General features: G+C 46.0%; 3 protein-coding genes and 1 long non-coding RNA gene across 5 annotated transcripts; 2 read left to right on the forward strand and 2 right to left on the reverse strand.

Annotated features, from left to right (window-relative positions):
- Positions 1-9496: 9496 nt before the first annotated feature.
- On the reverse strand, positions 9497-36730 carry PTGES2 (prostaglandin E synthase 2). The gene is made up of 7 exons (XM_040324743.1): positions 36335-36730; positions 28933-29127; positions 22002-22057; positions 21755-21904; positions 12523-12723; positions 10128-10245; positions 9497-9633 (listed from the first exon to the last, which is right to left on the reverse strand). The coding sequence occupies exons 1-7, from the start codon at positions 36689-36691 to the stop codon at positions 9505-9507; spliced, it is 1206 nt and encodes a 401-aa protein (XP_040180677.1). The 5' UTR covers positions 36692-36730; the 3' UTR covers positions 9497-9504.
- Positions 36731-36759: 29 nt separating this feature from the next.
- BBLN (bublin coiled coil protein) lies at positions 36760-48253 on the forward strand. The gene is made up of 2 exons (XM_040324744.1): positions 36760-36895; positions 47928-48253. The coding sequence occupies exons 1-2, from the start codon at positions 36838-36840 to the stop codon at positions 48116-48118; spliced, it is 249 nt and encodes an 82-aa protein (XP_040180678.1). The 5' UTR covers positions 36760-36837; the 3' UTR covers positions 48119-48253.
- A 7936-nt stretch (positions 48254-56189) lies between these two features.
- Positions 56190-121668, reverse strand: LOC120914193. The gene is made up of 4 exons (XR_005743633.1): positions 121312-121668; positions 113630-113722; positions 108793-108914; positions 56190-56340 (listed from the first exon to the last, which is right to left on the reverse strand). It is a non-coding gene; the product is annotated as an uncharacterized LOC120914193 (long non-coding RNA).
- ST6GALNAC4 (ST6 N-acetylgalactosaminide alpha-2,6-sialyltransferase 4) lies at positions 65728-89719 on the forward strand. Of its 2 annotated transcripts, none has more exons than XM_040324746.1 (6): positions 65728-66005; positions 73498-73532; positions 75679-75828; positions 78524-78933; positions 82165-82272; positions 88690-89719. In XM_040324746.1, exons 2-6 carry the CDS (start codon positions 73521-73523, stop codon positions 88874-88876), a joined length of 867 nt encoding a protein of 288 aa, XP_040180680.1. In that variant the 5' UTR covers positions 65728-66005; positions 73498-73520; the 3' UTR covers positions 88877-89719. The 2 variants fall into 2 exon arrangements, with proteins under 2 accessions (XP_040180680.1, XP_040180681.1); XM_040324747.1 differs by lacking the exon at positions 65728-66005 and adding an exon at positions 66012-66180.
- Positions 121669-144131: the final 22463 nt, after the last annotated feature.

The raw sequence follows: 144131 nt of genomic DNA on the forward strand, positions 1-144131 counted from the left end.
TGAAACGGGGGAATCTTGCCCCTTCAATCATAAGTTTGAATTATCACTTGCCGAATCCACTTAGCGACAGTGGATTTCGATGCTGCCTGTCCCTTCGGCAGAATAAATATCAGTCTTACAAATCTGAGCTGTTTTCTTTAAATAGATTTTCACTGCTCTCACCACATCAAGACAATGTAGTAACCTTTCTTCCCTGGAACATGGTTTTGGAAAAAAAACGATGGCAGGACAATATCTTGATTCAGGTGAAAACCTGAAATTACTTTTGGCAAAAAGCCTGGACGTGGGCGTTGCACCACTCTGTCCTCATGAAAATTTAAATACAGCTCTTTACAAGAAAGAGCAGCCAACTCTGAAACCCTCCATGCTGAGGATATAGCAACCAAAAATACCAACTTCCTTGTCAGCAGGACTAGAGGAATATCGGTTCAAATGGCTGTTTTTGTAACACAGACAAAACTAAGTTTAAGTCCCAAGGATTCAAGGGAGGTTTGACGGGCGGATTAAGCCGCGTTACCCCTTGTATAAAGCCTCGGACTAAAGAATGAGTAGCAAGTGGTCTTTAAAATAAGACCGATAAAGCCGAGACTTGGTCTTTAATAGTACTTAAGGCCAACTTCATCTCTACCCCTAATTGTAGAAAGGCAAGAATTCTGCCTATGATATATCTCCGAGGGTGCCAACCCTTGGATTCACACCAGGAAACATAAGCCTTCCAGACTCTATATTATATAGTTCTGGAAGCTGGTTTTCTGGCATTAATCAGGGTGGAGATAACCAACCCGGAAAGCCCACGTTTCTTTAGAATGTGGGTTTCAATAGCCAAGCCGTTAAATTTAGAAACCGTAAGGAAGGATGGAATATCAGTCCCTGAGAGAGAAGGTCTGACCGTAGTGGGAGGGACCATAGGCCCTCCACTGCCATCTTTACGATTTCTGCATACCATGACCTTCTGGGCCATGCTGGTGCCACCAGAATTATTGGTTTTCTTTCTAGCTTGATTCTGCAAAGAAATCAAGGCAGCAACTGGATGGGGGAAATGCATATATCAGCGAGAACTGATCCCATGGGGTCACCAACGCATCCGTTCCGCATGCGAGTGGATCCCTTGTTCTGGCCACAAAGTTGATCAACTTCGTGTTGAATCTGGATGCTAGATCTACTTCCAAAGTCCCCCATCTTTGGCAAACATCACAAAATATATGTCAGGGTGAAGCGACCATTCCCCTGGGAATAACTGCTGGTGACTTAAGTAGTCCGCCTGCCAATTCTCTACTCCCGGAATGAAGATTGCAGAAAGGCAAGGAACATTCCTTTCTGCCCAAGTTAGAATATGGTTCACCTCTCTCTGTGCCGAGAGACTCTTGGTGATTGAGATAGGCCACAGCTGTGGCATTGTCGGATTGAATCCTGACAGAGCAATTCCGTAGCCTGGAAGTCTAGGCCTTTAGAGCCAGACGCACTGCGCGAATCTCTAGGATATTGATGGGCAAGCTTCTTTCGGTTCTTGACCATTGTCCTTGGACAGTTGTCCCTTCTAGTACCGTTCTCCAGCCTGAGAGGCTGGCATCCGTCGTTACCACTTTCCAGATAACTGGTCTGAAGGATTTTCCTTTCAGCAGATTCTGGGTTAGTAACCACCAAGTGAGGCTTTGGGCCACTCTTAGGGACAACCGCATTGGCGAGTCTAAGGCTTGAATTGTCTTGTCCCAAGCAGACAAGATACCGTTTTGCAACGGTCTTGAATGGAACTGGGCATAAGGAACTGCTTCGAATGAAGCCACCATGGTTCCTAGTAACCTCATGCAGAAGCGAATGGAGGGATTGCCGTTTGACCTGACCCTCCGCACCAGTTCTCTTATGGAGTTGATCTTTGCTTGAGGCAAGATCACTTTTTCCTGGGCTGTGTCTATGATCAGACCCAAGTACTCCAGTCTTTTTAGCGGTATTAAGGAAGATTTTTCTAGGTTGAGACTCCAACCTAATGCTTTCAGATAGTTGGTTGTAGTGCATACATTTTGCTCCAAACGAGTCACTGATTGATCTATAAGTAATAGATAGTCGAGGTACGCTATGATTGTTATGCCCTGGGCCCTTAACCTGGCTAGAGGTGGGGCCAGCACTTTAGCCACAGCACCTCGGGTGTTCACCAGCCTGAAGGGCAGGGCTACAAACTGGAAATGCTATTGTTCCAATTTGAACCGCAGAAACTTTTAAAGAGCAGGAAATATAGGGACATGCGGGTATGCATCCCTGATGTCGATTGACGTGAGAACTTCTCCTCCTAGAAGGATGGAAACTACTGATCTGATTGTCTCCATGCGAAAGGAGCGGATCTTCAGGAATTGATTTAGCCTTCTTAGATCTAGAATGGGTCTGACGTTCCCATTTGGTTTTGGTACCATGAAAAGACTTGAATAAAACCCCAGACCTTGCTCCTTTGTGGGGATCTGTATGATCACCCCCGAGATATTAATCGGTCCAGTGCCTGAAACAGAGATGGTCTTTTCTCTGGATCTTTGGGCACGCTTGATCTTAGGAAACGAGACGGTGGAAAGTTCCGGAATTCCAGCTTGTATCCCAGCGTTACCGTGGAGATGACCCATGTGTCCTGGAATTTCCTTTTTCCAGACTTCAGAAACGTGCAGAAGTCTTCCCCCCACCTTGGTGAGGGGGGTTGCCTCTTCATGACGAGGCTTTAGGATTCTGTTTTGCAGATTTCCTACTCCAGGGCTTCTTTTGAGCCTGGGTCTGACCCTGAGGTCTTGCTCTAGAGTCTGATGACGGAGGCTGTCGCCACTGCTTAGAGGCGGAAGCCCTTGGCGCCGGGGAAAGAGCCTGTTTAAATGCAGGGCGTTTTCATTTTCTTTTTACGGGTAAAAGAGTGCTTTTGCCACTGGAAATTGTCTTGATATATTTATCCAAGTCTTTTCCGAAAAGTCGCTCCCCATGGAAGGGGAACCTAGTTAGGTGGTTCTTACATGGCGTTTCAGCTGACCAATTTTTTAGCCACAGGATCCTGCTCATATGTACAAGCATAAGCGTAAGGCGGGATGCCTGGTGAATAGAATCTTTAATGGCATCTATGGCAAAACATAAGGTCTTTGGTAGTTCAGCCAAATCCCGAGCTTGTTGTGTACGGAGTTCTCTAAGGGCCAATTTAAATTGGTCCTTTAGGGATTGGCAAACGCCTATCACGGAGACTGCGGGCTGAGTGACGGCACCTGCTATGGAAAAGGCAGATTTTAGCAGGGATTCCCACTTATCTGTTGGATTCTTAAGCATATGTGCATTGTCTACAGGACAAGTTATTATTCACATTGGAAATTGCAGCGTCAATTGCGTTTACTTTCCATCTTTTGGAGAATTTTTCCTCCAGAGGATAGCGAGTTGCAAAAATTCTTAGGAGGAAGGAAGTGCTTATCTGGATGATCCCATTCCGGAAATATGCATGTGCTGGAAACGTGGGCAAAGCATGGGAAGGTTAAAGAACATAAGGAAGAGGCTGAGTTTTCATGAGTCTGTTAGAGGCAGCATGAAGGTGGAAGAACTATTTCTGCAAGAGATTGTATCAGCAATTTCTTCGTTTGGGAAGCTGAAAAAAGGTTCATCTACCGTTGTCTCCTCTATTGAGGAATCATCGGTTTGTTTTTCTTCCTGATCGATTGAGGGTAACACCTCAGCGTGAGTCCACTGTTCCCCTAGCAAAGCTGGAGTGGGGGGAAGGGGACCTAGTATGTTTCTTATCCATCTGAATAGAGGATGCGATTAAAGCCGCTAATCATTCTTCCAAACCCTGGAGGGAGGAGGAAAGGGCATCTTCAGTCACGTATACAGGTGCCAAGATGTGAGGGGCAGCTGCACCATCAGTTTGTTCTAATAGCTCACCCTGAGTTGCTATACTTGGCGATTCAGGCGAGGATGACAGCGTGGGAATACAGCTTGAGATCCCAATGCCTGGGGGTGAAATTTTTGCTTTCTTGGTTTTTGAGGTGTCTTTTTGGCAGGCATAGTCCGAAGTACATAAACAATTTGCACTAAATCGCTGAAATAGTCATGACCTATATCAAGTCGCTATACAATTCAGCCTAGTGCTGGAAAAAGTATTTCCTGAATCAGGAATGCCAGTGCAACCCATACGCGTGTCCCTGTGTGCAGGCAGCCGTTTCCTCCTCAGCAGCAGAGGAGACTGACGCAGCTTTCCATTTGTTTGTTTCCAGCCTGCACGTGTCTCGTAGACATTTTCGCGACACTGCGTTTAGGCGCCGCCCCTCTGGAAAAAAACCCCCTTTTTTTTTAAGTGTTCCAGACCAGAATACAAAGGGGGGGGGGCCAGAGCAGAGACTGTCAGTCAGTCAAACCTTCAAGGACGGGGTTCCTGAAACAGGGTTCCACTGCCTTGGGCCATGTATAGCACCTCCTCAGGAGTTTTAGGTAATTTTACAAAGACCTAAACCCTGGATTTCGGAGGTCCAGCCCTACAAAGTGGCATTACAGGCAAAACCTTGTGCTTCGGATACAAGGTCCCAGGTACCATCCATTTAGGCCTCAGTGGCAATGTGGTTGGATCTGGCTTCTTTTTTTTTGAAAAATTATTTTTATTGAAATATTTGCAACAAGACATACAAACATAGAAAACGTGGCCAATACCAGGTCTCTCATGACCAACATGGTCGTAACATTGACAACTTACCTAACATAGGTAACTGCCTATTTAAACATACCACCCAACCCCAATCCCACCCCCCCTCCCTCCCATAACCCCAAAACTCAGTCCACCACCACTCCAGGCAATAGCACCAGCAAAAATTTGTTGATTCAAATAAGCAATGGCAAGTATATAACATCCAACTCAATAACTAGCCACAATCCCCAGCGGGCATTCCACCCCCATCAAGGGGATGGTCAATGAAGGATCAAGTATAGCCCCCCCCACCACTACAGCATAGATAAGCCCATCCGTTTCACATGTATAGTAAGCAATCTAGAAATCAAGCCCACCAGTCAGCCTCCCGCTCTAACCCGCAGTAATATCAGCATCAAACCAGGCCTGCCAGACCTTATTAAACCTTTTTCTGGCTTCTTTTTATGGAGGAATTTAAATCCAGCATGGATCCCTCCTGAAGCTCTTCAGAGCACTTCTTCCCTCGTGACCAACACCTTTAGACACTGGCGAAAAAAACTGATGTGCTCCTGGGAGGAGGAGGGGTTATAGAGGGAGTAAACTTCAATTAGTGTTAACCAGTGTCAACACCTGAAGGTGGCCTATTACCCATTAAGTAAATACTTAAGGCTCTGTGTCCCATGATGTACGATAAAGAAATTTTACTTTTTGGCCTAAAAGCAAAATGCGTTGCAGAAAACTAACATTGCACATCACTCTGAACTCACCATCCCCACTGTGATACATGGTTTCATGTTTCAAGGAAATATATATATATATATATATATATATATATATATATATATATATATATATATATACATATACATACACACACACACATAATAATTTTTGGTACTCACCATAAAGTTCTTTTCTTGGAGTCTAGGCGATAGCCGTTCCCTTATCCCGAAGCAATGTCCTGTTCTGACACCGTTCTCCTCAGGTGACTCTCCCCCAGGCACAGACCCTCCTTTACTTGGGGATATTATGGAGGAAAGCATTGAGTACATGGGTGTTTGAGGATTTTTCTTCCCTTAAAGTTGATGAAGTAACAAGCTATGGCTTTACACCAAATGCTTTCCACTGTGGACACACAGATTGGTGCAGAGTTTAGACTGTCCCTAACTGGTGAAGATGCATAGACAGAAGCCAGGAACTGTTAAAGGCTCCGTTCTCTCAGAACCATTATAGATAACATTAGTAAATTGATAGGAAGATTTTTTTTTTTGTCATAAACTTTTCCTCACTTTTACGCTTCTTCAGCTGGTTCCTTCTTTCTGGCCAAGGCCAAAATGACATACATCACAGGAGTCTTTTTATTACATCAGGAGATGGGGCTCTCTCAGCAAAGCACGCCCTTGTGTCTGCATGCCTGAGCCAAGGGCAGATGGATTCCAGAAAGTAAATGCTACATGAATAATCTGCCCTTACTTAATGTGGCCGTGGCTGGAAATGCAAGGGGGTATTTTTCCAAGCGATTTTTCAACAAAATAAAGCATGGGGACATTGATAGGTGATTTTGCTTTGAAGATTAAAAAAACAAACAAAAGCTTCTTGGTTTGTAGTGTTCAGACAGTTAGGATTGTTTTAACCTCTTCATACACAGCCAAAGAGCAGAAGAGGCTAAAACAATCCTTTGGCAAGAAAAGCAGCTCCCTTATAAGCATTTATTCTGCGTCTGTGTTTACCTGGAGTGTAGATTTATTTCCATCATTATGAGTGTCACAAAAAGCTGTGAAACCACCCTGCTCCAACACAGTTCATAAGAAAATTAGGGGGGTAACATAGGTGTAAATTGTTGATGTTTCATTGCACCATGACATCATTACTGAACAAGTCCAGCCAAGGTGTCCATCTACTAGTAGCTTTGCATTGATCTGGATAAATAAAAATGCAGACGGTCTTTATTCCACTCATCTTTAATCTACTGACCAGCAGTCCAAAATAAACAAAACATTAGTAAAGGGATCAGCAAAAAACAGTTTCCAATGTATTCCTAAGTTAGGAAGTAACCGAGAAAAGCCACATTTCTCTAAAGTGCTTTATTATAAATGGAAAGGATCACACACACACTGCCATTGGGTCTTGCATACAACAGGAGTACCTGCTGCCTCTTCACAGCAGAGGCGGATGTTTCCCCACACATGATACCTTGGTGATGTCAGACACATGATGCCTTGGTGATGTCAGACACATGATGCCTTGGTGATGTCAGACTTTAGACATGTTTTCCCAGGACTGTGTGACAGTCCTATTTATTCAATCTCTAATTTTCGGAAAGGGAACATATTGGGATAAGGATGATGGAGATGCCATTGCCAACTTGTTTTTGTAGACGCTTGCTCCAGAGCTGTCATTTTATTTCACTACTCTGTAAATGGCCTAGGACAAGCATGTAGCTGATGTGCGCATACAGGATGCAAGACGATGGAGGAGGATCCCGGATTAGGATGAGATCTCTGGAGCTTGGGTCTTTAACCACTTAAGCCCCGGACCAATATGCTGCTAAATGCCCAAAGGCGTTTTTACAATTCGGCACTGCGTCGCTTTAACAGACAATTACGTGGTCATGCGACGTGGCTCCCAAACAAAATTGGCGTCCTTTTTTCCCCACAAATAGAGCTTTCTTTTGGTGGTATTTGATCACCTCTGCAGTTTTTATTTTTTGCGCTATAAACAAAAATAGAGCGACAATTTTGAAAAAATGCAATATTTTTTACTTTTTGCTATAATAAATATCCCCCAAAAACCTATATCAAATTTTTTTTTTCCCTCAGTTTAGGCCGATACGTATTCTTCTACCTATTCTTCGCAATAAGCGTTTATCGATTGGTTTGCGCAAAATTTATAGCGTTTACAAAATAGGGGATAGTTTTATTACTAATGGCGGCGATCAGCGATTTTTTTCATGACTGCGACATTATGGCGGACAATTTTGACACATTTTTGGGACCATTGTCATTTTCACAGCAAAAAATGCATTTAAATTGCATTGTTTATTGTGAAAATGACAGTTGCAGTTTGGGAGTTAACCACAGGGGGCGCTGTAGGAGTTAGGGTTCACCTAGTGTGTGTTTACAACTGTAGGGGGGTGTGGCTGTAGGACTGACGTCATCGATCGAGCCTCCCTATAAAAGGGGTCACTCGATCGATGCAGCCGCCACAGTGAAGCACGGGGAAGCCGTGTTTACATACGGCTCTCCCCGTTCTTCAGCTCCAGGGAGCGATCGCGAGGGGGCGGCTAGAAACTAATAGCTGCGCCCTCGTCCCGGATCGCTCCTGAAGCCACGGGAACTGCCACATGTACCGGGGGGGGGGGGGGGGTCCCGATCGGATCCCCGACCGACGTCTAGGCGCCAATGTGCCTGTCCGTGCCATTCTGCCGACGTAAATGTACATGCGGCGGTCCGGAAGCGGTTAAAAAGCAATTTAGCAATTTGGGCTTATATCATTTCTATCCCAATAGGATCTGCCTAACATGGAGCCAGTCACAAAGTACACCATGCTCTCAAGATTATTAGAATTACATTTTTAAAACCATTTTAATCAGTTACATGTTAAAGCAATCACCTCATAAGAAGGGCTAGTCTCAGCCAAGAGTCATGCCCATTTTTTGCCCCATATCATATCTTTCCCCCATCCGGGGTATGTTACCCCAGGATCCAAACACAGCTCACCTGATAGTGCAGAAGACAGAGACTTGTTACAGGAGCAAACCAGTCAGCCATTTGCAGATAGAACTTGAGACTGCTGGATGTCACATGTCATCCAAGTAACAGTCTTTAATTATAACAATTGTTAAAGCTTTATTAATCAAATGTTAAGGAAACCTTGTTCACAAAAACACTTGGCTGTCCAATTTCAGTACTTTTCAATGACCCAAGACAAGCATGCAGACCTCCTGATCTGCATACATATACCAGGTCAGGGCCTCAGGATGTATTGGATTCATTGGTCAGCATGACAGCTAGATCACTAGAATCTTTAAAGGAGGCCTTGGCAGCCATTATCTATTCTCTTATCTATTCTCACTACAGATTTCTCTTAAAGTGGAGGTTCACCCAAAAAGTTAATTTTTAACATTAGATTGAGGCTCGTTTTGTCAAGGGGAATCAGGTGTTTTTTTTTTAAATCGAAGCAGTACTTACCGTTTTAGAGAGAGATCTACTCCGCCGCTTCCGGGTATGGGCTGCGGGACTGGGCGTTGACAGGCTTCCGACAGTCGCATACATCGCGTCACGATTTTCCGAAAGTAGACGAACGTCGGTGCGCAGCGACGTTCGGCTTCTTTCGGCTACTCGTGACGCAATAGATGCGACCGTCGGAAGCCTGTCAATCAAATAGGAACGCCCACTCCCGAAGACCATACCCGGAAGCGGCGGAGAAGATCCATCTCTAAAACGGTAAGTACAGCTTCGATTTAAAAAAAACTACGCGATTCCCCTTCACAAAATGAGCCTCAATCTAATGTTAAAAAATGTTTTTCGGGTGAACTCCCGCTTTAAATATTAACTCTTAATCCTGAAATCTCTCAAGAAATACAAAGTGAATATATTTTAAAATCAACTGCAAACTAGTTGCCCCTACCTCTTTGAAAATGTCCCATGGATGTGTTTTAGCACAAATAAATAGACTGTTTTGAAACCGTTAATTTCCTGCAGAATATTACCTTATTGCAGAGGGGACCAGTTTATGACCATTATGTTCCAATTGGAACAGGTAAAATGTATTTACCATGAAAATTCTGCTAAGCAGATACATTTCACAATTTCTGGTTTGGTCAGTTTTTAAAGCCCTTGAAGAACAATCGTTTCCCATATAGGAACGTTCTTTTTTTCTCAGTGCAAAGCAGCTTTTTCTTGTATGGCGTTGGTCATTCTTTGGTACCATGGTTTTATCTTGGTATTTGCCATCATATCATCAAAGGCTTTCAATCCCTCCATAACTCTCAGGACCCCATATACAGCCTGTGAAAAAGTAAAACACTGAGAATCAATGGAAAAATTTCTATATAGATATAAAATTGGCAAGAAATACAAAGGGGTTTATACAATTCAAACTGTGCTGGAGCAAAGGGAGGGGGAGCACTTGTTATATCCATAACTGTACATCATGCCACACTCACTTGCCACCTGTTTCCTCTGGACAGGAGTCGTCTTTCCTGGGCCACCGATGATGAACCTTCTGTGCATGAACCCTCAAACTATATTATCAAGGCACTTGGCTCCCCATATTGGCATTTTATAGATGCCAAAAGTATGACCAGCGTGTACACTCAACATGTGCTGTATTACAAAGCCTTTTTTTCAACTTTAGTTGAAGTCTAAATTATATGCAGGCAGGGAAGGGTGTGTGTGTGTGTGTGTGTGTGTGTATATGTATATGTATATGTATGTATATGTATGTATGTGTATGTATGTGTATGTATGTGTATGTATGTATGTATAGGGACCAGCCTTACCAGATCTGCCAGATTTGGCTCAGAGCCTCCCAGGAACTTTTTGTCCTTCCCCACAGCTTTAACCCAGGTGTCAGCAGCTTTGTATAGGTCCTGCCGCACATCGTCTTGCAAGTTGTGCCTGTGATGACAAACAATTGTATAAGAGTTCCAACAGATACAGTGGGCTTCGACCGATATAGTGTTTCAGGGACGGAACAGATTTTTTGGCTGCCTTTCAGGCTTTATCACTTTTATTGCTGTCACAAGGAATGTAAACATTCCTTGTGACAGTAATAGGCAGTGACAGGTACTCTTTATGGAGGGATCGGGGGGTCTATAAGACATGAAACCCCTCCTCTGCACTTGAAAGATCTGCATTTTTTAATACTTTCTATATTTTAAAACTGGCGCCTTTATGATGCCAGTAATCCGGAAGTGATGTCATGACATAGCTTCCGGGTTACTAGATCCGAGGCCAGGCCAGCGGATGTTCCGGCTGCTCGCTCGGGCCTTTCCAGGTGGGGCAGGAGACCCGGGTGGAGCGGTGGAAGGCTGAGCTGCATCGGTTGCTATTACAAGAAAGCCAACCGTCCGCTCTAAAGAACGGTAACAGGGTGATGCTTGCAGCTGCAAGCATCATCCCGGTACAACCCCTTGAAGCAATAAATAGGTAAGTTTGTGACCGATGCCGATGTTCAAAAAGTGAACATCAGCCGGTGATAATCAGCCTCAATCCCGGCCCCTTACCACGTGACCAGCTGTTAGCTAATGACAGCTGATCACGTGATGTAAACAAAAGCTCGGTAATCTTTTTTTTTTTTCTCCTCATGCGGACAGGTGAAAAAAAAGACGATCAAAGGCTTTTGTGCAAGGGATGTCGGTCCCGAGGAGGAAGAGGCACATCTGCCTCATCTGTACCCACCAGTGCCCACAGTTCCACAAATCAGTGCCCACCAGTGGAAAACAGTGCCACCTATCAATGCCTACCAGTGGTGCCAATTAGTGCCTCATCACCAAGTGCTGCCCATCAGTGGTGCCCATCAACGAAGGAGGAAAATTACCTGTTTGCAAAATTTTATAACAAAATATAAAACGGTTTAGTATTTATTTTTTTATTCTGTCTTTTTTTTTTTTTTATTAACAAAAAATAAAAACTGCGGAGGTGATCAAATACCACCAAAATAAAGCTCTATTAGTGGGGAGGGGGGGGGGGATAAAAATGTAATTTGGGTACAGTGTTGTATGACCGCGCAATTGTTATTCAAAGAGTGAGAGCGCTGAAAGTTTAAAATTGGCCTGGGCAGGAGGGGGATTTAAGTGCCCAGTAAGCAAGTGGTTAAGCTGCATTTTTTCTACACACCACTGCACATGTATGTTATGAACAAAGCACGTTTTCCAATGTGCTCCGTTTACACCATACGTGTGGCTGTGTGCAGAAAAAAAGGCAGCTCAACAAACATGGTGTGAACAAGCTCTTAAAGCGGAGGTTCACCCATAGCGAACACATTTTCCCCTTAGCTTCATGCTCGTTTTCTCTAGGGGAATCGGCTATTTGTTTTAAAATATGATCCGTACTTACCCGTTTACGAGATGCATCTTCTGCGCCGCTTCCGGGTATGGGCTGCGAGACTGGGCGTTCCTTCTTGATTGACAGTCTTCCGAGCGGCTTCCGACGGTCGCATCCATCGCGTCACGATTTTCCGAAAGAAGCCGAACGTCGGTGCGCAGGCGCGATGGATGCGACCGTCGGAAGCCTCTCGGAAGACTGTCAATCAAGAAGGAACGCCCGCTCCCGAAGACCCATACCCGGAAGCGACGGAGAAGATGCGTAAGAAAATCTCGAAAACGGGTAAGTACGGATCATATTTTAAAACAAATAGCCGAGTCCCCTAGACAAAACGAGCATGAAGCGAAGGGGAAAATAGAAAAAAAAAAACGAATTGGGTGAACTCCCGCTTTAAGCTCTGCAAGGTTCCACCCCTTGCCTTACAATCAGTGGAGGGGAGGTTTCTTTCAGCTACTGTGTTGTCATCATGGGATTGTCAGTTAAAGTGGAACAGAAGGCATTCAACAAAAGACTTCAAGCAGGGAAACCATCACAGAAGTCTTTTCTGCAATAAAATACACCTGTCTGCTTGCAGTCTACTGCGTCCTGTAAATGGAGCTGTTCAGCTTGCATTGCGGTCTCTCTGCATCGCGATGACCGATGCCTGCGCATGCACAGGAGTTATATAATCCTGCGCTGGCCAATGGAGTTGTCCAAAGACCAGCATCCTGCGGGAGACCCAAGTCGTTCGAGAGGAGGTAAAATTGAGTTTCTTTAGCAACGCTTTAATGTCAAGCGCTGTGCATAGAGGAAGGACACAGACAAAAAAAAAAAAAAAAAGAATAAAAATGAACACCAAGATTTACAAACCTTTTTTTTAGCCTCTTGCCAATGAAAAACATGGCTGCTGCTCCCACATATTTAGCAAAAAGGCCTTCCACAGAGCCGAAGTTCCCTTCACGTACAATGTAGTCAAATGATGAAAGTGCTTCTCCTGGGGAGCGGTAAACATTGGGTGAAATTAGGTGAACCAGCCAGTCATCGACCCATCGCCGCCATTTCATCTCTTCCCTGTAAAAGAAAGACAGATGATATTTTACCATGCACTCTCAAAATCTTCTGAAACTAGCAGTCAGAGGTAGCAGAGGGATCAGGGCACTGCTATAAAGTGAAAACCATCTTAACCACTTAAGACCCGGACCATTATGCAGGTTAAGGACCTTGCCCCTTTTTGCTATTCGGCTCTGCGTCGCTTTAACTGACAATTGCGCGGTCGTGCGACGTGGCTCCCAAACAAAATTAGCGCCTTTTTTTCCCCCACAAACAGAGCTTTCTTTTGGTGGTAATTTGATCACCTCTGCGGTTTTTATTTTTTGCGCTATAAACAAAAATATAGAGCGACAATTTGAAAAAAAAAAATGAATATTTTTTACTTTTTGCTATAATAAATGTCCCCAAAAATATATATAAAAAAAACTTTTTTTTCCCTCAGTTTAGGACGATACGCATTCTTCTACCCATTTTTGGTAAAAAAAAAAAAGAAATGAAATAAGCATTTATCGATTGGTTTGCGCAAATTTATAGCGTTTACAAAATAGGGGATAGTTTTATTGCATTTTTATGAATTTTTTTTTACTACTAATGGCGGCGATTAGCGTTTTTTTTCCCGTGACTGCGACATTATGGCGGACACATCGGACAATTTTGACACATTTTTGGGACCATTGTCATTTTCACAGCGAAAAGTGCTATAAAAATGCACGGTTTACTGTGAAAATGACAATTGCAGTTTAGGAGTTAACCACTAGGGGGAACTGTAGGGGTTAAGTGTGACTTCATTTGTGTTTCTAACTGTAGGGGGGCGGGGCTGGACGTGTGACGTCAGTGATCGTCTTTCCCTATATCAGGGAACAGACAATCACTGACACTGCCACAATGAAGAACGGGGAAGGTGTGTTTACACACACACACACACACCTCTCCCCGTTCTTCAGCTCCGGTGACCGATCGCGGGACACCGGCGGCGATTGGGTCCGCGGGTCCCGCAGCTTTGGACCGGGTCCCGAGCGTGCCGCCGGCAGTGCGCTCGCAACCCCACGGCTGGGCTTACAGAGACACGTACAGGTACAGGATTGTGCCCAGCCGTGCCACTCTGCCGGCGTGAATGAGTCCTTAAGTGGTTAATGTGCAGCAAGGCAGTTTTCACTTTATAACTCTAGCATCAGTGGTCACGTGTTACAAGGAAAGAGTCCAGAGACATGCTGGCACTGCATGAGAGCAATGGAGAGGGTGAGTATAAAGTCAAGACAAACTAATGCCAGAGGCATGAGGGAGTGAACCTGCATGCTCCCTCAGGGTGAACTGGCCTTAACGTGAAATAACCTGTACCGTTATTACTATGTTAGGATTATCATTATCTTCATCTATTAGCAGGTGAATGCAGCCCTCCATGCATTCACATACATTGAATCTGGGCCTTAAAGTGGAGGTTCACCCAAAAAATAATTTTAACATTACATTCAGCCGAGTTGTCCTAATGACAATCGGCTGTTTTTTTCCCCCGTACATACCTTATTTTCACCGCCGCTTCCGGGTATGTCTTCTGCGGGACTGGGCGTTCCTATCTGATTGACAGGCTTCCGACCGTCTCATACAGCGCGTCACGAGTTGCCGAAAGAAGCCGAACATTGGTGCGGCTGTATACGGCGCCTGCGCACCGAAGTTCGGCTTCTTTCGGCAACTCGTGACGCGTAGTATGCGACGGTCGGAAGCTTGTCAATCAATTAGGAACGCCCAGTCCCGCAAAAGACATACCCGGAAGCGGCAGTGAAAATAAGGTATGTACGAAAAAAAAAATAAAAAAATAAAAACGAAAAAAAACAGCCGATTGTTATTAGGACAACTCGGCTGAATGTAATGTTAAAAATTTATTTTTGGGTGAACCCCCGCTTTAAGTGGTAAAATGTTGCTCACGTCTTATCCATTTACTCAATGCAGCTAAAGCATGCATTCAATTGTGTTGGAAGAAAACCTCACTTCTGTTAGGTTTATGGTTTGCTAAAATTAATGAAAAAGCTGCTTGCTTCTGAGAACAAATAGAGAGAAACAATGCCGAAACCGCTGCTTGCATTGGATCAACTTCACCTTCTCCACAGATTACCAGGCTGCACTGGCCACCGAGTTGAGATGTAGACCAAGTTGTGTACCCCTTCCAACACCTGCAAATAATTGGGAGCCATGCACAGCCGACACACACACACACACACACACACACACACACACACACACCTCTACCCCGTAGGGGCCATCTCCTTTCCCAACCCCCTCTTTTTTCTTCCCCTCTACCCCTCCTTACCTTTCTCTTTTTTTGGCTTACTGAGGCAGGTCTTACATAGTTCAAATCTGGGCTGGTTCAGCAGGAACCGGCCCAGATTCAAACTATGTATGGGCAGGCTGAATGTACTCAAGTGTATCGAATGATCAGATTGGGTACAACCAGCGATTATCACTAGCGGCTGCTATAGCCACTAGTGATAATTACTGTCTTCTCCTGGCGGGGACAACTTCCCCTGCCCACCTGCCAGGAGAAGACCGTGGCTCAGCTGGGTGAAATACGGCATTCAACACTGTCTGCGTTGATGGGAGAGAAAAAATAAATAAAAAAAAGTCTTTCATGCAACTCGTGGTTGCAGGAAATAAATTTTCTCTGTGTACGGCTGGCCTTACACTAAAGTCTGCAGTCATACTCAGGTGAACATAACAGGTTCTTATCATATACTCATCAGAAAAGGGCGAGATAATTTAGAGAGGAAGTGAATCACAAATAATCATGGTTTTGTTCTATACATTGGTTGATGGAAGTAGCAAGTTAAACTTAGTTGTTCTCTTAAGCTGGGTACACGTTACTTTTTTTTTTGTGCCACCCACTGGGTTGCACGAAAAAAAAGTAACACCTGTCAGCTCCGGTCTGAGCCGCTGTACTAACCTTGCGAGGTTAGTCCAGCGATCTCCCCCACTGAGCTGTTCTGACAGGGGGAAGACCCCTTCGCCATTGGCTGAGAGCGCTGATCAGGTGTCGGTTGAATGCTAGTTTTGCAGCATGCACATCCGACAGAAGCTGGCCAAAACAGCCGGCTTCTGTCAGGCAGACCAACATACACACAGGCAGAATGTCGCCCATGTTATTTTTGAACTGGCAAAAGAAAATACTTTCATCGGGAAGATCCTAAATTTAAATGCTCGTACATATGATTGCGATTTTTTTTTTAAAATCAGAAAAGGTTTTATTAAGAGAAAAGAACCATACAATTTTACAGGCATATCCGTTACATTGTGCAGCATAAAAAACACTGGATACAGGCTGCATCCTAACACATATCTTTCTACTCGTACACAAGGGTACTAAACAATTTATGCTGTATCCAAACTAAGTTGTTAACATTGTCATACCTAGCGCTGTACATATCACATCCAATTCCGTTCTCCCTCCCTTCCTCAACTCAGGGAAACTTATTGAGGAGAAACAAGGTAGCAAAAAAAAAAAAAGAAAAAGAAAAAGAAAAAAGGGGGAGAGAAAAAAAGAAAAAAAAAAAAAGGGGGGGGGGGGAGTTTCACAGCTCATATACAGGGCAGACGTTCCGGCAGTGAACCCTATCAGCGTTACAAGAGGGATGTGGTAACTGCATTGCTATAACCCGCCACCACCTAAAACACACAAAGACAGGTCTCACTGTCACTGGGGATATTCATTGCATAAGCCCACCCCATCATATATATCTCTTACCCCACAAGAGGGTCACCTCCTTACCTCAGCAGTCTGTCCATCACTAGATCGACCGGTGACAGCCCGGGGGCATACAACCAAGGTGCCCACAGTCTGTCGAACTTCCCCGGCCGACCCCTGTGCTGATATATAAATTTTTCCAAGCGAATGGTGTCTCCCATTTGGGCGATCCATTCCCTCATCGTCGGTGGCTCAGTAGCCTTCCAATGTCTCAGAATTAGTTTGCGGGCCTGAAACAGGGCTCTGGTTATGGCCTGTTTGGAGTCATCGTCCATGGGGATGTCATCCAAAATACCCAGTAGACATGGCTTCGGGTCCGTAGGTACGTTGGTCTGAAATACTCTATTGACTGTAGCTAAAACCCCTGTCCAATATGGGTGTAACTTGGGGCACCTCCATAACAGGTGAATTAGGTCCCCGTGGTCTCTCTCACACCGGGGGCAATTAGAATCCGGTCTCATCCCCATTTTGAACAGCCTAGCGGGCGTATAATGTACTCTAAGAATAATGTAGAGTTGTGAGAGCCGTTGGGCCACATTTAAGGAACACAGTTGTACCCCCTGGAGCACCTCCTCCCACTGCTCATCCTCGAACACACCTACATCTCTCTCCCACCTACTTGAAGCCGCCAGGGGGAATCCCTCCAGGAATATGGAAAGAATCATGGAATAAGCCATAGAAATGAAACCCTGAAACTGGGAAACTCCTGCCATGTACTTAAATATGTGCGTATGCGAAAGAATCCAGGGGTTCCCTCCTGACTGTGCCCTCACGGCATGCTGCAACTGTATATAGTGGAAGAGCATAGACCGCGGGAGGTGATAACGCTCCCTCAGCTCCGTGAAGGGAATCAGGCCACCCGCCGCAAATATGTGTCTCAAATGCGTGACGCCGCACCTCCTCCACCGCGCCCCACAATCCAACGTGAGTAACTCCTCATAATACCCATTGGCCCAGATCGGGCTGTATTCTGTGAATCCCTCCACACCCTGTAGTTGTCTAAGTTTATTCCAAATTTTTTGCATCAGAACATACGTGGGGAATCGTCTATTGGACTTTGCATACGCCAGAGCTTCCATACCCGTAGGCACACTATCCAGACCGGTGACATGGCACATTAGGGCCCTAATGGGGTCAAACTGCACTCCAGCCTCCCCCGCTCCCAGTCCCTCTGGCATCGCCCGGGCAATATGCTGTGCCTGAGCTGCCAGATAGTATACCCAAGGGTTAGGGAGGACAAGGCCCCCCCTCCGCCTTGGGCTTCTGTAGCTGCTCCAGTCTAACCCTGGGGGGCTTATTCAACCAAATAAAGGACCTAAAAAGAGAGTTGATAATCCTGAATAATTTTAGGGGGATAACCATGGGAGTGTTGTGAAGGAAGTATAAGATCTGAGGCATAAAAATCATTTTTATGAGATTTATCCTGCCCACCAGAGACATCTTAAGGCGCGATCATACTTTGACTGTATCTCTAATTTTATTTAACAGCGGGTTCAGATTGAGTATCAGAAAATCTCGCGGATCCGGGGTAATCCAGACCCCCAGATACTTGATACGTGTAGACACTGGCACCCCGTGAATCGACCGTTCCCCTCCACTCTGGGCCTCGTCTAGCAACAGGAGTGAGGACTTGGTCCAGTTAATGACTAGACCTGAGTAAGTCCCAAACTTGCCAACCACCGCCATCGCCTCCTTCAGGGAGCCTTCCGTGTCTCCCAAAAGCAGCATAGTGTCATCTGCATAGAGCAGGGATATGCAATTAGCGGACCTCCAGATGTTGCAGAACTACAATTCCCATGAGGCATAGCAAGACTCTGACAGCCACAAGCATGAACCCAGAGGCAGAGGCATGATGGGACTTGTAGTTTTGTAACAGCTGGAGGTCCGCTAATTGCTTATCCCTGGCATAGAGCATAAGCTTCTCCTGAATCCCTCCATAGTTGAAACCCCTCACCTGTTGGTTAGCTCTAATCAAGGCCGCCATGGGTTCAATGGCGATGGCGAAAAGGAGCAGGGACAGCGGACACCCTTGTCGAGTGCCCCTATGCAGGGTAAAGGATTCAGAAATGTGACCCGCCTCTCTGATGACCGCCTTAGGCGAACAGTATAACAACCTCACCCATGACAGGAACTTTTCTATGATTGCGATTTTAAATAATTTTTGTCCCTAGCTCAGTTCAAAGCTAGGGGATGTTCTATGTAGTAAGCCCCACCCTTCTTAATGCTTAAGACTCCATTCACCACATGTACCGTCTTCTCCTGGAGCTAGACAAACTATGATTTGTTTTACCTATCTGATGCTCTTCTGTTATACTCTGCACAAGTCTTTGGATTAAAGCTTTCTATGATCTGCAACATGTCATTTTTGATGAAGTCTCTGTCTGCTAAGCTACAGAGACTAAGTTAAGCTCACCAGAGCTAGAACAGTTATAGGTATCACACTTTCGGTGCTTAGATTGCAGAAGCAGACCAATGATTTAAGCTTTCTCTATGGCAGTGAAAGCTTTCTGGAAAAAAAAATGATCCTCATTAGCTGTAATGTTACCTGCAATTGGAAAACAATGCTATGTCTACTTCAAAACACAGTCTCTGCTCATTCTAACCCCTTTGATGTTCTTGGGACGAAACGCATCGGGTGGACCCCCCCCCTGTTGCTACTACTTTGCACAAAGCGCTTGTACATCCATCTAAGGCCCCTTTTACACGGACGGACCGTTCAGGTTTGATGACGGACCTGAACGGCCGTTCCATTCATCTCTGTGGAGCGTCGGATGTCAGCGGAGACATGTCCGCTGACACCCGACCCACTAAAAACAGACGTATGGGGATACGTCCCCATCCGTCCATGGCGGATTGGATCGGGTAAGATCTGATGAAAACGGACAAGCTGTCCGTTTTCATCAGAACGCTCCATAGGAGACAGCGACACCCGACAAGCCCCTCCCCGCTCAGTGAGCAGAGAGGAGCTTGTCATCCGTCGGCTCAGCAGAGATCTGCGGACAGATCTCCCATTGAGCTGGCGGGAGCAGACGGACTCCGTAGCGTGTGAAAGGAGCCTAAATGTAAGTGTTCTAGCTACATTCAATTTTCAACATTCAACACAGAGTTATGCTATGTGGATGTTTTTTTCTTCCTAATCTATGGTACACACCCTTCCTACATACACATCCGGGATTTTTTTTGGACCATCATGTCCTGTGAGACCATCGGGTAACCAGCTATCTTGTTCTGTGGTATACTCCATTCCTCTGCCGTTTGGTCACTCTTGCTACAGCCATTGGAGACACATACAGGATTGCCCAGGTTCCATCGTGGTTTTACCACACAAAGCTGAGTTTGACTCATCTGAACGTAGGTTCTCCTGGGTTCAAACTCTCTGGTAAGCCCCTTACCCATCGGTGGTGGTTTCTCTTCACGTTAATTCATTTCAATGCTCCTTCAACTCTAGCACCTCTTTGAAGTTATCACCAGGCTTTGGAATTCACCAATATTATTGCTGGATTATACTATAGTCAGATTTGTATTTTTACACTATTCGCGTTTTTCGCACATGGACATTTATATATTTATGTATTTATGTGGACATTTTCACTTCACTTTTATGGTCATATTTGTAATATGAAATTTAATGCCAACCTAACTTAATTAGCGCTACACTTGTTTTGACATTCTAACCCCTTTCAAGAGGATTTTTGTTGATGACCCACATTCTTTGGACATAATCACATCAATTTATTCCCCCATCATCTCTGCCGCTTTTCTAATCCACCCCCCAGGGAAGACTTGGGTCTAACTTTTGCATTGGAGGATTGGTAGGATATGTGATTAGCTACCTCCAAACGCTTGACTAATGCCATAGTTTCCGAACAGAATGCACACAATGCGCTAGTACCTTGTAGCTACCTGATTAGCCCTCACATTATCAGCGTATTTTCTACATTGCTTTAGAAGATTCCACAAAATGGCCTAACTACTAACTAACTACCATTCAACGCAAAAAGCTAAACAAGTTCCAAATCATATGGAACATCTGAATATTACACTATCTGTATGCTACTACTGACTGCTCTTAATTAACCACTTCCCGACCGCCGCATGTATATGTACGTCCACAGAATGGCGCGTACAGGCAGATGGGCGTACAGGTACATCCCCGCCTTTCCGATCGGGACCCCCCCCCCCCCCCGTTACATGCGGCGGTCGGATACCCACGGGGAGCGTTCCGGGACGACGGCGCGGCTATTCGCCTATAGCCGCTCCGTCGCGATCGCTCCCCGGAGCTGAAGAACGGGGAGAGACGTATGTAAACACGGCTTCCCCGTGCTTCACTGTGGCGGCGTATCGATCGAGTGATTCCTTATATAAGGGAGACTCGATCGATGACGTCAGTCCTACAGCCACACCCCCCTACAGTTGTAAACACACACTAGGTGAACCCTAACTCCTACAGCGCCCCCTGTGGTTAACTCCCAAACTGCAACTGTCATTTTCACAATAAACAATGCAATTTAAATGCATTTTTTGCTGTGAAAATGACAATGGTCCCAAAAATGGGTCAAAATTGTCCGAAGTGTCCGCCATAATGTCGCAGTCACGAAAAAAAAAAAAAAAAAAAACGCTGATCGCCGCCATTAGTAGTAAAAAAAAAAAAAAAAAAGAAATTAATAAAAATGCAATAAAACTATCCCCTATTTTGTAAACACTATACATTTTGCGCAAACCAATCGATAAACGCTTATTGCAATTTTTTTTACCAAAACTAGGTAGAAGAATACTTATCGGCCTAAACTGAGGGAAAAAATTTTTTTTATATATGTTTCTGGGGTACATTCATTATAGCAAAAAGTAAAAAATATTGCATTTTTTTCAAAATTGTCGCTTTATTTTTGTTTATAGCGCAAAAAATAAAAACCGCAGAGGTGATCAAATACAACCAAAAGAAAGCTCTATTTGTGGGGAAAAAAGGACGCCAATTTTGTTTGGGAGCCACGTCGCACGACCACGCAATTGTCTGTTAAAGCGACGCAGTGCCGAATCGCAAAACCTGGCCTGGGCATTTAGCTGCCTAAAGGTCCGGGGTTTAAGTGGTTAAGTTTGAGCAGCACGTTTTAGATTCCGAAATGCCCAAACTGTGCTCCCCCCGATGTTCCTGGAACTCCTGCTTCAAAACCCTCCTTCCACAAAGCTCTCCAAGATTCAGACATAAAATGTCAGGCACTTTGTGTCTGCTCTCACATTACGGTGTTTGTGACGGGCGCCTGACAACAGAGTCAGGTCATGTGACGTTTTGGTATAGCACACAACACCGTATATACTCACGTCTGTGCCTCCTTAGAAGCATACACTTGCTTGGTTTCCTGCTCATCCAGCATGAGCCAGTATCTGTTCTGATACTCTGTCACCGCTTTCCCCTTTTCATCTGTTTTTATAGTTGGATAATAAGACACAATCTCTTCCAAACTTTTCTGCCTGCAAACCAGAAAGAGGAAAAAAATAAATAAGCACAAGGACAATTATACACCTGACCTTGACAGACCTTTCAAGGTCAGAATTTTCTAGGACTTACTTAGAGATAATGAAGGTTTTCATAGCACTGATGATAACAGAAGAGTCATTTAGTTGCTGCAGAAAAAAAATTTGCATTAGTCACGACCACTTTTTTTTTTTTTAGACAAAAATCTGTACAAAAGCATAAAATTCACTGTAATGGGACTTTAAGTGGCAATAAAAGTATCAAAAACTATAAATTTCTTTTAAAATTCATAATTATTATACATCCAGCAAAAGAAATACAAAAAATAAAGCGCATTAAAAATTACCCATCATTACATGATTGTACAATAAAGTGGTTCTAAAGTCAGATTTTTTTACCGAATGGGTGAAGATGAAAAACCTTCTGCATGCCCTCCCCCCCATACCTACCCTGATCTCGATCCAGCGATGTGCATGAAAGCACGGGCTCTGTCTGTTCTTCCTTACCCCCTCTTTAACTCAGAGACAGCAGTGGCAGCCATTGGCTCCGGCTGCCGTCAATCATAGTCAGCAAGGAGGGAGTGGGGGGCGGAGTCAATAGACACAAACAGCGAGACTCTGAATCAAGCCCGCACAAGTGCAGGGGGAGGAGCTAGGAGCGCCAGTGGGGGACCAGAGAAGAGAAGATTGGGGTTGCTCTGTGCAAAACTATTGCACATAGCAGGTAAGTAGAAAGTCTTACTTTAAAGTCCAGCCTGAGCTTTTTAGGCTGGGCTTCTCCTCTGAGTCACAGGAGTGCAATTAGTTTTGCACTCCTGTGACCTGTTTTCAGTGGAGAGCGGTCTGAAGTTCGCTCATCACTGACGTCACTGCCATCAGTCCAAGGACCGCGTCATCCTGACTTCCAAGTCTGGATCCGCCAGCTACCTTGATTGATAGGTGCCTTAGTGAGAAGCTGAGACAGCCGCTCCCCACCCCTCCGTGGCTCAGTGCAGAGAAGTAGAGAAGAAGTAATGCTGACTGATGGTTCTCACTCCTCCCCAAGCAGAGCGATGCTGACTGAGCCATCGGCGGTGTTCAGTGGCTCGGTTCTCAGTGCAGAGATGCCAGGGGACAGATGCAGCATCAGTCTGAAGCGCCATCCACCAAGGTAAGTATAACTAGCAAAAGAAAGAAAGGGGAAAAAAAACATACTTTCACCAACAGCAATTCATACTGCGATTTCTCTACTTATCTCCTTTTAAAATGCAAAGAAGCTAACAGAGGGGACTTCTAGTGGACAGCCAGCAAATCAGCAGTGGGATTAGATCACAGTATCCAGTGTTCTCAATCTACTGCAGCAGAGGGGTTTCCTCAGGATATATATGAACTATATCTTACAAATCATCTCTCGACACATCAGCTTCTGCAAACCCCCTCTACAGCAGAGCTCGAACTAGGGGAGAGAGAAGCAGCACATGGAGCCCATCAGTTGTGCTACAATGTTTGTATGATTACAAGGAACATGCTGATGGAATAAAACAAAGCAACAGAGATGAGCTCATCCGTCTGCTGCTTCTCCTTTCACTGACCAATCACAGACAGGCTGGGGAGAGAGAAGACTTGTAACTGCAGCAAATAAAATCCATGTTTCCTGTCCTGCCAGACAAAGCTGTGCTGTGTACTAGAGCTGTGTAAGATTGAGAAATGGATGTACAGAATTATAAATCTCGACAGAAGAATCAACTCCCTTATATGTATTATATCCGTGAATTCTGCCGTTTGCCTGTGGTTCAGGTATGAGATATTTTTTTTATCCAGAAAACGAGTTTATTGAAGCACACATATAAAATTACATACATCGAGAATGCATTCAGGTATAAGACAATAGGCTACATTCCGTTACAATTTTCAACAATGGTACATCATATCACTCCACCATCCACGTACATGTCAAAATCCGATCCGTCCCTGACCCCATCCCAGCCCCCTTACATAGTGAATTAAAAAGAAAAAAAAAGAAAAGAAAAAGACCAAGAAAAGTGGTTTTCCACATCCCTCCGACCTATCTCATTTACATTGCACAGATCAGGTTGAATTGCTCAGGCCGAGTAACCTGCCCGTGACCAGGTCCACCGGGGCCAAGCCCGGTACATCCAGCCACCTGCCCCACAACTTCTCAAATTTCTGGGAGCACCCTCTGTGTTGGTATATCACCCTTTCCTTTTCGGAGCATCTCCCCCATAATGTTGATCCACTCCTTCAGGCTGGGAGGTTCCTCCGCTATCCAGTGAGACATTATGAGTTTGCGAGCTTGGAATAGGGATCTAGCAACCGCTATCTTGGTACCTTCCTCCCACTCCAGCTCATCTAATATAAGGAGCAAGCATCGTTTAGGGTCAGTAGGGAGCAGGACTTGGAACACCCTATTAATGGTGTCTACTATTCCCGCCCAGTAGGGGTGGAGCTTCGGGCATCTCCATAGTAGGTGGATCAGGTCGCCATGATCTCTCTTACACCTAGTGCATAGCGGGGTGGGCCTTAGCCCCATAGCAAAAAGCCTATGGGGGGTGTAATACACCCTCAGTAATAGGTATAGTTGCGACACCTTCTGGGACACATTCAAGGAACAAAGTGGTACTGCCTGTAAGGCTTCATCCCACTGTTCGCCATCCATTGGGCCCACATCGCCCTCCCACTTGGCCTTCACTCTCAGCGGATGCTTGGACATGAAGCTGTGTAACAGCATATTGTAACACTGCGATATGAACCCCTTGGTAGAGGCTGCCCCTGCAATCAGATTAAACAAAGGGGTAGGAGAAGGAAGCCAGTCCGAGGCGTCCCCCTGGGCCTTTACCGCATGACTAAGTTGCATATAATAGAACTGCATGGATTGTGGTAACTTGAAAAGATCCCGCAGATCTGCAAACGGGAGGAGTTTCCCGTTGCGAAATATCTGTTTCAGATGAACTATCCCATATCTCCTCCAGAGTGCCCCATGTTGTAACTTGGCCAATTCAGGGTATGAGTCATTTGACCAGATGGGGCTATAGTCCGTGTATCCTGTCACTCCCTGCAGGTACCTAGCTTTGTTCCATACTTTTTGCATAAGGTTATAAGTGGGGTACTGCTTGTTCGGCTTCCCGAAGGCGAGCGCCTCAAGGGCAGGAGCTACCGACTCCCTCCCAACTGTATGGAGCATCACCATCTCCGAGGAGCCCCCTCCCTCCCCCTCCCTCCTCTCCCCAGTGCTAACAACCCCCACCAGCTGTTGCAGCTGAGCTGCTATATAGTATAACCAGGGATTAGGGAGGGCAAGCCCCCCCTCGTCCTTCGGGCACTGGAGATGTTCTAACTTTATCCTGGGGGTACGATTTTTCCAAATGAGTGAGCGGAACAGGGAGTTAACAATCCTAAATATCTTCAGGGTCACTACTGTGGGGGCATTATGAAGTACATAAAGCAACTGGGGCATTAGAATCATTTTGATCAAGTTCACCCTACCAGCCACTGATAGGGACAGGGAATTCCATGTTTTAATACGGTCACGAAATTTTTGCAGCAGCGGGGATACATTCAGTCTACCATACTCGCATATCTTGGGTGTCACCTGGATTCCCAGATATCTAAATGAGGCAGTCAGAGGCACCGTAGACGACGTTGGGGGAGCCCCCCCTTCGTCAATAAGCATCAATGAGGACTTAGTCCAGTTTATCTGTAGTCCCGAGAACTTACCAAACTCCTGTATTACAGTCATGGCCCCCGTCAGTGAGCTCTCCACATCCCCTAACAAGATCATGGTATCATCTGCATACAGCATTATTTTCTCCTGCCTGTCCCCGTATCTGAACCCCACTACCTCCGAGCTGGCTCTGATTTTAATTGCAAGAGGTTCTATCGCCAAGGCGAATAGCAGAGGCGACAGTGGGCATCCCTGTCGCGTGCCTCTCCCCAAAGTGAAAGTGTGTGAAACCGCCCCTGAGGACCGAATGGCCGCTTTTGGGTCATAGTATAATAGCCGGACCCAGGAAACAAAGGATTCCCCGAAACCAAACCTCTCGAGAACCTCCCATAAATACTCCCACTCAACGCTATCAAAAGCCTTCATAGCGTCCAGTGAGAGCAAGGCCCTTTGTCCCACATTGTCTGCTGAGGATTGCATATTAAGGTATAGCCTACGCAAGTTGACAGCCGTCGACTTGTCAGGCATAAATCCTGCTTGGTCCGGATGGACCAGGCTAGTAATGACCCCGTTCAGCCTGATCGCTAGCATTTTAGCCAGCAGCTTAATGTCGCTCTGGAGCAGCGATATCGGCCTGTAGGAGCCCGGATCCAACGGATCCTTACCAGGCTTTAAGATCAGTACAATGTTAGCAGTAGTCATGGAAGTGGGCAAAGTCTGTCGTTCCCTGGCCGCATTAAACACCGCCAGGAGTTTCGGTAGGAGTATACCCGCGTATTGTTTATACACCTCAATGGGCAGTCCGTCTGCCCCCGGCGCCTTACAGTTTGGAAACGCGGCTAGCGCTGTTTGCAACTCTTCTAATGTGAAAGGGGCGTCCAAGGTCCTCCGCTGCAGGTATGAGATATTAAACCAACATGTTTCAACCACAAACGATCAGACTCCACACAGAATGAACTTAAACCAAGATATCCAGGGAGAAATACAATTTTTTTTTTTTTAAAGTTTGCTGGGTTACAAAAAAGAGTTCAATCGCAGGAGGTGCATGCCACCTCCCAGACTGCTGCCCGTTATTTAAAATTTATAACTGTTTAAGGCAGGCCTAGACAAAATCCGGGCGCCTGGTCGCAAATTGCGACAAGAAATTGTGACCTGGCACCTGGGTAAGCTTAGGGCTGCAGAAGGCCGCAAAGCCGCGGCCTCAATTACCGGCCGGTATATGAGGCCGCGGCTTTGCGGCCTTCACAGAAGGAAGCTGAGGCCTGCAGAAGGCCGCGGCCTCAATTACCGGCCGGCAGGTAATTGAGGCCGCGGCTTTACGGCCTTCACAGAAGGAAGCCGAGGCCTGCAGAAAGAATTTAGGAGTGGCCATGTTGTGGTGGCCGTTGGCATTACAGGTTACATTACATTACATTACAAGTAGCAAAAAATAGCAGTTCTAATGTGTTTTTTCACGGCCATCTCCTTCCCTCTAATTAGAACCCCCAAACATTATATATATTTTTTATTCTAACACCCTAGAGAATAAAATGGCGGTCATTGCAGTACTTTCTGTCACACCGTATTTGCGCAGTGGTCTTACAAGCGTACTTTTTTGGGGGAAAAAATACACTTAATTAAAAAAATAAGACAACAGTAAAGTTGGCCCAATTTTTTTTTATATTGTGAAAGCTAATGTTACGCCAAGTAAATTGATACCCAACATGTCACGCTTCAAAATTGCGTCCGCTCGTGGAATGGTGACAAACTTTTACCCTTTAAAATCTCCATAGGCGACGTTTAAAAAATTCTAGTTACAGAGGAGGTCTAGTGCTAGAATTATTGCCCTCGCTCTACCAATCGCGGCAATACCTCACATGTGTGGTTTGAATACCGTTTACATATGCGGGAGCTACTCACGTATGCGTTCGCTTCTGCACGCGAGCTTGGAGGGACAGGGTGCGTTTTTTGGCTCCTAACTTTTTTAGCTGGCTCCTAGATTCCAAGCAAATTTGTCAAACCCTGGCTTAAGGACTGCCCCACATACATCTATTGCAGCAGGGTGGTTCCTTTCCTAGGATCTGGGGCGTGCGCCATCTGAGCCATGCTCCCACTGTGATTGGACACAGCAAGAGCCAATCAGCTGGTCCGGCAGATCCGATGTCTGCTGGAAACCCAGCAATCGTTCCAAGAGAGGCAGAATGGCGGTCTGCCTATGTAAACAAAGCAGATTGCCATTCTGCTAGCAAGACAGAGATCTTGTGTTTCTGCCAACACAGATCTCCATCTTTCTTTAGTTAAACCATCCCCTACGCAGTTAGAAAACACTCCCAGGGAACACAGTTAACCCATTGAACGCCCCTGATGTTAACCCCTTCCCTGCCAGTGCAGTGACAGCGCATTTTATTTAGCACTGATCACTTTATTGGTGTCACTGATCCCCAAAAAGTGTCAGATTTGTCTGCTGCAATGTCGCAGTCCTGCCAATTTTTTTTATCGCTGACCGCCGCCATTACTAGTAAAAGCAATTAAAGAAATTAAAAAGGCCATAAATCTATGCCAAAATTTGTAGACGCCATAACTTTTGTGCAAACCAAACAATATACGCTTATTGACATTTAATATCATTAAATATGTAGAATACAAAGTGGCCTAAATTGATGAAGAAATTAGATTTTTTTACATTTTTAATTGAATGCGTTTTATAGCAGAAAGTAAAAAACATTTTTTTTTTTCCAAAATTGTATAAAGCAAAAAAAAAAAAAAAACGCATTGGTGATCAAATACCACCAAAAGAACACTATTTGTGCGAAAAAAAGGACAATTTTATATGTGTACAGTGTCGCACGACTGGCACAATTGTCAGTTAAATTAACGCAGTTTCGTAACGCAAAAAATGGCCTGGTCAGGAACGGGGTAAAACCTTTCAGAGCTGAAGTGGTTAATTGATGCTGGGAATAACAACGATCACTATACTTCCAGCTCTCCGACAACAGACCTGCTCTCCTACACAGCCGCCATCCTGCTGTTTGTTTGCCCCTCCTCTCGTCAATTTACTGGACCAGTTTGGTTTCTGTGAATCCATTCCCAGTATACAGAGAATTCTGTGAATGGATGAGAAGAGGGAGGAGGAGCAGAAAGGATAGCGTGTGTATGTAAGCCACAAGTCTACTGTTGGGGCACTTCCTCGCATTACTGAGGACGTAAATTGTAAAGAACAGGCAGCGACTTAAAACGTGGCATACCCCACCTGAGATGTATCCATTTGTAACCCAACTCAAGTTTTTCCTTGAGTCACTTAAAATAAAGAGAACGCAAAATAAATTTCAACTTCAAAAGAAATCTACGAGGGCTTGTATAGCAGAAGAAAAAATAAAAAACTCACAATAGGGCAGCCAGCGTTAGCCAAAAGGATGGGAACCTTTCTATAGGAGGAGAATTTAATCTCTTTCCTCATGACTGGGTTGACTTCCACTATCTCATGCGGCAGCTGGTGATAGTCCAGGAAGGCTCGCACCTTACTACAGAAGGGACAGGTCTTGTACTGGTAGAGTGTGAGCTGTACGCCACCCACTGGGACCTGAAAAAGATAAAAAGGATTTGAACTAAACACAATCCATCCCTTAAAGGAAAAAAAAAAACAAAAAACAATGCCACACATTACAGGATACCTGTACTTTTGAGCTCACGTAGTATAGCCAAGGACACTAAGCAGCTTTGCAAGTAGAAGCGGTTTTTTTTCCCAGCCTTTTACTCTCCTGTGCTTTAATGTCGGCTAGGCCCAGTACAGTGTAAGCATTGCTTTGTTTACATTTAGCTGGTCTGCTTTGTACAGTGTAATGAGCAAGGCGTGTTCGCAAGTCGCACGTGCAGAGCCCACCAGGCTCGCTGCACATCGCTAATCACAGGCAGTGAGACATTTCCCGATCTCTGCAGCCACGCTTTGGGACAATGTCTCATTGCCTGTGATTAGAGGTGCATTGAGCCTGGCGGGCTCTGCATGTGCAGCTTGTGAACACGCCTGAGCTCATCATTAGTAATGAGCAATGACTCCATACCAGGCCTGAGAACAGGGAACAGATCTAGATATGAATTCAGTTTCTGCAGTTGGCTCTCAGAATTCCATGAGATGGACTGGTGGCAGGGTTTAGCTAAAACTCACACAGTATTGTCTTCCTACAGCAGTCTGATCTGCTTCCACCGTGACTACATACAGGTGAAACTCGAAAAATTGGAATATTGTGCAAAAGTTCATTTCACTAATGCAACGTAAAAGGTGACACTAATATATGAGATAGACTTATTACATGCAAAGCAAGATAGTTCAAGCCGTGATTTGTCATAATTGTGATGATTATGGCTTACAGCTCATGAAAACCCTAAATCCACAATATCAGAAAATATTGATATTACATGCAATCAATAAAACAAGGATTGTACATAGAATAATATCGGACCTCTGAAAAGTAGAAGCATGCATATGTTCTCAATACTTGGCTTGGGACCCTTTTGCAGCAATTACTGCCTCAGTTTCCATGCCATTCCATGGCACGCCGCATTATCGGTCTGTGGCACTGCTGAGGTGTCATGGAAGACCAGGATGCTTCAATAGAGGCCTTCAGCTCTTCTGCATTGTTCGGTCTCATGTCTCATCTTTCTCTTGGCAATGCCCCATAGATTCTCTATGGGGTTCAGGTCAGGCGAGTTTGCTGACCAATCAAGCACAGTAATCCCATGGTCATTGAACCAGGTTTTGGTGCTTTTGGCATTGTGGACAGGTGCCAAGTCCTGCTGGAAAATGAAGTCAGCATCCCCATAGAGCACTGGTTCTCAACCTGGGGGTCGGGACCCCCTTGGGGGTCGAATGACAATTTGCCTGGGGTCCCTGAATCCTTGGCTGTTCCTGAAGCCTGCACCGCTCTCCCAGGCTTCTTACGGCCACCCAGCAGGGCTGTCCCTGGAGCCCGTGGTCACCCACTCAGCCTCTTCGCAGCCGCCCATTCAGTTCATGGCATGGATGGGGGGCAGAGACTAGAGGTCAGCTGACTGGTGAGGAATGTGCTGGAGGAGACCCTATCTCCCGATTTCGACATAGGTGTCACTGCTGCGAGACACCGAAAAGTCAGAGACACAGTGAAGCCAGAGACACAGTGAGTAACACTACCTGTGAATATAGTTGCCATTAAAAGGCCCCACTACAGTTCTCAGATCAGCAGATGACCTTGATCAAGAGCATCTAAGTTGGCTGATCAGAACTCCCCGCCAGCACTGCCACTGATCCCAACTCCCCACTGTATGGGTAGAAGGGACTCAGGGAACGCTAAATGTCCGTGGGTTAGGGGTGCAAACTACTTGTCTTACCTTGGGTGCTGACAACCCAGGCTGTCAGCACCCAAGAGTGGGACACTTTGAGCCTAGAATATTGCACCTTTTCACAATATTCTAATTTTCTGATATTGTGAATTTGGAGTTTTCATGAGCTGTAAGCCATAATCATCACAATTATGAAAAATCACGGCTTGAACTATCTTGCTTTGCATGTAATGAGTCTATATTTCACCTTTTGCGCGATATTCAAAATTCTTTGAGTTTCACCTGTAGGCGCAGTATTCTACATCCCACTTTGCTACCCTCAGAAACTTGCCATTCAGATTGAAAAGTAGACTTCTACAGATTTTGAAAAATGCATAGATTTCTTCCCTGGGCAAGCAATCCAATTCCATGAGAGCAAGAACACCATCACTTTGGAAGCATGTGGACAGCATTTTTCCTAAAAATGCGACCTAAACACATGCAAGCGCTTCATACATCTTGTAGGGCAAGTAACAAAGTCAAAGGGGTATCTTCCCAAGTGCCACATGTCACTGTATAAGTACATTGTACCACTCATCTCTTTGGTAGGTCATAGGAAGTCATTGGTAAACTGTAGCAGTGTGCAAATGTAATTCTTCACAAAAAAAAAAAAAACCACATGTGAATGAAGACTGGAATTGGCCATTAACCACCTCAATACAGGGCACATTCACCCCCTTCCTGCCCTGTCCTCAGTGCTGTCACATAACGCTGAAACCAAATGAAATTTTTATCATTTTTCCACCACAAATAGAGCTTTCGTTTGATGGTATTTGATCACCAGTGGGGTTTAAAAGTTTTTGCTAAACAAATGAAAAAAAAAAAATTGTAAAGAAGTACGTTTTCTCCTTCACTGATGGGCACCGACGACGAGACACCAATATGCAGCACCGGCGACGAGACACCAATATGCAGCACCGGCGACGAGACACCAATATGCAGCACCGGCGACGAGACACCAATATGCAGCACCGGCGAGGCTGCACTGATAGGCTCTATACTGTGATTGTATGGAAAGAACCCACACACTGGAGTCCGTCCAAATGCTTTATTCGATAATCACCAAGTACAAAGTAACTGCCAACATGTTTCGGCAAATAGCCTTGTGAACAAGGCTCTGCGCCGAAAACACGTTAGCAGTTACAGTGGAATCTTGGATTACGAGCATAATCCATTCCAGAATGCTTGTAATCCAAAGCACTCACATTTCAAAGCGAGTTTCCCCATAGAAGTCAATGAAAACAAAGATAATTAGTTCCACATTGACTTCTATTGTATGCAGTACCACATTTGGCCAGAGGTGGGGGGCACGGGAGAGACTCTGGTACCAGTAACCAACACGCATATTTGGAGGTTCTCACAGAGCGGTGCTATTCTGCGTTTACTGCGATTGGCGATGTGGTGTGTTGAAACAGCGCACCACTTCCTCCCGGTGTGTGCACAACCAACTTGTTCTGCTGTACGTCTAACTACGATGTTCAGTCAGAACAAGAGAGTCGTCACTCAGCAGTCACTTTGCTATAGGCCTGGCGGGATGTGGTTGAACGAAGTACACACACTATTGTTTTTTTTCTGTTCAAACCAGGAGGTTGGAGCCGCTGTACTAACTATGCAAAGTTAGTATAGTGATCTCCCTTGCTGAGCTGTTGTGTTCTGACAGAGGGGTGCCCCCCCCTATGTCTGCGCCGCCAGAAAAGACTGGAAGCTGGTTGGCTGAGAGCGCTGATCGGCTGCTGGCTTTGTGCACTAGTGCTCAGTCAAGTTCCTCCACCCCAAACTCGCTCATCCATGTCTTTATGGACCTTGCTTTGTGCACTGGTGTGCAGTCATGTTGGAACAGGAAGGGGCCATCCCCAAACTCTTCCCACAAAGTTGGGAGCAGGAAATTGTTCAAAATGTCTTGGTATGCTGACACCTTAAGAAGAGTTCCCCCTCACTGGAACTATGGGGCCCAGCCCAACTCCTGAAAAACAACCCCACACCATAATCCCCCCTCCACCAAATGGAACTAAGGGGCCAAGCCCAACCCCTGAAAAACAACACCACACCATAATCCCCCCTCCACCAAATGATTTGGACCGGTGCACAACGCAAGGTCTATAAAGACATGGATGAGCAAGTTTGGGTGAAGGAACTTGACTGGCCTACACAGAGTCCTGACCTCAACCCGATAGAACACCGTTTGGGGTGAATTAGAGCGGAGACTACGAGCCAGGCCTTCTTGTCCAACATCAGTGCCTGACCTCACAAATGTAAGGTTAATTGCGCTAAACCGAAAATGAACATATGTTAATCAAACATATTGGACGTGTGCTAAGGTGCATGTGCTAAAAAATTCTTAGATTAACAATCTGAATTTATACACCATTAAAGTAATCCCATATGATCAGAGGGCCCAAAGCCACCTGGCCCTACTGAGCAATGCAATATAGTGAGAATTGCCGTGACAGATTGTTAAATAAATTAAAATTAAAGAACCACAAATAAGTGAATAAAGTCCATAAACTTCAATTTAGAGATGAATGTGATGAGTCCAAGTGAGAATGAAGACACCCGTGAGAGCTTTAAAGACGCTGGTTGTAGCATTAAAACGTGAATCCACCACCGATCACACAGCTGCTTACCAGAAATCAAGGTCCTGCCGGACCACTATCAACATGTCTTTCCACCATAGATGTCAAATCCGCAGAAAGTTCACCACTTGCGCTGGGACCATGCCGTGCTCAATGATGAAAAAACACAAAACAGGCTCCACATAGCATAAAATCCGGGTGAATTTATTTAAAATAAAGTAAAAACAAGTATACAACTCACATTTGGGTTGATAAACCAAGCAGTTGGCCTGTAACGCCGGCCGGACGTATCAGGAACAAAAGCCACTCGTTGGAGAAATGAAGGGGATGGCGTCCACACGTCACTCACTCCACCCGACGCGTTTCGTGAGAAATCACTTCGTCTCGGGGTAAATTCACCCGGATTTTATGCTATGTGGAGCCTGTTTTGTGTTTTTTCATCATTGAGCACGGCATGGTCCCAGCGCAAGTGGTGAACTTTCTGCGGATTTGACATCTATGGTGGAAAGACATGTTGATAGTGGTCCGGCAGGACCTTGATTTCTGGTAAGCAGCTGTGTGATCGGTGGTGGATTCACGTTTTAATGCTACAACCAGCGTCTTTAAAGCTCTCACGGGTGTCTTCATTCTCACTTGGACTCATCACATTCATCTCTAAATTGAAGTTTATGGACTTTATTCACTTATTTGTGGTTCTTTAATTTTAATTTATTTAACAATCTGTCACGGCAATTCTCACTATATTGCATTGCTCAGTAGGGCCAGGTGGCTTTGGGCCCTCTGATCATATGGGATTACTTTAATGGTGTATAAATTCAGATTGTTAATCTAAGAATTTTTTAGCACATGCACCTTAGCACACGTCCAATATGTTTGATTAACATATGTTCATTTTCGGTTTAGCGCAATTAACCTTCCTTTTTTTAAATACTTGCTTTGTTTACACACAATTTAATTGCTGCTTATTAATCCTAAACTCTCTACCTTAGCGCAGTTGTTCCCAAAATAATTTCTTTGCATGACCTCACAAATGTGCTTCTGGAAGAATGGTCAAACATTCCCATAGACCAGGGGTCCTCAAACTATGGCCCTCCAGTTGTTCAGGAACTACAATTCCCATTATGCCCAGTCATGTCAGTGAATGTCAGAGTCTTGCAATGCCTCATGGGATGTGTAGTTCTGCAACAGCTGGAGGGCTGTAGTTTGAAGATCTCTGCCATAGACACACTCCTAAACCTTGTGGACGGCCTTCCCAGAAGAGTTGAAGCTGCTATAGCTGCAAAGGGTGGGCCAACTCAATATTGAACCCTATGGACTAAGACCAGGATGCCATTAACTGCTTAAAGTGGTTATAAACCCAACCACACATCTTGCACCTACAGGTAAGTCTAGATTAAGGCTTACCTGTAGGTGCAACAAATATCTCCTAAACCTACACGGTTTAGGAGATATTTACACTAATTACAGGTGCCGATGTCTATGGCGCAGGCGCACTGAAAGTGCTGTTTTTCTTAATGGCATAACCAGTGTTAATGCCGTATTCCTGCACATGCACGGGGATCCCGGGCGCATGCGCTGGAGTGATGTCATCGCCGCTCCGGCCAATCACAGCGGCGGCGAACAGGGAGGGCTTCGATCTCAGGTAAGTGCAACATAACGAGCTAGTATGCTATGCATTATGCCTCTTTCAGGCCCCCCCCCCCCCGTTTTCCGGTGTTTACTTCCTCTTTAAGGACCAGCCACAAACATTATACTGCGAAAGCCCTCCTCGGCGATAAGCCATAGGTGTAGGTCACTCACTTTAATAGCGATGGGGGCGCGTGTGCACCGGCCACCCACATGTCCACCGGCCACCCACGATCACTCCACAGACAGACAGAATGGGGATCTCTCAATGTAAACAGACAGATCTGCTGTTCCTAGCGATTAGGAACAGCGATCCGTCTCCTCCTCTAGTCAGTCCCCTCCCCACACAGTTAGAAACACCTCCCAGGGAACACATTTAAAGTGGTTGTAAACCCTTACAGACCACTTAGACCTACAGGTAAGCCTAGGCTTATCTGTAGGTGCAAGAAATATCTCCTAAACCTGCACGGTTTAGGAGATATTTCCAAAAGACATGCGCCATAGACAACGGTGCACTGAGCATGCCGTTAGTGGCGGGATGTGACGTCATCACGGCACCTGCCAGTCACAGCGCCGGAGCTGCGATACAAGGAAGACACTCGGGGAAAGATGGCGGAGGTGAAAAACAAGCACCGCTGCGGGGGCTTCGATTTTTCAGATTTTTTTCCCAAGAGGGTTTACTTCCTCTTTAACCCCTTGATTCCCTAGTGTTAACCCCTTCCCTACCAGTGACATTTATACAGTAATCCGTGGCTATTTTTAGCTCTGAATGCTGTATAAATGTGTCCGATCTGTCCGCCACAAAGTCCCGTTAAAAATCACAGATCGCCATTACTAGTTAAAAAACAATAAAAATGCCATAAAACTATCTCCTATTTTGTAGACGCTATAACTTTTGCGCAAACCAATCAATATTACGCTTAGTGCATTTTTTTTTTTTTAACCAAAAATATGTCGAAGAATAAATATCAGCCCTTAACTGATGAATACATTAGTTTTTTACATTTTTTGGGGGGATATTTATTATAGCAAAAAAAAAAAAAATATTGCTTTTTGTTTATTGTGCAAAAAAATTAAAACCACAGAAGTGAACAAATAACACCAAAAGAAAGCTCTATTTGTGGGGAAAACAAGGACTTCCGGGGCTGAAGTGGTTAAAGTTCATGTAAAGGCGGTTGTCCCAATACTTTTGATAATATAGTGTATATAAAGGAGAGGCTGGCCTCGGGGTCATACCTGTGTCTCCTCCTCCTCGGTCTTCTGCTCCCCCAGGACATAGTTCATGGAGTGTATGACCCCCAGGGCTCCACCTACAGCGACCATCACCCCCCACCCCCTCCTGCCCTCTCTGCCCTCCTCCTGCCCCCTCCAGCCTGTCCTGTACCCTCTGCAGCCAGCACTGAGAGGGGTGAGCCCTGTGTGTGGAGAGGTAAATAGAGGGCTCCTCGGGCTCTGCACACACACATATCCTCTGCAGCCCTGTACAGTGCCACCAGCTGCCAGCCCACTACCTAGACCGGCCACACCAACCCTCCATTGCCCGGCCAGGCGCCATGACAGAGCGCCCAACTCGTGTACCCTGCGAGCCGCCATCTTTCCTGCAGCCTGGCCCCGCCCACCCCCTGCTACACATGACCCGAACCACCCAGCGATAGGCTGGGAGAGCCGGTTACGTCATCCGCTGCCCTGGGAAGATCATAGATGTCACATGACCGGCAGTCACATGACACAGAGGCAGAATGTCAGGACCTAATGGTGAACCGCAGGTTCCAATGGGCGAGGTGTCCGGGGAGGAAGGTGACTACTCTTCATTATTCTTCTGTCACGGCTGACCTCTCCTTCTGGGGGTGATTGTGTGCTCGGCTGTCACGGCTGACCTCTCCTTCTGGGGGTGATCGTGTGCTCGGCTGTCATAGCTGACCTCTCCTTCTGGGGGTGATCGTGTGCTCGGCTGTCACAGCTGACCTCTCCTTCTGGGGGCGATCGTGTTCTCGGCTGTCACAGCTGACCTCTCCTTCTGGGGGTGATCGTGTGCTCGGCTGTCACAGCTGACCTCTCCTTCTGGGGGCGATCGTGTGCTCGGCTGTCACGGCTGACCTCTCCTTCTGGGGGTGATCGTGTGCTCGGCTGTCATAGCTGACCTCTCCTTCTGGGGGTGATCGTGTGCTCGGCTGTCACAGCTGACCTCTCCTTCTGGGGGTGATCGTGTGCTCGGCTGTCACAGCTGACCTCTCCTTCTGGGGGTGATCGTGTGCTCGGCTGTCACAGCTGACCTCTCCTTCTGGGGGTGATCGTGTGCTCGGCTGTCACAGCTGACCTCTCCTTCTGGGGGTGATTGTGTGCTCGGCTGTCACGGCTGACCTCTCCTTCTGGGGGTGATTGTGTGCTCGGCTGTCACAGCTGACCTCTCCTTCTGGGGGAGATCGTGTGCTTGGCTGTCACTGCTGACCTCTCCTTCTGGGGGCGATCGTGTGCTCGGCTGTCACGGCTGACCTCTCCTTCTGGGGGAGATCGTGTGCTCGGCTGTCACGGCTGACCTCTCCTTCTGGGGGCGATCGTGTGCTCGTCTGTCACGGCTGACCTCTCCTTCTGGGGGCGATCGTGTGCTCGGCTGTCACAGCTGACCTCTCCTTCTGGGGGCGATCGTGTGCTCGGCTGTCATAGCTGACCTCTCCTTCTGGGGGAGATTGTGTGCTCGGCTGTCACAGCTGACCTCTCCTTCTGGGGGTGATCGTGTGCTCGGCTGTCACAGCTGACCTCTCCTTCTGGGGGCGATCGTGTGCTCGGCTGTCACAGCTGACCTCTCCTTCTGGGGGAGATCGTGTGCTCGGCTGTCACAGCTGACCTCTCCTTCTGGGGGCGATCGTGTGCTCGGCTGTCACAGCTGACCTCTCCTTCTGGGGGCGATCGTGTGCTCGGCTGTCACAGCTGACCTCTCCTTCTGGGGGCGATCGTGTGCTCGGCTGTCACAGCTGACCTCTCCTTCTGGGGGAGATCGTGTGCTCGGCTGTCACAGCTGACCTCTCCTTCTGGGGGCGATCGTGTGCTCGGCTGTCACAGCTGACCTCTCCTTCTGGGGGCGATCGTGTGCTCGGCTGTCACAGCTGACCTCTCCTTCTGGGGGCGATCGTGTGCTCGGCTGTCACAGCTGACCTCTCCTTCTGGGGGCGATCGTGTGCTCGGCTGTCACAGCTGACCTCTCCTTCTGGGGGCGATCGTGTGCTCGGCTGTCACAGCTGACCTCTCCTTCTGGGGGCGATCGTGTGCTCGGCTGTCACAGCTGACCTCTCCTTCTGGGGGCGATCGTGTGCTCGGCTGTCACAGCTGACCTCTCCTTCTGGGGGCGATCGTGTGCTCGGCTGTCACAGCTGACCTCTCCTTCTGGGGGCGATCGTGTGCTCGGCTGTCACAGCTGACCTCTCCTTCTGGGGGCGATCGTGTGCTCGGCTGTCACAGCTGACCTCTCCTTCTGGGGGAGATCGTGTGCTCGGCTGTCACAGCTGACCTCTCCTTCTGGGGGCGATCGTGTGCTCGGCTGTCACAGCTGACCTCTCCTTCTGGGGGAGATCGTGTGCTCGGCTGTCACAGCTGACCTCTCCTTCTGTTGGAGATCGTGTGCTCGGCTGTCACAGCTGACCTCTCCTTCTGGGGGAGATCGTGTGCTCGGCTGACCTCTCCTTCTGGGGGCGATCGTGTGCTCGGCTGTCACAGCTGACCTCTCCTTCTGGGGGCGATCGTGTGCTCGGCTGTCACAGCTGACCTCTCCTTCTGGGGGAGATCGTGTGCTCGGCTGTCACAGCTGACCTCTCCTTCTGTTGGAGATCGTGTGCTCGGCTGTCACAGCTGACCTCTCCTTCTGGGGGAGATCGTGTGCTCGGCTGTCACAGCTGACCTCTCCTTCTGGGGGCGATCGTGTTCTCGGCTGTCACAGCTGACCTCTCCTTCTGGGGGCGATCGTGTGCTCGGCTGTCACAGCTGACCTCTCCTTCTGGGGGTGATCGTGTGCTCGGCTCTCATAGCTGACCTCTCCTTCTGGGGGCGATCGTGTGCTCGGCTGTCACAGCTGACCTCTCCTTCTGGGGGCGATCGTGTGCTCGGCTGTCACAGCTGACCTCTCCTTCTGGGGGCGATCGTGTGCTCGGCTGTCACAGCTGACCTCTCCTTCTGGGGGAGATCGTGTGCTCGGCTGTCACAGCTGACCTCTCCTTCTGGGGGAGATCGTGTGCTCGGCTGTCACAGCTGACCTCTCCTTCTGGGGGCGATCGTGTGCTCGGCTGTCACAGCTGACCTCTCCTTCTGGGGGCGATCGTGTGCTCGGCTGACCTCTCCTTCTGGGGGTGATCGTGTGCTCGGCTGACCTCTCCTTCTGTTGGAGATCGTGTGCTCGGCTGTCACAGCTGACCTCTCCTTCTGGGGGAGATCGTGTGCTCGGCTGTCACAGCTGACCTCTCCTTCTGGGGGTGATCGTGTGCTCGGCTGTCACAGCTGACCTCTCCTTCTGGGGGTGATTGTGTGCTCGGCTGTCACGGCTGACCTCTCCTTCTGGGGGTGATTGTGTGCTCGGCTGTCACAGCTGACCTCTCCTTCTGGGGGAGATCGTGTGCTTGGCTGTCACTGCTGACCTCTCCTTCTGGGGGCGATCGTGTGCTCGGCTGTCACGGCTGACCTCTCCTTCTGGGGGCGATCGTGTGCTCGGCTGTCACAGCTGACCTCTCCTTCTGGGGGCGATCGTGTGCTCGGCTGTCATAGCTGACCTCTCCTTCTGGGGGAGATTGTGTGCTCGGCTGTCACAGCTGACCTCTCCTTCTGGGGGTGATCGTGTGCTCGGCTGTCACAGCTGACCTCTCCTTCTGGGGGCGATCGTGTGCTCGGCTGTCACAGCTGACCTCTCCTTCTGGGGGAGATCGTGTGCTCGGCTGTCACAGCTGACCTCTCCTTCTGGGGGCGATCGTGTGCTCGGCTGTCACAGCTGACCTCTCCTTCTGGGGGCGATCGTGTGCTCGGCTGTCACAGCTGACCTCTCCTTCTGGGGGCGATCGTGTGCTCGGCTGTCACAGCTGACCTCTCCTTCTGGGGGAGATCGTGTGCTCGGCTGTCACGGCTGACCTCTCCTTCTGGGGGCGATCGTGTGCTCGGCTGTCACAGCTGACCTCTCCTTCTGGGGGCGATCGTGTGCTCGGCTGTCACAGCTGACCTCTCCTTCTGGGGGCGATCGTGTGCTCGGCTGTCACAGCTGACCTCTCCTTCTGGGGGCGATCGTGTGCTCGGCTGTCACAGCTGACCTCTCCTTCTGGGGGCGATCGTGTGCTCGGCTGTCACAGCTGACCTCTCCTTCTGGGGGCGATCGTGTGCTCGGCTGTCACAGCTGACCTCTCCTTCTGGGGGCGATCGTGTGCTCGGCTGTCACAGCTGACCTCTCCTTCTGGGGGCGATCGTGTGCTCGGCTGTCACAGCTGACCTCTCCTTCTGGGGGCGATCGTGTGCTCGGCTGTCACAGCTGACCTCTCCTTCTGGGGGCGATCGTGTGCTCGGCTGTCACAGCTGACCTCTCCTTCTGGGGGAGATCGTGTGCTCGGCTGTCACAGCTGACCTCTCCTTCTGGGGGCGATCGTGTGCTCGGCTGTCACAGCTGACCTCTCCTTCTGGGGGAGATCGTGTGCTCGGCTGTCACAGCTGACCTCTCCTTCTGTTGGAGATCGTGTGCTCGGCTGTCACAGCTGACCTCTCCTTCTGGGGGAGATCGTGTGCTCGGCTGACCTCTCCTTCTGGGGGCGATCGTGTGCTCGGCTGTCACAGCTGACCTCTCCTTCTGGGGGCGATCGTGTGCTCGGCTGTCACAGCTGACCTCTCCTTCTGGGGGAGATCGTGTGCTCGGCTGTCACAGCTGACCTCTCCTTCTGTTGGAGATCGTGTGCTCGGCTGTCACAGCTGACCTCTCCTTCTGGGGGAGATCGTGTGCTCGGCTGTCACAGCTGACCTCTCCTTCTGGGGGCGATCGTGTGCTCGGCTGTCACAGCTGACCTCTCCTTCTGGGGGCGATCGTGTGCTCGGCTGTCACAGCTGACCTCTCCTTCTGGGGGTGATCGTGTGCTCGGCTCTCATAGCTGACCTCTCCTTCTGGGGGCGATCGTGTGCTCGGCTGTCACAGCTGACCTCTCCTTCTGGGGGCGATCGTGTGCTCGGCTGTCACAGCTGACCTCTCCTTCTGGGGGCGATCGTGTGCTCGGCTGTCACAGCTGACCTCTCCTTCTGGGGGAGATCGTGTGCTCGGCTGTCACAGCTGACCTCTCCTTCTGGGGGAGATCGTGTGCTTGGCTGTCACAGCTGACCTCTCCTTCTGGGGGCGATCGTGTGCTCGGCTGACCTCTCCTTCTGGGGGTGATCGTGTGCTCGGCTGACCTCTCCTTCTGTTGGAGATCGTGTGCTCGGCTGTCACAGCTGACCTCTCCTTCTGGGGGAGATCGTGTGCTCGGCTGTCACAGCTGACGTCTCCTTCTGGGGGAGATCGTGTGCTCGGCTGTCACAGCTGACCTCTCCTTCTGGGGGCGATCGTGTTCTCGGCTGTCACAGCTGACCTCTCCTTCTGGGGGCGATCGTGTGCTCGGCTGTCACAGCTGACCTCTCCTTCTGGGGGTGATCGTGTGCTCGGCTCTCATAGCTGACCTCTCCTTCTGGGGGCGATCGTGTGCTCGGCTGTCACAGCTGACCTCTCCTTCTGGGGGTGATCGTGGGCTCGGCTGTCACGGCTGACCTCTCCTTCTGGGGGCGATCGTGTGCTCGGCTGTCATTCGGCTGTCACGGCTGACCTCTCCTTCTGGGGGCGATCGTGTGCTCGGCTGTCACAGCTGACCTCTCCTTCTGGGGGAGATCGTGTGCTCGGCTGTCACAGCTGACCTCTCCTTCTGTTGGAGATCGTGTGCTCGGCTGTCACAGCTGACCTCTCCTTCTGGGGGCGATCGTGTGCTCGGCTGTCATAGCTGACCTCTCCTTCTGGGGGTGATCGTGTGCTCGGCTGTCACAGCTGACCTCTCCTTCTGGGGGCGATCGTGTGCTCGGCTGTCACGGCTGACCTCTCCTTCTGGGGGCGATCGTGTGCTCGGCTGTCACAGCTGACCTCTCCTTCTGGGGGAGATCGTGTGCTCGGCTGTCACAGCTGACCTCTCCTTCTGGGGGCGATCGTGTGCTCGGCTGTCACAGCTGACCTCTCCTTCTGGGGGCGATCGTGTGCTCGGCTGTCACAGCTGACCTCTCCTTCTGGGGGAGATCGTGTGCTCGGCTGTCACAGCTGACCTCTCCTTCTGGGGGTGATCGTGTGCTCGGCTGTCACAGCTGACCTCTCCTTCTGGGGGTGATCGTGTGCTCGGCTGTCATAGCTGACCTCTCCTTCTGGGGGTGATCGTGTGCTCGGCTGTCATAGCTGACCTCTCCTTCTGGGGGAGATCTTGTGCTTGGCTGTCACAGCTGACCTCTCCTTCTGGGGGTGATCTTGTGCTTGGCTGTCACAGCTGACCTCTCCTTCTGGGGGTGATCGTGTGCTCGGCTGTCACAGCTGACCTCTCCTTCTGGGGGAGATCGTGTGCTCGGCTGTCACAGCTGACCTCTCCTTCTGGGGGAGATCGTGTGCTCGGCTGTCACAGCTGACCTCTCCTTCTGGGGGTGATCGTGTGCTCGGCTGTCATAGCTGACCTCTCCTTCTGGGGGTGATCGTGTGCTCGGCTGTCATAGCTGACCTCTCCTTCTGGGGGTGATCGTGTGCTCGGCTGTCATAGCTGACCTCTCCTTCTGGGGGAGATCTTGTGCTTGGCTGTCACAGCTGACCTCTCCTTCTGGAGGTGATCGTGTTCTCGGCTGTCAATGCTGACCTCTCCTTCTGGGGGTGATCGTGTGCCCCCCCAGAAGGAGAGGTCAGCTATGACAGCCGAGCACACGATTGCCCCCAGAAGGAGAGGTCAGCCAAGCACACGATTGCCCCCAGAAGGAGAAGTCATTTGAGCGATCGTGTACTCGGCTGACCTCTCCTTCTGAGCTCCCTCGCATTCTGTGGAATCCTTGCGGGCGCGCTCCTGTGATACAGCGAGCGGCCATAGCCGCTCATTGTATCACTCGGCCCCGCCCCTCGGCGTGCCTCATCATTGGATGTGATTGACAGCAGCACCAGCCAATGGCTGCGCTGCTTTCAATCCATCCGCTCTAGCCAATCAACGGCCAGGCTGAGCGGCAAAGAGGATGTCGGGGCCGAGCGCGGGACTTTCGAGGGGTCAGGTAAGTATAACGGGGGGCCGGTATAGTCAGAAATGTTTTCACCTTAATGCATAGAATGCATTGAGGTGAAAAACTTTTACCTTTACAACCCCTTTAAGTTAAAATCAATATTTTTTACTAGAAAATTACTTGGAACCCCCAAACATTATATATATTTCAGCAGAGACCCTAGGGAATATAATGGCAATTGCTGCAATATTTTATGTCGCACTGTATTTGCTCAGCGGTCTTTCAAATGCAATTTTTTTGGGGGAAAAAATACACTTCAATGAATAAAGAAAAAAAAAACAGTTTACGCCACGAGAATCGTGATCTTTCTTTTAAGCAAAAAAAATCTGCTTCTCATTTTAGCCAGAATCGTGCGGCTCTACTATTGAGGGGAAAGTATACAGCCTTCTACAGTCATTGGTTTGGTAGCTAGGCCTGGGATCGCAGCATGCTTCATACGTTCCCCAGTCCAACATTCAGTCCAGTAGTAGATCTGGTGGGATACACTTGCTGGTAATGTACTCCTATTCTTATCCCAAGGAACCCCCCCGGGGTTGTCCAATGTGTTTATCATTCTATACGTTCCGGAGTAGTAAGGAATAACCGGACATGCAGACATGGTGAGCCATGATCTCTGCATTCCTCATACCACAGGCTCTGCACATTGTTTATCTATAAACATTGCTGGGTGTAGTGTGCAGGCCAGCTCTGGTTACATCAGGTATCCCATGGATGCGGGCTGCTGAGGACGGCAAGGTAATCCAGACACCTGCAAAGTTTTTTTTTTTGTAAAGATTTCCTTAGGACCTTATTTACAGCAAAATATATCACAGTGAACACAGCACTGCACCCCGCATTGTACATGTTCAGATCAGTGCGGGGCCCGTGGTGTCCTTCTGTGTTCTCTTCATAATGCTGCAGAGGAAGCCTGTCACATCATCATGTCATTGGTTTCTTCCTATTTCCTGGACTTTCTTTCCTTATATTAAAATGAATGGGACTTCACCTGCTTCAGAATCCCAAAGCAAGTGAAGAGGAAAGGGGATTTGTAAAGCACTGCGTATGAACACAAACTGTATGCAGGAGAGGAGTGTGAAGGTATCTACACTCCTCTGTTATACATACTGCCCATCATTATACCCTCCACACTCCTCTGTTATACATACTGCCCATCATTCTACCCTCTACACTCCTCTGTTATACATACTGCCCATCAGTATACCCTCTACACTCCTCTGTTATACATACTGCCCATCATTATACCTTCCACACTCCTCTGTTATACATACTGCCCATCATTATACCCTCTACACTCCTTTGTTATACATACTGCCCATCATTATACCCTCTACACTCCTCTGTTATACATACTGCCCATCAGTATACCCTCTACACTCCTCTGTTATACATACTGCCCATCATTATACCTTCCACACTCCTCTGTTATACATACTGCCCATCATTCTACCCTCCACACTCCTCTGTTATACATACTGCCCATCATTATACCCTTTACACTCCTCTGTTATACATACTGCCCATCATTATACCCTTTACACTCCTCTGTTATACATACTGCCCATCATTATACCATCCACACTCCTCTGTTATACATACTGCCCATCATTATACCTTCCACACTCCTCTGTTATACATACTGCCCATCATTATACCCTCCACACTCCTCTGTTATACATACTGCCCATCGTTATACCCTCTACACTCCTCTGTTATACATACTGCCCATCATTATACCCTCCACACTCCTCTGTTATACATACTGCCCATCATTATACCCTCCACACTCCTCTGTTATACATACTGCCCATCGTTATACCTTCCACACTCCTCTGTTATACATACTGCCCATCATTATACCCTCTACACTCCTCTGTTATACATACTGCCCATCATTATACCCTCTACACTCCTCTGTTATACATACTGCCCATCATTATACCCTCTACACTCCTCTGTTATACATACTGCCCATCATTATACCCTCCACACTCCTCTGTTATACATACTGCCCATCATTATACCCTCCACACTCCTCTGTTATACATACTGCCCATTATTATACCCTCCACACTCCTCTGTTATACATACTGCCCATCGTTATACCTTCCACACTCCTCTGTTATACATACTGCCCATCGTTATACCTTCCACACTCCTCTGTTATACATACTGCCCATCATTATACCCTCTACACTCCTCTGTTATACATACTGCCCATCCTTATACCCTCTACACTCCTCTGTTATACATACTGCCCATCATTATACCCTCTACACTCCTCTGTTATACATACTGCCCATTATTATACCCTCCACACTCCTCTGTTATACATACTGCCCATCGTTATACCTTCCACACTCCTCTGTTATACATACTGCCCATCATTATACCCTCCACACTCCTCTGTTATACATACTGCCCATCATTATACCCTCCACACTCCTCTGTTATACATACTGCCCATCATTATACCCTCTACACTCCTCTGTTACACATACTGCCCGTCATCATACCCTCTACACTCCTCTGTTACACATACTGCCCATCATCATACACTCCTCTGTTATACATACTGCCCATCATTATACCCTCTACACTCCTCTGTTATACATACTGCCCATCATTATACCCTCCACACTCCTCTGTTATACATACTGCCCATCATTATACCCTCTACACTCCTCTGTTACACATACTGCCCGTCATCATACCCTCTACACTCCTCTGTTACACATACTGCCCATCATCATACACTCCTCTGTTATACATACTGCCCATCATTATACCCTCTACACTCCTCTGTTATACATACTGCCCATCATTATACCCTCCACACTCCTCTGTTATACATACTGCCCATCATTATACCCTCCACAAATCCGACAACAATTGTCCAATGGAGCATACAGATGGTCAGATTTTCCGACAACAGCCTGTCCTCATGCAATTCCCTTCGGATAATCCGATCGCGTGTACAAGGCTTTAGGAATAACTCGCTTTAATCTGCCCAAACAAGAGTCTAGTGGACATCTTGGGTATGATAAAAGTTTGAAACACAAAATCATAAATAATAATATAATAAAAATACATTTTATTCAATAATGTATTTAAATACACAGAATCGTCGCCGTCGTTTCTTTCAATGTCCGATTAAGAATTTCCCCACAAATCACTATTGCTAAATTCTGCAAGTGATTCTAATTTTACTATCGCTGTTTTCTAGCTGGTCTGAAACCGCTTTTGACGTAAAGGATATCATGGACGTTCTCAAGTTTCCAGGCAGAAAGAAGAGTATATATAATATAAAACTGAAAGTGGGGCACTGGACAAACCACTAGGGAGGTGAAATGATTTGATACAGTAATGTAATCTTACAGATTACAGTGTATTGTGTGTGTTCTGTATTTTTCACTTTTTTTAGTTTGCCTGCCGGGCTCCGCCCACGCGCGTTGCGGCGCTCACAGAGAACGGAGCCCGGCACAGTGATGAATCGGGTGGTGGATACGGCGGGAGGACATTGCAGGATCCTGGAGACAAGGTAAGTGACTTTACTAGGATACTGCGATGCGATCCCGAGTGTGGCTCGGGGTTACGGCTTTTGGTAATGAAAATTTACCCCAAGTCGCTCTCGGGAATACCGCCAGGGAGGTTAAGTTGCTTCACCACTCCATTGTAGGCACAGGGAGTAAACGGGGCTTTCTCTGTGTAAGCTTCAAGTCATGACTTGGATCATGGATGTTACAGAGTGTATGTAGAAATTCACTTTAATACAAGAAAATGATGACCGTAGCCACCTACTAAGAGTCCAGAGGTCCTTCCAAGTGTCGACAAGTCAGAAAATATGCATCAGCCTTAGGAAAGAGTTTGTGAGCACAAGTGATTGGTCTCTGTGTATTAATACAACCTCACCTGTGCCTTTCTCGTATGATCTACATCTCCGGCAATCATTTTTCTGGTGTAGGGTCTTCAGTCTGTACACATGCTGGTGATTGGCAGCTTAGTTTGTTTTACCGTGTTTCCCCGAAAGTACGTCCTACCCCAAAAATAAGCCCTATCTGGATTATCGGGGCGGGTTGCAATATAAGCCCTACCCCGAAAATAAGACCTAGTCAATCTCCGTAATTTTTTTTTTTTAAATGCTGGCTATTGTCTCCGTTTTGCCTGAGGGGAAGACAGAGGACACAGAATTTTTAGATTTTAACAGGTTTTCAGAAAATAGAGAGGGATAAATGACACCGCACAAACACTGTGTTGTTTATCATGCTTTAAAGGAACAGGATTTTTTTTAAAGCAACAACCAGCCAGACAGACTTGAGACCTTTTGCGCACTTTATGCGTACCGTATTCGAATAAATGTTGTTTAATGTACATACTGTAAATAAATAAGCCCTACCCTGAAAATAAGCCCTAGTGTGTTTTTTGAGACTAAAATTAATATAAGACCCGGTCTTATTTTTGGGGAAACACGGTAGAATAAATCTGGACAATAATCGGCCTGAATGTAGAAAAACTTTATATTGGGCTCCTGTACATTTTACTCCTCTCTTTAATTCCTCAGATTATGCAGCGTTGGACTTTATGCTGGACCAAATAAACTTTTGCCTGGATCACCTGGAAGAGAAGAATGATATTTTACACGCACAGCTTCAGGACCTTTTGGAATCCAATCGGCAAGCTCGGCGTGATTTCCAGCAGCAGATGAGCCAGAATGGAAATGGGAATACTGCACAACAGGACGCTGAAATGTAACCACCCAATCAGACGGCTTCCTCCTTAAGACTGTGTTCTATCATTCCTGTGGCCCCCTTAATAGCTGGATGAAGATTAAAGAAAAAAGATAATTGTATGAAAACTACAACTAAAATGGTGTCAGCTTCAAGTGAATGACTGGTGAGCACATCGAGGAGTTCCAGTCCAAACACCACCTCTTTTTAAGCATTCTTAATATTGAACTGCTGAATACAAAGGGTTTGCATTTCTTCCCATGCAGTTCTGACATTTACAGCCTTGTCAGACAGCATATGCAAGTTGGCGACTTCTATGCTGCAGTTAAATACAGCCTGGTCACCTCTCTGCCTCCGCCTTGATTGGACTTGAAGGAGCAGCACCTCTCTTCTCCCCCCCCCCCCCCCTCTTCACTATTGGCCTGTAAAGTGGTTAAAAATGCAGCAGTTTTTTCTATTTATTTTTTTACCTTAATGCAGGGTTTGACAAACCCCGGGCGCCAGGTCGCAATTGCGACTAGAATTGGCGACCTGGGTCGGCACAGCTGGGGTATCCTGTGTCTCTGTGGGCCCCCACCTCCCCCCGCCACGCAATTGCATCGGGCCACGCCGGCCGGTAATTGAGGCTGCGGCTTTGTGGCCTTCTGGAGGCCTATGCTTTCCTCTGTGATTTGGCACCATCTTGTGGTGGCCGTTGGTATGACAAGACAACCAGCAATGCTAATAAAGCTTCCCCTGTCTGTTTTCACTGCCATCTCCTTCCCTCTAATTAGAACCCTCAAACATTATATTATATTATATATATATATATATATATATATATATATATATATATATATATATATATATATATATATATATATATAATATAATATATATTTTTTTTTTTTGTTATTCTAACACCCTAGAGAATAAAATGGCAGTTGTTGCAATACTTTCTGTCACACCGTATTTGCGCAGGTAAACAAAGCAGCGATCGCGGCTGTCAGCATGAGATCGGTGAATATTTTTTTCACAATCTCATGCTTTCCAGTCCTTTTGACCCCGCATCTCTCCATAAAGAGGACCTGTCATAATATATTCCTATTACAAGGGATGTTTACATTCCTTGTAATAGGAATAAAAGTGATCAAAAAAATAAAAATGTAAAAAACAAAATTACAATGACCGCCATTTTATTCCCTAGGGTGTCTGCTAAAAAAACATATATAATGTTTGGGGTTCTGAGTGATTTTCTAGCAAAAAAAAATATGATTTTTACATGAAGAAGAGAAGTGCCAGAATAGGCGCAGTATGTAAGTGGTTAAGGTAAAAAAACACCCGCATGCAGCTCAGGTAAATATAAGAGCCCAATCTTGATCCAGCGCTGAGCACAAGAGCAGCGGCTCTCTCTGCTTTCTCTCTCCTCATTGGCTCAGAGACAGCATTGGGAGCCATTGCTGCTGTCAATTACAGCCAATGGGTGGGGGGGGGGCGACTCACAATCTGTTTGTCTATAGACACAGAACCGGCTCAGGAGCGAGCCCACATAAGTGTCCTCATAGCAGGCAGCTTGCTATGGAGGCATTAGGGAGGAGCTAGGAGTGCTGGCTGGGGACCCGAGAAGAGGAGGATCACTTTAATGCTGCCCCTTCCTCTCCTAGTCCCATGTTCTTTCTACTGTACATGGGGGTTAAATTATATTGTTATCGGTACACATTCAGGAATTTAGACTAGTTGCATTCAAATAAACTATGTGTAAATAAAATACATGGGCATTTTAATGAATCAATAACTTTGTTCATAAATTATTTTAATGTATCTGCCTGAAGTTCAGTGGTAGACCTTTTGTAGCCTCAGATCCACTTCATGTCTGAACTCTGTGAGGTTGATTTACTAAGGCCCCTTTCACATTGAGGCGTTTTTCATGCGGTACAGCGCTAAAAATAGCGCTGCTATACCACATGAAAAATCATGCCCTGAAGAAGGCTTTCACACTGAAGCGGTGCGCTAGCAGGAGCGCTCCAAAAGTCCTGCTAGCCGCATCTTTACTGCGGTATAGGAGCGGTGTGTTCACCGCTCCTATACCGCGCCTTCCCATTGAAATCAATGGGAAACCGCGGTAATACCACCCGCAACCCTTTTTCGGCTGCTAGCGGGGGTTAAAACCTCACCGCTAGCGCCCGAATATCGCGGTAAATACGACGGTATAGCGGCGCTACAAATAGCGCGGCTATACCGTCACCGCGGCTCCGCGCCTCAATGTGAAAGAGGTCTAAAACTGGAGAGTGCAAAATCTGGTGCAGCTCTGCATAGTAACTAATTGGCTTGCGTGTTTTATTGTCAAAGCTTAATTGACCAAATTGATGTTGAAAACTGATTGGCTACCATGCAGAGTTTCACCAGATTCTGAATGCTTCAGTCTTAGTAAATCTCCCCCTATGTTCTATTAAAACTTTTCAAATCCACCTTTAGTTCCTGAAATATGCCACTTTCAGCTGTGAAAAAAAAAAATGGAATGAGATATTTTAAAAGTCATCGTTGCGCGAGAAATGAAATCCAGGCTTGAAGGTTCTGGAGGGCCGTGTCACTCACCAGCATTGTGCTAGGCTGCCTAGGACATGGAACATAACCCACAAGACGGTTAATTCCTTCTGTGTCTTCTCATGCAGGAATTTTGATTTGTGACAGCTCAATGTCTTTTTCCTGCACTGCCATAGTCGGCTGATTTTTAACATTTTAGCAGTTGTACTTGATGGTGGGAATAATACGAGTGATTACTTTTTTCGTGTTTTCATGATTTTCTACACATGGTTGGAGAAATGTGGGATCTGCCATTTTTGATCTTCTGAAATTGCTAGTTTTTTGACGGTTATGACCGTAAGCAAAGTGCACCGAGTTCATATTTTATTAGGATCTGCACTCATTACCAGCTGTTTCCATTCCAGCATATTTAAGAAGGTGTCATCACCTTAGCCATGTGGAGCAAAGTTACAAAGTGACAGTGTCTCTGCAAAGGATCCCCCCACCATCCCGATAAAATCACTTGCATGGTCAACCGAGGGAGGGTTGACGTCATGCCCTTGGTTATGTGACAGTGTTCAGGCCTAGTAGTTGGCTGCTGGAACCAAGAACCGTTACAGGAAAGGAGCTCACATACACCACCCTACCTGCAATGTCACCAGCTGTAACAAAGGAAGGAGCACTGGGGAGAGCTAGCAAGGTGATGGGTTGGTGGGGGCCTCCCACACTCCGCTTGAGTGCTTTTGTCATATACCGCTTCCTCCCAGTCAGAATATAGATATCAGATATTCCAAACCGCTGACAACTACAAACTAGGCAGTACTCGTTTGGTTGCTCATGTTAACACAAACAATGGGCGAAAGACGCTCCAGACTAGTAGACAACAGGAGACCCAGGACTTTCCAGATCTCATTAATCAGCATTTCTTTCACATACACCTGCTATGAGTTCCACACGGGCAGAGACCATCATGGTCTCCTTAACGCCCGCCGCACGACTATATACGTCCGCAAAATGGCACAGACAGGCAGAAGGTCGTATATATACATCCTTACCTTCTAGCGGGTGGGCGGTCCGATCAGGACCCCCCCGCGGCGGGCGGATTCCCTCGGGGAGCGATCCGGGATGACAGCGCGGCTATGCGTTTATAGCCGCTCCGTCGCGATCGCTCCCCGGAGCTGAAGAACGGGGAGAGCCGTATGTAAACACGGCTTCCCCGTGCTTCACTATGGCGCTGCATCGATCGAGTGATCCCTTATATAGGGAGACTCGATCGATGACGTCAGTCCTACAGCCACACCCCCCTACAGTTGTAAACACACACTAGGTGAACCCTAACTCCTACAGCGCCCCCTGTGGTTAACTCCCAAACTGCAACTGTCATTTTCACAATAAACAATGCAATTTAAATGCATTTTTTGCTGTGAAAATGACAATGGTCCCAAAAATGTGTCAAAATTGTCCGCCATAATGTCGCAGTCACGAAAAAAATCGCTGATCGCCGCCAATAGTAGTAAAAAAAACAAAATTAATAAAAATGCAATAAAACTATCCCCTATTTTGTAAACACTATAATTTTTTTGCGCAAACCAATCGATAAACGCTTATTGCGATTTTTTTTTTTTTACCAAAAATAGGTAGAAGAATACGTATCGGCCTAAACTGAGGGAAATTTTTTTTTTATATATATATTTTTGGGGGATATTTATTACAGCAAAAAGTAAAAAATATTGAATTTTTTTCAAAATTGTCGCTCTATTTTTGTTTATAGCGCAAAAAATAAAAACCGCAGAGGTGATCAAATACCACCAAAAGAAAGCTCTATTTGTGGGGAAAAAAGGACGCCAATTTTGTTTGGGAGCCACGTTGCACGACCGCGCAATTGTCTGTTAAAGCGACGCAGTGCCGAATCGCAAAACCTGGCCTGGGCATTTAGCTGCAAAATGGTCTGGGGCTTAAGTGGTTAATTTCTTTTGCATTACATAACAGAATATCTTCCTAAATGCTTGTAGCTCCCTCAAAAGCCAGGTCCCATAGTCGGTAGCATTCAGTCCCCTCCAAAAGCCTCTGTCCTGAGTGAGTCTATCACAGGGCCCCTTTGCAGAGACCATGTCACTTTGCCCTACACAGGGGGAGGGGGATTAGCCAGTGCTATACTTACATTGCTGACTCAGATATAATACATTGTGAGTCACTACCATTACATATACTGTAACTGATTTTACAATATATGTAGGCGATTTATTTATATTCTGTATTTTGGAAAATTGTTTTCAGTGATATACCTGAAATTATTTATGTTTTAAATCTGTGTGTGTCAAAGTATACCCTGGTGAAGAATGACGATAAGCTGCTACTAGGAATTTGTCATAGGATACCCAGAAGTCATTGTAGGCACCCTAATGAGGATCCCAAAGACAGGGTACTGATCCAGTTCTTGTGGTTTAGCCCAAAACCTCCCACATCTCGCTACTTGTTAGCGACACTGCTCATAACGGCAACAGATCTGGCTTCTACACCTCTATGGTCCTGGTAGCAAATTACTTAGATTGTGCTGGACAAAGGATTTTCCTGTTGCGGTCAGTGTCTTTTTCTGATCTGTTGGGTACGTGTGACACGTTGGTTCTTTTTTGATTTTGCACTTTCAGAAATAAAGATATCTGGTCTACACAAAACTGTGTCTGTATTTTCTATTTCCAGGGCCGCTTGGAGGTCCAGGGTCTGCGTTCACATGGTTAAAGCGGGAGTTCAACCAATTCCTTTTTTTTTCCCTTAGCTTCCTGCTCGTTCGGTCTAGGGGAATCGGCTATTTGTATTAAAATATGATCCGTACTTACCCGTTTTCGAGATGCATCTTCTTCCGTCGCTTCCGGGTATGGGTCTTCGGGAGCGGGCGTTCCTTCTTGATTGACAGTCTTCCGAGAGGCTTCCGACGGTCGCATCCATCGCGTCACTCGTAGCCGAAAGAAGCCGAACGTCGGTGCGGCTCTATACTGCGCCTGCGCACTGACGTTCGGCTTCTTTCGGAAAATCGTGACGCGATGGATGCAACCGTCGGAAGCCTCTCGGAAGACTGTCAATCAAGAAGGAACGCCCATTCCCGCAGCCCATACCCGGAAGTGGCGGAGAAGATGCATCTCGTAAACGGGTAAGTACGGATCATATTTTAAAACAAATAGCCGATTCCCCTAGACCAGTGGTCTCAAAGTACCGGCCCGCGGGCCATTTGCGGCCCGCGGACCAGTTATAAATGGCCCTCAGGCAGGGTGGAAGTGAGGGGAGCAAAAAAAAATAAAATTTTTTTTTTTTTTTTTTTTAGCTGGTGCCATCTGGTGGTGAGCCATTGGTATTACAAGTTATTACCACCAGATGTGAGCTGGCGCCATCTGGTGGTGGCCGTTGGTATTACAAGTTAAGCATTACAAGTTAAACAGCAATTCTAATGTCATTTTACACTATTTTCACTGCCATCTCCTTCCCTCTAATTAGAACCCCCAAACATTATATATATTTTTTATCCTAACACCCTAGAGAATAAAATAGCGATCATTGCAATACTTTCTGTTACGCCGTATTTGTGCAGCGGTCTTACAAGCGCACTTTTTTGTGAAAAAATTACACTTTTTTTTATTAAAAAATAAGACAACAGTAAAGTTATCCCCATTTTTTTTAATATTATGAAAGATAAGGTTACACCGAGTAAATTCATACCCAACATGTCACGCTTCAAAATTGTGTCTGCTTGTGGAATGCCGACAAACTTTTTTACCCTTTAAAATCTTCATAGGCGACGTTTAAAAAAATCTACAGGTTGCATGTTTTAAGTTACAGAGGAGCTAGAATTATTGCTCTCACTCTACCAATCGCGGCGATACCTCACATGTGTGGTTTGAACACTGTTTACATATGCGGGCGCTGCTCACGTATGTGTTCGCTTCTGCGCGCAAGCTCGTCGGGACGGGGTGCGTTTTCTGGCTCCTAACTTTTTTAGCTGGCTCCTAGATTCCAAGCAAATTTGTCAAACCCTGACTTACACCAGTGCTGGTGGTAATAATGCGCTCGCTGACACCAGTGCTGGGGGTTAATAATGTGTTCGCTGACACCAGTACTGTTGTTTTTGAAGTTTGAAAGTTTGCATGCGGCCCCCCATGGCATATGAAAACTTGTCTTGTGGCCCTCAGGTAATTTGAGTTTGAGACCCCTGCCCTAGACAAAACGAGCATAAAGCGAAGGGGAAAATGTGTAAGGTATGGGTGAACCTCCGCTTTAAACGTGATAAACCCAAGCTGTGCCTGTCTGTATTGTCATCGGACATTTTCAACAGAATCACATCTAGTCCAGTGTAGAATGAAAAATGGGCAATGCCCTGGTCTAGCTAGGTGCCTCTGGGGTGCTTTTACCTTATCTTACAGTTGTCACCAGACAGGTGGTAAGGGAAATCTTCTAATAGGGACACCTGTTCGTATCCTGCTTTTGCTCACACAGGGCAAAGCAAATGGTTTACTGTAATCCAGCCCCTGCCCGTATATGCTTGCCACCCTTTTACTCACAAGCTGTTATCAACAAGCACCAGAGCTTACAGAGGGCTATAGATTCTCTGTGTGACAATGCTGATTGGCCTGGTGCTATCACATGCTTGTCTATACCCAAAAGTACCAGGTGTGCCCTTTGGCTCCAAGCACTGAACAGAGTAGTGGGAGTTCTTTGGATGGTAGTGGGACCCATGCTGTATCAGTGCCAACACCTTACACTCCAGTATGACCTGAAGCACAGGAATGTAAGCTCCTATGGAATAAATTAGTAGTCTACAAAGTTATTGCAACAAATCCGTCCTAGAATAGCTCCTAAAGTGAATGGAACATGGGAAATGGCAGCTGCCCCACTGTGGTTTGGCCACAGCCCAGTATTCCTGTGCTTTTCTCATAGGTTACCTGCGCTTTCCCATAGACTTCTTTTATGTGGAAGGACAAAAGCAAATATCCCCAAGATAAGAATTGAGGGACTTTAAATGAATGAATGAATGAAAAACGTATAAAGCGCGGCGCATGCGAACTGAATCGGTAAGGCCGGGTACTCACGAGCAAACATGTACGGACCGTTTTCACCGTACATGCCTGCCAGAGGGCTTCTGTACGATGGTTGTACTAACCATCGTACAGAAGTCCGCGCGTAAACACTACGCGGGGCGTGTCCGCGTCGTCGCCGCGGCGACGTGGGCGGGCCTGCCATTTAAAGGCTTTCACGCATGCGTCGAAGTCATTCGACGCATGCGAGGGACGGCGGGCGCTCGGACATGTACGGTAGGTCTGTACTGACGACCGTACATGTCCGAGCGGGCAGGATTCCAGCGGACGGTTTTAAAACACGTCCAGGAATATTTGCCCGCTGGGAAAAGGCCCGGCGGGCAAATGTTTGCTGGAATTCGGCCCGCTCGCGCCTACACACGACCGAACATGTATGCTGAAACTGGCCCGCGGACCAGTTTCAGCATACATGTTTGGTCGTGTGTACGGGGCCTAACACAAGTAAGGAATGTTGTGAACAATGCATTAATAAATATAATTTAATGAAAAAAATATATAAAATATGTAAGGTGTAAGAAACATTAGCAATATGATTGTCATAAAAACAACAGTATACAATATTGAGCTGGTATTTGTAGTCAGTATTCCACCGGACGCGTTTCGGGACTTGTTGAGGGTCCCTTCATCAGGGGTATTCCAGATGGACTAACCATAGCAAATTCTATAGAAAAAAAACAAAAAATACATACATAATAGAAACCATGTAAGAAAAAAAATGCATACACATATATACTCCAACGAAGAAGATACATATATATATATATATATATATATATATATATATATACACACACACACCACAAAAACAACAGTAATACAATACAACAATCAAACAGTAAAATGTTCACCATGAGCGGGTGCAGTAAGGGGGAGCATCGTTGAGGACAATACTAAGGATAACCACCTACCGACTCAAAAATGTGAAGCCATAAGTGTCTCCAAAAGTTGTGTCAGCACCATGTGGTATGACGGTGGAAAAAAATACTTTGAAGTTGACATGTAAGATATCAACGTGTAAGATATCAACCTCTGGGAGGTGCAGTTCTCTGGCAAATACTCGGGATTGACACCAATACTAGTATCGGTGCAACCCTAGTTTTGGGGCGTTAAAGTGTCCCCTCCAGACAAAATAGAAACATATGTAAATATTTTATTCAAAGATAGAAAAAAGACATAAAACAAAAGGGGGGGGGGTGATGTATCAGCCCGCTATAAGTAAAAACAAGAATGTATATACAACATATCAAACAAAAAGGTTACAATAGGATAGCCAACATGTTTTGCAGTTTATATCTGCTTCTTCAGGGCTTGCTTGTTCCTTAGTCTGTGTTTGAGTAAGACATAAATACATATATAAATCACTTTGCACATATATATTGGTCCCCCCCCAAAAAAGTAGGGAAGGATAGAAGGGGAGTTAAAGTACCTTATAGCCATCCAAGAATGTATGGATTAGGGGGGGAGACCAAAAGATAACCCACATCACGGGGGGAAAAGACTGCACAGGGCTGGGAACAACCTTAAACACAAAAATAATGCGATGCTGTCCTCACTTAAAAAAGGAAAAGAGAAGAAAAACAATAATGTGTATATTCCTGTTAAAGGGGTTGTAAACCCTCGTGATTTTTCACTTTGATGCAAAACTTCTGACACTGACCAGCCTCCCTAGCCCCCCTTGTTTTACTCACCTGAGCCCGTTCGTCCTGTCGGCGGAGACGCGCTCTTCCTCTCTGCCCGTTGTCTCTGCTCTTGATTCGATAGATGGATAGCAGCGCAACCATTGGCTCCCGCTGCCATCAATCAAATCCAATGATGCGGGTGCCGGGGCCGAGTCCTGCATTCTGTGTGAATGTACACAGAAGCAGGACTCAGGGGCGCGCCCGCACGGGTGAATATATACAGAAGCAGGACTCGAGAGGGCGCCCGCATGGGTGAAGGTACACAGAAACAGGACTCGGGAGCGAGCCTGCACGGGTAAAGGTACACAGAAACAGGACTCGGGAGCGCACCTGCACGGGTAAAGGTACACAGAAGCAGGACTCGGGAGCGCGGCCGCACGAGTGAAGGTACACTAAAAGCTCTTGGGAGAGGAATAATATTAAAAATACACAAACCACTTAAATTCAATGACATGGTAATATACTTTCATGACCCCAAGGAATTGGTTGAACTCCTTATGATAATTAAAGAGTCTGGGACATATTCCGATTTCTAAAGCTGGACAAACATTAACCACTTCCCTGCCGCACATAGTCATATGACGGCGGCAGGAACCCTTTGTCCCTCCGGGCCGCCGTCATATGACGTCTTTTACTTCCTGAGCCTCTAGGGGGCATGCGCACCAACAAGCTCATTTTCCCTTTGCATGCGAGCATGGGAGAACAGGTCCTCTTAATGGAGGAATCTGGGGTCTATAAGACCCCAGGTCCCTCCTCTGCATTTAAAAGCATTCAAAACACCAAGATTGGTGTTTTTGAATGCTTTTTATTTTCAAAAATGGCGCCAATGGTTTTCGAATAAAATGGAAGTGATGTATTTCATTGCTTCCGGTTTACTGTTACAAACAGCTGATCAAAGCCCATCCCAGCTTTGCTTGGCTGTCTGGCCAGCCAGCATACAGGCTGCCTGGTCGATTGGGTCTCCCAGTGGGAAGAGAGAGCCACGAAGGCCGCAGAAGGGGAAGGAACAATGTCTCCCCCCCCCCTGCTGCTAGTGATAGAAATCGGGTGGCCACTCCAATTGCTATTACAAGAGAGCCAACTGCAGAAAAAAATTATGCCAGGGGGATGCCTGCAGCTGTGGCACCCCCTTGCTCAGCCCTTCCTTCTCTGTGCTGGCTTCTCAGCTGTCAGCTAATTGCCAGCTCCCATCTCTCCACAGTGATCCACCTGTTGATGATCCTGCTTGTCAGCTCTGTCTACTTCCAGTTCATTTGCTCTTTGCCTTCGCCTGTGTTAACATCACAAAAGACTTTCTCCTGCGTTCTTGTTGAAGACCTGCTTGACTGACGTTCCCTCTGGCTACAGATCCTGCTAGCTGTACTACTACCTTTATCGCTGGCTCTTGGCCGACTACCCAATCCGGTTACTGAACTCTGGCTATGTTTCGACTATGCTTACTCTGTTTTACCTTTTATTTTTATTATTAAACAAGTGTGATTTAACTGTCTCGGTCTGATTCATGGTTTCTGACACAGATGTTTGGACAGTGGTGCAATTCCGTTGCTTGTTATAGGTGCTATTTACCATAAACACACCCCTGGAAGATGGGGTCTACAATATGTGATAGCTGCATACATCAGAACTTGGGGAAAAATGGACACTTGAAAAAAGAAAGAAACATATGGTGCACTGTACGCCCTGTGGTGAAAACTGCATTGTGCTAAATATTGGGCAATGGGCAGCGCTTGAAGCAGCTTTCTTACATAGATTCTAAGCCTACTTACAGTATACTATAGCCTACTTACAGTATAAATTGTTTGCAGACTTTATATCTACAAAAATTACTTGCAATAAGTGAATAAATATTTGACCAAAATAAAATTGTAGCGGAAATAGTACAAACCTTGATCAGGACACTATAACACGCCACATAGCATATACAATGTAGCAGTTAGGTATATGTTACATACTACACATATAATTAGGGATTTGATTTGGGTTCGCTGATATCGTGGGTTTAAAGTAAACCCTATAGGTTCAAGAACTGCATAGACTTTTTTTAAAAACCAAAATGCACTGCATGGCCTTTGAACTATGGACAGAAGACTTAGAAGGGCCAATAAGGTAACTTTGTAGCTCTCCTACAACTTGTGTCTATTTGCTCCATATTGGCACTATATTCATTGGGTCTGGCCAGAGAGGGTTTACTTTGATGCAGTTGGCTGGCTTAAACATGTATTGCAATGTATGTGAACAAAAAATCCCTGTTTTTGTGCAAAGTTTGCTAGAAAGGATGTATAGTAGTGCAAAGATGGTCCATGTAGATTTTTGTAGAGTGAACATGTGGTCATACCCCTTTAGATCTAGAAATTGGCAAAACACCAACACAGGATGGGTGTTTGTAGTAGTGCAGTGCCACATCCTAAACGTAAATTAATCAAATGTTGAGAGTGAAACAATTTACTTTCTAGTCACCAGTAGTATAAATAAAAACAATAAACGTTATTACTATGAATTAATACATAGAAATTAAAAACATAAAAAAATACTACAGTGACAACTAGGTCTCTCCAATTCTGATCATAGATGTCAAAACATATAAGATTTAGACGTGTGTGACTAAACTATAATGTAGCAATATGTTAAGCTCTACATGTTTCGCAAGGATAGCGTCTTCAGGAGCTTGTGTGTACTTTCTTTGTAGGAGCATAAAGTTTTAAAGGATAGGAGCACTGTATATGTAGTCTGTGGCTGGGACAATCACGTACAGCCAAGTCTGCTTAGCGGCAGAAAATTGTCATCTGATAGTTTTAACTGGGTTATATAGATAATACCAACGTGTTTTTTTGGAAACGAGTATATTCTATGTCAAGGGAAAGGCTAAGCCTCATCTTCATATAAAGCAATACAACTTGAAGCACAGAAAATGCAAAGAGGTCATAGCCAAGCCATCTAGAGAGCTTGTATCAAAAGGGTGCAGATTATTCCGGAACATAGGGACACACAGATGAAGGTAGTTGCCAATATGGCAAAACGCTATGTGTGGTTAAAAACTAACACTGCACATCACCCTGAACTCACCATCCCCACTGTGAAACATGGTGAAGGCAGGATTATGTTGTGGGGATACTTTTCTTCAGCAGGGACAGGGAAGCTGGTCAGAGTTGATGGGAAGATTGATGGAGCCAAATACAGAGCAATCTTAGGAGAAAACCTGTTCTGCAAAAGACTTGAGGCTGGGGCGGAGGTTCACCTATCAGCAGTACGACCCTAAAGATACAGCCAGAGCTACAATGGAATGGTTTTGATTAAAGTGTATTCATGTGTTAGAATGACCCAGTCAAAGTCCAGACCTAAATCCAATTGAGAATCTGTGGCAAGACTTGAAAATTGCTGTTCACAGACGCTCTCGATCCAATCTGACAGAGCTTGAGCTATTTTGTAAAGAAGAATCTGCAAAAATGACAGTCTCTAGATGTGCAAAGATAGTGGAGACATCCCCAAAAAGACTTGCATCTGTAATTGCAGCAAAAGGTGGTTCTGCAAAGTATTTACTCAGGGAGCTGAATACAAATACATGCCACACTTTTCACAAATTTATTTGTAAAACATTTTAAACTATAATTTTCCTTCCATTTCACAATTATATACCACTCTGTGTTGGTCTATCACATAAAATCCCAATAAAATACATTTAGAGGTTTGGTTGTAACATGACAAAATGTGGAAAATTTCAAGGGGTATGAATACTTTTTCAAGGCACTGTATTTCTTAAATGTGCACCGTTTAGGATATATTTACAGCATAATCGGTGCATGAGCGCAGAAGGAATGGCCACCTGGGCTGTTCCTTCAGAGTCCTGTGCCGTAAATGTCGGCTCCCCCCATGCATCCACGCATGTGCCGGAGTGACATCATTGTGGCTCCGGCCAGTCACACAGTCCCTAAAGGAAGACCGGTGAAGATGGAAGTGGCCTCCAGCGGTGACAGCGCATTGCTGGAATGCTTCATTTAAGTACGTTTCACATAATGTCTCCACATTATACCTTTACCCTTTAGGTCAAAAGAACAAAAAAAAAAGAAATCACCCATCGGTTTACTACCGCTTTAATGAGAGCTTAAAAGAAATTGACCAGAAGCAGGAAGGTTTTGAATCCGTGACACAGGGACATTCATTGTGTGTGATATTGTGTGTACTACTTGCCAATTTCTATCCACTGCTCAAAGTGGGTCCATTACTCTCCATTAAGGGGTTGGTACAGGGTATGTAAAACATTTGCATATAGAAAAAATTCAACAGTAGGGGTACAGGAGCCAGAAAATTATAATAATAGGTCCACCAAGTAGAACTGAGGTAACACTACACATGACCTATACGGCACAGGTAAGTTTACATGTTCGACTAATTTCACCTGGGAAATGCTCCGTTGGCGACAATGCCTAGGAAGAGTTTGCCTCAGTGGGAGTGGTAGCTCCATGCCTTTTTTGACAGTAGTTTACCTAATAGCCCCAAAAAATGGCCAGAAATTAACAATGGTTTTTGAGGGTCTGCAGACAGGGGTCTTATTGGAATGTGGAAGCCTCCTTCTTTAACCTGCCTGGCGGTCTTCCCGTGTCTGACACGGGGTTAGATTTTCCTGCTGCGAGCGGTAACCCCGTGTCAGCCACGGGCTTGCCTCGCTAGATCCACAGGCACAAGTTACTTACCTTGTCCCTGGATCCAGCGATGCCACCGCGCTGTGTGAGCGAGCGGGACCTCGCTCGATTCACACAGTGCCTCCGTGTGACGCCGATCTCCGTTCCCTGCGACGTTACGACGCACGGGGACGGAGAACGGCGCCAAATTCAAAAAAGTAAACAAACACCTTAGGCCTCGTACACACGACAGAGATTCTCGGCAGAATTCGCCGAGAAACTCGGTCAAAACCCGGATTCTGCCGAGAATCTCTGTCGTCTGTACAGTTTTGGCTCGATGGAGCCGCCGAGGAGCTCGACGAGAAAATAGAGAACATGTTCTCTATTTTCTCGTTGGCCGCGTTGTTCTATAGGAGAAGGCGGCCCGCCGAGCTCCTCGGCGGCTTCATCCCAAAACGAGACGAGGAACTCGACGTGCCAAGCACGTCGAGTTCCTCTGTCGTGTGTACGGGGCCTTACATACAGTATACTGTAATCTTATAGATTACAGTACTGTATGTAAAAAAAACACACCCCCCTTGTCCCTAGTGGTCTGTCCTGTGTCATGCATGTCATTTTATATAATAAAAACGTTTCTTTCTCCCTGCAAACTGTAGATTGTCCATAGCAACCAAAAGTGTCCCTTTATGTCAAAAATAGTTTTAGATCAGCTAAAAAACAGCGATAATAAATTATAATCACTTGCAGAATTGTGCGATAGCGATTTGTGGGGAAATTCGTCATAAAAAAAAAAAATAATGACAGCAACAATTCTGCAACTGAGCAAATTTCAGTGATTTTAATTTGATTACATTATTGAATAATTTTTATTATAATTATATTATTATTTGTTATAATTATTTATAATTATTTATTATATTATAATTTATAATTTTGTTTTTAAAAAAATGTCATACCCGGGATGCCTATTAGAAGCTTGTTTGGTCAGATTTAAGTGAGTTATTTCTAAAAATTACAGACCTACAATATAAAACGCCAAATTTCCTTGCAAATAATGGTACCGCTTTTAGCATGTTTTTTCTGACAGAATCATACCGCCAGGGAGGTTAAGCCTGCTGCAGCATGTGAGAGGAAGCAACTCCTTCTCCCAGCCTGTTTAATAGATCATACCAGGACCTACAGACTCCAGAAGACTCTGTGCATCTCCTGGTTGGTTCCGGTGCTGCTTAGAGACCTTGAAGACCCATAAAGGCCAAGAGGAAATGGTGGCTCAGGACTTTCAAAATGGCACGAAGACATCATGCTCCTAGGCAAATCAAAGGAATTTGTGAGTAAACCAAGCAAAGCCTCTCACCCAGCGGAGAAGGAGCCTGCTCGAGATATATTAGTAAAATGCGAAAGATTTATGCGATCTGAAGGGAAACCAGAGTATCAAAATAAATTATACTACACTCAGAAACTGTCAAGTTCTTACACACCACTATCCTCAGAGGACAACAATAAGGGGGCCCCCAGATGCCATCCCTCCCCCACGTGAATGAGTATGGGGTACATAGTACCCTATTCATTTACCAAAAATGTACACAGGAAAAAAAGACACTAATGCTGTGTGCGTACACACGGTCGGAATTTCCAACAACAAATGTTCGATGTGAGCTTGTTGTGTTGTGTTTGCTGTTGGAATTTCCGACAACAAAAATTTGAGAGCTGGTTCTCAAATTTTCCGACAACAAAAGTTGTTGTAAATTTCGACCATGTGTACACAATTCCAAGCATGCTCGGAATCATTGAACTTTCATTTTTTCTCGGCATAGCATAGTGTTGTACGTCACCGCGTTCTTGACGTTCGGAATTATGTGAGACAAGTTTGAGCCAACATCCGTCAGGAATGTATCCACGGTTTTGTTGTCAGAGTGTCCGATCGTCTGTACGCGGCATAACAGTTCTTGACCGGTAGGTGTGTTCGGTGCATTACATCTGTCCATGTGTGCTTCTTTACGCAAATAGCTGCGTACAACTACCTTTTCACATTCTTGCCTATGGCTGGCTGTGCGTAGCTCTAGGACATCTAGCACCCTAAAAAAATGCAGTGCCTTTATGCTGTATGAGCAAAGTAGCCTTAATATAACAAATAAAATTAAATCCCCACAATGTACTGTACAACCATTATCAGTCATGTGGTACAATGATGTAGATCCACATCAATCATGATGCCCAGTGCCCACTGAAAGAAAGCAAAACGCTGCCTGCCAATACATGTCTAGTCCCGTTACTTCACTCCTGCTGAATAAGAGGTCTTGTGGATGACAGCTGATATATACAAAGGGGCTGTGTATCCTGGATGACTTCATTGATCGTATAGGGAGGTTATACTTTTTTGTATGTGGGTATATTTTACCACCAGAGTGCAGGAGTCAGATGGGCACTATGGGCCAGATTCACAAAGGAGATACGATGGAGTATCTCAGATACTCCGTCGTATCTCTCAGAGTATCTATGCGGCTGATTCATAGAATCAGTTACGCATAGATATCCCTTAGATCCGACAGGTGTAATGGACTTACACTGTCGGATCTTAGGATGCAATACCGCGGCCACCGCTGGGGGGAGTTTGCGTCGTAAACCAGCGTCGGGTATGCAAATTAGGAGTTACGGCGATCCCCGAAGGTTTTTCCCGTCGTTACGTCGTCGCAAGTGTTAGATTTCCGTCACAAACATAGGGCACCTTTAATATGGTGTAAAAGTACTCCACCATGTTAAAGTATGCCCGTCTTTCCGCGTCGCTTTTGAATTTTTTTTTTCTTTTTTCTTTTTCCCGGCATAAGTACTTTGATCACGTCGCGATTCACAAAACATTGGCGCGTCGTAATTTCACGCAAAGCACGTCGGGAAATTTGCGACGGGAGCATGTGCAGTACGTCCGGCGCGGGAGCGCGCCTAATTTAAATGGTACCCGCCCCATTTGAATTGGGCCGCCTTGCGCCGGACGTGTTTACGATACACCGCCGCAAATTTCCAGGTAAGTGCTTTGTGGATCGGTCGCTAAATCTGAAAAATTGCGGCGGTGTAACGTAAACGGGTTACGTTACGCTGCGCCGCAGCTACGTGAATCTGGCCCTAAGTTTTCCCCAAGTACTGCAAAGTTTTTCATTACCAGATGGGAGCAGGACGCTTTTTTAGCTGAGCTTATACTGTTTAAGAGATATATAGATGATATTCTAATGGTGTGGATAGATATTTTTAGCGAAAACATTTCATCATCCGGATTTCAATGTGGAATTAATTATTAATTATTTTATTAGTGATTATTAAATGTATGCTGCTTTTAAAAGATATGTTTTTTTTTTAATTTGCTGTATTTTATTATATGTATGTTATTATATTAAATTATTATGTTATATTATATGGACAGCTTCATATATAAAAAAAAAAGATATATTATTTTATATATATATATATATATACAGACACACACGCACACATTTTTAGTGCTAGTAGCACCTATTGTTACATTTTATTTGACGTATTCTTTAAGGGTTAAATTTACTTTCGTATCTATGGATCGATGTCTGAAGTAAGGGCAGAAGTCCATGAACACCATTTTAAATGAGGGCAGAAGTCCATACCCACCATTTGAAATGAGGGCAGAAGTCCATACCACCATTTGAAATGAGGGCAGAAGTCTATACCCACCATTTGAAATGAGGGCAGAAGTCCATGAACACCATTTTAAATGAGGGCAGAGATCCATGCATACCTTTAAAATGAGGACTGAGGGCTATGCACATCATTTTGGTTTAAGGAACAGTTTGTCAGGGTAATAATACACTAGAACACTGGTTAAATAGCAGTATCCGTTAAGTGATCTCTATGTCTTTGATGGCATTGTTTGTAACGTAACACAGAGATGGCTTAGACTGGAAGTGATGTCAATAGCTGGGAGGAGGTGGGAGTAGTCAGCTGGACCAAGTCTCACCAGGGCTGTGGTGGTGTTGAATATCTCATGCTGTCTTCCTTTGTGCACTAGACTTGTAAGTGTTTTTTACTTTGTTTTATGAAATCTCCACTACTACATCATACTATGCTTCTGTTTTTGTCCTTTTTTCCTTTGAGCACTATGCTGAAGCAAAGAAATTAAAAGGTTTTCATCCAGGAACTTGTCGCATCCCCTGGAAGGGGACCCCACAAATATATGTTCTCCAAAAGGTGAGAGTCAGTCTTTCTTCAGGCACCAGATTTAAAAATTGGCACTCTACGTGAAAAGGTGGTATACAACGACAACATGCGAATATCAACGTTTCGTGATGGTAGTTTGACCCACTGGAAGAGTGGAGCACACTGAACTTTATAAATGAATGTATTCAATTCATGAAAAGAGTTGGAGTATATTGTATTATATATATATATATATATATATTTATGACCATGGATTTATTCATTATATCCTAAATGCTTTTTTCTGCATTTAGCACTTTTATGTTATGTAGGAGCGATATTGGATGTTTGTGCACATTATATCAGATGATTAACAATACTGCTTTTTTATGCACTATAGAGGTTGGAATTGGCTTCAGTTTTAGGTGGAATTTCTGATTATTGGATCGTAGTTTGTTTTCAGATTCACATACACACATCATAGTTGCTATTCTACATTTCTATAGATTCTTTGTTTATTTTGATGCACTTTAGTTTTATGTTCAATTGTGGGTGGAGTATACTTTTTTATTTTTTTGTGTACTATTTTTTTCAGTGCTGTGATTTATCGTATTGGTTGTTGGCTGTTTGTTTTTTTTTGGGTGGGGTGGCACAGAAGGATCTCTGAATATCGTAAAGCGCCACACATCCTTGGGGTCACAGAATTTCTTTATTGGTTATATGATACTTACGCGTTTCACCCCGAAATGGACCTTAATCATAGGATCTCTATTTTTATTATATAATGAGAAATCTTTGCATGCATGGGAGGATGGGGATTCTCAAAAAGTTGCAATATCTATGGTCAGTACAAGCTAACCTATACCCCCAGACTGCTTTAACTTCTTTCACTTCATCCTTTTTTTTATTCCCGAGGTCACAGCCCCACACCAGTGCCGAGCATTCACAATCTGTGTAGTGATTTTATATTTTATCCCCAGCATAGAAACTGTTTTTGGTCCAAAGTAAAAAAGATTCTGGCATGACATGCAGACTATCCAGATGCAGCAATAGCATAATCCGAGTACATTGCAAAACCCCCAGCAGTGCAGATGGTTATTAGGCAGCTGTGCACATACTGGGCCAGATTCAAGAAGCTATTGCGCCCGCGCAACCATAGGTTGCGCGGCGCAATAGCTGTTTTGCTCCCGCGTAGCGAATGCCCCTGATTCAGGAACATCGCTACGCGGAATGCAGCCTAGGATATGACAGACATAAGCCTCCTTATGCCTTCATATCTCAGGCTGCATTCTTGCGTTGGCCGCTAGGGGGGCGCGGCCATTGTGATCGGCGTATAGTATGCAAATTGCATACTACCACCGATTCACAAAAGTTGCGCGGGCCCTGCGCGCGCAAGGTACGGAGTTTCCGTACGGCGACTTTAGCGCAAGGTTGCTCCTGCTGTAGCAGGGGCAGCCAATGCTAAAGTATAGCCGCCCTTCCCGCTCGTGAAATTTAAATTTCACGTCGTTTACGTAAGTGATTCGTGAATGGCGCTGGACGCCATTCACGTTCACTTAGAAGCAAATGACGTCCTTGCGACGTCATTTGCCGCAATGCACGTCGGGAAAGTTTCCCGACGGAGCATGCGCTGTTCGCTCGGCGCGGGAGCGCGCCTAATTTAAATGATTCCCGCCCCCGGCGGGATCATTTACATTAGGCGCCCTTACGCCGGTCTATTTAGCATAGCGCCCGCGCAATTTACGGAGCTACTTCTCCGTGAATCGCGGGCATATCAAAATATTTGCGTGGGCGCAGAGCAAAAATCGTTGCCCTTTGCCCACGCAAATATTGCGCGGATCTACCTGAATCTGGCCCATTGTGTGTGCAGAGGGGGGCAGGAAAGGTGATTCCTGATTCAGGATTCCTCCCAGCCCCATCAGCACAGTCTGAGGAGGTTTGTGCCAGGGAGGTGTCCTGATCTGAATGCTGGGAGATCAGAGTGCTGGGGACATGCCCTGATACCAGGACCAAGTACTGGAGGCAATGTCTGCTATACATCACACTAGGGGTACCTGCAGCTGGGCACAGGGAGGGCAATGTCTATTACTGATCGTGCCAGGAGATCCAGGCGATGGGAGGGCGGCGTCTTCTATACGATACTAGGTGTAACCCTTATGGGGAGCCAGGCATGGAAACAGCAATGCCTGGAATAGGTAACGGCAGGGGTGCCCTGATCTGGAAGCCAGGCATGGAAACCAGGGCTTTTTTTCAGGGGGAACTTGGGGGAACTCAGTTCCACCACCTCTGGCTCAGACCCTTTGGTGCCTGCTCACCACAATCACTTGTAAACACAGAAGTCTGGTTTCTGTGTTTACAAGTGACAGCTCTGTAACCCCCTGAACTCTGCACTCTGTATGTAATGCAATTCTGGTATTTAATGCCCCTTTAAGACCCTTCTACTGTTTGTGAAATCTGAATGGGTAGTGTTTGAGTTCCTGCACCTATTTTCTGAGAAAAAAAGCTCTGGAAACAACAATGCCTGATATGGGTATTGCCAGGTATACAGAAATACCTAGTATAGGTAATGCCCTGATCTGGGAATCGGGCATGGAAACAGCAATATGGGGGTGCCCTGATCTGGAAGCCAGGCATGGAAACGGCAATGCCTAGTACAGGTAATGGCAGGAGTGCCCTGGTCTGGGAGCTGGGCATAGAAACAACAATGCCCGATAGGGGTATTGCCAGGGATACTCTGATCTAGGAGTCGGGCATAGAAACAGCATTGCCTGCTATAGCTCATGCCACTGTAACTTTTAGAAAGGTTTTCAAATTTGTTTGCATAGTGTGGCATGATCCTTCACCCTGAATATCAGCAGTTTTGACCCACCGATGTATAGTGCTGAACACAGATTTGTTTATTTGTTCTTTAAACTATTACATTGTATTTATTTATTTTTTAGCTTAAAGCTGGCCAAAAGATGGATTCAAATTTGGCCGATTCAACAGGAACCGGACTAATTTCGATCTGTGTGACAGCAAACCCTCAACAGATCGACTTCTGTCAAATAGGACTGTTAGAAAATACTTCTTGATCAGCGGCGGCAGCCACTAATCAATGTTTTCTGACAGCGGAGAGTCCCCACTCAATCCACCTCAATTGTGTAGATGGAGAAACCTGTTAGTATTTTTTTTATTTATGTCCAGTCTTAGGCCGAGTACTCACGGCAGGACATGTCCGATGAAAACGGTCTGCAGACCGTTTCCATCGGACATGTCTGGCCGGGGACTGCCCGGGGACTTCTGTCCGATGGCTATACACACCATCGAACAGAAGACCGCGCGTAAACAATACGCGGGGCGTGTCCGCGGTGTCGACGCGTCGATGACGCGGTGTCGCCGCGACAATGACGCGCCGGCGTGGGCGGCCTGCCTTGAAAATGCTTCCACGCATGCGTCGAAGTCATTCGACGCATGCGAGGGATGGCGGGCGGCAGGACATGTACGGTAGGTCTGTACAGACGACCGCACATGTCCGGGCGGACAGGTTTCCAGCGGACTGTTTTAAAGCAAGTCCGGGAAACAGTTGTCCGCTGGAAACCTGTCCGCTCCGCCTGAAAATGGTCCGCTCGGGCCAACACACGGCCAAACATGTCTGCTGAAACTGGTCTGCGGACCAGTTTCAGCAGACATGTTTGGTCGTGAGTACGGGGCCTTAGTGTTTGTAAGCTTTTTGCTTTAAAAAACAAACAAAAAAAACCAACAAACATGCCTATACTTAACTGCTCCGTGGTTTTGCACAGAGCAGCCCGGATCTTCTTCTTCTGGGGTCCCCGGCCGGCAATCCAAGTCGCTTCTTTTCGTTGGGTGCCCCCACAGCTGCTTTCCAGGGGGGCACCCATGCGGGCCTGCTCCTGAGTCCCGCTGCTGCATCCATTGACACAGACAGCGGGACTCGGCCCGGCCCTTGTGTCACAACTTTTGATTGACAGAAGCGGGATCCAATGCTATCAATCTGTCCAAATGGATTTATCCATTCCATTCTCCGTCTAATGAGGAAAGGACTTGGAACTTTTAGTCTGGGGAGAAAACACAACCAACTAGTTCTTTCACAAAGTCTTGCCACTGTGCAAACATTTCAAAGTAATTGAAATTAGGTGGTGTGGAATAGGGACTACAGTATACAGCGTGAGATAGATTAGGGTCCGGGAATGTACAGCACAGCATACAGACCTAGGTAATGTGTAATGGGGAATATACTGCATAGTGTACAGAAAGAGGCCTTGTGGAATGGGGAATATACCGCATAGTGTACAGAAAGAGGCCTTGTGGAATGGGGAATATACAGCATAGTGTACAGAAAGAGGCATTGTGGAATGGGGAATATACAGCATAGTGTACAGAAAGAGGCCTTGTGGAATGGGGAATATACAGCATAGTGTATAGAAAGAGGCCTTGTGGAATGGGGAATATACCGCATAGTGTATAGAAAGAGGCATTGTGGAATGGGGAATATACAGCATAGTGTACAGAAAGAGGCCTTGTGGAATGGGGAATATACAGCATAGTGTACAGAAAGAGGCATTGTGGAATGGGGAATATACAGCATAGTGTACAGAAAGAGGCCTTGTGGAATGGGGAATATACCGCATAGTGTACAGAAAGAGGCCTTGTGGAATGGGGAATATACAGCATAGTGTACAGAAAGAGGCCTCGTGGAATGGGGAATATACTGCATAGTGTACAGAAAGAGGCCTTGTGGAATGGGGAATATACTGCATAGTGTACAGAAAGAGGCCTTGTGGAATGGGGAATATACCGCATAGTGTATAGAAAGAGGCCTTGTGGAATGGGGAATATACAACATAGTGTACAGAAAGAGGCCTTGTGGAATGGGGAATATACCGCATAGTGTATAGAAAGAGGCATTGTGGAATGGGGAATATACAGCATAGTGTACAGAAAGAGGCCTTGTGGAATGGGGAATATACAGCATAGTGTACAGAAAGAGGCCTTGTGGAATGGGGAATATACCGCATAGTGTACAGAAAGAGGCCTTGTGGAATGGGGAATATACAGCATAGTGTACAGAAAGAGGCCTCGTGGAATGGGGAATATACTGCATAGTGTACAGAAAGAGGCCTTGTGGAATGGGGAATATACCGCATAGTGTATAGAAAGAGGCATTGTGGAATGGGGAATATACAGCATAGTGTACAGAAAGAGGCCTTGTGGAATGGGGAATATACTGCATAGTGTACAGAAAGAGGCCTTGTGGAATGGGGAATATACCGCATAGTGTATAGAAAGAGGCCTTGTGGAATGGGGAATATACTGCATAGTGTATAGAAAGAGGCCTTGTGGAATGGGGAATATACAGCATAGTGAACAGAAAGAGGCATTGTGGAATGGGGAATATACAGCATAGTGTACAGAAAGAGGCCTTGTGGAATGGGGAATATACAGCATAGTGTACAGAAAGAGGCCTTGTGGAATGGGGAATATACTGCATAGTGTACAGAAAGAGGCATTGTGGAATGGGGAATATACAACATAGTGTACAGAAAGAGGCCTTGTGGAATGGGGAATATACTGCATAGTGTATAGAAAGAGGCCTTGTGGAATGGGGAATATACTGCATAGTGTATAGAAAGAGGCATTGTGGAATGGGGAATATACAGCATAGTGTACAGAAACAGGCATTGTGGAATGGGGTATATACAGCATAGTGTACAGAAAGAGGCCTTGTGGAATGGGAAATATACAACATAGTGTATAGAAAGAGGCATTGTGGAATGGGGTATATACAGCATAGTGTATAGAATGAGCTGGTACTGAATAGAGACTGTACAAAGCACTGTACAGAATGTGGTAGTGCGGAATAGAGTGCGGAACAGGGATTTTACAAAGTGCAGTATATACAATGAAGTTTGTGTGGAACAGGAAATATACAGCAAAGCCTACAGAATGAACAGTGTGGAATAGAAAGTATACAGGAAAGCATACGGAATGAAGTGGTGTGGAGTAGGGACTGTACAGCACAGTGTACATACTAAGGCGGTACGAAAATTGTGACTGGACAGTGCAGCATACATAATGAGGTGGTATGGAATATGGACTATACAGAGCCGAGTACAGAATGGGGCGATGTGGAATATGGAATGTACACCACAGTGAACAAACCGAGACGTACGAGAATAGGGATTACACAGAACAGTGTACTCTGTACATTCCATGTCCCATACCACCTCATTGTGTACACTGCTCTGTGCAATCCGTATTCTCATACCATCGCAGTTTATTCACTGTGGTGTACACTCCCTATTCCACACCACCTCATTCTGTACTCAGCTCTGTACAGTCCATATTCCATACCACCTCATTATGTATGCTGATATGGACTGTACAGATCAGAGTACATAATGAGGTTATGTGGAATAGGGCATGTACAGTGACGTGTACAGGATGAGGTGGTGTGAAAGGGGGAATGTACAGCACAATGTGCACAATGAGGTCATGTGAAAGAGGAACTCCCCACATACAAAAACACGTTAAAGTACACTTGTGTTAACTTTTTTTGGTGTTACTGAAGACATTAAGATTATAGTGGGTTTGTCCGAGTTTCATTTTCAAAAAGATGAAGAAATTATTTTTTTGCCAAGTTTTCTTCCAGGAAAACCCACAACCACTGCCCTACAGTGCAGGAGCAGTTTGAATAAATAGCGCCCAGGGGGTTCAGGGCAGGATGTGGCATCGTCCAAAGAGTAGGTCACTTTCTTTAAGGCTGCTTGCAAAAGTATTAATGCTGTGACCCACCAAATATAAGACCCGAGGTTTGCCACCTGTGCGGGATTCACCCAGATAGTCTGGGTTTTGATTCATGTGTCCGGGTTTCAGGCGGACACATTATTCAGACCGGGCTGTAGCTCTAAGTAACCAAGATAGTCACATACACATCTTTTGCTGTCTGGCATCACTGGGGGGGCAGGACGATGATGTCAGCAAGAGAAATTTGCCACAACCACTGTTTGCTGTGGCACGCTATGCACACCGCAATACTACTTTCCTTGGGGCACCAAAAGTGTTCGGGTTTGGCTTGAAGAAAAGGTGGCAACCCTATAAGACCTCCATGTGAACTAGGAATGATTCCTAAAACACATGCAAAATATCAATGCACTAAAATAGAAAACAGAAACAAAGGAAAGATGGCACAAAAATGACAAGGGCATCATCAATGAGTTTTTTTTTTCTTGGAGTCTGTTTTTTGATTTTATTTTGCTTTATTTATTTTTTTACAATGCTTGGAAATTACCCAAATGCTAATAAAAAATGCACATGGAGCAATGTAAACTGACCAGTTCATGTTTTGTTTTTTTTCTACTTTTTCAGGCCCTGGGAATCTAACATGAAACATGAAGATTTTAGTAAGTTTTTTTAATATATGAAATGTTTATGTGGCCACCATAGTAAAAAAAAAAAAAAGCCAGAGGGCCAGATTCAGATACAATGGCGTATCTTTAGTTGGGGCGTAGCGTATCCTATTTACGCTACGGCGCCGCAACTTAGACAGGCAAGTGCAGTATTCACAAAGCACTTGCTCCGTAAGTTGCGGCGGCGTAGCGTAAATGGGCCGGCGTAAGCCCGCGTAATTCAAAGTAGGCTGGTAGGGGGCGTGTTGTATGGAAATGAATCGTGACCCCACGTAAATGACGCGCCTAACGAACGGCGCATGCGCGCGCATGCTCAGTATCACGTCGAATTTTCTCCGTAAATTACGCCGGCTCAATGCTTAGTCGACGTGAACGTAACCTACGCCTATCCTCATTCACGTACGACTTACGCAAACGACGTAAAATACGACGCTGTTCCGACATCCATACCTTAACATGACTTACCCCTGCTTTATGAGGGGTAAAGTTACGCCGGTCGTACACCTTACGTAAACAGCGTATTTTAATACGCCGGGCGCAAGTAAGTTCGTGAATCGGCGTATCTAGCTCATTTGCATATACGACGCAGAAATATACGGAAGCACCCCTAGCGGCCAGCGTAAATATGCACCCCAAAATACGACGGCGTAGGAGACTTACGCCGCTCGTATCTTGGCAACAGTGAGGTGTATCTGATTCTATGAATCAGTCGTAAATATACGACGGCGCACATTCGGACTTACGGCGGCGTACGTGGAGATACGCCGTCGTAAGTCCTTTGTGAATCTGGGCCAGAGAGTTTAATCTGAACTCCACTCCACAGCCGTCCCGGAGCTGTGTGAACTGGCTCCATTGGGAGCCGGTCACACTCTCCTGACATGCGAATTGGCTACGGAGAAACCCGCCAATTCGCAATAGTGTGAAGCCAGCTCTGCAGGAGGGATTCCCTGTCAACACTGTCTGTGTTGATGGGGGTATTGGAGCAATCTTCCTTCTTGCAACCTGTGGTTGTAAGAAAGAAAATTGCTCCGTCCTTGGCCGGTCTTAGGCACAATTAACATTCTAGATGTTCCCTACAACATAGCAAATCTTCACTTTAAATTGGTTGTATACCCGCTGACACATTTTTTTTTTTTTTGTTACACTTGTAAGGCAAAAGGCATAATGAGCTAATATGCACCGCATACTAGCTCATTATAAAAAAAAACTTACCTTAGAACGATGCGTCGGAATCTCAGCCGGTCCACACCGAGGGAGATGACATTTTGCCTCGGTGTGTCTTCTGGGTATCGCGGCTCCATCGCTGTGAGTGGCTGGAGCCACAATGTTGTCACTCCCGCGCATGAGCACGGGAGACTTCTTTCCGGCAAGGTCCAGCGTCTGCCGAGCTTTCAGCTGAGAATCCCCGATGCGCATACGCCGCTGAAGCCAGCAGCGCATTGCAAGGGGAATATCTCCTAAACTGTACAAGTTTAGGAGATATTCTTTGTACCTACAGATAAGCATTATTATAGGCTTACCTGTAGGTAAAAGTACAAAAATTGACTATACAAACACTTTAACCCATTAATACAAATGCTGAAAATGCATTCCTAGTGCAGGTTGGCTGCTCCGAAGCTAGCAATGAATGAGAAATTTGAGTTGAATGCCTCAGTACTCTCAATACTTACGCCCCGTACACATGATTGGACATTCCAACATTAAAACCGTGGATTTTTTTTCAGACAGATGTTGGCTCAAACTTGTCTTGCATACACGCGGTCACACAAATGTTGTTGGAAATTGTGACCGTCAAAAACGCGGTGACGTACAACACTACGACGAGCCGAGAAAAATTAAGTTCAATTATTCCGAGAATGCGTCTAATTGATTTCCGAGCATCCGTAGAATTTTTATTGATGAAGCATACACACGGTCGGGTTTTCCGACAACAAGCCCACATCGAACATTTGTTGTCGGAAATTCCGACCGTGTGTACGCGGCATTAGTGAAGGGTTTGCTTTAATGGTAAACTTCATTCAATGCAGCGATAGCACAGAGTAGGTTCAGGAGACTGCTAACGCAGGAGACCCTCGTGTTTGCATGTCCATGTTCTTAAATAAAGTCTACTTCTATCACTATGATGTCATCCTTCCTATAGGCTCGGGTCTGTGCTGCAAGTCTGCTGCTCTGTGCCATCCTATGGCTGTGCTGGATGAGAGCTAACGTCAAGGAACAAGAAGAGAGCCAGCCATCTTATCTACCTCATACATTGCAGCTCTGGGGATACAGCCGACTTCCAGATGGGGAGGTGAGGAAAAAATCATACGGTTGTTCTCATTTGATCTATGAAAGCCTTACCTTTACAGCCTTGGGGCCTGTGTCAGAGCATTTTGGGCTTGTGTCAATGCCATCAGTTTGACACACTTCTGAGATCATTCAGAATTCATTGACAGGTCCATTTGGTTCCTGCCCACCTTAAAGCAGAGTCACACCCATATAAGTCAGCATCTACAAAAAGTGTAGCTGCTGACTTCTAATAATCGGACACTCACCTGTCCCACGGTCTAGCGATGCGGGCGAACGAAGCTCCGCTCCTCTCCAGCGCCAGCATTCTGACTGTGGGTGCCCGGCTGTGACTTCACACCTGGGCACGCACTGTGCATGCGCGAGCCACGCTGCGTGCTGTGATTGGCCGGGCAAACTTCTGGGACCTGTTACGTATCCCAGAAGATTGCACGGAGCGAGGGGGAGAAGTAAACTTCCGGCGCCGTGGAGCCCCGGGAGAAAGTGGGAGTTGGATGCCTCTAAAAAAAAAAAGGGTATCCGCTCCCCCTTCCCCCTAAAAAAATGACATGCCAAATGTGGCATGTCAGGGAGTCACGTTCACTTAAAGCGGAAGTTCAATTTTTGGGTGCAACTCCGCTTTAAAGTTACTGCTCCTAGAACAGGGGTGCTTCCTTCTTTTGCATCTTGCATTTATATGAGATGTATTAAAAAGCCAACACAGAAAGTGGGGACCCATTGCAGACATAGGATTTCATCCATCGGTGCTAAGAACCTAAAACGTAATTTAAAAAGGATCTTTGGTCATTTAATAAAAATGTATAATAAAAGTCAGCAGCTACAAATACAGTAGCTGCTGACTAACAAAAAGGACACTTAAGTGTCCAGGAAAACAATGTAGTCCTCATCTGAGCCATTTCCTCACCAGTCTTTGTGTCCCTGGCGTCACCATGTTGACTGTGGGAAGCCAGCTGTGACTCCTTGTGGCTGTGCCCTGTGAATGGTCCTTCAGCCTTCTGGGCACTTGTAAAGGGGGAAGAACTTCCACTTCAATCACCTAGCGATCCAAGCAGAAATGGCAGCACGTTCTTGTCAATCAAAAAAGTTTCCATTGCTTTCGGAGGGGGAAGGAATAGAAACAGCAGAACTTCTGTTTTTAATTGAAGTTCTGCTTTTAAGGCTGAGTTCCAAGTAAACAATTAAATACCTAGATGAAATATGTGTTTAGAAACCTTTTCATCTGCCAAAGTATATGTAGATCTGTAGCGCGCACCCCCGAAGGGGCCGCTGGTTGATTTGGGATCGGCGTATTAAGTTACCAAATTCTTCTGTCTAGGGGTAGTACTTGTGAGTGTGGATAAAAGAGCAAGTGTCCAGCCAGTAGCGTGAGTTTTCAATGCTTTATTCCAACAACATGGTCAACATGGCCAACATCAACATGACACATAGTAGAGAAAAGGGTTGATGAGTAGGAAGAACTTGTAGCATCAGGCCTTGGATATCAGAAGCATAGAGAGCAAGCCTGCTCTCAGTACAGACGATTCAAAACGTCATCACCCTCGCCAGGGTGGGTAAGTGCCCCCTGGACAGGCAATTAACTTGAACCTGGCAGCCAAAGGGTCACTTGCAATAATCAAATCACTGGGAGGAAACAATGCCTCTGCCACAGGCTTAGTACATTTTCTCAGTATAGTCAAAGCGTAAGGATAGCGAATCCTCCCAGTAAGTCCTATTCTGTAGGGTCACCTACTGACAGCAAAAAGGGGTACCTGTCATGTGGCGTGGTGACCAGATCCCCGGTGGTTCATCCAGGCCTCGCAAACAACCTCTGTACTTAGGTTCTCCCGAGCCAATCCCCCACCGTTCAGCTCCCAGCTTAGGATCTGGAACCCAGCAAGCCGCTGGGGTCCCTCTCTTCATCAAGATCTGGAACCCAGCAAGCCGCTGGGGTCCCTCTCTTCATCAAAAGAAGGCTCTGCGAGGTGCATAGCCTCAGCCAGGCAGGCCATGAGGACGGGGCCCATGGATGCGCGCACCCTGAAGGTGGATGCCGCATCTGGATCTCGGGCCCCGCAGAGAACAACCGAAAAAAAAATGTCGGGTGCCACAGATATACCCCCCGCCAGCACGCCCAAAGAGGGGAAAAAAAAACCTCTGATTAGCTGCTGGGGAGAACGGCTCCGTCAGAACCCCTAAAGCGCCAACTGTCGCCCAGGGGTGGCAACGCACCCCCGGAACCACACAGACTGACCCACGAGGCAGTTCCGAACTGGCAACAGCACAGACTAACAATTAGTGAATGGGAGCAACTGAAATCTCCCATTCCCCACTAACTTTAGCGTAACGCCCCACTAACTTTAAAGGGGGGGCGCTACAGATATGACCACTCTTCTCTTGAGATTTAAAAAGCCCTGTTAAACAGCACAGTCAAGTCAGTGAATCACTTGTGTGCTTAAGCAATACAGATAAGACACCAACCTACCCCTAGCGTGTGAAAAAAGAGCAGAAGCCCACTGTTCTCTCCTCCTGTCAGCATGTTCAGGGCCAGCACATGTGGATTGCAGCACACCTGATTGGCTCTCACTGTTGCCCCTCCCTCTCCCAGTATGTGTTTGCCCTAACAGAGGATTACAATAGGCTGATACCAAGTCAACATCAGCTACTTACACTGGTTGCATTAAATGATTTTGTTATTGAAGCATGTGTTTTATTCCCCACAGCCACTGGTCAGGAACCCATGCAAGACATGCGCGGTGGTGTCCAGTTCTGGCCAGATGCTCGGCTCCGGCCTGGGGCCGCAGATAGACCAGGCCGAATGTGTCCTGCGAATGAACACGGCTCCCACTGTTGGGTACGAATCAGACGTGGGCAGCCGAAGCACGCTAAGAGTTGTGTCCCACACCAGCGTTCCACTCCTCCTTCGCAACCAGACCTACTTTTTCCAGCAAGCTCACGAGACAGTGTACGTCATCTGGGGTCCTCCTAGGCAGATGGACATTGACCAAGGGATTACCTATCGAGCCTTATTGCAGGCAAAAGGCAGATATCCCGGAGTAAATATCTACACACTTACCCAGAATATGATGATGCACTGTGACCAGATATTTCAGAACGAGACGGGCAAGAACAGGCAAGTGTGCACGTTCCCCTTCATCCCCATGAATCCATTTTATCTAGTGCAAAACTGATTCATTGAAATAGTTCTGTTTTTTTATTTTATGAAACCAGGCAGCCCTGAAAACTTTTACATGTGCTATAACGTAGCTAATCACTTTTTCTTTTGTAAAATCTTTATTTAGAGAACAAATAAATGACAATACAAGTTGCAAATTAGCCATGGTATATGGCTGACACATCTGGTCCGGTCCGGACACAATATGGCAGTGATAACAGTATTCAATACCCTTCAAAAGGGCATAAGGCATCCCGCTGGCAGTGACGCCAGGAGAGGGGGGCCAAGTCAGCCTCCGTCAAACCTCCCCTGGCACACCGCCTAATACAGGAACACCTATGGCAAACAGGAGGTGCCAGGAGGGGAAAAGATGCCAACCCCTATGAGGGGGGCTCCCTCCACAGCACCAAGATGCTGTGGCCATAAGTCCAGTTAGTGCAAAACAGAGAAATTAACAGTCCTAAACCATGTAACCAAGAGGCTGTAAATAACTGAGAAGGAACTAGGGGGGGGGGGGGGGAGGAGAAGAGAAGAAGGAAAAGTAGGGGAAAAGTGAGGAAATAGAGGGAAGAGGGGAGTCAGAGCATACCTGCAATTAAAGGTGGAGTGCTCAAGTCTGCACCCAGCAAGCCACAATGGGGGCCGGGCCACCCCCAGAGGAAGCAGAGGGAAGTCTTCCTTATGCAAGAGCGTCACCACCCCTGCAGGACCTAAGGGAGGGTTCTGCCAATTATAACAATGCCAAATCCAGACTAGAGGGTACATGCCCTGCATCAGCCATGTAGGCCACCCAGGGTGCCCATATGATGTTGAAGCGTTCCAAAGTACCTCTACAAGTTGCTATCCAATGTTCCGCTTCTGTAATATCATTTACCTTGCCAACTCATTCCTCCCTAGATCGGGAGTAAACGCCTAGCCGTGTTTAGAAAATGCGGCAATGCACTCTTCTTATATCTACTAACCGGGATCTAAGGGACATTTAGGAGGAAGCGGAGCGGGGATAGATGGACGTCTAGGCCTAGGATCTCTTTTATTTGGGATTGAATGTCTGCCCAAAAGGGTTTGATCCGAGGGTATTCCCACTATATGTGCATAAGTGTGCCTTTGTGGCCACATTCCCACCAGCATAGGTCCGATACCGAAGGGTAAATACGTGCCAAATCAGCTGGCACCCTATACCAGCGCGACAGGATTTTATAATTAGTTTCTTGGGTTTCAGACTCAATAGAGCTGCAGTGGGTGAGCTGGTAGAGGCGGGTCAGCCGTGGTTAGTTTAAGATTTAGATCTCTCTCCCAAGCCTGCACATGTGCAGGGTGGCGGAGCCCAGCATGCGGTACATTTCCGAGACCACTTGGGGAATCGCATAGTCTTCCACAAAAAGGCGCTCAAAGGGCGTGAGGGAGGAGATGTCTCTTATAGAGTGGCCATGGACCTTGAAAAAATGATGAAGCTGCCTGTACCTCCAAAAATTCATCCGGGAGCCACTATGCCTGGCCTGCAAGGTCTCAAAACTCAATAGTTTACCATTGCTCCACGTAGCTAATCACTTTAAGCTGTTACCTGTATTTAAGAGTACCTCTCCTGTATTCTCCTGTTCCCATGAAGCAGCTGCACATGCTCATATCGACTAGGATTCACAGGAAAGCGGAGGGAGCAGCTTTGCTTCATGTGGGAAACAGTCCAGCAAATTCTATGCCTGCCACGCTAGCTATTTAAATACGAACAGTTGTTCACAGCTAGTTGAAGAGGTAAGAAAAATGGCCGCTGGTGTCATTTTCTCGTGACGGGGTTTTGTTTAAATCTTTTCCAGGAACTTTACCCATAGCAACTTAATAGATAATAATGTTCTTTAGCAAGGAACATTCATTCCACATTGATAATTATGCTACCAAAATTAGTGTGTGTTGTAAATTGCCTCCAGCATTACTCCTGTTTCTTCTTGCTGGAGGCTGCCATTTTGCTGAAGCCCAGAGCCCCTGAACAGTAGTAAATCATAAAGCAAAACAAAAGCTATCATTTTAGCGGTTCAAAAAAAGAAATTACATTCCTTAGGCCTAGTACACACGAGAGGATTTATCCGCGGATACGGTCCAACGGACCGTTTTCCGCGGATAAATCCTCTTGAGGATTTCCGCGGATTTGGATCCGATGGAGTGTACTCACCATAGGATCGAAATCCGCGCCGAAATCCCATCGCGATGACGTGTCGCGCCGTCGCCGCGATGATGACGCGGCGACGTGCGCGACGCGGTCATATAAGGAATTCCACGCATGCGTCGAATCATTACGACGCATGCGGGGGATCCATTCGGACGGATTGATCCGGTGAGTCTGTACAGACCAGCGGATCAATCCGTTGGGATGGATTCAAGCGGATAGATTTGAAAGCATGTCTTCAAATTTTTATCCGCTTGAAATCCATCCCAGGGGATAAAAATCTGCGGAAACAGATCCGCTGGGTTGTACACACCAGCGGATCTATCCGCTGGAACTGATCCGCAGATCAATTCCAGCGGATAGATCCTCTCGTGTGTACGGGGCCTAAGATGCTGCAATTACTAACTGTCACATTTGCTTGTGTTCTCAACCAAACTGTCAAACCATCAAATGGCTGGAGCCATAAGGGATCACATGTGCAGCACCATGGTAATTGCAGATCAAACAGAAGCAGCTTCCTTGGCTGTAAAAGATAGGAGGGTTTAATTCCGCTTTAAGGCAGCAGATAGGCCTCTACAAATTGCTTAAAAATGCATAGAAATGGAAAGCAACTGAGCAATTTTCTGAATAAAATTCCACTTTAAAGCCCCGTACACAGGGGCCGGAATCCTGGGTCACATTTGGCCTGTGTGTATGGCAGCCGGTCTGATGGAAGCTGGCCTTTCGGACAAGCATGCACGAAAACCAGTAGCCGACCGACTCCTGATCAGCGCTCTTAGCCAATGGCGGAGAGCGCTAATCGTAGTGTTCTGGCTGGGGGGGGGGGGGGCATAGAACACAACAGCTCTAGTGGGGGAGATCGCTGTAGTAACGTTGGTTTGCTAGTACAGCTGCTCCGTCATTCATTCCAGTGGGTTGAACGAAAAAAAAGTGATAGTGTGTACTAGGCTTTAGTTGTACTTATATTATGCCAACCCCTTTGATGTCCTGCTCAGTGAATGTAAACTATACCTTTCTTCACATTTCTGCAGGGCGATGTCCGGTACCTTTCTGAGCACTGGCTGGTTCACAATGATCCTGGCCATGGAGCTATGTGAGGAGGTCTCTGTCTATGGGATGGTCAGCGAGAACTATTGCAGGTATGGATGGGGTGTAAAATGCCAGACTGAAGCATGCTACACTTTTGTTGAAGGCATACACCTATTGAAATTAGGTCTTTAAAGGCATACAAGGAACATCCACTACCTGATCAGGTTATCATTTTTCCATCCAGGCATTGCTATAGGGCACCCATACACCCCTGTCCCTTTTTGTTAGTGATCTGGGAACCCCTGCTTGTGACTAGGGTGACCACATTTCCAAACTAGGTAAGAGGGTGGATTTTCTGACCTAAGCACAGTTGCAGTGTTTGCTAGTGTCTAGCTTTAGCATTTCACTGGTTAACCTCCACTTGTAAGCTTAGCAGGTGCAAAAGGGGGTGTCTGACCCTGCCAACCATGACGCCCCATCAGTGTGGTTTAAGCTGACCATACATGGATCAGTTTTTTCGATTATCTGCTGAACCGGACCATTTTGATCCACGTATGGCCAGCTTAATTAATTTTCCTTCATTCAACCAGTGGGTTGAATGAAAGAAAATGAAATCCACTATCCACACATTCGAGATTGAGAGATTGACTTCTGTACAGCCAGCCCACCCATAAATTGATCGAAATCCCTGCTGAACTGGCTACATTTCTATCTATCAGCAGCTTAAAGAGGAAGTAAACCCTGATGGGTTTTACTTCCTCTTTTGCTTGCAGCAAAGCCTGCAAATAAAAAGCATAATGGGTAGTATGCATCACATACTAGTCCATTATGTGCCACTTACCTGCAAAATAATCCAGCGATGTCCCCAGTGTAGGCCGCGTCCATCTTCTTGCCCCTCTTCCTTCTGGGCCACGGACTCCGGCTCTGTGATTCACCGGAGCTGCCTGACGTCACTCCCGCGCATGTGCACGGGAGCCGTGATTGACGGCACAGGCTAGAGAAGAAACGGCACTTAGTTTTGTTTCTTCTCTGCGCATGCGCCGTTGGGATTTTCGGTGGACTACAAGTGAAATATCTCCTTAACAGCGCACGTTTAGGAGATATTTCCTCTACCTGTAGGTAAGCCTTATTCTAGGCTTGCCTATAGGTATAAGTCCAAAAAGTGGGTTTACAACCACTTTACGTAGGCTTAGGCAGCCCATTGATGAAGGGGTGAAAGGAAAGAAAATCGCTCGATTTCCCCCATCAACACAGTCAGTCAGCTGGGAGAACACAATGATGGACACAATGATAGACTTGGGTACAATCAGCCTGCCCATACATGGATGGAATCACTGCCGGTTCCTGCTGGACTGGCTGAATTTTGATCCATCTGTGGCCGGATAAGAGCACTATTAACCACTTCAGCCCCGGACCATTTTGCTGGTCAATGACCGGGCCACTTTTCGCGATTCAGAACTGCGTTGCTTTAACTGACAATTGCGTGGTCGTGCGACATGGCTCCCAGACAAAATTGGCGTCCTTTTTTTCCCACAAATAGAGCTTTCTTTTGGTGGTATTTGATCACCTCTGCGGTTTTTATTTTTCGCGCTATAAACAAAAATATAGCGAAAATTTTGATAAAAATTAATATATTTTACTTTTTGCTGTAATAAATATCCCCCAAAAATATATGAAAAAACATTTTTTTCCTCAGTTTATGCTACAAATTCTTCTACCTATTTTTCGTAAAAAAAAAAAATTGCAATAAGCGTTTATTGATTGGTTTGCGCAAAAGTTATAGCGTCTACAAAATAGGGGATAGTTTTATGGCATTTTTTTATTAATATTTTTTTTTACTAGTAATGGCGGCGATCAGCGTTTTTTTACGGTACTGCGACATTATGGTGGACACTTCGGACACTTTTGACACATTTTTGGGACCATTGGCATTTTTATAGCGATCAGTGCTATAAAAATGCATTGATTACTGTAAAAATGTCATTGGCAGGGAAGGGGTTTACACTAGGGGGCAAGGAAGGGGTTAATTATGTTCCCTAGGTGTGTCCTAACTGAAGGGGGGATGGGACTGACTAGGGGAAATGACAGATCGCTGTTCATACATTGTATGAACAGACGAACAGTCATTTCTCCCCCTGACAGGACCGGGAGCTGTGTGTTTACACACACAGCTCCCGGTTCTCGTCCTGTAACGAGCGATCGCGGGTGCCTGGCGGTCGTCGCGCCCGCCGGGTACGCACGTGCCCCTAATGGCTGAAATGCGAAATGACGTATACCTACGTGATTTTGCGCAGCTGAGCCGACCTGCCGCCGTATAACTGCGGCGACTGATCGGCTAGTGGTTAAAATACATTCGCTGAATGAAGTTATTTGGCAGATGCAACCTTCTACCACTTGCTTTGCTTTTTCCTGTCGTCTGAGAGTTGTGATCAAAGCCCCAAGTCTTTTAACGTTTCCTTTTGTTTGCGTATGCCGTCTTTTCCGGGAACTAAAACAATAGCTTCTGGAAGTTGTGGGCTCATTATAACAATGCACTAAAGGAATCCTTTGTAATAGGGTTGCCACAGGTGCGGATGGTAAATACATCAACATAAGGCACAGAGGGATTCTAATTAACACCTTAATTACCAACAAAGTGTGTGTTTGGATTTAAAGGGATAAGGTGGCAACCATACTGTGCAGGCTGGGGGGAGTCCTGGCAACAAAGCATTCCTGAGACACATCTGTAGAAAGTATGTGAGCAATGCAACCTGAAACTCTCAGAACATTTGTTTGTCATTCAAAAGATTTTCTTTTCTTTTAACATTTAATTTTGGAATAAATGGACTTTACTGAATGAAAACCACAAACACTGAATGAAAACCGCATACAGTGAAACCTTGGATTACGAGAAAAATCATAATAATGCTTGTAAACCAAAGCACTTGCATAGCAAAGCGAGTTTTCCCATAGAAGTCAATGGAAACGAAAATAATTTGTTCCGCAATGACTTCAATGGCATGCAATACGGCATGTGGCCAGAGGTGGGGGGGCCTCTGAAACACTTAATTTGAAAAACGTTTCCATACTGCTCCTTTGAATTTTCTCATCACTGCGTTTAAAAACTAACGTCAATCTGACCCCAACTAATGATTAGAAAACCTAAGAAACGTTCATAGCAGTGTTAATTTCATAGACAGTTTTTGCCAGCTGCATGTTTTCATCCGAATTAAGTCAATTGGGGAAAACTATGACAAAAATCAATTTCCATTTTCGTCGACGAACGAAAATAGAACAAAAATGTGAGGGAGGGACGTTTATCCACCATAACTTCTGCTTTCTTCGTAAAGCCCCAGTCAGGATAACAGGATGAAAATGTGAGTCAGGAATGTTTTTTCCAACTTCCGTTTTCTTACGGCGCTCCGCTTACTTCCGCAATCCCCTCCCAGCAAGCATGCGCACCGTGACGAGATGACTGCCAGAGACTTGAGACTGAGAGAGCAGCACTGTGCATTACAGGGCATTAGACTAAAACTAAATTGAAATTTGCTGCCAAAATTACTACTGATAAGATAACAGAGGACAGGGGCAACTGAAAAAAACACCCAACTGCTCCTAAGGCTGCATTCACACCATGGCGTATTTACGCCCGACGCTCGTGCCGCTGGAGGGGCGATTTTACATTGTTGTCTAAAAGATGGTTCACATCTCACGCTGAACGCCGAAACGTTGTACGCCTGCCGCCTGAAAACAATTTTTCAGGCGGCTTTCGGCGTAGACAACAATGTGTTGTAAAAAAAAAAAAAGGTTAAAACGACCCGTTTTGTCGCGGCAAATCGCAGTACAATACGCCGCAATTTGTCGCGGCAAAATACACTGCATTATAGTGTGAATGCAGCCTAAACGTCCATTTACAGGCAGCAGTTTACATGAAGCCTTATGCCCTGTACACACGATCGGTTCGCCTGATGAAAACGGACCGATGGATTTTTTCATCAGATATCCGATGAAGCTGATTTTCATCAGTCTTGCCTACACACCATCGGTTAAAAATCCGATCGTGTCCAACGCGGTGACATAAAACACAACAACGTGCTGAGAAAAATGAAGTTCAATGCTTCCGAGCATGCGTGGATTTTTGACCAATGGATTTCCCCACAGACGATCATTTTTTTTGGGGGGGGGTTTTTAACCATAAGAAAAATTTAAAAAAAGGTTCTATTTTTTCGTGTGTGGGCCCCATCTGTGATAAAAAAAATAGAACCTTTTTTAAATTTTTCTTATGGTTAAAAACCCCCCCAAAAAAAAATGATCGTCTGTGGGGAAATCCATCGGTCAAAAATCCATGCATGCTCAGAATCAAGTCGAAGCATGCTCGGAAGCATTGAACTTCATTTTTCTCAGCACGTTGTTGTGTTTTACGTCACCGCGTTGGACACGATCGGATTTTTAACCGAGGGTGTGTAGGCAAGACTGATGAAAGTCAGCTTCATCGGATATCTGATGAAAAAATCCATCGGTCCGTTTTCATCAGACGAACCGATCGTGTGTACAGGACATAAAACAATTCAGATGACTAAAATACATCTGAGGCCTCGTAAACACGACCAGACATGTCCGATGAAAACGGTCCGCGGACCGTTTTCTTCGGACATGTCTGCTGGGATCATTTGGTCTGATGTGTGTACACACCATCAGACCAAATTCCCCGCGGACAGAATATGACGTGGCGGGGACGTGGCGGCGACTATGACGCGGCGACGTGCGCGAACCCGGAAGTTCAATGCTTCCACGCATGCGTCGAATCACTTTGACGCATGCGCGGGATTTCGGGCCAGCGGACATGTCCGATGAGTTGTACTAACCATCGGACATGTTTCCACCGGACAAGTTTCTTAGCATGCTAAGAAACTTTTGTCTGCTGGAAACCTGTCCGCTAGCCCAAGAATCCGGTCCGCTAGGCCGTACACACGGTCGGACATGTCCGCGGAAACTGGTCCGCGGACCAGTTTCAGCAGACATGTTCGGTCGTGTGTACGAGGCCTAACACTAAAATGGCATTTTAGTTAAAAAGACTATGACAAACTAAATTGAAATTTGATGTCATACATAACACATCTTTTCACGTAAATTTACATTCAACTTCTACCCATCTCTGGCTAGCTTTAGGCTGTCCATACTCGATTTTACTAGGAATGTTTGTACAGAAATTCTCAGTACATTCAATAACTAAAAAGCACATGATGCCGATTTGTGGAAAACTGTGTCCTGTGTTCACAGCACCCTGGTTAAAGCGGGGGTTCACCCTAAAAACGATTTTCTAACATTACATCCAGCTCACTCTCTACATTGACAGTATGCCGTTTGTTTTTTTGTTTTTGCTGTACACACCTCGTACAGCTATTTTCTTCCCCGGATTCCGGGATGGGACTTCCGCAGGAGTGGGCGTTCCTATCCAGCAGGTGATTGACGTGATGACAAAAACGACCTCACCCCGTCGCATACGGAGCGTCACGCGTTGTCGAAAGAAGCCGAACGGCGAGTCGGCGCTATACGGCGCCTGCACACCGACGTTCGGCAAGGTATGTACAGCAAAAAACAAAAAACAGCAAAAAACAAACAGCATACTGTCAATGTAGAGAGTGAGCTGGATGTTATGTTAGAAAATCATTTTTAGGGTGAACCCCCGCTTTAAGAAGTGTTGCTCTAAGGACAGGCAAGTTGCAATGTAATACATTTTGTGTGTTGTGTAGATGAGGAGAGTGGGAGGCGTTCTGTAGGCACCCAGAAGTAGATCAGAACTGCTCTGTGCAAAACGATTGCACAAAGCAGGTAAGTATAAGCATATAGTGCCCCGGATGACATCAAACCTATGACAAAACACGTAAGGCGGAGCGACGTGCTGACGTCACTGCTTTATCCGTGTCCTGGAAGATGGGGCTTTTTGGATGTGTGCTGGCTACTCATACAAATGAAGGCAATTTTATACTACTACAATGTAAGTGCAACCAATTTTAAGTCTATTAAAGCTTGAGGATTTTACACTATTGGAGTATTCTTTATTTTGGAGCATCCTTATAACCACCGTATGAAGAGGATTGGTGTGCCCCTGTTTGGAGGACAGACTGGATTTAAAGGCCCTGGCTGGGTATGGAGCCACAGGCGTTTGTGACCTTTTGTAATGAGAGGTCCCTTTGATCTGGTAAGCAAGCCCTTCAGCCATTGGTGGTGGTGTCAATTCACAAGATCACTCCTTTGAGGTGTTGGATGGTGTTGGAGATTCATCAGAAGTATTGATTAGCTTCACTGGAATATATATGTTTCTGGGCTTTGCACTGGTTTTTTTCTCACTATTTATTTATTTACACTGTTTGAGCTTAATCAGCCTTAGATTATAGCAATCATAGTTATTTATCCTTTATGGAATAAATCAAATTATTTTATTATTTTTTTTAGCGCAGCTTCTATATTGTTTCTAAGTTTAGGCACGTTTGTTATTTCTATATTTAAAAAATGAAGGTTTACTAATGATTCTGGTGTTCTTGCAGGGATCGCTTACACCCACCGGTGCCTTACCACTACTATGAGAAGGGCAGGCTGGACGAATGTACCACGTATCTGATGCATGAAAGGGCCACAAGAGGGGCGCACCGCTTCATCACAGAAAAAGCCGTCTTCTCCCGCTGGTCCCTCAAGAAGCACATCCATTTTATGCACCCCTCATGGGCAACTTGATGACAAGACCCCCCCTGCCCACTATGTACAGCTCACATGCAGCCATTTTACCACATGTACATACAATGTTGACAACTTTTTGGTGGTTTGCGCACTTGGCCAGTCTCTGATGAGACAGAAAAGACCGCATAATCTGACAATCGTGACACCTCAAGGAAAGAGCCATTCCATATCATGTCCACTTTCAATCATGGCCTTCTGGAGACGCTTGTCAGGTTTGTTGCTGGACAATGTTTGGTTGAGGAATAGGTCAAGTAAGTGGAAGCACATAAACTTGATCACAGGTTTGGCCAAAGGGGCAATCATTTTATTTAACAGTATTATTAAGTATTATTAAGTGATGTGGGTGCAGCATCTCAGCTTGGTTGGCCAACCTGATTTAGTGCTGTATCAGAGCTCAGGCTCCCAGCAAAGTATTCAGCTTCTTTTTTCAGCTGGAAGTCCACATCCCGGCTTATTCAGAAAGGCCAAGCAAAGAACAATGGACAAAAGTTACACTGCGAAGCACACAACAGATGAGCCAATCAGAAATCATCTGTCGACTAATCAGTATTAGGCTTTGCATTGCAATCCTTACAGCCCAACTCCGGCAAAAACTATTTTTAAGTTCTAAATAGAGCAGGGGAAGGTTAGACTCCATTCACATGGGTGATTAGGGGCATACAGCGGATTCCTGCAGCAGGAGTTACAGCTGTGGCCGTGAAGCCTGTACAAATGAATGACAGGCTGACAGCGGCTGTGATCGCATAGTGAAATTACCTGTGGTTAGTAACAGACGATCGTTCTTGGACACCAATAGCCAGATTCTCAGAGACTTACGTCGGCGTATCAGTAGATACGCCGTCGTAAGTCCGAATCTGCGCCGTCGTAAATTTAGGCGTATTCTGGAAACCAGATACGCTTAAATTAAGCTGAGGCTTAGCGTAGTAAGTCTACTACTCCGTCGTATCTTAGGGTGCATATTTACGCTGGCCGCTAGGTGGCGCTTCCGTTGAGTTCGGCGTAGAATATGCAAATGACTAGATACGCCGATTCACGAACGTACGTGCACCCGTCGCAATTAGTTACGCCATTTACGTTAGAGATATGCCGGTGTAAAGATAAAGTTGGTCTCTAGGTGGCGCATCCCATGCAAAGTATGGACGTTGGAACAAGCGTATCTTTTTACGTCGTTAGCGTAAGTTGTACGCGAATAGGGCTGTGCGTAAATTCCGTTCACGTCACAGGCATTGAGCCGACGTATTTTTGGGCGTAAATACGACGTGATAGCGCGCATGCGCCGTTCGTTCGGCCATGCATCTACATGGGGTCAAGCCTCATTTAAATACAACACACCCCCTACAGCCTACTTTGTATTTTACGCGCGCTTACGCCGGCCCATTTACGCTACGCTGCTGTAACTTAGGAGGCAAGTGCTTTGTGAATACAGCACTTGCCTCTCTAAGTTGCGGTGGCGTAGCGTAAATATGGTACGCCACCGTATTTACTGAATCTAGGCCCAACTGTCTGTATCCAGAGGCACTCATCTGTCTGAGTGCAGATTAGTGTTTCATGTACAACTACATATGTATAGCTGCAGCCATTCTCAGCCTGTCATTCATTTGTACAGGGTGCAGGATGGCAGCTATTGGCATACACCTGTGATTCTTGCAGCAGGAATCCAATGTATGCTGGAGTTGTCCACGGGAATGGGGCCTTGGGACTCTGAAGTTTTAAAGCTTATCTTGGGAAAGAAATTATATTTTTATAGAAATATATTAAACCGCAACATTTTTTAAATTGGGTCCTAGCAGCTTTCAGCCATAATGTCCTATTATGACCAGTATATTCGTACATTATGGCAGACTTACCTGGCTAGTGACCCCTTCCAGCGCTGCATCTTTAGCAATGCCATTGGTCATAGGTTCTGCCATCTTCTCCTGGTCTTCATTGCAGGTTCCTGAGTGGCTGGCTTCTGTCGGACCGGCTGCTGTACACATGGGCCGAATTTCAGCCAGTTTCTATTGAACCGGCCGATCCCGCCCACTATTCAGCCAGTGTATACGAACCTTAAAGTGGTTGTAAAGTCTTAAGGTTTTCACCTTAATGCCTTCTATGCTTTAAAGTGATACTAAAGATTCCTTTTTTATTTTTTAAAATAACAAACATGTTATACTTACCTCCACTGTGCAGCTCATTTTGCACAGAGTGGTCCCAAACTTCCTCTTCAGGGGTCCCTTAGCGGCTTCCATGGCTCCTCCCCGCATTAGATAACCCCCTTGTAGAAGCGCTCTCCCCAGGGGGTTATCTTGCGTGCACGCTCCTGAGTCATGCACTCTGTGTCTGTATGACTCGGCCCCTCCCCCACGTCATTGGATTTGATTGACAGCAGCGGAAGCCAATGGCTGCGCTGCTATCAATCTATCCAATCAAAGCCGGGACTCTGTGGAGAGGAGGACAGCGGGGAAGCGTCAAGAAAATGAACGGTCTTAGGTAAGTAAAACTGGGGGGGCCAGTGATTGCCAGGTGTTTTTTTTTTTAAATACGAACCTTTACAACTCCTTTAAGGTGAAAAATCTTCTGTGCTGCAGCTCCCCCCCAAACCTCCTTTTTCTTACCTAAGTCCGATCCGATCTAGCGATGCGCACAAGCGCAGCAGCTCCAGTCGCTTTCGCTCTCTTCATTGGACAGATTGATAGTAGCAGAAGCCATTTTTAATAAAAAGCTGTGACGCGGGGGCGGGGCTGAATCCTGCTGTCTGTGTCAATGGATGCAGCAGCGGGACTCAAGAGTGAGCCCGCACAGGTGCCCTCATGGAAAGCAGATTTCCGTGGGGACCTCAGAAGAAGAGGATCAGGGCTGCTCTGTGCAAAATTATTGCACAGAGCAGGTCAGTATAGGCATGTTTGTTATTTTTATTTAGAGAAAAGCGCGGGTTTACAAACGCTTTAAAGCTGGCCATAGATGGATTGAAATTCAGCTGGTTCAGCAGGAACTGGATGAATTTCGATCCATGTGTGGTCGCTCAGCAGGAGTCGATCTAACAATTTCTGGCGAACAGTCTTGCTGGAAATTTTTCTTGATCCGTGGCTGATCAGCATATTCTGACAGCGGAGCGTCCATGCTGTCAGAGTACAATTTCTAAGCAGGGAAGACGCCTCCACCCCCCTCGAATATGTGGGTTTAGGATTTTTTTACGTGAATGGCGAATCGTAGTATTTTACTTGTGTTGCTTTCCACTAATTTTGATCTTGCTTCCAACATTTAGCAGGGATTGCAGATTGAAGAAAACCTTCATTTGAATCAATGGAAGTGCCAATAATGTAATGTTCCTTAAGACCCGTACACACGATCGGATTTTCCGACAACAATTGTGTGATGGCGGGGTTTTTACGCTCCATCGGACAATTGTTGTCGGAATTTCCAACAACAAATGTCGGCTGTGCATGCTCTCAAATTTTCCAACAGCAAATGTGTTCCATCGGATTATAGTCTGTCGGACTAAAATCCAAAGTACAAACAGGCATGCGCCAAACCAATGATAACCATAATACAACATTAGCAAAAGTTGCCCAAAGGGTGGTGCTAAAGAGCAGAAAAAACACGTAGTTTTGTGTATGTTGGCTGAAAAAGTTCTGCTGTCTGTGTGTACAACAAGTTCACGGCTAACGCCCTTTGCACAAAATTCCATGGATTTGTCCGATGGAAATGCGATCGTGTGTACGAGGCTTAAGGCTTTTTTAGACCCAAGGCCCATGTGAACTAGGGAGGTTTTGGCTGGAGTTGGTCTTCAATAAGGATCATGGCAGACCTCCAATTCTATTACTGGTGACCATTTACTATCAGCTGAATCTCTGAGACTGAATTTTCATTATCATGATCACTAGCAAGTGGGGATTGCGGATAATGTAGGATGAATTTTAGTGATTATTTTGCTGGTGACAGAATTGTCTGTCTGGCATGGGCCACGTTGTATTTTTATAGGAATTTTGTTGAAAAGGTTACTCAGCCTCTTATTGGTCCCAGCTTTTGCTATTCTTAGGCCGCGTACACACGGTCGTTCCAAACCCATGAGAATGGTCCGACAGGCCATTTCCATCGGTTCACCGCTGAAGTGACCTGATGGTCTGATGTGCGTACACACCATCGTTCCAAAAACCGATCGGGTCAGAACGCGGTGACGTCAAACACACGACGTGCTGAATAAAACGAAGTTCAATGCTTCCAAGCATGCGTTGACTTGATTCTGAGCATGCGCGGGTTTTGAACCGATGCTTTCTGTACTAACCATCGGTTTGGACCGATCGGGCAGCGGTCCATCGGTTCGGTTTTGAAGCATGTTTTAAAATTTTGGACCGAAGGAAAACAGACCGATGGGCTATACACACCGTCGGCTTGGACCGATGAAACTGAACCTCGGTCCATTCTCATCGGTTTTGTCCGACCGTGTGTACGCTTTTAAAATGATGACGTACTTATCAGTTTATGGAATTCATTTCTATTTCATACAGTGACGTTTTTAAGTCTACTGGCCTTCTGAATTGGTGTGAGTTTGCATGGATGAGTGTGCAATTGTATTTTTTCTTTTTATATCACTTCCATTTATTATGTACAGAAGGAAATCCATTGAGGTACAATACATTGGTCATGTATTATTTATTCAATACAACACAATGTAACACTTGGTCTTAGAGGAGCACTCCCCCCAACCAAGGTTTTAGAACCTCAGGGAAAAAATTATGAAGGAGCTTACGTCTCTGGTTTATTGTGTTGAAAATCTGTGCCAAGTTTTCCCTGCCAGGCCTCTCCCCCTCCCCTCTTGTGGTGACTGGCATGGGTCATTGTCCTCATATGGCCGCTAAGAACAGAATGATCTTGGCGGCTCAGCTTAGAGGAACATCTCAACAAAAGGCTGGTAGATTAATTGGCTCCTGCCTAAATCGGCCTTATGTGTATGTATGCATGTGAAGTAGGACCTTAGATTATAGGCTCCGTGAGGGCACAATGCTGGTCATTCTCTTTGACTTTGGGCAGTTATTAGATTCCCTGGGTGGAGTTCTCCTTTAAAGCAACTCATCATTATTCATCTTCTCTTGGAAGCAGCTTTTTTTTTTTGGACCCGAGTCCTTTTAAGAAAGCCTGTTCATAGGGCAAGGCCATTATTTTTCTTCTTGACTCCATGATTTACTCTTTACAATCCTTATTACCCAGCAGCAGGGCTGGACTAATTCCAGGAGCCATGAAGGCGTGCAAAACAACTCCAGCAAAGTTTTTCTGAGAAATGGAAACTATTTTTCCGTAGAAGTGAAACAGGTCAATATTTCATGTTTGTGGATCTAGCAGATAACCCAACGCTGACCCTTTTCAGGGAGGAGCTTCAGTGCGACAGGTTTAAACTCTTGTATGACCTTTACCATTTCACCTCGGGAGAGTCCAATTCTCTCCTTTCTGTAGGCCGAAATATGAACTCTCAGCCAAGCTAAACATTAGGCCCCGTACACACTGTCCGATGAAAACGGTCCGCCAGTAGTGTCATTATACAGTATTATCAAAGTTATTTATTACTATTGGTCCAAGGTGCAGCATCTCTAAGCTGTACTGGTACATAAGAATGTTATCATTGGAAGGGCAAATACCCTTTAAAACCAGAATATCCAACCAGACCTTTGATGTGGCTGCAAGAAGCCTTTCTGTAGGTGCTTATTGTCAGGGCCGTCTTTAATGTTGATTGGACCCTGGGCAAAACATTTCTTGGGGCCCCCTCCCCATGAAATTTTGCTCTCCACCTGCTCTGAGACATACAATACATATCAGCTATACTTAAAATCAGTTTACTGTATAAGATCAGGCAGTGATTGCGATTGGTTGCCAGAGGTTACAGCATATCATTGCAACTTACTGACTGGTTGCTAGAGGTTACAGGATATGATTTCTGCTTGTTGATTGGTTGCTAGAGATTACTGTACAGTAATACTGCTCACTGATTGGTTGCTAGAGGTTACAGCATGATATACATATGAATGACGCCTTTATTTACATATAAATGTCGCCGGCATCAGATATTTACATATGAATGCTGCCGCTATTTACATATGAATGACAGTTATTTACATGTAAACACAGGATCTGCGGGTGAGTCATCTGTACACAACAATAGGGCAGACCTGGGCAGCATTGCACTTCACACTGAGCTATCAGGACACAGCAAAGGACTAAAACTTCAAGGGACTTTAAACTGGGATAGTTGGCAAGTATGAGGCAGCTGCTTTGGGCCCCACAACAATGACGGGGCCCAGGGCAGCTGTCCCTTTTGCCCTGCCTTAAAGACGGTCCTGCTCATTGTCTACCCAAATCTATTCCTCACTATAATACATAGGGGCTATTTGTAAAGTAGCAGCGGTCCAGAATTGGTACTCCATTGCCTTGTACGCTCAACATGGGAGCCTGTTCTCCTTCTGTTTCTTAGTATTTATTTGGTTATTACAAGAAGATAACATGCAAAAGTTCCGCCCACGCAGGGGCTAGCTTTGACAATTGCAACAAGGGTTGGTTTGCAAAAGAAGGCAAAGAAAAGGATCTCTCTCTCTCTCTCTCTCCCTCTCCCTCTCCCTCTCTCTCTCTCTCAAGCAGAAACCAATAGATAGTTGGGTAGGAGGGTGGTGCAAATGGAAAAAGGGTCGTGCACCCAGCAAGTGGAGAAGTAGAGAAAAGCCAGAGAAGACTAAAGGGGAAACAGGGGTCAAGAGGAGAGTCAGGAAGACATATGACAGCGACAGTTCCCAGATCTTAAGGAACTTAGCATAGGAGTTGTTGCGGATGCTGGACAGCTGGTAAGCATCAACGCTGTCAGGTGCTCTCTCACACCCTGGAAAGGAAATTATGGTTTCTTCAAGGTTTGGGCAATTGTTCTTTTGGCTGGCAGAAACAAGTAGGAAGCGAGCTTCCGCTGGCGAACGAACAGACCCAGAATAGGACAATGTAATAAGGCAAACTTGGCCTTTGGTAAGGGCAGATGGAACAGGGCGAGTGTTCACCTGCTGTTTTAACAGCACATTGGCTTAATGGTTAGCAGTTCTGTCTTCCAGCACTAGGGTCCCACTATGGCCCAGATTCTCAAAGGAGATACAACGGCGTATCTCCAGATAGGCCGTCGTATCTCTGAGTCTGAGCCGTCGTATCTATGCGCCTGATTCCTAGAATCAGTTACGCATAGATTTGTATTAGATCCGACCGGCATAAGTCTCTTACGCCGTCGGATCTTAACTGCATATTTACGCTGGCCGCTAGGGGTGTGTACGCTGATTTACGCCTAGAAATAGGTAAATCAGCTAGATACGCAAATTCACAAACGTACGCCCGGCCGACGCAGTACAGATACGCCGTTTACATTAGGCTTTTCCCGGCGTAAAGTTACCCCTGCTATATGAGGCGTACATGCGGCATACCAATGTTAAGTATGGACGTTGTTCCCGCGTCGAATTTTGAAAATGTTATGTCGTTTGCGTAAGTCGTCCGTGAATGGAGCTGGACGTCATTTACGTTCACGTCAAAACCAATACGTCCTTACGGCGTACTTTGGAGCAATGCACACTGGGATATGTCCACGGACGGCGCATGCGCCGTTCGGAAAAAGCGTCATATTTACGTGGGGTCACACAACATTTACATAACACACGCCCACATCTTCCAAATTTGAATTAGGTGGGCTTACGCCAGTCTATTTACGCTACGCCGCCGCAACTTACGGAGCAAGTGCTTTGAGAATACTGCACTTGCCCGTCTAAGTTGCGGAGGCGTAACGTAAATAGGATGCATTACGCCCGCACAAAGATACGCCGATCTACGAGAATCTGGGCCTATCTGTATGGCGTTTGTAAGTTCCCCCTGTGCTGCGTAGATTTCCCCGGGGTATGTTTTCCCACACCCCCTAGGACATGCTAGTAGATAAATTGGCCCAAGTATGTGTATGCATGTAAGGTAGGACCTTAGACTGTAAGCTCCTTGAGCATGTGAATATACAATGTGTAAATTGTCAGCACTATATAGATACCTCTAATAAATCATTTATAAATAGGGATGTAATGATATTGGCTGCCAAAAATTATCGGACGAAAATAGGATTATCAGTGCCGATAATGGGCGAAAATAAATTCATATTCATTTAAAATCATGATATTAATTAAAAGGTTGAATACAATAAAATGATTATATATATATATTATATATATATATATATATATATATATATATATATATATATATATATATATAAATAAAGAAAAAAATGTTTTTACATACCAATTCCTGAATTTTCGGTACCAAACTTTTCATTTGGGTGAACCACTATTTATAAAGCATTGAATGGATAAAGGGGGTCCTGGGAAAACAGTACACCAGTTAGCTGACTCTTTACAAATAGCCCACTTACAGTAAGACGTACTGTACACACATTCATTATGCATATTATCTATAGTGTTTTAAGTGGTATTTTCCCATATTTAGAGTGACTTTTTGTCACCTTTTATGTTGGTGGTCGGTTGGAGATTGTGGTTTTGAAGGGTCAGCTTACCATGTTCTAGTATTTCAGTTATGGATGGATGCCAGGGGTTTTGGTCACCCGATGGCTTGTATACCTCTGGATCTTCAGTGGTGATTTCCCAGGTCGATCCTCTGCACCCAGCCATTACAAAGCCAAGCCAGAGGGCTGGGAATTCAGGCGAAAAGACTTTGTCCATGAAACATTTAAGCTTGCATCTACCTAAACCTGAAACACCAGTGTGGGGTATACTGTTAGTTTATCTTTTTTTTAAGTGTATTTACATGCTTTGAGCTGTTTTTTTTTTTATCTGATAGGTTTCTGTTTAGATAAGAATTTTTTAAATATTATTTTTGTATGTGCTTATTGGTCGCTCAGATCGCAGTATTAGAGACGTGTTAGAAATGAATGTGCCTTTTTTTACTTGTGGACAATGAAAACATTTTTTTGTGTTACTTTTATTTTTCAATAAAACGACTGGATGTTTTACTAATATGCTCCTGATTTGGTTTGGTTTGCACAGATATCTTGGGTTACATGTTTTCCAACAGGTCTATTTGAAAGGCAGTCTACTTTCTCTACTGTAGGTGGCGCTTGTCCATAGTGGCATTGCAGTTGGAAAGGAAGTCAAGAGGAACATGGTTCCACTATGGTTTCCTGGATCACTGGGGGTGCTATCTGATTGGATGCTGCTGCCCCATTAGACTCTAGCAGCCATCTTGGTTTAGACAAAGCCTATTTAAAAGAACACTAAAGTAACTGTATCACTCGGCCCCGCCGTGACGTATCATTGAATGTGGCTGCGCTGCTTTCAATCCATCCAGTGTAGCCAATCAACAGCCAGGCTGGGAACCGAAGAGGATGACGGGGTCAAGCGCGGGACTTTTAAGGGGTCAGGTAAGTAAAATAGGGGCTCGGGGGGGGGGGGGGGATGGTCAGTAATGTCAAATGTTTTTTCACCTTAATGCATAGGATGCATTAAGGTGAAAAAACATTTACCTTTACAACCCCTTTAATGCACTGGCTCCCAGTCTTGGCCCGCATTTCATGCATGGGTAGTGTAGGGACAGGTCACCTGTCTGGCAGGGACAGTGATTAGTGGCAGGGAGAGGTTCCAGACGAGTAGGGAAAGCACAGAAAGACGCCATTCTTCCTGGAAACCTCCTCATTTTGGGTACAGACTGGCCAGGCTGCATTCAAGACACATCTGAGACCTGCTCCACTACACACCGCTGTTGTATGCTGTGAGTGTTCCCGGCCAGGTGCCTTCCGGTCGGAATGTTGTGAATTACTGAAATATGCAGTCATACAAGTTCTGTTCTCTGCATTGTGACACTATGCATCCGCTTTGTTCGGGTCTTCGGCCAGCCGGCGGAGGTGCCAGCTGGTTGCTTGGGCCTCCTGGTGGGACGCATTGCTTGTTATTACAATAAAGCTGACCGTCGACTCTAAAGAACAGCTGCACGCATCACACAGGTAAAACCCCTTGAAGCAATATCAGTAATATCGGGTATGTATGTGCCCAATACCGATACTATAACACCGAAAAGTGAATTTTGGCCGCCGATAATTGGTCGATCCCTAATCTAGAGAGTTTTTGGATTTCCTAAAGTCTAACTTCTGGGGTCGATGCAAGATTTTGCGAAACACGTCGGGACTCCACTGCTGCCATGCACATTTCGATTTTGATGTTCTTTTTATCTACTCAACTGTAATGCCGCATACACACCATCACTTTATGTGATGAAAAAAAACGACATTTTCTGTGAAGTAAAAAATGACGTTTTTGAAACTTCAATTTTCAAAGACGAAGTTGCATACACACCATCGTTTTTCTCACAATATTCTAGCAAAGCGAGGTTACGTTCCACCACGTTTTTCCATTGAAGCTTGCTTCATAAGTAGCTTCTGGGCATGCGCGGGTGAAAAAACTTCGTTTTAAACAACGTTTTTGCTACACACGGTCAATTTCTGTGAAGTAAAAGTTGACGTTTTGAAAAACGACACATAAAATTGTAGCATGCTTAAATTTTTTTTGGTCGTTTTTTAGAAGACATAAAACTACGTTTTCCCCCACACACGGTCAATTAAAGTGACGTTTTTAAAAACGTAATTTTTTTTCATCACATAAAGTGATGGTGTGTACGGGGCATAAGTGTTTTTAACCGTTATTAAAACGTCTCATGTTTTACGGAATTACGCTATGTGCCTTCCTTTCCTCTCTGCACATTGGGTATGGTTTGATAATCTGTGAGTCATCTCCTAGCCATTGATTCCTTCCCTCGAGTGACGGCTTCATTGCATCCTGTCTGTTGGATATTCGGTTCCCTGCTGGTGCATTCTCCATTTATACATACAGCCTTATTGACCCTCTGAGCGCAGGCTCATTAGGGTTCAATACATCCGGTAAGCCTCCCCTTCTGGTGGCGGGTATTTTGTCTTTGCACGTTAAATTATTGGGAATTCGTGGTGGTCTGGAATTCTCTGCACCCAGTTTTATCCACTCATCAAGTTTTTCTACAATATTTATTTGGACTTTATATTCATTAACACTGGTCACCTGGTGTTTATATAGACATTTCCACATACATCGGCGCATATATAGGCCGGCGTAGCGCATCTCATTTCCGCTACTCCGGCTCAACTTAGAGAGGCAAGTACCGTATCCTCAGAGTATTTCCGCCCAATGTTGCGCCGACGCGACGTAAATTCCTCGGCGTAAGCCGGCGTAATTAAAAGTAGGAAGGAAGTGGACGTGTTCCATTGAAATGAGCCGTGACCCCATGCAAATGAAGGGCCGAACGAACGAGGCATGCTGCTGTTTTTTTGAGCCATGTCTGCTCCAGCTGCTAAGAAGAGGAAGTTGAATTTTTCCCCACAGGAGAAGGCAGTGATTATCAGGGCCATGGCCCAGTTTGATATCTTTCTACATGGTGCAGAGAGTGCCAATACCACCCAGGCCAGGAGGATGGAGATCCTGTCGCAGATTGCTCCACTCACATGTTCTTCTGCCTTGGCTCAAGTCCCGGCCAGCCGCCTGCCTGTTTATTTCCTTGCCTTCCCTGGCAGAGTGATCTTCCTCCGCACCCCACCCAGTAGTAGCCGGGGGCCCGGAGAGTGAGACTTGACAGGCTGTAAGGCGGGCGGCGACGGGCAGAGAGTCGCTGATTGCCGCCATTACTAGTAAAAAAAATATGTCCCCGGATTTCATTTTAAAAAATCTTGTCACCTTATAATAAAGGGTCTGGTGGATATTGGTTATGAGGAAAGGTTACGAGCACTGAACTTATTCTCTCTGGAGAAGAGACACTTGAGAGGGTATATGATTTCAATTATGAGTGAGGTGTGTTTCCGCGCCAATAAGTAAAGCTATATTATTAAATAGTTACATAAAATAAATTAACTTAGTATGCAAAGCTGCTCCTCTGTGAACAAAATATATAAATACAAATATACTGTGCAATAGATAGAAAAAGTGTGAAAGAGGGCGCTAGTAGGTGAATCGCCTATGTGAAAAATCCTAACACTTGAGACACATCGGCTAGGATGATCCCAAAATGAAGGGTGATGATACTAGATAAACACTCAATATAATAGAAATACCAATCAATCTCTAGTGTTGATATCTACAATGGATATATACACCAATAATATGTCCTTGGAAAAATGCAAAAGTGATAAAAATTGTGAAAAAAAATATAGAGAATTTGTGTTGCTTGATTAACACAATGGGGTGAATACAGTTCATAAGGCCCCGTACACACGATAGAATCCATCCGCTGAAAAATCCCAGCGAATGGGTTTCAGCGGATAGATCCTATGGTGTGTACACTCCAGCGGATCTGTTTCCGCGGATATTTATCCCCTGGGATGGATTCCAGCAGATCGAATATTTGCTGACATGCCAAACAAATCCATCTGCTGGAATCCATCCCAACGGATGGATCCGCTGGTCTGTATAGACTCACCGGATCCATCCGTCCGAAGGGATCCCCCGCATGCGTCGTAATGATTCGACGCATGCGTGGAATTCCTTATATGACAGCGTCGCGCACGTCGCCGCGTCATAATCGCAGCGACGGCGCGACACGTCATCGCCAGAGGATTTCGGCGCGGATTTCAATGCGATGGTGTGTACACTCCATCGCATGAAAATCCGCCGAAATCCTCGAGACGATTTATCCGCGGAAACGGTCCGCTGGACCGTATTCGCGGATAAATTCTCTCGTGTGTATGGGGCCTAAGAGAGATAATCTTCACAGAAAACTTCAAATGGGTGATCATGCAATCAATCCTGATGATAAAAGCAGCCTCCACCAATTAAGTTTCACCCGATGTGCTCTACAGAGGGAATGAGCTTACCAGACAGTGTTGACCACTTTAATGAAAAAGTAGGTCTGTAGGGCAGAGCAGGTTTCAGTGCCTGCACACTATACACCAAACGCTGTCACTCCCACGATACTGGTACTCATGATATCCCAGATTGTGTCCACAAAAAACGAGAAAAAGGGCTATAGTATAATACCGCTTTAATAAAATATAATTAAAACAAGCTGAATGGCCCCTTACTTGTAGAGGTGCCTGCCTGGCACTGGGAATGCAAGCGTATCGTGTCCTCGATCGCACTGAGAGCCGTAGGCTGGAGATCCAAATCGTGACTGCAGGGACCGTAAGCGGGATCAGCTGGGGAGCTGCTCGATACACGATTGGATGACGATACAGACGATTGGACATTCCGACAACAAAACCGTGGATTTGTTTCCGACGGATGTTGGCTCAAACTTGTCTTGCATACACACGGTCACACAAATGTTGACGGAAATTCCGAACGTCAAGAACGCGGTGACGTACAACACATACAACGGCACTAGTAAAGGGAAGTTCAATACCAGTCGCGTTAGTAGAAGTTTGGTGAGAGACGATTCGCGCTTTTCAGCCTCGTGCTTTTCAGTCCGTTACAGTGTGACAAATGTGCTATCTCCATTACGAACGCTAGTTTTACCAGACCGAGCGCTTCGTACTTGATTCAGAGCATGCATGGAATTTTGTGTGTCGGAATTGTCCACACACGATTGGAATTTATGAGAACGGATTTTGTTGTCGGAAAATTTGAGAACCAGCTCTCAAATTTTTGTTGTCGGAAATTCCAACAACAAATGTCCGATGGGGACTACTACACGGTCGGACTTTCCAACCAAAAGCTCCCATCGAACATTTTTTGTTGGAAATTCCGAGCGTGTGTACGTGGCATAAGAGCGGCAAGGATGCGGAATTCACTTCCACAGGCGGTGGTTTCAGCGGGGAGCATCAATAGTTTCAAGAAACTATTAGACAAGCATCTTAACAACCACAAAATACAGGGATATACAAGGTAATACTGACATATAATCACACACATAGGTACATAGGTTGGACTTGATGGACTTTTGGACTTTTAACTATGTAAAAATGCAACCCCTCCCCTCCCCTCCCACTGCCATAAGCTAAAATCCAGTGTCTGCCTATAGAGAGCGCTGGAGCCTGAAACAAATCCGGGATTTCAAATGCGCTGCCTACCCAGCATGCACCTCCTGATCTCATGCCTGCAAAGTAATGTCACTGCGCAGCGCTAATTACAGTAATAGGCAATTCCCATGGACTTCTGGGTAGATGATGGTGATATCCCCGGAGTCCATGGGAATCGCCTTGTGACCTAATCGCTTAGGTGGCCAGACCAGGAGGGGGCTGCAGGAAGAAAATGAAACATTTTTATTTAGAAAAAATAATAATATACATTTTGGCCATTTACAAAAGCATTGAGGATGGGAATGGGAATGCTTGCAGATTAAAAAAAAAATAGTGGGGACACACCCTTACATCTCTGGAGGAGGTGTGTATGGAGTCGGAGCCGCTGCCACATGCCTTGTCACTGATGCATACAATTTTGATTACACCGCCGGCAGACCACCAGATCCCGAGCTTAGGTAAATGGGAAAGGGACCTAGGCTGCCATTTTACGCCAGCTCAGACAAGTCACATACTTAGATTCACACACAAATCATCGATCTGTGAAAAGATACAGGAGACTAATTTTAAGTTACTGACAAGATGGTACAGAACCCCGGACCTGCTGCATAGACTGTTCCCGTCGTTATCGGACCTCTGTTGGAGGTGTCAGACAGATAGGGGCACTATGCTCCATATATTCTGGTCTTGCCCACACCTACAGACATACTGGGGGGAAATTAGGCGAATAACGCAAATGTTCTCGGATCGCACAGTCCCAAATGACCCGGCGTATTTTCTCCTCCACGCAAACAACACCCCAGCGCGAATATACAAGAAGTCAGTTGTCAGACACCTCCTAGACGCGGCAAAGGCATGTATACCGCTTTGTTGGAGATCTCCAAACCCACCGACGGTGGCCATGTGGCTGCGGAAGGTGGACGACATTAATACAATGGAAGACTTGATTCTGACAAAACAAGACAGGACCGAGCGATACACCCAGACGTGGAGGTTGTGGAACTCTTTTAAATACTCGGCGGAAGGCCAAGCCCTCAGAGATGACCCCTAGATGGTGACGGACAGCGAATATCGCTGACTTGGCCAAGAGACAAACTGCCAGAAAGACCTCCTGGAGGGGACCACTGGGACCTGGCGGCTGCTGGGGCTGGTGGACTCCATACTTGCGACTCTCCCCCCCCCCTTCTTTCTCTTCACTCCCTCCATCCCACCCTCCCCCTCCTTCTCCTTTTTCTCACCACTTCTCTCTCACACAACTTTTCTCAGCTCTCCTCTAGCCGCTTTTACGGCGGCACCTATACTCTACTTCATACTCCTCTCTCTACTAACTAGCGCTTAGAAAACGGAAAAAGGGAGGAACTGTGCCCGCTGTTCCTTATAGACAAATTGCTCCTCACCAGCTTTGGACCCCCGACAGAAGGTGTACGAGGCCCATGTTTCTGAGGACAAGGGGATGGGACGGGGTAAAAATTCATACGGGGTTGCCTTCACCTCATTTGGTGCCAGATAGCGTCCCAGATATACCGTCCTCCTATGTACGTATGTAGCCTTTGTCTTTTATATTGAAGATGCAATTACTGTAAAGTTTATGTTATGGTTCATGTGGACCAGTTTCCTGCTAAGTATAAATAAATATTTAAAAAAATAAAATAAAATTTGTGGAACTTTACTTTAATGTCCAGTCACAGGCTGGGGTGGGTCCTGGACAATCTGGGCTCAGAGGAAGGGGTTAAAATGATGCTAAGGTTTGGGGTTACTTTGCTGCTTCAGGGTCCAAGGAGCTGGAGTCATCAAGTCAGATATGAATTCTGTATCATATCAAAGTGTGCTAGAGACCAATGTGTGGCGGTCTGTCTGAAAAGTGAAGTTAGATCAGACATGGATCTTCACAAAGAAATGGCTTGAAAAGAAGGAATAGAGGGCTATAGGCTGGCCTGTTTTGAATCCCAATGAAATATTGTGGGGGGATTTAAAAAGGAAAATTAATGCAAGGAAATCCACAAACATTGAGGAACTGAAGGACATTTGCATGGAGGAATGGTTAAAGCGGAGGTCCGCCTAAAAGAAATAAATGTTAAAAGCCAGCAGCTACAAATACTGCAGCTGCTGACTTTTAATAAATGGACACTTAGGCCGCGTACACACGGTCGGTCCAAACCGATGAAACCGGACTGAAGTTCAGATTCATCGGTCCAAACCGACCATGTGTACGGCCCATCGGTCTGTTGTCCTTCGGTCCAAAAAAAGAGAACTTGCTTTAAAATCAAACCGATGGACGGCTGACCGATAGGTCAAAACCGATGTATCGGTTCAAAACCTGCGCATGCTCAGAATCAAGTCGACGCATGCTTGGAAGCATTGAACTTCGTTTTTTTCAACACGTCGTGTGTTTTACGTCACCGCGTTCTGACCCGATCGGTTTTGGAAACGATGGTGTGTACGCATATCAGGCCATCAGTCTGCTTCAGCGGTGAACCGATGAAAACTGTCCGTCGGATCATTCTCACCGGGTGCCCGCGATGTCGGCAGCCGAAGCCGAGCAATCGCTCGGCTGACCCCCGCCGCCATCCTCAGTGAGGGAATCAGGAAGTGAAGCATTGTGGCTTCACTTCCCGGTTCCCTACTGTGCATGCGCGAACCACGCTGCGCGTCTTCACTGGTCCCCGCTGTCTCCTGGGACCTGTGTGTTTCCCAAAAGACGGCGGGGGACAGGGGATGGGGGGGAAGGGCCCAGAAGTGGGTGCAAATACCTGTATTATACAGGTATCTGCACCCCCCTCCCCTGAAGGGTGCCAAATGTGACACCGGAGGGGGGAAGGGTTCCGAAAAGCGGAGGTTCATTTTTTGTGATATGATATCATTTAAAACTGTGGGCAGTTGTGCAAAGCACTTACAATAAGTAATTTCCCCTAAAAGGGGCAATACTAGTTTCTGAGGCTAAGGGTGTGTTTACTTTTCCACAGTACATCTATTATGTTAACAAAATGAATAAAAAGGCAAATTTTCTTTGTGTTTTTATACAAGTATGTTGGTTTTATCTGTAGCGCTACCCCCGCAGGAGCCGCTGGTTTGTTTTTGGGATCGGCCTATTGAGTTACCTTGATATGGCCCAGGGGTGTAATGGTAGAGACAAATAGTGAGCGAAGGTCCAGATAGTGAATAAAAGGGTTTTTCCAATGCTTTATTTTCCAGGCCAACATCAACATAAATTGGGAAGGACGAGGTTGATGAATAGAGAGAAAGAGAACCTTGCAGTATCAGGCCTGGATATTAAATGGAGCAGTCAGTACTGCTCTGTATAGTACCAATTTGTAACTCGTCGCCACTCCAACTGAGTGGGTAAAGTGCCCCCGGACAGACCTCTTTCCATAAGCCTGGCAGCCAAGACGTTACTTAGGGTTTCTGGGAGGAACAGGCCTCTCTCACAGGCCTGGCTCTAGGGCCTCCGCAACATGCCAATTACAATAACTGAGCTAGATAGATAATTGGAGAGAATCCCCCCAGTAGATTTCTGCATCGGTCACCAGATGACAGCAAACATACCTGTCAGTACTCTGGTCACCGGATCCCCAATTGGTTTGTTCAGGCTCTGTTGGACAACCTGCCTCCGGGTTCTCCTCAAACCGACTCCCCAACCCAGCCTGGGATCTTCTTCAATAGAACCGGGAACCTAGTGAGTCACTGGGGTCCCCTTGTACCTCCGGATGAGGTTCCAAGTAGTCTGCGAGTTCGGCCAGGTGGGCCACGCCGGCAGGGTCCATGGATGCGCGCACCCTGAAGGTGGATGCCGCACCTGGAACGTAGACCCCGCGAAAATTTTAGAACACATGACACCTGTCACAGATATACCCCTCCCCAGCATGTGTTGCGAGGGAAAAGCTCCTCTAATTGGCTGCTGAGGAAAACTCACTCTGCCAGAACCCCACTGGTGCCAACTGCTGGCCAGGGATGGTAACGCATCCCTGGAGCACAGACTGACCCAGTGGACCTTTCTGGAATGACAGAGGTCACAATTTAAAATAAATTGTGAATGGGAGAAAAATAACTCTCCCATTCCCCACTAACTTTAGCATAGTGCCCATACTGAAAGTAAGGGGGCGCTACATATCTGTAGGCATTGTCTAAATGATGTTGGGGGAGGACCATGTGAGATCTCAGGCTGTGGCGTGATTGTTTGCTTGTTCAGATATGTTGAAATAGTTAACAATTTCCATGGCAATGTTCGTGTTCTACAGATAAAGGTACATTTTCTCATTACTGTATTTCTGATACTTCTTTCATTCAGTATGAATATGTTTTGACAACTGGAAAAAAAATAAACTGCCACTTATACCCACCAGGTGGCAGTGCAGGTCCCCTGAATGAAATGCTATACTTACTGTATAAAAGTAGTTTCCAGCCTCATTACATAATGTAAAATAGAACCTCTGCTACCGCTAATGCATGTTATCCCAAAAAACCCTAATGTGCGTTCCTTGATTGGCTGTTCTCTAAAACTGGAACATTTTCTCTACTGCCACCTAAATGTATGCAGACATTTTTAAGTACCTTTTTTTTTTTTTTTTTACAGTTTCCTCCAAACAGCAGTTTATAATGGGGCTAATGTGCAGCATTTGTGAACCAAGCATTTGGCTTGCAATTGCAGGGTGGCCCATTGACTTTAATGGCCTAGTTTGACTGGCAGTGCCACCTGTCAACTTGGCATGTCGTGTAAAATTTGCAGCGGCCATAACACGAAGCATTCAGGGATACTGCATGTGACCAGCCTTCTCTAGCCGTTATTTAGTCTTTAGGTGGGCGGCTGTGGGGCGGTAAAACAGTGGCTTAGCCATTTGTTTTTACCCCCCTGGCCTCTCATGTGATAAAGGCCTAATAGTGTATGGTCCTGAAGCTTCACACACATCCAGAACAAAGCACACCTACTGTGTTATACCAGATTGCAAACCCAAGTGGCCTCAACGCTTACAGATGTCTTTCATCGACCGGCATTGGATCTAGGGAGCCCACGTGTCCCGGATTGCCCGGGACTGTCCCGCAATAGACATGTCTGTCCCGGGTCCCGGGCACCTTCATTCTGGGACAATACAATGTCCCGGAATGAAATAGAGGACACAGCCACCCCCTACTAACTAATAACTACATTTCGGGAACTGGTTGCCAGGGCCGGCGCTGCCTGGCATCTTGCAACCAGTGACAATTTACTCTCAGACAGTGAGGTCAGGAGCGAGGCCTGCGCCTAGTGCAGCACTGCTGTCCCCACCCACCTCAGCACCTCCTCCATCTCTGGCACCCAGCGGCAAGCAGCAGGGACTGGTATGATCTTCACTCTCCAGATAGTGACGCCACTCCTTTCCTTCTACACACGTGGCTCATGCAGAGGGAGTGACAACAGCACTGCATCTGGTGGCAGGCTATGGGTGGCAGGTGACACTGCATCTGGTGGCAGGCTATGGGTGGCAGGTGACACTGCATCTGGTGGCAGGCTATGGGTGGCACTCAGGTGGCACTGCATCTGGTGGCAAGTGGCACATTCACCTGACAAATTCCCCATCAACCCCCGAGACTACATTACCCCCTGCCCTCCCTCATCTTTTTTTGGGGGAAGGTGAGAGAGGGGGGGGTGTCCCTGAATGGCAGTTTGGAAATGTGGTCACCCTAATTGGATCATACACTGCTAGCTGTTATCAATAGGCTTGATCACTCACATTAATCATGACACACAGAGCATTGAAATCATTACCAAACCATAGCATGGCGACTGGCATTCCAAGGTCGTCAACAATGGCAGTCTCCATTCATCCCACATGACAGCTCTCCTTTAAAACTGTCATTGCTGGCCTCCTGAAAATGCAAACTGCCTGGCTGCCTCTGACTGTAAATACTTTGAGACACTAACCTGGAACAAGTGGCGGTGCAGAGCTCCTCCCACTGTAGCTGTCACAAGCAACGGCTGCCGTGTTTTTCTGCACTTCTCACCCAGAAGCACTGCGAAAAGCCTTCTAAATGCTGCTGATCAACCTGAAATCAAGTAAACCATTAGCACAAATACAAAGTTGGAGGCGAGGACAGAGTAGGAGCGGGGAACCTACAGCTTGTGGGAGACACTCATGGGCAGGGCCATCTTAATAGCATCATGGGCCCCTGGGCAAAGTAATGCTCTGGGGCCCCTACAATGGAGACAGTGCAGGTAAACAGACATCAAGTAGGTAGGAGGCGGACAAGCAGAGTTTGCCCTTTTGGGTGGAGCTCCGCATTAACTACATGAACAATCATTCTGTACATCAAAGAAACAGTGGGAAAATACTAAATACATAAAGTAACAAAGCTGTCCTGTACATATAATATATCTGCTAGAATGATGCCTCCCCAGCACTATTGCCCCTCTACACCCCAGATATAACCCCAGCACTCCAATTTTGGGCCAGCGTGGATTCAAGGACAAGCTGCTTTGAGGAAAGTGCAGGGCCCCCATCATAGGTGTGCGCAGCCTACTGCATTAGGGTGTGCACCCCAAAGTTCAAACACATATGTCTGTGTGTATATATGTGCAGTAGGGCAATGGACGATGTCAGTAGGGTAGTGGATGATGCCATTAGGGCAGTAGACAATGTCAGTAGGGCAGTAGACAATGTCAGTAGGGCAGTAGACGATGCCATTAGGGCAGTAGACAATGTTAGTAGGGCAGTGGATAATGTCAGTAGGGCAGTGGACGATGCCATTAGGGCAGTAGACAATGTTAGTAGGGCAGTAGACAATGTCAGTAGGGCAGTGGATAATGTCAGTAGGGCAGTGGACGATGCCATTAGGGCAGTAGACAATGTTAGTAGGGCAGTAGACAATGTCAGTAGGGCAGTGGATAATGTCAGTAGGGCAGTGGATAATGTCAGTAGGGCAGTGGACGATGCCAGTAGGGCAGTGGATAATGTCAGTAGGGCAGTGGACGATGCCAGTAGGGCAGTGGATAATGTCAGTAGGGCAGTGGACGATGCCATTAGGGCAGTAGACAATGTTAGTAGGGCAGTAGACAATGTCAGTAGGGCAGTGGATAATGTCAGTAGGGCAGTGGACGATGCCATTAGGGCAGTAGACAATGTTAGTAGGGCAGTAGACAATGTCAGTAGGGCAGTGGATAATGTCAGTAGGGCAGTGGACGATGCCATTAGGGCAGTAGACAATGTTAGTAGGGCAGTAGACAATGTCAGTAGGGCAGTGGATAATGTCAGTAGGGCAGTGGATAATGTCAGTAGGGCAGTGGACGATGCCAGTAGGGCAGTGGATAATGTCAGTAGGGCAGTGGACGATGCCATTAGGGCAGTAGACAATGTTAGTAGGGCAGTAGACAATGTCAGTAGGGCAGTGGATAATGTCAGTAGGGCAGTGGATAATGTCAGTAGGGCAGTGGATAATGGCAGTAGGGCAGTGGATAATGTCAGTAGGGCAGTGGACGATGCCAGTAGGGCAGTGGACGATGTCAGTAGGGCAGTGGACGATGTCAGTAGGGCAGTGGATGGTGTCAGTAGGGCAGTGGACGATGTCAGTAGGGCAGTGGACGATGTCAGTAGGGCAGTGGACGATGTCAGTAGGGCAGGGGATAATGTCAGTAGGGCAGTGGACGATGCCAGTAGGGCAGTGGACGATGTCAGTAGGGCAGTGGACGATGTCAGTAGGGCAGTGGACGATGTCAGTAGGGCAGTGGACGATGTCAGTAGGGCAGTGGACGATGTCAGTAGGGCAGTCGATGATGCCAGTAGGGCAGAGATTGGTGTCAGTAGGGCAGTGGATGATGCCAGTAGGGCAGAGATTGGTGTCAGTAGTTTTTTTATTATAACTTTTGTCCCACTTTGAGACAGGAAAAGGGACCGAGGACAGAGCTTCCCCTGCCTCTTTCTCTTCATCCAAGCAGCAGGGGAAATCTGTACATTACAACATGATTAGGGTGTGCCCTGGCACACCCTGTGCGCACGCCTATGGCCCCCATGCAGCTGGGGCCCCTGGGCAGTGCCCAGGTGTGCCCACTCATTAAGACAGCCCTGCTCATGGGGGTGGGGGAATTTATTACAGGGCAATTACACAGAGGTATATTTGTATACAGTGGTGTGCCCTTTTATCCTCCATCCCCAGCAGGCTGCTAATTAGACAATAAAATAGCAGCAACACACTGATAAGTCAAGCCTGATTGGCCTGATCGTCTGCTAGTGCTGCTTCTCCCACTTTTGGATTGAGTGCTGCTGTGCAGGAGATGACAGGAGGCAGATATAAAGACGAATTCAGAACTTGACTTCAACTTTAAGAAAAAAATACATTTTGTTCTGGAAATGTCATATTTTTTCCTGTGGCAGAAGGATACTGTGTTCTCCATATCCCGCTTTAGGATTAAAGGATTAATGTGCCCAAAATAGAATTTTCATCCGAGGAATGCCACTTCATATTTTGGGTACAACAAGCTACATTTCTCATGAAGAAGACAAAGTAAAAGCTCAAATCAAGACACAACCTGCACGACTAATGGGATCTAGGATAGAACTGTCCGCTTTACACAATTACAGGAGCAAATGGAGGATTTTGAAGAATATTTCAAAAGGTAGACTATAACAGGAAGCATATAATAGGTACCACTGTGTTACCAATAGGTGCGCCAGTAAGTTCACAAAGCAGAAAAAATATGTATATAATAAAATAATATATAATATATAAAATGATATATAAAAATATAATATTAAAAATGATTTTTTTACTGATAAAACAAAATCCCTATAATCCCAATACTAAAACAGGTCCTGCTTGTCCTTATAAAGACTGGGCCGGATTCAGATACCTGCGCGTATCTGTCCGGCCGGCGTAACGTATCTCCGATACGTTACGCCGCTCTAACTTTGGGCGCGAGTTCTTTATTCAGAAAGAATATGCGCCCTTAGTTACGGCGGCGTAACGTATGTGTTGCGGCGTAAGGCCGCGTAATTCAAATGGGGATGTAGGGGGCGTTTTTTATTTAAATTTGTGTTGACCCCGCATTTTTTACGTTTTATTTGAACGGCGCATGCGCCGTCTGTAAAATATCCCAGTGCGCTGCAAGGACGTCATTGCTTTCATCGTGAACGTAAATTACGTCCAGTCGTATTCGGGAACGACTTATGCAAACAACGTAAAATTTCAAAACTCGGCGCGGGAACAACGACCATACTTAACATTAGCTATGCCTCATATAGCAGGGGTAACTATACGCTGGAAAAAGCCGAACGCAAACGACGTAAAAAAAAAGCGCCGGGTGGTCATTCGTTCGTTTCTGAATCGGCGTAAAAACCTAATTAGCATATTCCTCGCGTAAAACAAACAAAAGCGCCACCTAGCGGCCAGCCTGAAATTGCAGCCTAAGATCCGACGGTGTAAGACACTTACACCTGGCGGATCTTAGGGATATCTATGCGTAACTGATTCTCTGAATCAGGCGCATAGATACGACCGGCCGGACTCAGAGATACGACGGCATATAAGGAGATACGCCGTCGTATCTCTTTCTGAATCCGGCCCACTGTCTTGCCTAGATATTTAGGAGTACACTTACACCGTGCACCTACCTGAACAAGCCCAACAAAAGTCTTGTGTTTTTGACTTGTCACAGGTCAGGTTAAAGGTTGTTGTATACCTATTGCAGTCACCTTTGTTTTTGTTTTTTATGCTTTGTGTGTGCTAGAACTCTCAAGCCTTGTACACACGATCGGATTTTCCGACGGAATTGTGTGATGACAGGCTGTTGTCGGACAATCCCTCCATTTGTACGCTCCATCGGACAATTGTTGTCAGATTTTCCACTGACAAATGTTGGATAGCATGCTTTAAAACAGGGGTCCTCAAACTACGGCCCTCCAGTTGTTCAGGAACTACAATTCCCATCATGCCTAGTCATGTCTGTGAATGTCAGAGTTTTACAATGCCTCATGGGATGTGTAGTTCTGAAACAGCTGGAGGGCCTTAGTTTGAAGATCCCTGCTTTAAAATTGTCTGACAAAAATTGTGTGTTGTTGGATTTTCCGATCCTGTGTACACAAGTCCGTCAGACGAAAGTCCAAAATACAAACACGCATGCTCGGAAGCAATGCTCACCAAACACGACCTTAGCATAAGGTGCCCAAAGGGTGGCGCTAAAGAGCTGAAAAAACACGTAGTTCCGTGTTTGTTGGCCAACAATTGTGTGCCGTTTGTATGCAAGACAAGTTCACGGCCAACGCCCTTCAGACAAAAGTCCTACGCTTTGTCTGCGGAAAATCCGATCGTGTGTATGAGGCTTAAGGCTGCTCTGTGTTGGCAGCATACTGGACAGGCGGACCACTATCCCTAAAGGGAAAAGCTGTAATGGTAACCTAACACCAGACCCCCTCCATGTGAAGGCGCTGACCATCCAGAATCCATCTGGTCTGTCCTGGAAGTGCAGGACAGAGTAGAGAGATTAGCGACCAGTGGAGCAGCTGTGGAAGCCCTAAAACCTGAGGATTACTGGTGGTAGGTACATTGGGGAATACCGACATTGGAGGTGATTCTGTTTTTCTTTTTTATGACATGTTGGTGTTATATCTTTCACTTGGATGTTAAAAGTTGCACTAGTTAATACAGATGGATAAAACAAAAACTGTGTATGTCTTCATTTCAGGATGCAACGCAACAAAATGTGATTATTTTAAAGGGGGTGATTATATTCTATACCCACTGTATATTGGACCAAATGGCTGGACACATACTTGCCACGAGAAGCTCCTGTTTAGCTGTGAATCACCTTCTGTCTATATAAATCTTGCCCGAGGCAGCTGTCACTGTGGCACTCATGGGACAACCTGCAATGCATGAGTTATGTCTTATTAGTGACGACTGGGTAAGGATGGTGACTTCATGGTGTCTTGTGGTTTTAGCATCATCTCCCAATAATGTACAGTAAGCTGTGCGTCAGTCATTCTAAATCAACAGACTGTAAAAAGGTAAGTTCGTATTTCAAAAAATAAATAAAAAATTCACATTTCTTTGCAGGATAAAAAAAAAACTGCACTTTTTTTTCTTACCAGTCTGCAAAGTATTGCACCTGAAAATGGGTGTAACATGCAACTAAAGGCGAACTTATCCCTTAAAGGGTAAGTTCACCTTTTCCCTTAGAAGCCTGGCTAAAAAACTCCTAGTTAGAAACCCTCACATCCTGACTTGTTGCTGGGACATGATTGATAAGCTTTGGATGCTCACCCCCAGCATTGCAGAATTGAAAACCAATGATTTTCAGTCAGGCTTCAAGAGGTATAAGTGCCCGATCCACAAAGCACTTACCTAGAAATTTTCTGCGGTGTAACTTAAATCCGGCCGGCGCAAGGCGTTCCTAATTTAATGGGGCGAGTCCCATTTAAATTAGGCGTGCTCCCGCGCCGGACGTACTGCGCATGCTCCCGACGTCATTTTCCCGACGTGCTTTGCGCGGTTTTACGTTGCGCCGGGTTTTGAGAATCGCGACGGGCGTAAAAAAATAAATACGAGTTGCCGCGGAAAAAAAAAAAAAGTTAAAAAAAAAAAGACAGCGAAGCGGGATAGAAGGGTCTACTTTTACAAGGCCTAAACAGTTTAGGCCTTGTAAAAGCAGCCCTAATATTGCGACGGCAAACTAATACTTACGGAGAAAAAACGAAGCGTAAAAGCTTCGTGGATCTCCGTAAGTGCTAATTTGCATAACCAAAGCGGCATTCCGACGAGAAATGCCCCCAGCGGCGGCTGCGGTACTGCATCCTAAGAAGGGTGGATGGCTCGCCTACCCTCCTCAGTTATCTAAGCACAGCGCGTTTCGGGCTCTGGTATTGCCACGAGTGGAGAACCACCCTAGGCGGTTCCAGGGGCAACTCTACCCAGGGTCCACGCCGGAGGCCTCCAACAACCGCCCCAAGCGCATCCTCCAGGCCCAGGTCCCCGCATTTCACAATAAGAATCACAGCGCTGACGCTATCACTCAGGGCGCACACACGTGGGTTGTGAGCCCTGCCGTGCGTAGCCATCTCAGCATTTCGGGGGCATCAACCATCAACCATGTCAACAGCAACAACTGTAAAAGTGCTTAACCATATAGAAAATAATAATAATATTAATGATAATAAAAATAATAATAAAAATAAAAGAGAGAGAGAGAGAAAGAGAAAGGGGATGTGGGGGAGCTGGAGGATGATGAATGGGAGGATGCATTAGGCCCCGTACAGACGACCGAACATGTCTGCTGAAACTCTTCCGCGGACCAGTTTCAGCAGACATGTTCGGTCGTCTGTACAGCCGAGCGGACAGGATTCCAGTGTACATTTGCCCGCCGGGCCTTTTTCGAGCGGGCAAATATTTCTAAACATGTTTAGAAACATGCCCGCTGGAATCCTGTCCGTCGGACATGTTCGGTTGTCTGTACAGACCTACCGTACATGTCCAAGCGGCCGCCATCCCTCGCATGCGTCGAATGCCTTCGACGCATGCGTGGAAGCATTGAACTGCCAGGGCCGCGCACGTCACCGCGTCATCGTTGCGGCGACGGCGCGGCCTCGTATCGAGTACGCACGGATTTCTGTATGATGGTGTGTACAGCCATCATACAGAAATCTCCGGGCAGACATGTACGCTAAAAACGGTCCGGCGGACTGTTTTCATCGTACATGTTTGCTCGTCTGTACGAGGCCTTAGACACCTGCAAAAAGGTCTCATCTAAGCTATCGGACCGTCTTACACAGCTTTACATCTTGCATATATCATATCTGACCCCTCTTCGCTTGGCCAAATACAAACTTGACCAAAACTCATTGTGCCCCAGATGTGATAGTCCATCCAGCACCTTTTTCACCTTCTCTGGTCATGCCCAGCAATACAGGATTACTGGTCCCACATAGTGAAATTCATTCATGATGAGATGGGGTCTCCACTGACGTTGTGCCCCAAACAATGTTTACCGGGGGTGTTCCCAGATCCAGATTCTGATAAATTCCACAAAATATTTCTCCAAGAATCACTATTTATAGCTAGATTACTTATAGTGAGAAAGTGGCTTCAGGTCACACCACCGTCACTCCAGGAGTGGATATCCGCAGTCAACATTGTCTTACCATATAAAAAAGAGATCTATGTTCATAGATGTTGCCCAGCTAAATATGGCAAAATTTGGGACATGGAAATGCAGCCACCTGTACTGAGATACCCGATTGATCCCCTTGCCGTTGTCTTCTTCCTCTTGTGTGTGTTATTTTCTTAGATTTTTACACTATGTTGTGTCCAAGAACCTCCCTGGCTGTAGACCCAACGACTGGACCTCTTATGTTCCTGCTATTACTCATTAAGCTTATGTATTACAGCATTGAATGTAATAGATTTGTTAAACATGACTTGGATCCTCTTGGTCTAATTGCATTTCCTGTTATTGTGATGCTTATGTCTGCATTTTGTATGCCTTTACTCTTCCAAATAAAACACCACGTTATTTGTAAAAAAATATTGCCTTTTCCCATTCTGTTAATGATATTGATATCTCTGCCTCCTCTTCCCATTTTCTCATATATGTTAGTTCATTAATAGGTCCCGAAGGGAGTAATAATTTATATATTTTAGAAAGGTTTTTACTCGTTCTATTAGTAGATTTTCGAACTCCGTTAATGGTCTATTTAATAGTGATAGATGTATTTTAGATTCAATATACGTTTTTAATTGGTGGTATTGTATCCATGTATCTTTATATTCCAATCCCATATCTTGTAGTTTTCCCTTTACAAGAATTTGCGCCATTCTCATGGTTTCTAATCTATTCCATTTAAAAAATGGCCACCTGTGCCACCTATCAGTGCCAATCAATGCCACCTGTCAGTGCTAGTGCCTATCTGTACCACCTGTCAGTGCCCATCTGTGCTACCTGTCAGTGCCAAGTAGTGCCCATTAGTGCCACCTGTCAGTGCCAGCACCCCCTGTCAGTGCCAATCAGTGCTGCCTATCAGGGCTGCCTATCAGTGCCAATCAGTACTGCCAATTAGTGCCAATCAGTACCTATCAGTGCCCATCAGTGCTGCCAACCAGTTCCGCCTATCAGTGCTGCCAACCAATTCCACCTATTAGTGGCCATCAGTGCTGCCAATCAGTGGCCATCAGTTCTGCCAATTAGTGCCACCTATCAGTGCCAATTAGTGCCCATCAGTGCTGCCAACCAGTTCCACCCATCAGTGCCCATCGGTGCTGCCAACCAGTTCCGCCTATTAGTTGCCATCAGTGCCCATGAGTGCTGCCTATCAGTGCTGCCAATCAGCTCCCATCTGTGCTGCGAATCAGTGATGTCAATCAGTGCCCTGAGTACAGGGTTTGGGTGTTGAACTTCACAGACAGACACATTGTCCATTGGGGGCTGGCCTGGTGGGGCACAACTGAAATTCGTTGATGTTTAATAATGCCACATGCCGATCTTTAGTATAATAGGTAATCACCACACTACTATTTACAATAAACTATTGGAGGTAAATTTAAAAAAGTGTCAGTAAAAGGCTTGCTGCTAAGCACTGATATGTGTTCCCACACCACAAAAGTGTAGCGCTAACTTACTAATCAATAACTTAACAAATAATGGTGGAACCCTCTAAGGTATGGAAATCTCAATAAACGTCAATATTACCACAATACCGGTCTCTGTGATATGTAACGTCACATATAATACACATCAAACTAAAAAAAAAAGACATAAAAAAATGAAAATTAGCAGGAATGGTGGAATATAGATATAGATATTTGCCATACAGATTAACTTCAAGTGCAACAACTTTTTAGATGGGAGCTTGCCACCATTATAGCACTTTGGAATTTGTTTTTTTTTGGATTGTTACACTCAATTTTATATGTTTTAGTTACTATTATAATGTGAATTTTTGCACTTGAAGTTAATTTTCCACCACCATGTCGTTATGGAACAGGAGGGGGCCATCCTTAAACTGTTCCCACAAAGTTGGGAGCATGAAATTGTCCAAAATGTCGGCGCCTTAAGAGTTCCCTTCAGTGGAACTAAGAGGCCAAGGCCAACACCTGAAAAACAACCCCACATCATAATCCCACCTCCACCAAATGATTTGGACTAGTGCACAAAGCAAGGTCCCTAAAGACATGGCTGAGCGAGTTTGGGGTGAAGGAACTTGACTGGCCTTCACATTAAAGTGGAGACTGTGAGCCAGGCATTCTCATCCAACATCAGCGCCTGACCTCACAAATGCACTTCTGGAAGAATGGTCAAACATTCCCATAGACACACTCCTAAACCTTGTGGACATGCTTCCCAGAAGAGTTGAAGCTGCAAAGGGTGGGCCAACTCAATATTGAACCCTAGAGACTAAGACTGGGATGTCATTAAAGTTCATGGGCTGGATTCAGATACATTGGCGTATCTGTCTGCCCGGCGTAACGTATCTGAGATATGTTACGCCGCTCTAACTTTGGGCGCAAGTTTTTTATTCATAAAGAACTTTCGCCCTTAGTTACGGCGGCGTAACGTATCTGTTGCGGCGTAAGGCCGCGTAATTCAAATGTGGAAGGGGGGGCGTGTTTTATGTTAATGTGTGTAGACCTGACGTGATTGACGGTTTTTACGAACGGTGCATGCGCCATCCGTGTACATATCCCAGTGTGCATTGCTCTAAATGACGTCGCAAGGACGTCATTGGTTTCGACGTGAACGTAAATTATGTCCAGCCGTATTCGCGAACTACTTACGCAAGCGACGTAAAATATCAAAACTCGGCGCGGGAACGACGGCCATACTTAACATTAGCTACCCCTCATATAGCAGGGGTAACTATACGCCGGAAAAAGCCGAACGAAAACGACGTAAAAAAGAAGCGCTGGGCGGTCGTTCGTTTCTGAATCATTTGCCTATTCCTTGCGTAAAAATACGGAAGCGCCACCTAGCGGCCAGCCTGGAATTGCAGCCTAAGATACGATGGTGTAAGACACTTACACCTGTCGGATCTTAGGAATATCTATGTGTAACTGATTCTCTGAATCAGTCGCATAGACACGACCGTCGGAACTCAGACATACGACGGCGTATCAGGAGATACGCCGTCGTATCTCTTTCTGAATCCGGCCCCAAGTGTATAGGCAGGCGTCCCAATACTTCTGGTAATTTAGTTTAAATATATATATATATATATATATATATATATATATATATATATATATATATATATATATATATATATATATATATATGTGTAGCGCCTGTGTACTTTATAGTACCGGTGCTATTTAAATTTAGAGGTAGATCAGAGTGTAGTTAACAATCTGGATCAGAGTTTAAGTGCAAAACAGGGTCTCTGCTTCAGCTTGGCTGTGCTGTGGGCTATTCTGTTGTGCTGGGGTGTTCTTCCAACCCCGGTGCTGCAGGTGGCAGCAGTGGAGTCGAGGTTTGGGTACTTTTTCCCAGCAGCCAATCAGGAGGATCTGGCCTCGCTGTGCATGCTGGGGAGGGGTATTTATGAGGCAGACGCCATTGGTTCTGGGTCTTCTTCTTGGAGTGTGGCACCCACCTTCAGGGTGACCACATCATGGCGCCCCGATGTTATGGCCTACCTGGCCGTGGCGTGCGTGCCACGCGGTGTTCCTGGTTCCGGAACCATGTTGACCCGGAGCATCTAAACAGCGATGGGGACCCCGTGAGTGACTGGGTTCCCACCTTTGAGGATCCCAAGCTGTACAGCTGTTCGGTGTGGAGTGCCTCTGAGGAACGCCATTGAGAGGCTGGCGGTCCAAAAGGGCCTCGACAAGTCACCGGGGATCAAGGTAGCCGGACACTGAAGGATTGATCACCTGTCAGTCGGTACGTGAGCGACAAGTTGAAGGAGATCCAGGCGTACTTCACCTAAGGAGGATTACCTCCGTAACTACAAATCAGAGGGGGCCTGTGGCAGGGGTGTCTCTCTGAGATTCAACAAGGAGGGTCTGTGGCAGAGACTTTTCCTACAATTGTTAGAGTGATACTCCGGCTGCCAGGTCAGTGAGAGAGGCCTGTCCGGGTACACTAAGCCCACTCAGGCAGGAGTGGTGCAAAGAAAGTGTTACGCTTGGGAGCAGGACTGTTTCCCTATTATTACGCCTAAATCTGCTGTTCTTCTTTCTTCTTCAACTTTACTTTCCTCACCACAAGTTTATTGTTTTTACCCGGCTGGCTAATAAAGAGCACAGCAAAGTGCACCTGTCTGGACATTCCTTTACTTCTACCAAATGCAATACGCATCATTCACCCCTAGGAATTCGGGGGAGCCATGAGGTAAATGTGCCACCCAAAACAACCAGCAGCTCCTCCGGGGGTAGTGCTACAGATATATACGCATGTGTGTTTGAGGTGCACACCCTAATGCAATAGGCTGCGCACGCCTATGAGAGGGGCCCAGAAGGTGGCAGCTGAGGGACTATTTTTTCATTTTCGGGCGGAGGTACACCATCCTGTGCCCAGCTGCATGCTCTAGAACAGTGGTTCTCAACCGTTCTAGTGCCGTGACCCCTTTATACATTTTCCAAAGTTTTGGGGACCCCTAACAGCAAAATTATTTTCGTAGCGTGGGTTGTCAGCACCCAAGGCAGGCCCAAGTAATTTGCGCCCCTAACCCATGGACATTTAGCGCTCCCTGAGTCCCTTTCACTTGTACAGTATTAAAACCCCTTATGGTACATTTTAGGCTGTACCACTCTTTCTCTTTGTTCTCCTTTCTTTCCCTTGTATCTCTCTATATCCTAATTTCCTGGTGGGGAGTTGGGATCAGTGGCAGTGCTGGCGGGGAGTTGGGATCAGTGGCAGTGCTGGCGGGGAGTTGGGATCAGTGGCAGTGCTGGCGGGGAGTTGGGATCAGTGGCAGTGCTGGCGGGGAGTTGGGATCAGTGGCAGTGCTGGCGGGGAGTTGGGATCAGTGGCAGTGCTGGCGGGGAGTTGGGATCAGTGGCAGTGCTGGCGGGGAGTTGGGATCAGTGGCAGTGCTGGCGGGGAGTTGGGATCAGTGGCAGTGCTGGCGGGGAGTTGGGATCAGTGGCAGTGCTGGCGGGGAGTTGGGATCAGTGGCAGTGCTGGCGGGGAGTTGGGATCAGTGGCAGTGCTGGCGGGGAGTTGGGATCAGTGGCAGTGCTGGCGGGGAGTTGGGATCAGTGGCAGTGCTGGCGGGGAGTTGGGATCAGTGGCAGTGCTGGTGGGGAGTTGGGATCAGTGGCAGTGCTGGCGGGGAGTTGGGATCAGTGGCAGTGCTGGCGGGGAGTTGGGATCAGTGGCAGTGCTGGCGGGGAGTTGGGAATCGGTGGCAGTGCTGGCGGGGAGTTCTGACCAGCCAACTTAGGTGCTCTTGATCAAGCTCTGATCTGAGAACTGTAGTGGGGACTTTTAATGGCAACTATATTCACAGGTAGTGTTACTCACTGTGTTTCTGGCTCAGTCGCAAAAAGGCTAGAAGAGCGGTGCGGGCTTTAGGAACAGCCCAGGATTCGGTGACCCCTGGCAAATCGCCATTCGACCCTCAGGTTGAGAACCACTGTTCTAGCAGTTCCTGGCTGCAGCTCCAAGCCCCTCCCTCAATTTAGGTCCATAGCTATGGTTATCTGTGTGCTGTCCTGGAGGAAGAGAAGAGGAGCCCTCCGTACACATGGAGAAAGTGTCAGCCGGTGCTGCAGCCGAGTCCTGTCTCAGCCTATGGCTGTCTCCTATCACAGGATCTGTTCCCCTCACACAGATCCTCAGTGTCTGAGAGCAGCAGGCAGATGTCTGGGGGAGGGGGGCTGATGTCATCCTAGCCTGCAGGAGCCCGGGAGGAGGGAAAGCCGCCATGCTGTTGAGAATAGATGAGGTTAGTAAACTTATTAGGGAGGGAGGATTGTGTAGAAACTGAGCTGGGTGATTGTAATGATTGTGCTAGGGGACAAACTGCTGCCCAACCCCCCCCCCCCCCTCATGTAATGTGCTCTCTTGTTCCCACTATGTCATGTGCTGTGCCCACTATGTCATGTGCTGTGCCATGAAGTGCCCACATGTACTGTGCCATGTTGTGCAGTTCCTACCAGGTAATGTGCCATGTGCTTTGCCCACCATTTAATGTGCTGCGCCATTGCTGTGCAGTGCCCACCATCTCATTTTCTGTGTTGCGCCCACCATGTCATCATCATGTGCTGCGCCATGCAGTGCCCACCATGTAATGTGTTGTACCCACCATGTATAGTCTTGTGCCATGCCATGCAGTGCCCACCATGTCGTGCAGTGCCCACCATGTAAATTGCTGTGCAGTGCCCACCATGTCATTTGCTGTGTTGCGCCCACCATGTCATCATCATGTGCTGCGCCATGCAGTGCCTACCATGTAATGTGCTGTACACACCATGTCATGTGCCATGCAGTACCCACAATGGAACGTGCTGTGCAGTGCCCACTATGTAATGTGCTTTGTCTTGTAGTGCCCACTATGTCAATTGCTGTGCCATGCAGTGTCCACCATGTCATGTGGTGTTGTGCAGTGCCCACCATGTCATGTGCAGTACCCACTATATAATATGCTGTGCCCACCATATAATGTAATGTGCAGTGCCCACCAGGTAATGTGCTGTGCTCACTGTGTGCATGTGCTGTGTTGTGTCCACTATGTAATGTGCTGTGTTGTGCAGTACCAACCATGTCATGTGCTGTGACCACCATATGTGCTGTGCCCACCACGTAATGTGCTGTATTGTGCAATGCCAACCAAGTAATGTCCTGTGCCCACCATGCAATGTGCTGTGCCATTCTCATTATTGAATGTGCTGTGCAGTGCCCACTGTCATGTGTTGTGCCCGCCATGTAATGTGATGTGCTTTGCCCACCATGTAATATGCTGTGCTTACCAGCTAATGTACTGTGCTTTGCCCCCCCCCCCCCATGTAACATACTCAGCTGTACCACCCATGTAATGTGCTATGCTATTACCCCCCCCCCCATGCAATGTACTATGCTATTACTCCCCCCCCCCATGTAATGTACTATGCTATTCCCCCCCCCCCCATGTAATGTACTATGCTATTACCCCCCCCCCCCATGCAATGTACTATGCTATTACCCCCCCCCCCCCCCCCATGTAATGTACTATGCTATTAACACCAATGTAACTTTGCTGTGGATGTAGTATGGGGGTACAATCTGTAAGACACAGTACAGCTATAAATGAACAAAGTCAGCACCCAACATCCATGTGATACAATGTGACAAAGTCATAGAACACCCGCTGTCCTGTGTGGATGATTATCCTAAAGCTAGAAGACCCAATGTTTAAAAAATGCTCCTCCTCATGGCAGAAAAAAAAATACTACCCACATCTGCCACTATACCGCCCTATACTACCCATACCTGCTACTATATTGCCCTATACTACCCAAACCTTTTACTATACCACCCTATATTACCCAAACCTTTTACTATACCACCCTATATTACCCAAACCTTCCACTATACCACTCATACTACCCAAACCTGCCACTATACCACCTATACAACCCAATCTTCCACTATACCACCCTATACTACCCAAACCTCCCACTATATCACCCTATACTACCCCAAACCTTCCACTATACTACCCAAACCTGCCACTATACCACCCTATACTACCCAAACCTGCCACTATACCACCTATATGACCCAAACCTGCCACTCTACCACCCTATACTACCCAAACCTGCCACTATACCACCCTATACTACCCAAACCTGCCACTATACCACCTATACTACCCAAACCTGCCACTGTACCACCCTATACTACCCAAACCTGATACTATACATTACTACACCCTATACTGTACCCGCCTGACCTCCCCTTTACTGTTTCCCCCAACCCCTCTGTACTGTGCCCTCCTGCCCCCCCCCGTACTGTGTACATAAATACAGCCCGCTGATAGGCTGGGAGAGGCATTTATGACAGGCGGGCAGTGTGTACAGGGAGGGGGATAGTTTCAAAAAGGAGTGGGAGCAGTGTGTACAGGGAAAAAGAGTCAGTGTATACCGAGGGTCAGTGTATATGGGGTGGGGGGACAGTGTGTAGCATTATTTAGCCACACCCTCTCCTTGCCACCACACATATAGCGTGCCACGGGTCACCATCTCCCTGGTAGGGGCCCTAGTCCATTACTTTTGCCCAGGGGCCCATGATGTTTTTAAGATGGCCCTTCCCAAGGCCAATGTATAAATGTAGATGGCAGTGGGCCAACACTTCTTGTTGGATCACATAGAAATTAGGAACCAAAATCACAAGTGAGAGCTTGCATATAAAGGTGTTGCCCGAGAGACATGATGTTTGTCCACCTGTTTGTCTACGTGTCTCTACCTCACCTCCCATGCCAGGAAATTTCAACAGCTCTGATCCTGTGTTCACATCTATACAGTCGACTTAAAGGCCGCGGCTGGGCTATAGCGGACTGCTGTTTATACATTCCATCTGGTAAGCTGACAACTTTACCGGTGGTGGGCACTTTTATCCGTGGTGTGATTAGCGGGTGATATGCAAGGAATCAGATTTTATCGTTTGATACACCTACATCTATCCTGCCATTTATATCATCATTGTGGACTATGACATCACCGTGGATTAGTCTAAACCGATTTATTCCTTGATTGACTAGTTTTTAAAACTTTTATAATCTGGTGTCATTTATGAGGACTCTATTCTCTCTTATTTGATGATTAGATGTGCCTTATTAGTTTGGACATTTCCAACTTGTCTGTTGAGTGTGCATTGTTTTGTAGAGTGCGCGCTGTTTTTCACATTGGACTGTTTATTGGCGCAGCTCTCCATTTTTTTGTTTGCCTATTTTGTATGTTATTCCACTAGTGCTGCTGCCTTCTTGTTTCTTTTTTATCGAAGTGCAGTTTTTCTTGTTTTTAATTCTTTAATGCAGGATTACTACACAGATCTGAAGGAAATCTACAAAGCACACCAAGAAATTAGGTAAGAATACACATGCACAAGCAGTTCTATCTGCAATAGCCACCTTCAAGCCAAAGCTGTCCTCCAGAGTACTTCTTATGTTCCACAAGATGCTGTCAGGCTTCCAGGTTGGAAGATGTCCAGCGCCACTTAACCCACATCCTGCATGGACACTCCACCTGGGGGCACATCATCGTGCTAATTTGGGCTCACAGTACCCCTGGACAGTGCAGTGTCACACAGCATTATTATCTGAACATCATACTTTCAGGTGTTCAACCCTGGTAAGGAAGGTGACGAAAAAAGGGAGGCTGCAGGGAGTTTGGAGGAAATGTGGAGTTGGGCTTTAACCTCTTCAGCCCCAGAAGGTTTTGCCCCCTTCATGGCCAGGCCATTTTTTCCGAAAAAGGCACTGCGTTTCTTTGACAATTGCAGGGTCGTGCGACGCTGTAGCCAAATAAAATTTATGTCCTTACGTCTACATATTGTGGGATATATTTATAGACTTTTTTTTCCATTTTTATTGTTTTTACTAGTAATGTCGTCGATCAGCTTTTCTTTTTTTCGGGATTGCGGCAGACAAATCTCACCCTCAGGCCTGGTACACACTATAGGATTGATCCGCGGATACGGTCCGCCGGACCGTATCCGCGGATAAATCCTCTGAGGATTTTGATCCGATGGAGTGTACACACCATCGGATCGAAATCCGTGCCGAATTCCCATTGTGGTGACGTGTCGCGCCATCGCCGTGATGATGACGCGGCGACGTGCGCGACGCTGTCATATAAGGATATCCACGCATGCGTCGAATCATTACGACGCATGCGAGGGAGGGAATTGGACGGATCGATCCGGTGAGTCTGTACAGACCACCGGATCGATCCGCTGGAGCCGATTCCAGCGGATAGATTTGTAAGCATGTCTTCAAATTTTTATCTGCTGGAATTCGGAAATATCCGCGGATAAATATCCGCTGGAACGTACACACCAGAGGATCTATCCGCTGAAACCGATCCGCTGAGATTTTTCAGCGGATGGATCCTCTTGTGTGTACGGGGCCTAAGTGACACTTTTTGGGGACCAGTGACATCAGTGATCAGTGCTAAAAAAAAGCATTGATCACTGTATAAGTTACACTGGCAGGGAAGGGGTTAACATCAGGGGCAAGCAAAGGGTTAACTGTGTTCGCTCAGTGTATAGCATCTACAAACTATGGGATATTGTTCTTTATTTTATTATTTTTACTAGTAATGGCTGCGATCAGTGACTTATAGCGTACTGCGATATTGCGGTGGACAAATAGGACACCTAACTAACACTTTTGACACTTGGACATTATTACAGTGATCAGTGCTAAAAAATATGCACTGTCAATGTACTTATGACACTGGTAGGGAAGGGATTAACAGCTAGGGTGATCAAAGGGTTAAATATGTTCCCTGGGAGTGCTTTCTAACTGTGAAGGGGATGGATTGACTAGGGGGGGGAGGACAGAGATCTGTGTCACTGCTTAGCAGATACACAAGATCGCCATCTTTCCCTCTCACAGAACGGTGATCTGCCTTGTTTACATGGGCACTCCATAGTTCTGCCTCTCTCAGGAACGATTGGCGGGGTGCTGGTGAACATCGGGTCCGCTTGCGAACAATCACAGTGGGAGCGGGTCGCCGGCAGGGAACCCGTGCGCTAGGCTGCCCACGTGTCCCAGATTGCCCGGGACTGTCCCACAATTGACATGTCTGTCCTGGGTCCCAGGCACCTTCATACTCGGACAATACAGTGTCCCGGAATGAAATGGAGGACACAGTCACCCCCTACTAACTAGTAACTACATTTTCGGAACTGGTTGCTAGGGCAAGAACTGCCAATTTAGTCTCAGACAGTGAGGCCGGGAGCGAGGCCTGCGCCTAGTGCAGCACTGCTGTCCCCACCCACCTCGGCACCTCCTCCTTCTCTGGCACCCAGCGGCAAGCAGCAGGGACTGGTGTGTTCTTCACTCTCCAGATAGCGACTCCACTCCTTTCCTTCAATGCACGGGGCTCATGCAGAGGGAGTGCAGCACTGCATCTGGTGGCAGGCTATGGGTGGCAAGCGACACTGCATCTGATGGCAAGTGGCACATTCAGCTGACAAATAACCCGCCACCAAATTCTCCATCAACTCAAGACTACATTTCCCCCTGCCCCCCCTCTTTTTTGGGGAAAGGGGGGGCGGGGTGTCCCTGAATGGCAGTTTGGAAATGTGGTCACCCTAGCGTGCGTGCCCCTGACCCAAGACTACAAATTGCGTACAGGTATGTGATTTCACCCAGGAGGGCCGCCCTGCCGCAGTATATCTGCGTGGGGCAGTCCGAAAGGTGTTAATGTCCTAATGGCTGTTTGTAAAGTTTTATGCCGCGTACACGCGATCGGACATTCTGACAACAAAACCGTGGATTTTTTTTAAGAAAAACGCCTCAGTTTGAAAGGGGTCCTTTTCTTCACTTTCTGTAACGTAATAACAAATTTGAAACATTTTTTCTTCATGTTTTGATTTAGAATAGACTGTGCGGTGTTCCCAATGCATTTGCGTGTATGGAAATAAAAGCTATTATAAGGATTTTGAGCTTTTCTAATTATTTTGAACACAGCCAGCAAACTACGCATTTGTCCTTTCCCACGATAGGAGCTCTGCAGTCACTCATTTTGAATGAAAGCTTCACATTTTGTCGTTTTCAAGAATGTTTTTATTCACTGAGAGGAACAATGAAACAGAGCGTGTTCGGCGATAGCTGTTCCTCATAAAATTCCTCAGCCCACGTCATATTGTTCAGTGCCAGGGCTCCTTCATTAGCAAACACAATGGAGAATTTGCTGGCATGCTTCTGTCAGAGATGGGTATAAAGAAATAAGGTACAAGGAAAGAATCATTTTAATGATAAGGGTGCACACGTACAGAACGCCTAGAGATGTACCATAGATTTTTACTCCTAAACCCCAAATTCTTATTAACAGTTACCTTATGAAAAGCATTAATGAACAACAAAATGAATTTGTTGTAATTTGCTCAGCTCATTTGGAAAATGTAAACCTGTAACTTGCTTTGCTAGGATTAAAGTGTATGTCCAACCTCGATTTGAATAGGGGGGAAAGGTTGGAACGAGGATCCACCTTTTTAAATAAGGAGACGTTCACTGCTTGGGGGCCATGCTGTTTTCAGTGGGAGTAAAAAATACCCATGTGTTAATAAGACAAAGGGCCAGATTCACAGCGGAGATACGACGGAGTATCTCAGATTAAATTTAAATTACGCGGGCTTACGCCGGTGGCGTAATTTTTCACGCAAGTGCTTGGTGAATCAGGCACTTGCGATGAAAAAGTGCGGAGGTGTAACGTATCTACGATACATTACGCCGCCGCGATTCTACCTGAATCTGGCCCAAAATGCCTATTGCTAGAAAGGTTTTTTTTTTTTTTTTTGGGAGGGTGCATGTGATCTGCACAGGGTCTGCAATAGTTACTAAACCCAGAAGTAAAATCAGTCTGTATATGCAGTAAAGCATGCTTGTTATACTCGCTGTGGAACCGGGTTAATCCTCTGCATTGTGTGAAAAGGCTGTTTGATCCTGTATGCACAGATCCTCTCCTTCGTGCATTGCCCCCAAAACATGTTCGGATAAGGCAGAGTAAATTGAGTCAGGTTGCACATGCTCAGTTTGGTGTGTATTGCTAGAGAGTTTTTTTTTTCTGGGAGAGTGCATATGATCAGCACAGGGCCAATTGGTACTGTCCAGACAGAGGGTCTGCAGCCTCATAGGATGTCAGAGGAGAATGAAGACTCCTCCTACAAGCTTCTACCAGATACTGATAGAAGTCACAAGACTGCCATATACTACTGATGAGAAAAAGTATTTAGCAGTTTATATTTACTAAAATAATTGCATTTCCATGTTTTGTGTACTGTGATATAGTGAATGCAGGGTCCTGGGTTTAGTAACAATTTAACTGAGTTTACTCCGGTTTCCTCCCACACGCCAAATAAATGCTGGTAGGTTAATTGGCTCCTGTCTAAATTGGCCCTAGTATATGTATGTATGAATGTGAGTTAGGGACCTTAGTTTGTAAGCTCCTTGAGGGTAGGGACTGATGTGAATGTACAATATATATGTAAAGCATCACATACATTGACAGCACTATATAAGTACCTGTAGTAATAATAATAATAACTCCTCTATTTGCACCTTGTTAACATGTAATAGCAGGTTTGCTTTTTGTAAAAAATAAAAATAAATAATAAAGCAAAAAAAATTTTTTTCTACAATTCAGTGGGAGCTTCTCCTGCTCTGTTCCCCCAATCGGCTGGTGAAAAAATATGTAGCGCTAGTAGAAACACTTATAAGCAATAAATAAGTGAAAAACCATGGATAAATAAATAAAATTAAGCCACAGTAACATGTGAATAAGTGTCCATTAGTTGATAATAGAAGCACCAAGACAAACAAAAGTCCATCAGTAGAAAGCATATGACCACATCATCGTCATGGAGGGGACATTCTGCACAATAAAAACAGGAGTAGATGGAATACTCTTACCAGATAACGTGGATCTGCTTGTCAGCGACAACAGATCATAAGCAAATCATTGTCCAGTTGAACCAGTTGAAGTCCAGTTGGACGAAACGCGTCCGGCTTGGTACACCTGCTCCCCATATTGCTTTTTATCCTTTTTTATGCTACAGTGATCACTTTTATGTATTTTTGGTTTTATTACAATAAAACCTTACCCTCTTTTACCTGCACCATCCGGAGCATTGTTTTTTCTTTCTCCTGCATGTCCTGCTTGGTTACTAAGTTTTTATACTCCAAGATTGTGCCTACTTCCTCTGAGTGGATACCACTTTTTCAGACATTCTGTCTTTGCCTTCGAATCCGAGTCTGAGCGAATTCACCCACGGTGAGGTTCCAGTCCAGGACTACAGCCTTATATCTGGATATCCTGGGTGGAGTCTACCATTGGGCCTCCGTCCAGCTGAGCAGATTCGAGTGGAGTCCTTCCATGCGCTTATGATCTGTTGCGCATTTTTTTCTCAGGTTAGGCCTATATGAGAAAATCAGGGGAAAATCGTGGGTGCGCGATATACGCCGATCCCCGCTGTCTCTCCGAGAGTGTACTGCGCACTCGGCTAGGCTCGGCCACGCTCGGCTCCGCCCGCCGCAGCCTAGAGCCGCGAGCCGAGTGTACTGCGCACTCGGCTAGGCTCGGCTCCACCCGCAGCCACGCGAGAAGAGCCGAGACAAGCCGAACACACAGGAAATCCGGCTCCTCTCGGCTCGCACCAAAATCCAAAAACGAACACCGGACATGCTCACCTGGATGGAGGCCGCAGACAGACATGCTGGACGGAGATGGACACCTGGATGGAGGCCGCAGACGGACACGCTGGACAGAGATGGACACCTGGATGGAGGCCGCAGACGGACACCTCTAAAGCTGCAGACGGACCCCGCGCAAGGAAGCCGCAGATGGACACCCACAAGGCCGCAGACGTACGCCGGACAAGGCCACCGATGGACGCAGGGCAAAAATGTAAGTTTTCTTTTTTTTCCTTTTTTTTTACCTTGCTAAGCTAGGGGTGCGCGTTATACGCCGGGGTGCGGTATACCCCGATAAATACGGTAATTGTCATAAAGTGTGAGAGCACTGAAAGCTGGAAATTGGTCTGGGTAGGAAGGGGGTAAAAGTGCCCTGTATTGAAGTAGTTAACGTTTTTTTATCTTTTTATTGGTTTTAATGTGTGGGTTTAACATTTGGCCAGAAATTAGCTTTGAGAGCCGGTTCACACTTAGGCGGCACGACTTCGGGGGCGACTCCGCAAGGCGTCCTGAAGACGACTTCAGAGGCGACCTGCAAAATGACCTCTGTATAGAAGTCAATGCAGGTCGCCCCGAGCCACCCCCGAAGTCGTACAAGAACCCTTTCCTAAGTCTGAGCGACTTGCATCGCTCCTATTAGAACGGTTCTATTGCATACAATGCGACGCGACTCGTCAGGCGACTGAGCCGCCTGACGAGTCGCCCCAGTGTGAACCGGCTCTAAGGTAACATTTTGCAGAAATGCAGAGTTTGCTGTTAGCTCAATCAAAGGTTTTACTTGCTGTTGTGAATTGCTTATTACATAATAGAACTATGACAGCCACCTCACAAGTGAATGCTGTTCTAACAATAATTTACTGAAGGCGAGCTCACACTGCTAGAGAAGATTTCCTCTCCCCCTCACTGACAATATACTGCCAGCTCTGTGTCCTTGCAGTGGAAGATTTCTGGGACTGAATGGACTATTATCAAGTAATTAACTGAAGGGATAGTTCATTGTGAAGAATTTCCAGAGCATGGCTATTAATGCCATGTTTTAAATCAGGGTTTTTCAATTAGGGTTCCTCAAGAGGTTGCTAGGGGTTCCTTGGGCAATGAACAATTTCCCCTCAGAAACGTTTCCACTGACACCAAATGGGGAGGGGCAATTCTTCCCAATGACCACAGGAGTAAGGAGCATTCTTCCCTCTGACCATCACATGAATGTATTATGAGTTGTAGATATAGTAATTTCCAGCAGGGGTTCCCTGAGACCAAACAGTTATTAAAGGTGTTCCTTGTAGGGTATAAGGCTGTTTGCAGACTATTGGTGCCATATAAACCCTGTATAGTAATAAAATAATAATAATATAAAATATGTACTTTTAAAGAGGAAGTAAATCCTGATGCGTTTTACTTCCTCTTTTTTTCCCTGCAAGGTAAAAGCATAGTGGACTAGTATGCATCACAAACTAGTCCAGTATGTTGCACTTACCTTCAAATGAGACCCACGCTATCCCTGCTGTCTCCACTGCAGGCCACATACTACTTCACCCCTCTACCTTTAAGGGCTGTAACATGAGTGACTTTGGGTCGAGGGTTTGTGAAACTCAGCTTGCCCTGGAGAGTTCTGGAGGCTCCTTGTCCAGCTATCCTGGACCCTCTTATGTGTAGATCACCCTGTGTCTCTAACAGTGGCGGCTGGTGCTCAAAATTTTTGGGGGGGCGCAAACGGAAAAAAAAATAATTGCAGCCTCACTGTGCCCATCACATGCAGCCACTGTGCCATCAAACGCAGCCACTGTGCCATGCCACCAAATGCAGCCACTGTGCCATCAATTGTCACCACTGTGCCATGCCATCAAACAGCAACTGTGCCATCAATTGTCACCACTGTGCCATGCCATCAAACGCAGCCACTGTGCCATCAATTGTCACCACTGTGCCATGCAACACAGCAACTGTGCCATCAATTGTCACCACTGTGCCATGCCATCAAACGCAGCCACTGTGCCATCAATTGTCACCAATGTGCCATACCATCAAACGCAGTCACTGTGCCATCAATTGTCACCACTGTGCCATGCCATCAAACGCAGCCACTGTGCCCCTCAACTGTTGCCACTGTGCCAATTGTCACCACTGTGCCCTTTAATTGTCACCTCTGTGCCCTTTGTCACCACTGTGCCCCATGATGTCACTGTGCCCCTTTCCTTGTAAAAAGCACTTACCTGAGGATTCCATGTGCTCCCTCGATGTCTTCTGCCGCTGTGGTGAAGCTTCAGCCAATCAGGTTCCTGATAACCAGAATCCGGGAACCTGATTGGCTGAAACGGCCGTTTGTCTTATACAATGAGCGCAGATTGCCTGCGCTCAGAGTATAGACAGCTGAGAGCCGGAGAAAAGCCTATCAGAGGCGCTGGCTTTGATAGGCAGTTCCCCTCAGCCAACCAGCTGCCGCTATTCGGGTAACCGGCGTCCCGCATCCGGTTATCTGAATAGACCAGGCAGCGCTGGCAACCAACAATAACATACATTTGTGCATTTATGCACGAATGTGTGTTATTTGCGAGAGGGGGTGGCGCTGCAGCGCCCTCTATAGACGGCCGGCAGAACTGCGGCTAAAATGTCAAAATGACATTTTAGCCGAATAAAAGTTCTTAAAGGGCCCGTTTTTTTTTTTTTTTTTTTGTGACTGTGGGAGGGGGGGCGGCGCCCGTGTGTCCCTATGGATGGGCCGCCACTGGTCTCTAATAAAGGCACAGGGTGAATGAGAACTCAATTCTGATCTTTACTAGTCAGACTCTCTTTACAGCCACACTGGAACCTTGTAAAATGTATATATTGTGTGTGTCTCATGCTGTTGGACTGTTTGCTGTGATGGTTTGGGGTGTGACTGTATTCTATTGTCTATTGTGGCTGCCTGTCTCAACTATTATGGGATGTGTTAGTGTCTTGCTGTGAGGAAAGAGGGAGGGGGGATTCCTCCAGCAGCCCCAATGTGTCCATTGTCATTGGACAGTTTAACCCTTCCTGTTTTCCAAGGGTGGGAGGGAAATGTTTTGAAGTGAGATCTCTGTTGTGTTCATGTGTGATAATAAAATCAGTTTGTTGTTTGCCACTCTACACTGAGGTGTTGTCTGGTGACTGGGGTGGAGAGTCTTGGTTGGTGTTGGTTCTGGACAGAGGTAGCATTGATGGCTTTTCATCAGCCGCTTCTCCTTCTCCCTCCCACGGCTTTCACCTGAAAAGCCATGCATGGGGGGATCGGTGTTCACAGCTGTCCCTGCTGCACCAATCATCCCTGACTGTCCTTAGCGTCTTCCTCTACCAGATATTAACGGAAAACGCCAGACAAACTCAAAATTTCATACTTTCACTTTGTACACAGGATGTGCCTGTCACAGGCTAGTGCATGAGATATTTAAATCACCTGTCACTCACAGCAAGGGGGAGGAACGGACAAAGTTTTCTCTGTTTTATCTCACTTTACATAGAAAAGAGGATTGCTCAGCACTGGATTAACTCTTTGTGACAAGACTGTGCACAGATAAGAAATCTTATACTCCACATTGTACCAGCAAAAAAATAAATACTATTTTTTGGGTTTGCATCCACTTTAAAGCCAATCATTAAATCTTATATAAGGTTTAACATGTAAAGGTCATTATGAAGTCTTGATACAAGCCTGACAGCATATATGCATGGGTATGGCTCCACACCCCACCCAACGCAGAACCGATTATACAGTGGAACCTTGGATTGCGAGTAACGCGGTTAATGAGCGTTTCACAATGCGAGCACTGTATTTAAAAAAATTCTAACTCGGTTTGCGAGTGTTGTCTCGCAACACGAGCAGGATTCAGGCCAAAGCGGTGTGCCATTCCACGGGTGTGTGCAATTTGAAAGCATGACATGTTAGATATCTATTTACTCTGCGCAACATCATCTTTCACATTATAAAAAAAAAATAGGGCTAATTTTACTGTTTCGTTTTTTTTTATTCATAAAAGTGATTTTTCCCCCCAAAAATTGCGTTTGAAAGAACGCTGCAAAAACACAGTGTGATGTAAACTATTGCAATGACCACCATTTAATTCTTTAGGGTTTCTGCTATATATATATATATATATATATATATATATACAGTTGTGTTCAAAATTATTCAACCCCCAATGCTGTAAAGGGTTTTAGGGAATTTAGTGTACATTTGTAATTGTATTCAGAATGAAATCCTACAAGGACTTCTTAAAGAACCATATGCAACTAAAATAACATCAATCGGTTTTGTAATACAGTAGTAAATGTTTCTTTTGTGAATTCTTCATTTACACAATTATTCAACCCCTTAAAGACTACCACTCTGAAGAACAGAGGTTCATTGAAGTGTATTCAATCAGGTATTGAAAACACCTGTGGATGTCAGGGAGCAGCAATAAAGCCTAATAAGCATTAATTAGGCAGCTTTAAAATGACTGTGATACTCAGCTCCTTTTAGACATTTACTGGTGTGGTTACAAACATGGTGAAGTCAAGAGAATGGTCCAGGAAGACAAGAGAAGAGGTGATTACTCTTCACAGGAAGGGCAATGGCTATAAGAAGATTGCAAAGATGTTAAACATACCAAGAGACACCATAGGAAGCATCATTCGCAAATTGAAGCCAAAGGGCACTGTTGAAACGCTACCTGGTCGTGGCAGAAAGAAGATGCTGACTTCGACTGCTGTGCGCTACCTGAAGCGTAGAGTGGAGAAAAGTGCCTGTGTGACTGCTGAGGAACTGAGAAAAGATTTGTCAGATGTGGCCTGTGGGTACTGAAGTTTCTGCTCAGACAATACGGCGCACACTGCGTAATGAAGGCCTCCATGCCAGAACTCCCAGGCGCACCCCCTTGCTGTCTCCAAAGAATAAGAAGAGTCGACTGCAGTATGCCAAAAGTCATGTGGACAAACCACAGACGTTTTGGGATTGTGTTCTGTGGACTGATGAAACTGTTTGGGCCCATGGATCAACGCTATGTTTGGAGGAGGAAGAACAAGGCCTATGATGAAAAGAACACCTTGCCTACTGTGAAGCATGGTGGGGGGTCAATCATGTTTTGGGGCTGTTTTGCTTCTGCAGGTACAGGGAAGCTTCAGCGTGTGCAAGGTACCATGAATTCTCTTCAGTACCAAGGAGATATTGGATGACAATGTGATGCAGTCCGTCACAAACCTGAGGCTTGGGAGACGTTGGACCTTTCAACAGGACAATGATCCCAAGCATACCTCCAAGTCCACTAGAGCATGGTTGCAGATTAAAGGCTGGAACATTTTGGAGTGGCCATCGCAGTCACCAGACTTAAATCCGATTGAGAACCTCTGGTGGGACTTAAAGAAAGCAGTTGCAGTGCGCAAGCCTAAGAATGTGACTGAACTGGAGGCTTTTGCCCATGATGAATGGGCGAAGATACCCGTAGATCGCTGCAAGACACTTGTGTCAAGCTATGCTTCACGTTTAAAAGCTGTTATAACTGTAAAAGGATGTTGTACTAAGTACTAAGATTGAATGTCACTTGGGGGTTGAATAAAACTGATAATGATGTGAGCACAGAAAAGACATTTGTGGTTATTTCATTATAAATGTTATGTTATATTTGTCTGACCTACACGTGCCTCTTTGATTTAATTGTAAGCAGGATGACTGAATGATCAAAATCAATGTCAAACTGGCCAAAACAATCAATTTCAGTGGGGGTTGAATAATTTCGAATACAACTGTAATTAAGAAATGACAGTCATCAGGAACAGTGGAAGTTAAAACAAGATCTGGAAGACCAAGAAAAATATCAGACAGAACAGCTCGCAGGATTGTGAGAAAAGCAATTCAAAACCCACGTTTGACTGCACGATCCCTCCAGAAAGATCTGGCAGACACTGGAGTTGTGGTACACTATTCCACTATAAAGAGATACTTGTACAAATATGGTCTTCATGGAAGTCATGAGAAGAAAACCTCTTCTATGTCCTCACCACAAAAATCAGCGTTTGAACTTTGCAAATGAACATATAGACAAGCCTAATGCACTTTGGAAACAAGTTCTGTGGACCGATGAGGTTAAAATATAAAACTTTTTGGTTGGAATGAGCAAAGGTACGTTTGGAGAAGAAAGGGCACAGAATTTAATGAGCCTCTGTTCAACTGTTAAGCATGGGGGTGGATCAATCATGCTTTGGGGTTGTATTGCAGCCAGTGGCACAGGGAACATTTCACAAGTAGAAGGAAAAATGGATTCAATAAAATGTATTTTTTTTTGGGGGGGGGGGGTTGCATTTCATTCTTGGTACCAGGCAGCACAATGTCTTGGGCCGGCACTGCCTTCACAATCTCCTGACCTCAACATAATTGAAAATCTATGGATAGACCTCAAAAGAGCAGTGCGTGACAGACAGCCCAGAGATCTCAAAGAACTGGAAGACTTTTGTAAGGAAGAATGGGCAAAGATACCTCAAACAAGAATTGAAAGACTCTTGGCTGGCTACAAAAAGCGTTTACAAGCTGTAATACTTGCCAAAGGGGGCAGTACAAGATATTAACTCTGCAGGGTGCCCAAACTTTTGCAGACGCCATTTTTTTGTTTTCTGTAATTTTGAAAGTGTACATGATGGAAATAAAATCTAACTTTTTTTGACATATTATAAGAATGTCTAATCTGAAATTTGATGCCTTTTGGAGACTTTTACATCTTTCCTTGGCTTCGTTATGCACATTAATACAAATTTTTACCTGGGGTGCCCAAACTTTCGATCCCCACTGTGTATATATATATATATATATATATATATATATATATATATATATATATATAATGTTTGGATGTTCTAAGTCATTTTGTAGAAAAAAATACTGATTTTAACTTGTAAAAGTTAAAGAAAAAGGCTTAGGCGTCAAGGGGTTAATGTTCTACAGGTGAATGTGTGGATTGCCACTCGTTATGAGTAAGCACAATGTAGTTGTGTGAAACACATCAACCTCTGTACCGGCTGATGTACTTGTGGTGTGTGTCATGTTCTTTTATGAAATTGCCAATAAATGGACTTTCGCTACGTTGGTGTGCAGCCACTTGCTTCACATTAGCTTATCCACGGCAGGCAAGCCGAGGTTTGCATCCGCTTCAGGAGTTCCACCCATCTAACCACACCTGGATCTACTCACCTGGAGCGGCATTTTTTCCCTGCTTTCCTCTGAATTGCCACTTGTACTTTATTACTGCTAATAGCCTAGCCAATGCCCACAGGTATTGATTATGCCTGCAGTCCTTCAGCTCATATGTGAGCTAGTATTCATGAGCTTACCTAGAGAAATTGAATAACCATGTGCCTTGGTTAAAAGGGTTGTAAAGGTATTTTTTTTTGTTTTTTTAAATAACAAACATACCATACTTACCTCCACTGTGCAGTTAGTTTTGCACGAGTGACCCCGATCCTCCTGTTCTGTGGTCCCTCGGCGGCTGTCTCGGCTCCTCCCTGCAACAGCTAACCCCTGTTCTGGGAAGCGCTCTCCCAAGAGGGTTAGCTTGTGGGCATGCTCCCGTGATACAGTCGGCGGCCATACACTGATCTGCACTTCTAAAAAGTCCAGGAACTGTTTTGAGAACCAACATATGGCAGTATGTGTATTGAATGTTTGCCCTCTGCAGCTAGAGGAGAACCAAAACATCAGGGATATGGATATATGGAAAGAACCCACACTCTGGAACCCGTCCAAATTCTTTATTCGATAATGCTGTGAACTGGGCTCTTCGCCGAAACATGTTAGCAGTTACTTTGTACTTGGTGATTATCGAATAAAGAATTTGGGTGGATTCCAGAGTGCGATATTTCCATATATCCATATACCGGGTTTGTGACAAGTGGGAGGTCATCTGAACATGGCACCTGGAGAGAAGGTACCAGTAACCAACATGCATATTTGGAGGTTTTCACAGTAGAGCGGTGCTACCCTGTGTGTACATTTCAAAACATCAGGGATGGTGTTGTGCATAGGAACAAAAGGAAAAATCATAAAAATGTCTATGCCATGGTTTGTGATTAAAAGATTTATTGTGAAATCAAAGTCAAAGGATTTCAAGAATGGAAAGGGTTAAAATATGGCTGACAGACAATCAGTGTTAAACATCAGGCTTACCCAAACCTTGGCAGGCTGACTGAGGCATATCAGGGCCAGTGCTGGGTGCGGCTAAAAGGTGTGTAGGCGTCAGATGTCGCATGGGCATCCACCCAATGGAAGGGATGACAGGCCACTAGTTGAACCCGTAATGCCGCGTACACACGATCATTTTCCGGCATGTAAAAAACTTTTTTCAGCATGTAGAAAAAACAAAGTTTTTTCCAACTTCATCATTAACCACTTAAGACCCGGACCAAAATGCAGGTAAAGGACCCGTCCAGTTTTTGCGATTCGGCACTGCGTCGATTTAACGGACAATCGTGCGGCGTGGCTCCCAAACAAAATTGGCGTCCTTTTTTTCACACAAATAGAGCTTTCTTTTTGTGGTATTTGATCACCTCTGCGGTTTTTATTTTTAGCGCTATAAACAAAAATAGAGCGTCAATTTTGAAAAAAAAACAATATTTTTTCCTTTTTGCTATAATAAATATCCCCCAAAAATATATAAAAAACATTTTTTTCCCTCAGTTTAGGCCGATACGTATTCTTCTACCTATTTTTGGTAAAAAAAAATCGCAATAAGCGTTTATCGATTGGTTTGCACAAAATGTATAGTGTTTACAAAAAAGGGGATAGTTTTATTGCATTTTTATTAATAATTTTTTTTTACTACTAATGGCGGCGATCAGCGATTCTTTTCGTGACCGCGACATTATGGCGGACAAATCGGAAAATGTTGACACATTTTTGGGACAGTTGTCGTTTTAATTTTTAAAGCTCTCCCAGAAGGCTGTGCGATGATGCATTGCACTCTGGTAGCACAGCTGCACTGTGGGCTTTGTAGTCTGTTTAACACCCAAGGCAATGGAGTCTTTGTCTCCCTGTACTGCAAGTTCCATAATGCATTGTTGTAATGTAATGAAACCGAACAAGTGGCTGCAGTATAACAATTGACCACCGGAGGGAGCTGAGTTCCTTCTCAATGCAAACTGTAGTCTATAGCCATGCTGCAAAGTGGCACCTTGCTACAAAAGAATATGTGTTATCGTGGATAATAATTATCCTATCAAAAAGACAAAAGCTTTTTGGACCTATTATGCACATATAATAACACCAAAGAATATTGGCAACAGCCAAGGGTAATAAAAAATAGGGGGGGGGGGGTAATAAAAAATGGGAGTAGGGGGTTAAAAAAAGGGAGGGGGTATTAATAGCTTTTAATAAATGTATTAATAACACTTGTATGAATAAAAATCTACCACAATCAATACTTGTGCTCAATGAAAACTAAAAACAAAAATGTGAAAAAATATATATGTGTAGCCAAGGTTTTCTACTGTGCTTATCATTAATTGTTGTTTTTATATGTGAGTTTGGCTCCCTCTAGTGCATGGTGGTCTCTATGTGTGTTTTTTCCTCCTGTGAGAATGACCAGAGCAATGCATCATGAAACATGTAGTCCGGAATGAGGAAGTGACACTGTTAGCCGGACCAATCTGAACAACAGGTAACAGAATGCTGTGCGCACAGAGCAGCCTGCTGGGAGAGGAAATAAAAACACGTGTGTGGCCTGTTTTCGCTCTCTCTGGAAGCCATTCTGGCCCTGCCAGCAGGAGGTCTGTGTGACACAGAGTGGAGAATCTGTGGCCTACATAGCGGGGAGCCAGATTGCCAGCCTCAGAGGGATCACAGAGGACAACATCGCTATTCCAGCACAGTGGACCAGCCTGCGTTCCAGACCACGTGAAGGCACCTGCAACCCAGTCCACCGGGAGCTGCAGCACCATTTCCACAGGACAGCGACACGGCTGGAAACCTAGAGGGGTTCATCCATCCATCTGATGTCCATAGTGGTGAGCGGGCACAGCCCTTGTGAGAATTAACAGTATTGCTGAGTAATTTCTTTACAGACTGGCTGGTGATACTTTTAGTTCCACGGATATGAATATACTTCTTCCCAGACCTCTCAAAGCAGGCGCTTGGGGCCTATTCTCCCCATTGTGCTTTAAAGTCAGTATTGTAAACATTCTTCTGACACAGTTAAAGAGGAGCATACATGTGGTAACATCCCTTCAGGTAAAGTGCAGATTAGTTCATCTTTGTTCTCCTTTCCTACCTTGGATTACAAATCTTACTGCAGTATAAACAACAGGCTAGCTGAAGATAACTGGAACTGAAGAAACACTTGTCATTTCTTCTTTGCTATGCACAGCTTCTTTACATTCCTTTGCTAGTGCATTGAACTACAAACACAAGGGGATCCAATTTATAGGAAATTGTTCAATTTACATTGTGTTCAATATATACATATGTTTATTACTGTTTGCTGGTCTGTGTGTTGAGGACAAATATCCAATATATGTGTTACAGTGTTGGGTATTTGTTTCTCTGTCTACCTGTTCACATAGGTCTTGTAGTGGATTTATGTCAAGTACCTTTGTGTATCAGTTATGAGACTTTTTCACTGTTAAACTAAGCTGTGTTTATTCATGCCATTCTTTGTGTTCATTTCATCTCAGTAAACATATCTGAGTGGTTCAGTGATACCGTGTGAGTTTCTCATTACTGTCGCAGCTGTGCGGGATGGAACCCAAGGTGTCAGAGGTAAGAAAGGATGTGCAGAGTCGAGGTAACCAATGGGGTATAGAGTCTAATAGCACCCCTCACGGGGGTACATGATGATATGTACACAAATATAAAAATAAACTCAAATGTACATTATATCCTAGGTCGCAAAGTCTCAACTGCTATAGTTGGAATTACATGAGACATGTTAATGGAAAGAAATAGAAAAACAAGCTTTATTGGTTTATTTTATTAATTATTGTCTGCCCTGTTGTAAGATGGTAATTTTTACAAAAAATAATGTTATGGTACTTGGTGCTGCGGGAGCCAAAAGGATGTTTTGTGCCTTTAAGACCTAATTTTCATGCCCCCATAGCTCCTATTTAAACTTGCCAGGCTGTCCAAGCCTGCTGACTGCCTTCCATCTGCTCTACTACCACATCCGAGTTCCATCCCAAGCCTCTTTGTGGTGAGTCGATCCGATATCGCTCCGCCCTGGTGACGTCACAACCTGGCACGCCGCCCAACTACACCAGCTGCACCATCCAGCAGTTTGGAGTCCTCTGCCTGTCTCATTGGGGGCCTCTCTACATCACTGATTCTTACGGGTTCAACCAGCGGTCTGTCATCCTTTCCATTGAGTGGATGCCTATGTGACATCTGGCGCCTACACACCCTTTGGCGCCCCCAGCACCGGCCCTGATATGCATGAGTCAGTCTGCCAAAGTCTGCAGAAGGCCTGGATGGTCAAGTGATCCCAGTGCAGTTGACAGAGGAAGAGAATGAGGATTCCTCTCTGTCGCTACAAGGAAGTCCGGTTGCAGTTGTAGGAAGACCAGTTGTAACCGGCCCAGCTGTGGAAAGCCCGATGGCAGGAATGCTTCCTGTCTCTTTCTATACAGACATGAGTCGTTTAGTTGAGAGCCTGATAAAAAATCATGCCATCTCTGCCAACCAAGGGTATAGGAGGCTACAAATTTTCTCGGGCCGTGTCCCCAGACCAGAAGCTGAGGAAGAGTTTAACAGATGTATGAATCATGCCATGCAGGCAATGGAGGAGTTGAATGTGTCAGAAATGGTGAAGAGACAGTGAATCAGCAAAAGTCTCCACAGTCCAGCAGCAGATGTTATTCGAAGCCTAAAGAGGTCTTTCCTGGGATTCCTGGGGTTCGTGGCTAACTTTGCCAAGATTGCCCGCCTCTTAATGAGCTGTTGCAAGTGGTCACGGGAGATGATGGAGTCAAGGCCAAGAAGGGTGGTGCTCGCAGGAAAGGAGAGTCGGTTCATGGACACTGGACCCCACAATGCCAAAAAGCATTTTGGCAGCTGAAAAAGAGTCTTACGGAAACTAATCCTGGCTTATGCTGACCCTGGCCTGCCTTATGAACTTCATGTAGATGCTAGCAGAGAAGGGTTAAAGGGAGTTCTATATCAAGAACAAAATGGTGGACTCAGACCGGTGGCCTATGTGAGTCGAAGCCTTACCCCATCTGAGAGGAACTTCTCAGTTCATAAGCTGGAATTCCTGGCCCTCAAGTGGACGGTGGTGGACAAATGAAAGGACTATCTATATGGGGCGGATTGCATTGTCAAGACTGATAATAATCCCTTACCATACATTCTAACTTCAGCTAAATTAGATCCTACAGAACACAGGTGGCTGGCAGCCTTGGTAGGGTTCCAGTTCAGTTTAAAGTATCGGCCTTGAGTCGGAAACCAAGATGCAGATGCTTTGTCCCACAGGCCTCTTAGGAAGGAAGAAGAGCTGGAAGGTTGGGCCTATGTAACTGAATAAGGTGTACAGGTCAGGGCATGGCCCAGAAGATGAAGGGAGATGTGGTTGCTGAATATATCAGGGTTCACCCCTCTGAAATTCCAAGGAAAAAGCCTACCCCAGTTGACAAAGAGAGAATTGAGGAAAGATCAAGAACAGGATCCTTTAAGCTATCTGGCTATCCAAGCCCTGAACAAGCAGGATCCCGGATTTTTGCTGAGAAGCACTATAAATGGAGCCAAGACCCTACATAGGGAGTGGAACTGACTGCAGTTAAAGGATGGAGTGTTGTATAGGCGAGGCCTTTCGGGGGGATAAAGAGAAGAAATGGCAGTTCCTTCCTGAGAAGCATCGCCCCACTGTTCTGACGTCCCTGATGATTACGGACATTTAGGAACAGAAAGGACATTTAGCTTGATTAAAGATAGGTTCTACTGGCCTAACGTGAGAGGGGAGGTATAAAGTTATTACCACTCCTGCTTGGCTTGTATTCAGCCTAAGACATTGCCAGTTAGGGCCGCCCCAATGGGTCACTTGCAGAGTCAGGAGCCATTAGACTTGGTTTGCATTGACTTTCTGTGCCTGGAACCTGATACAGGTGGAAGAAACAGTTTCTTGGTAGTGACTGATCATTTCACCCGTTATACACAGGCCTATCCTACCAAAGATCAGAAGGCAAGCACTGTGGCTAAAGTTCATGTGGAAACGTTTTTTGTGCACTATGGATTACCTGTACGGATCCACTCTGACCAGGAAAAAGATTTCAAGAGTCGACTAATTTACTAGCTGTGTACTCTATTGGGCATCAAGAAATCTCGTACTAAGGGGGAGTGGTCTAAGCATGGCGGTGTGAGAGCCGAGGAGATCGGAGCCAAGGACTAGCACCGTACACCCCCGTAGGAGACCGTCTAGGAGACCGTGAAAATCCTGTTGCGATTACAGTACCTAACAGCGCTGGATCCCTGGCAATCCCGAAACACAGCAGAGCAGTGAGATCTCTTACCGTGCCCTCCCGTAGCGGAGACCAGGAGCTGAGGCTTGCGGGACGTGTGGATCTCTGAAGATTGTGGGCGGCTCCAGAGCGTACTGGGAAGCGGCACGTGGTGTGGGCTGGCTGACAGTGGTTGGCGGCGGCGCTGGATTCGGTCGGGAGCCCGTGGCCACGGGACTAGTGGGACTGTGAAAGCAGCTGTGCCGGGGACCGGGGACGCACGGTCCCTGTGCTCTATTGGTCGGTCTCGTGGCGCAAACCAACAGGGGAAGCAGACCAGTCGGTGTTAACGCTAGCAGGAGGAACGGACTCGCCGACTGGTCAGAAGACCGCAAGGTTAGTGAGTAACATAACCTGTGGAAGTCTATAAGCATTGCTGCAAAAGTAAACCAGCGTCTTCTCGGTGTCACTATTATAAACCTGCCTGATAGGCAGAGGCTATTAAGACTGTGTACCATTGCATATTGTGACATAAAATAGGGATATA

This window comes from Rana temporaria, chromosome 9, assembly GCF_905171775.1.
Source record: "Rana temporaria chromosome 9, aRanTem1.1, whole genome shotgun sequence".
Classification (NCBI taxonomy): Eukaryota; Metazoa; Chordata; class Amphibia; order Anura; family Ranidae; genus Rana; species Rana temporaria.

Bases quoted from the DNA above. Each gene is read 5' to 3' on its own strand.
- PTGES2 (XM_040324743.1), bottom strand. From the start codon at position 36,691: ATGGCGGCTCGCAGGGTACACGAGTTGGGCGCTCTGTCATGGCGCCTG. The intron at 12,724-21,754 runs GTGAGTATATAC...TTTCTTTTACAG, and splicing joins GCTTCTAAGGAGGCACAGAC to GGAAGAGATGAAATGGCGGC. The intron at 10,246-12,522 runs GTTTGTAAATCT...TTGTCATCACAG, and splicing joins GGCAAGAGGCTAAAAAAAAG to GCACAACTTGCAAGACGATG.
- BBLN (XM_040324744.1), top strand. From the start codon at position 36,838: ATGTCAGGACCTAATGGTGAACCGCAGGTTCCAATGGGCGAGGTGTCC. The intron at 36,896-47,927 runs GTGACTACTCTT...TTAATTCCTCAG, and splicing joins CGAGGTGTCCGGGGAGGAAG to ATTATGCAGCGTTGGACTTT.
- ST6GALNAC4 (XM_040324746.1), top strand. The intron at 75,829-78,523 runs GTGAGGAAAAAA...TATTCCCCACAG, and splicing joins GCCGACTTCCAGATGGGGAG to CCACTGGTCAGGAACCCATG. The intron at 82,273-88,689 runs GTATGGATGGGG...GTGTTCTTGCAG, and splicing joins GTCAGCGAGAACTATTGCAG to GGATCGCTTACACCCACCGG.